General features: G+C 43.8%; 1 protein-coding gene, 1 non-coding gene and 1 pseudogene across 2 annotated transcripts; 2 read left to right on the top strand and 1 right to left on the bottom strand.

Annotated features, from left to right (window-relative positions):
* The first annotated feature begins 13,302 nt into the window (after nucleotides 1–13,302).
* On the top strand, nucleotides 13,303–49,960 carry LOC144484610 (Ig heavy chain C region-like; annotated as a pseudogene).
* Nucleotides 49,961–56,392: 6,432 nt separating this feature from the next.
* On the bottom strand, nucleotides 56,393–57,376 carry LOC144484609 (putative G-protein coupled receptor 139). The gene has a single exon (XM_078203084.1). The coding sequence runs from the start codon at nucleotides 57,374–57,376 to the stop codon at nucleotides 56,393–56,395; it is 984 nt and encodes a 327-aa protein (XP_078059210.1).
* Nucleotides 57,377–67,881: 10,505 nt separating this feature from the next.
* trnat-ugu (transfer RNA threonine (anticodon UGU)) lies at nucleotides 67,882–67,954 on the top strand. Its single transcript has one exon. It is a non-coding gene; the product is annotated as a tRNA-Thr (tRNA).
* Nucleotides 67,955–104,440: the final 36,486 nt, after the last annotated feature.

Genomic DNA, 104,440 nt, shown 5'->3' with positions numbered 1-104,440 from the left:
TATTTACAGTGTTGATGGCTGTCACTGTACAATTTGGGTTTGGAGATGAGAAGAAACTCTCACCCTGTACAATGTTTCTTCTTATATTTATCAAACTGCCCCAATCTCAAGACAGCCCTTTGAAAATAACAAGAATTCTGCCCTTCAGATAATTAAATAGTGAGTTGACAGAGAAACATAAAATTAACATCGACTTTTGACAAAGAAGTTAATGAATCGGAACGGACACGGAATCATTAAATTTCTCCTTCAGCATCCAAATCATTGCAGCTCAGTCTATTGGCCACCGGCTGTCGAACATTCACTGTTATTGGGAACACAGGATATCAGCACTTTGCGGCACATTGCACAATATCACAAGAATAATTGTTTTATCTTCCATTGAATCAGGTTATGAACTGATCATTTCTCCACTCATTGGCAGCTATGATTGGAACTCTTCAATAACAGGAATCAGATTATACTGTACAATAGAATAGGGTGTTAATCAGGTACAAGAGACGCTGCTGTTTAAATGCGATACAGAACTTTCAGAATATTCCAGCAATCCCCCTGTTCATGTCAGTTTTATGATGTTCTTTTAATATTATTTCGATGCATTTTTGCCATTGCTCTGATCTCAGTTGACTGGGGAATTGGGACCATCAACATCTCTCTTTCGCATTTCATGAAGTGGTTAACAAACAGAATTTAAATATTGGAGTGACATTTACTTGGAAGTTATACAAACTAAAAAGCATCTGGTCACTTTATTGTTTTGCGATACTATTTACTCACATAATGAACAGGACATTGAATGAAAATATTTGATTAGAATGATTACGATTTAAAATGTGTTTTTCCTCTGGGAATGAAACATTTATTGTTTAAATGGTTGAATCCCATTTTGTCCAGTCAGGTTCACGCTAATCTGTCCCACACAGTGTTTGGCACCAATCCAGCCTGCTGTCAAATGCTCAAAGTTATTGGCAGGAAGCATCTGAGGATGTTGTTCAACACATCAAAGATCTGTTTCCTCAGTACTGACCGATTGGCTGCAAGCCAACTTGAAACTGTTCACATTGTCAATGGGGCCTGTTATTAAACAAATCTACTCAGCAACAGTACAGAAGGGACTTTAATTTTTTTAAGTTGAAAATCTAGGTGAATTTTTCCCATCTCTCATGGAAGGAAAGTTATGCAGCTTCTCTGGCACCCTGTTCGCAACAATTATGATTTTTCCAACACATCAGGATATTGTGATGGATGGATAGAAAGAATTACAGGCAGACTCTGAGAGATGAATCAGAGAGAGGACACATGTTGTAATACATTAACATGTATGTTTGTGTTTTCTTTCCCTTTATCTTCCCATGAGATATTTGAGTTGGTGGAAAGACTAGCACATTTTGCCTGTCGCAAATTCCCTTGAACTGATTGGTTTTCGAGGCCACTTCTGAAGATATTAAAGAGTCAGCTATTTTGCTGTCCGCCTGGAGTCACATCCTTGTGAGACCAGGTAGCGATGGCAGATTTCACTCATTGGGGAATCAGAGAGGTTCCAATGGTCGCCATTCGTATCTATTCCATATTTATTAATTGAATTCAAATTCCACCAGCTGCAATGCTCCGATTTAAATCCCTGTCCCCACATTATTGTCCTGGGTCTCTGGATCACTGGGCCAATTAAATTAATATTATGTCACCATCTGCGCAAACAATAAATGCATGGCTGTGTTGATGCAGAATGAATAACAGTTGAATGAATGATAGTTGCATGAATATCAGTTGGATGCTTGAATATTTTGATTGAGGAATCAGTGAATGGATTGATGGATGCATTGTTAAATGATACTGAAAGATGCTGTTCTACATTCCCATATTTGTAGGTGACTGGTTCAAAAATTGAAACAGCTCCTTTATTCCATTTCTGTCAGTCTAATAACTTCAATACTTCCAGAGGGTCTGGGTGAAATCCAACCGGAGTTTCTAGGGAGTTAGCAAACTGATCCTCACGAAAAGAGGAGGGGATTTTCCTGCGGCTCGGATGGTTCACGTCTCTGCTGATGCTGAATACTCATATCCAAGATCGAAAGAGGGAACATGATTCGGCTGAGGAGGGAGGATTGCAATATTTGAAACATGTGCAGCTAATCAATCAACATGCCCTCACCCAAATTAGTGAAGGAGCAGGCTGTAAAGTAAATAATGTGGCAACAGATATATTGTGAAACTCACTGGAAAACTATTATTTCCCAAAACCGTGTAATGGTGAATCGGGATTTAAAGATTCAGTAAAATCATATTAGGTGCAGGTAGTTTAATTTATATAATCACTTTGGGCATCATCATCACACCAGTTATGTATCAGAAGTTTAAAGGGCAGAGACTGCTGGGTAGCTACTCATGATCCTCGGTCTAAATTCATTCAATTTCCCACTGAATTCTGGGACAGATTTTTATAATTGGTGACAAAAAAGCCAATACAATGTCAATAAACGTTAATATCAATAAATAATTCAAAGCAAAGTTGTATAGAATGAAATACTGAAAACAAACAGAAAATGCTGGAAAATCTCAGCAGGTCTGACAGCATCTGTGGAGACAGAATAGAGCCAACGTTTCGAGTCTGGACGACTCTTCGCTAGAATATTCCTGGTGCGTTGGAGAGATCACCATTGTTTCTAACAAAGTGTCAGACAAGCTGCATAACTTTCCTGTGAGCTGGGAATGGTTCAAATAGATACTGTTTAATTACATGCATCAATTTACATACTGATCCCAAATATCATAATCAACTTATCCATGCTAACTAACCTAATCAACGTCTCCATCACTAACTATATCCTAAAGAAACTTCCTAATTCCTTTCCACCCTCATCATTTCCCAATTTCATCACCCTCTTCAATTTCCTCCAAATAAGAAAAAGGGTCATCCTGACTCGAAACTTTCACTCTATTCTCTCTCCACAAATACTATCAGACCTGTTGAGATTTTCAGAATTGATTGTTTTTGTTTCAGTTTTCAGAATCCGCAATATTTTGCATTTATCAAAATGCTGAATATAACTGGTGAAATAATTGTTTATCTGTATGAATTGATGTTAATTGATGAATTGGAACAACCACGCCTGGATATTCCCCTCCAAGACGCTCATAAACCTGACTTGGACATATATTACCGTTCCGTTACTGTCGCTGGGTCGGAATCCAGGAGAACCCTCCCTGACAATACTGTGGGTGTACCTATACTGCAGGTTGTGCAGTTGTTCAAGAAGGCGACTTACCACCAGCTTACCGAATGCAATTGGTAATGTGGAATAAATTGTAGCTTAGACAGTGTCGCCCACCTTCCATCAAGTAATTTTAAATAGACTAACCTTTGTGAATGAATGAGAATTGCTGAATGCATTTATTAAATTGCGAATGGATGATCATTGGTGAAAATAATTACTATCTTTCTGAACATTTATGACATTCTCCTTATTTGCTGGAAGATTTAAGGTTTGTAGTTTATTTATTAATGTCACAAGTAGGCTTATATTAACACTGCAATGCAGTTACTGTGAAAATCCCCGAGTCGTCACACTGCGGCGTTTGTTCGGGTACACGGAGGGAGAATTTAGCCTGGCCAATGCACATTAACAGCGTGCCTTTTCGGACTGTGCAGGAAACTGGACCACCCAGAGGAAATCCATGCATAAACGGGGAGAATATGCAGATTCTGCACAGACACTGACCCAAGCCGGGAACCAAACCTGTGACCCTGGCACTGTGAGGCAACAGAGCTAACCACTGTGTCACCATGGCACCCACCATTCCACAAGCCATGCATGATTCAAATTCATCACACTTTTGGAAAGTAAGCCGATGGAAGAGACTGCTACAACTACAAACATATCTCAGTCATAGCATCACAGGAAATATCTTTGCTGGGGTCACACTTGAAATACATCATCTGCTTGCAGACCGGGTATACCTGATGTGCAGTTCAGTAATTGTGTTGGAAGATTTACTCCAGCCAACAACTTCTTCATGTTTCATATATGTCCATATCTTTAACGTACTTCGGTCAATCTCGCTAAGGCATTCAACACTGTCAGCAGGGCAAGGACTTCAGGATTGTGGTGATAACTGGCTCTACACCAAAGCTCCTAATATCCATTCATGATACAAAAACGATAACACACAAATGACAAATGGTAGCTTAACGGGCAGCACTTGTGGCAGAACTAACCTTTCAAAATTGTCCTCCCCAATTATCAGAAAAGGTGACATATGTAAAGGAAGCCAATCTGAATTGGATGTGTTTATTGTGCGTCCATCATGTACTGTAAATGGAAGGCTGCAAGTGATCAATTTGAAATTAATTTCTATAAAACATGACATATTTCACAAAACACATGCACACCAAGATGCTCAATTTTTGTTCTGCCATTATCACTCGATTCCAGAAATGATTTAAAATGAGTCCAAATATAGATAAAAATTGTAGATTGAAAGGTGAATGGAGAGTCCGTGCCCTTGACATCGACGCAGCATTTGACCGCTTGTGGCATCAAGTAGCCCGAGCGAAACTACAGTTAATGGGAATCAGGGGGGAAACAGTCCACTGGCTGGAGCACAAAGGAAGGTGGTTGTGGTTGTTAATGGTCAATCATCTCAGTCACAGGGCTTTGCAGGAATTCTTCAGGTTAGTGACCTGGCCCCAAGCTTCAGGCATCTTCAAAGTTCATATGTGGGATGTTTACTGATGATTGAACAAAGTTCAGCATCAGTTCCAACTCCTCAGGTACTGACACAGTCTGCGTCCATATGAAGCAAGACTTAGAAAACAACCATCCTTGGGCTAATGGGTGGCAAGTAACATTAATGCCACACAAGTGGCAGGCCATGACCAATAAGGGAGATTCCAACCATCTCCCCTTGACACTAAGTAGCATTACTAGCGCAGAATCCCTCACTATTAACATCCTGGGCATTTTCCTTCGTGAAAATCTGAACTGGAACAGGCATTTGAATCATGTGGCTACATGAGCAGGTGAGATGCCAGGAGTTCTGCGGCGAAAAGCTCACCTCCTGAATTCCCAAACCCTATCCATCATCTACAAGGCAAAACTGAGGAGTATGAATAAAGAACAAAGAACAGTACAGCACATGTACAGGCCCTTCTGCCCACCAAGCCTGTTCCAACACAGATGATTGAATATTCTCTACTTGCCTGACTTGTGCCACTCAAAAAGCTCCATGCCATTCTGGAAAAAAGTAGCTGTCTCGAAGAACACCCCACCCACTAGCTTCCCAAAGCTTGCCACCACATTCTCAAAGGAAATTATGGTTTGGCAACAAAAGTTGACTTCACCAATGACGTCAAAATCCCAGACAAAATGTTAAACATATCATATCTCTGCTTATATTCAACTCGCCTCTGACCCTGTCTGTGTTACACTAGTCTCTGCCTGGATCACATTCCATGAGGTCCTATCAAAGTTTTTTCCTGCACTCGGCTCAATTTCAGGTGTTCATGTACGAGGCACAGGCCCTCTAAATATTATAATTTCTAAGTTATGGTTGCACATAGCCACGTCTCTGCTAATCTGACAAGAGGCCGTGTCTTAATTCTTACTGCCTCAGAGCATTTACCACTGTACACTAAACTGGAAATCCTGTCTTCATGCATTACACATGGTTTTGTCACAGTTATTATGCTAATAGTTCATTAGATTTTAATAATCTAGGTCCTGTTTAGGTTAATGCTGCACCAGTCCATGTACTTGATTATTTAAGTCTGTCATGTGTCAGTTTTATTGTACTTTGCAATACCTCCTAATTGCTGCGTTAGAACAAAGAACAAAGAATAATACAGCACAGGAACAGGCCCTTCGGCCCTCCAAGCCCGTGCCTCTCCCTGGTCCAAACTAGACAATTCCTTTGTATCCCTCCATTCCCACTCCGTTCATGTGGCTATCTAGATAAGTCTTAAACGTTCCCAGTGTGTCCGCCTCCACCAGCTTGCCCGGCAGCGCATTCCAGGCCCACACCACCATCTTTGTAAAATACGTCCTTCTGATATCCGTGTTAAACCTACCCCACCTCACCTTGAACCTATGACCCCTCGTGAACGTCACCACCGATTTGGGAAAAAGCTTCCCACCGTTCACCCTCTCTATGCCTTTCATAATTTTATACACCTCTATTAGGTCACCCCTCATCCTCCGTCATTCCAGTGCGAACAACCCCAGTTTACCCAATCTTTCCTCATAACTAAGCTCTTCCATACCAGGCAACATCCTGGTAAACTTCCTCTGCACTCTCTCTAAAGCCTCCACGTCCTTCTGGTAGTGTGGCGACCAGAACTGGACGCAGTATTCCAAATGCGGCCGAACCAACTTTCTATACAACTGCAACATCAGACCCCAAAATTTATACTCTATGCCCCGTCCTATAAAGGCAAGCATGCCATATGCCTTATTCACTACCTTCTCCACCTGTGACGTCACCTTCAAGGATCTGTGGACTTGCACACCCAGATCCCTCTGCGTATCTACACCCTTTATGGTTCTGCCATTTATCGTATAGCTCCCCCCTACGTTAGTTCTACCAAAATGCATCACTTCGCATTTATCTGGATTGAACTCCATCTGCCATTTCTTTGCCCAAATTTCCAGCCTATCTATATCCTTCTGTAGCCTCTGACAATGTTCCTCACTATCTGCAAGTCCAGCCAGTTTCGTGTCGTCCGCAAACTTACTGATCACCCCAGTTACACCTTCTTCCAGATCGTTTATATAAATCACGAACAGCAGAGGTCCCAATACAGAGCCCTGCGGAACACCACTAGTCACAGGCATCCAGCCGGAAAAAGACCCTTCCACTACCACCCTCTGTCTTCTGTGACTAAGCCAGTTCTCCACCCATCTAGCCACCTCCCCCTTTATCCCATGAGAGCCAAACGTTTGCACCAACCTACCATGAGGGACTTTGTCAAACGCTTTACTAAAGTCCATATCGACGACATCCACGGCCCTTCCCTCGTCAACCATTCTAGTCATTTCTTCAAAAAAACTCCACCAGGTTAGTGAGGCATGACTTCCCTCTCACAAAACCATGCTGACTATCGTTAATGAGTTTATTCCTTTCTAAATGCGCATACATCCTATCTCTAAGAATGCTCTCCAACAACTTCCCTACCATGGACGTCAAGCTCACCGGCCTATAATTTCCCGGGTTATCCTTCCTACCCTTCTTAAATAACGGGACCACATTAGCTATCCTCCAATCCTCTGGGACATCACCTGTGTCCAGTGACGAGACAAAGATTTGCGTCAGAGGCCCAGCGATTTCATTTCTCGTCTCCCTGAGCAGCCTGGGATAGATTCCATCAGGCCCTGGTGGAATCTTTACTTGTTAAAATCTATACTAGTTAAAAAATCTATACTATTTAAAGAATCTATACCAGTTAAAATCCTAACACTTCCTCCCTTGTAATGGAGATTTTCTCTAACGGGTCAACACTCCCCTCCGAGACACTCCCAGTTTTATTTCACTTCATTCTTCCATGGGACGTGGGAGTCTCTGGAAAGACCAACATTTATTTCATGTGCCTAATCTCTTTTCAACTGAATGGTGTGTTAGGGCATCTCAGAAGGCGTTGCCCAGTTACTTATATAGCCGTCCATCTTGAGTTACATCCTAGTAAGAGCAAGTAGGGATGGCAGATTTCCTTCATTGGGGAATCAGGGAGGTTTATCTGGTCGCTGTCAGTAGGAACCAAGATCTATTGATTGAAATCAAATTCCACCAGCTACCATGGTCGGATTTAATCTCGCGTTCCCACATCGCTGACCTGGGGTTCTGGATTACTGGTCCACTGGCATTAATATTGCGCCACCATCTACACACACCAAAAAACAATTGCTTGTGTTGATGCAGGGATGAACGATAGTTGGATGCCTGAATGTTTTGATTGAGGAATCAGTGAATGGATTGGTGAATGCGACGATAGTTGGTCCTGAAATTTGCTATTCGATATTTGCATACTTGTGTTTTACTACTTCAAAAATCAAAGCTGGTCCTTTATTACAATTGTGTCAGTCTGTAACCTTTAGTCCTTCTAGATTTTCTGGGTGAATTCCATCCCCGAGATATCGGGAACAAATGAACTGAAGCTCAGTGAGAGTAATCTGATATTTTCCCCCTGCTGATGGTGATATTTTCCCCCTGAAAATGGAATGGGGGAACATGATCAGGTTGATGAGGGCGGATTGTAATATTTGGAACATGTGGCCTTTCTAGAGCAACAAAATCACTCAACAGATCATCAACCAAATTAGTGAAGATAATCGGCTAAAAAATAAATCATGTGGCAAGTAAAATATTGTGAAACTCACTGGACACCCAAAAGTTTTAAATTACTTTCCAAAACGATGTAATAATCAATCTAGATTTTAAGCTTCTATAACTTCACATTAAATACAGATACTTTCAGTTATACTGTCATTCTAAAAATGGTCACACACTCCAGACATATCTCAAGAGTTTTTGTGTGATGATGAAGTGATTACTGGTCAATAAAACGCAGAGGCTGCTGTGTAGCTGCTCCTTATCCTCGGTCTGATTTAATTCCATTTCCCGCTGAATTCTGGGACAGATTTGATTATTTGGTGACGAAAGGCCAAAGTGAACGGAATAAATTTGAATCTCAATGAATTATATTTAATAAACTGCAATTAATTTTGTATCAAATAAAATGCTGAAAATAATTTGTGAAATATTTATTTATTTTTGTGATTTGCAGATTATTAGTAATATTCGCACCAGACAATGACCATCTCCAAAAAGAGAGAATCTACCCATTGCTCCTTGTCACTCAATGATATTACGATACTGAATCACCCACTATAAACATCGTCGGTGTTACCATTGGCTAATCGCTGAATTAACTAGGTATATAAATGCTCCGGCTCGAATATCAGGTCAGCTTGCTGTGGGTGACCCACCTCCTGACTCCCCAAACCTGTCCACCACCTACAAACCACAACTCAGGAGTATAATAGAGTTCTCTGCACTTGCTTGAATGACTGCAGCTAAAACAGCATTCAAGAAGTTTTAAAGCATTCAGGAAAACGCAGACGGCCTGACTGGCATAGCATTTGCAAATGCTCTCTCCCTCCACCACCGACAAACAAGAGCAGCATTATGTGCCATCTACAAATTTCACTACAGGAACTCACCAAGAATCCTTTGGCTGTACCTTCCAATCACACATCAGTTACCATCTGGAAGGACAGGGATAACAATTACCTGGGAGTATCACCTATAAATTCCCCTCCAAGCCATTCACAAATCTGATTTGGAAAAAAGCTCCCTTCTTTCATTGTCGCTGGATTGAAATCCTAGAACCTCCTCTGTAACAGCACTGTGTGAGTACCTACACCACAGGTTGCGCAGAAATTCAAGAAGGTAGCTCACCACCAGCTTACGAAGGACAATTAGGGATAGGCAAAAATGCTGACCTACCCAGCAAAGCCCACATCCCTTAAATTAGAATTTAAATTTATTCATGTTTATGAATGGATGATAACTGGTGAACAAAATTATGCAACTTTGTGAATGGATGCCAATTGATGAAAATAAATAACAATTTTATGAACATTTATGACCTTCTCTTTCTCTGCTGGAAGGTAGGATCTGTTCTGCAGGAGATGCGTAATTTAAAAACATCACACTATCTGAAAGCAAAGCCGACAGAGGACATTGCAACAACTACAGATATATATCCATCATAGCATCATGGAAAAGGCCTTGGCCTGTGTCACACTTTAAAGCATTCATCTGCTTGAAGACCGGGGTTACCCTGAAGCACAGTGCTGTGTTTGTATTGGACTATATTGGAACTCTAGAAAACATCTGCTCCATATGCCATATGTACGTATCTTGCCGTACTTTCGTGAATCTGCAACAGCACTGTGTGAGTAGACACACCACAAATTCTGCACCTCACTACCAGCTTACTAAGGGCAATTAGGGATAGGCAACAAATGCTGACCTAGCCAGCAACGCCCACATCCCTTAACTTAAAACTTAAAACTATTAATGTTTATGAATGGATGATAACTGGTGAACAAAATTGTGCAACTTTGTGAATGGATGGCAATTGGTGAAAATAAATATCAACTTTATGAACATTTATGATCTGCTCTTTCTCTGCTGGAAGATAGGATGCGCTCCACAGGACATGCATGATTCAAAAGCAAAACACTATCTAAAAACAAAGCCGTCAGAGGACACTGCAACAACTACAGATATATATCCATTATTGCATCACGGGAAAGGCCATTGTCAGTGTCACACTTGAAATCATTCATCTGCTTGAAGACCCGGATTACCCTGAAACACAGTGTTGTGTTTGTAATGGAAGATTGACTCTGAAAAATATCTGCTTCATATGCCCTATGTACTTATCTTTACCTTCGTCAATCTCATCAAGACATTCAACACCTGTAGCAGAGCAGGGACTACAATATTTGGGAAAAATTCGCTCTCCATCAAAACTCCTCAGTCTCATTCATGACACAGAAAACGACAACATACAACCACAATTGGTGGCTTCATGGGAAGCACTTCCAACAGAATCTACGTCTCAAAAATGTCCTCCTCAGTCATCAACAAAGGTGACATATGAAAAAGAACCCATTCCGAATTTGATGTTTTTACTGTGTTCCTAATTTTTATTTTAAATGGAAGGATATCAGTTATCATTGTGAAATTGATTTATAAACAATATGACGTTTTTCAGACAACGCGACACACACACGCACACACCCATACATTTTTCCTTCAATTTAAAACTCCATCTTGGCTTCCTGGGAGGCTTAAGAAACAATTACCCCCAACTATCTTTCAGATGAAATGATGAACAAATAAACTTTCCCCAACGCCACGTTAGCTGAGCTGGACGTTAAAAGTCCCATGGTCTCGAATAGCGCCCTGGTCAGCATTGATCCTTCGAACCAAAATGAACAAAAATGCATGACCATGGATTGAGCCATTTTGCTCTGATGCTGACCTGGCAACATAGGAACATAGGAACAGAAGTTCTCCTCCAAGCCAGTCACCATCCTGACTTGGAAATATATCGCCTTTCCTTCACAAGCGCTGAGTCACAATCCTTGAATTTCCTCCGTAATGGCATTGTGGGTCTACCCACAGAACATGGACTGTAGCGATTCAAGAAGGCAACTCACCACCACCTTATCATGGGCAACAAGGGATGGGAAAATGCTGACCAGCCAGCGACGCCCATGTCCCAAAAATGAATAAAAAAGCAGAAGAAGGCCATTCAGCTTCTCGAACGCGCCCCACCATTCAGTAAGATCATAGCTGATCTGTGGCCAAATCCATGTACCTGCCCTTGGCCCATATCCCTCGATACCCCTGTTCAATACAAAAGTCAATCTCAGACATAAATCTAACAATTGAACCAGCACCCACTGGCCTTTGAGGAAGAAGGTTCCAAACCTCCTCCACTCTGCGTGTCGAAATGCTTTTGATCAACTCTCCTGAACGGCTTGGTCCGTTTTTTAAAAGAAATTGGCCCTTTATTCCAGGGCCTTCAACTGGTGGGAAATTCTTATCCTTATCCGCCCTGTCCTACCACGGAAATATTTTGTAGATTTCTTTCAGAGCACCCCTCAACATTCTGAATTCGAGAGAAAAAGTTCCAATTTGTCTAATTTCTCCTCGCAACTTAACCCCTGAAGACCACGTATAATTCTTGTGAACCTGCGTTGAACTCCCTCCAGGGCCAACATCTTTCCAAAGGTGCGATGCCCATACCTGCGCACAGTACTCTAGGTGGGCTCTAACCAGCATTTTGCACAATTGCAGCATAACATCTGAATCCCTATCCTCCAGTCCTTTAGATACGCAGGCCAGAATTCCGTTGGCGTGCTTGACTACTTTCTGTATCAGTTCGTGGCATTTTAAGAAGCTATGCACCCGAACACCCAAATCTCTCTGAGCATCCACTAAATTTAACTTGTGCCTTCTAAAAAAAGCTTAATCTATCATTTGGATATTTGACTTTTTGTGCCATTATTTTAGCCGTTATGAATATTGTAAATAATTGAGGCCCCAAGACAGATTCCTGCGGCACACCGCTTAACCTGCATTATTCAGCAACGTACATCTATAGTTCATTGCACCTTAAGTTTGGGCAACTTCCGCAGAAGGGGATGTGGTATTATATTTATGGGTGTGAATTCTTTATGCATTAATATCATAGATCATACCTGACAGCGATATTTTTACAGTAACTGTAAAAGATGGAATTGAAATCTTGATGGTTTATATTACATGAAGCAGGCACTGCCTCAATAAATGTTACACTGGACCCTATGCCAATATATATATATATATATATACGTAATGGACCCTGTCTATGATTATAATATATTATATTATATGGCACCCTGTTTAAACTCAGATTGCACCAGTGCATGTCAATGTATACATCACGCAATCACTCTGATCCGTATTGTTACAGGTAGGGACTAACTTTGCAGTTCTGCCACATGCAGTCCTGAATGGTGGTTGACATTTGAAAAAATAACCGCAGCAGGAGCCTCAAATAAAACCCCAATTCTTAATGATGGGGGGTCCCAGCAAAAGGGAAAAGAAACAAGACTGAAACAATTGCTACCATCTTCAGCCAGAAGGGCCGAGAGGATGTATCGTCTCGGTCTCCTCCTGATGCCGCGAGCATCACAGATGCCAGTCTCCCAGGAGGTCAAATCATTCAACATGATATCATGGAGCATAAGAACAGGAGTGGACCATTCGGCCCCTGGAGCCCATTCCACCATGCAATCTGAACATGATTGATCTGTGGCCTAACCCTGTGCTGAAGGCGTTGGACACTGCAAAGTTTATGGGTCCTGACAATATTTCAGGTATAATAATAATGATTTGTGCTCTGGAGCTTGCTGCGCCCCAGCCAATCTATTCAAGTATATACATCACGATCACATACATAACATTGTGGAAATTTGGCAGACATGCCCTGTTCCAAAAGGCAGGACAAATCCAACCCGACCAATTACCGCCCAATGCATCCTCACGCGATCAACGTAATGGGAAGTATGAAGGATCATCCAAATATTAATAATAATATAATAATAACAATACAGCTACAACTGCTACGAAAAATTATTTGCTCAATGATGCTCTGTTTGGATCCCACTGGGAGTACTCAGTTCTAGAATTGATTTAATCTTAGTCCAAATATCGTGGAAATAGCTGATTTACTGATGTGAGGTGAGAATGCCTGCCCTCGACATCAACGCAGCACTTGACCAATCGTGGCATCAAGAAGCCAGAGCAAAGCCGCAGCCAATGGAGATCTGTGGAAAAACATTCCACTGGCTTCAGTCACACCCAATTCAGAGTAAGTTAGCTGTGGTTGTTAAAAACCAATCATCTCAGTCACAGGGCATTGCTGAAGGAACTCCTCAGGATAGAGTTCTCGGCCTAATCTTCACCCTTCAAGGCAAGCTCAGAAGTGGGACGTTCACTGATGATTGCACAATGTTCAGCACATTTACAACTCCTCAGATACTGAAGCAGTCCGTGCCCATAAGCAGCAAGAATTAGAAAACATTCAGGCTTTGGTTGTGAAGTGGCAAATGACATTCACGCCGCCCAAGTGGTAGGCAATGAATGACCTTTTTAAGTAAGAGAGATTCCAAACATCTCTGCTTGTCATTAAATGGAATGACTACAGCTGAATCCCCCACTATCATCATTCTGGGAATTACCATTGATGACAAAGTGAACTGGGACAACCATGTAAATAATATTGTTACAAGAGCAGGTCAGAGACTGGGAATTCTGCGTTGAGTAACTCACCTCCTGACTTCCCAAACCCTGTCCATAACATACAGGGCAACAGTCAGTATTGTGAATTAATATTCTCCACTTTCCTGACGTAAAACCCTGAAGCAACACACAAAAAGTTCAACACCACCAAGTAAAAAGCAGCCGGCTCAATGAACGCCCACCCACCACTTTAAACATTCACTCTCTGCATCACAGATGGACAACTCTGGCAGTGTGAAAGATATACAACTGGTATAGCAGCAACATACTCTTTCAATTGCACCTTCGAAACACATTAACTCTGATACTTAAAAGGACAAGGGCATCAGATGCACGAGAACATAATTACCCTGCAAGTCCCCATAAAACCCACACTTGACTGGGAACTATGTCACTATATTTCAATGTCCATGGATGAAAATCTTGTAACTCCCTTCTTAACTGCACTGTGAGTATATTTACTTCATATGGAATGCAATGGTTCAAGAATAGAGCTCACCGCAACATTCTCAAACGTAAAAAAAGAAGTGGCAACAAATGCTACTTTACCAGTGACACCAAGATTTATTTAAATAATTTTGAACATGTCATATCTTTGCTTATATTCTACTAGCCCCAACCTCCGTTTATTGCAGTAGGCCATGTCTCAATCACATTACAGCGTGTTCTGTCTCTGTTATTTCTCTAGTCGGCTCATTAACAGTTGTTCATAAAAGTGCCAAGGCCCTGTTTACACGAAACTTTCTGAGTTATGACTATTGCTGAACTCAGTCTCAGTTAATATGGGTGGCACTGTGGCACAATGGTTAGCACTGCTGCCTCACAGCGCCAGGGACGTGGGTTCAATTCCCAGCTTGGCTGAGTGACTGTGTGGAGTCTGCACCTTCTCCCTGCGTGGACTTCCTCCCACAGTCCGAAAGACATGCTGGTTAGCTGCACTTTGGCCATGTTAAATTCTTCCTCAGTGTACCTGAGCAGGCACTGGAGGGTGGCGACCAGGAGATTTTCACAGTAACTTTATTGCAGTGTTAATGTGACACCAATAAATTAGAACCATAGAACCCCTACAGTACAGAAGGAGGCCATTCGGCCCATCGAGTCTGTACCGACAACAATCCCATCCAGGCCCTATCCACATATCCCCACATATTTACCTGCTAATCCACCCACTAATCCATCTAATCTACGCATCCTGTGACACTAAGGGGCAATTTAGCTTGGCCAATCAACCTAACCCGCACATCTTTGGACTGTGGGAGGAAACCAGAGCACCTGGAGGAAACCCACGCAGACACGGGGAGAATGTGCAAACTCCGCACAAAAAGTGACCTGAGCGGGGAATCGAACCCAGGTCCCAGGAGCTGTGAAGCAGCAGTGCTAACCACTGTACTACCGTGCCGCCCGAAAAGCTTTAAAGTTTTATATCTGGCAAGAGGTTGTGTCTCAATTCTGACTGCATTTTCGGTGGAAACTAAGCTGGAACAACACCCTTCTTGCGTTACGTGAGTTTCAGTCATAGTCATTGCTCTAATGGTTCATTAGATCAAATAAACTCGATCCTGTTTAGTTAATGCTGCACCAATCCATGTATTTATTTATTTAACACTCTGACCTGTCTCTGTTATTATTGCATCATGTGATCCCTCTAATTTGTGTACTGTCCATATTTCAGTGTGTACCAGTCTAGTTCTCATATTAGTAATTACTACCAATGCACTTGACTCTGTCTCAATTTATATCAGTCTACATTTCGTATCTAATTGCTAATAACACATTAAATTCTGTCTCAGTTGATATCAGTCCAGGTCCTGCATCAGTAATTACTACAAATGCATTTGGCGCTGTCTCAGTTAATATCAGTCCATCCTGTATCAGTAATTGCTTCTAATGCACTATGCTCTGTCTCAGTTAATATCGGTCCAGGTCATTACCAATAATTGACACGAAGACATTAGGCTGTGTCTCAGTTTATATTGCACAAGTTACTGCATCCAGTTAAAATTGCACTCGACACTGTCTCAGTTTTTCTTGTACTATTCGACGTCATTCATATTTTTTAATGTTTCTTTCATGTGATATGGGTGTCTCAGGTAAGGCAAGTATTTCGCCTTTAAGTTCCCACAGGCACTCAGCACTACCTCGTTTCTGTTTTACTGGATCAGGCCTCTGCTTATATTAAAATGGATCCTGTCTCTGTTAATACTCCGCTTGACCAGAACTTAGTTAATATTGCACTGCACCCAATCCCTGTTTATATGATATTTGTTCCTGAATCTGTCTATATTTCACGAGACCAGGCCACTGTTATTAATGCACTGGATTATGCCCCTGTTTGAATTATGGCCGCATTACTCTACGGTTCTGTGAGATGGAGAGGTAATATCATACATAACAATGCTGGGCTAAAAACATCTGTATTTAGCAGGATCCTGAAACGGAAAGTATTGGATCGACAGACTATGCTGCGCAGGGTTTGATATCCATTTTCAATGCAGTTAACAGAATTATATTTCAGGTATCACTTCGTCTTTTCCAATGCCCAAGACTAGTCTCCATTCTACAGAGATGTATCTGTAGGAGGATGCAGAGAATTGTGTTCCCCCAGCCAATTTTCACATGATTGGGCATTGTCGAGTGCAGTAATAACAGTCCGTGCCAAATATAAAATGACCATGGACAGAGTCAATTGCAGAACTGATACTGCATCTGGTTTAGTACAGAGGCCGGTCATCACCAATAAAAGCAGAGTTACTGTCGAACTAACATAAGCAGAGACATGGTGACGTGCAGCATAAACGCAGAGCACGTCCAGTGTAATATGAACAGAGACAGAATTTTCTTTAATATAAACCGACACCGAGATTAGTTAATTTAACCTAAGCAGAGACAGGGTCACAGACGAGTGCAATATAGGAAGAGGGCCTAGCATCCCAGCAAACATTCCAAGGGCAGGTGTATCATGGGGTTAGGTACCGAATGAAAAACTCCCTCCACATTGCAACATTAAACACTCCCAAGGCAGGTGTAGCTCGGAGTAAATACAAAGTGGAACTCCATCTACGCGGTCCCAATCAATCATTCCCAGAAACTGTAGACTGTTTAGAATCAGCAAAACTTTCTCTACACTGTCCATTCAAACAATTGGTTAGCAGGGACAGGACGGGTTAGATACAGGGAATAGTCAAGATACATTTGGGAGTAAAGCTCCCTCTATATATTCCAATTAATTGAATTAGATCCGTTTTGTTAGAAGCCTATGAACAGGGCTGAGAGAATACATAGTTGGAGTGTGACATGATGTTGTTGAGTAAAGACAATGATCCATCGTGGACAAGACACGACACAGAATCAGACAGGAGAATGACACAGAGAGATAAAGCACAGGAAATCGCCACATATATATTTGCCGTGTCACTGTATTTCGAGATTAGAGGGAATCTTTTCTAATTTTGAACATAGATATGATGTTGGCTCTTTTTGCGCATATAACTGATGAAGAAAAAATTGCCCAAAAACAATCACGACTGGAATCGATTAATTTATTTGCACGTTTGCCTCTATTTCTGTGTTGTGTTGGTGGAGAAATACTTGTTGATTTTTGTCAATCAATAAATCTAATCTGGGATTTCTATCTATGTGTTTATTTGTATAAACACCTTACTGCTTGCAATGAAGTGTTCATGGCAGAAAAAAACAGATAAACAGTCACTTATTGATTAGTTTGAACTCAAAATAGCAGTTTATTTTAAGTATATTGACAGTTGGTTCAAAATGAATAGAAGCTTCGTGAATACCCATTGGACCAAATGCTATTTCATTCAAGTAAAAAAAACCTTCTAATCAATAATTTATTCTGAAAGTTCTGATGACACAATAAATAAAATATATTTGAACAGGCTGGTATTCCACTGAATGTCAATGTGATTGAGGTTTAATCTACTCAAATTTGACAAGTTAAAACATCAGGCAGAAGAGTGACTGTAATCACACATTAATCTCAGAGCTTTCAACATGTCAAATTTTGCATTTTATAATGTTAACATTTGGAAAGAACTTGCGTTTTGTTCGTAGAAACCCTACAGTGCAGAAGGAGGCCATTCGGCCCATCGAGCGTGCATCGACAACAATCCCACCCAGGCCCAATCCCCGCAACCCCACATAATTAACCTACACATGCTGGGGCACTAAGGGGCAATTTAGCTTGGCGAATCAACCTAACTCGCACACCATTGGACCGTGGGAGGAAACCGGAGCACCAGAACCCACGCAGACATATGGAGAATTTGAACTCCTGTCCCCGGAGCATTACTTCAAGCTTCTGGAAAACTAGCTTGATAATGATGTTGCTATACTGCTCCTTAGGCTGAAATATCATCATATCTAATAATGGAATAACTAAACATTCAGCACTTGGTCACAGGTTGGATCGTCAGCTCAAGCATCTGTTGTGGGAATTGAAGACATTACCATTTGACTCGAAACTGATATTGATTCCACTGAGAAAAACTGTTAACTGATCACAGTTTGAGTTTTGCCATTATGACATTTAGCAGAGTGCGTCTAAATTCTGAGATCTGTGTCCAACATTACACTGATGCATTTAATTGTCAGAAGCAAGTCTTCACCTAGCCTTGAATCTTATTCTGACACGATGGCAATGCTTAATGGGAATCCGTGTAAAAGTTCCATCAATTCCTAAAATGACATCGGGAAACATGCGAGGCAGAAGGTGGTGTGGAGCTTGACGTTCATCATGCATGAGCTGCACTATCAGAACAGCTGAACGCTGCGTTTGTTTCCCTTCGAACTGAACAATTTATGGGAGATTTAGGACAGAAGTTCAAAACTATGAACGGGAATGTTTTACTGATTAAGAAGAAATTGTTATCCACTGGCAAGCGGGCCAGTATACATAAGACACTGCTTTATTAGTTATCAATTAACTGAACCATACCTCTGATTACATTGCATCAGTCCATACTTCTATTTATGCTGTATCAGCCCCAATATTTAATTATACGACAGTAGGCCCTGTCTCTATACTGCATCCAGTCGTTTCTCTTGTTATGTTACACGAGCCATCTCTCTATTTATGCTACATTAAGTCCTCTCAATTAGTATTGGAGTAGACCACGGATCTGATTATATTACATCGGATCCCATCTCTTTTTATATTACACAGGATTTGTCTCTTTGCATCACACCACAGCCTGTCTCTGTTAATCCAACATGCGACTATGAATATGTTGCCTGTCGAGATATTATCAATCACGATACATATGGGCGTGCATGTCCGATACCAGTCATTCTTGTTTGGAAGAGTAGGTTTATTTTGTGCTAATATCGCTAAGTAGCCATGAGAAACAAGATACTGCGGATGCATGGGATCTAAAAAAAGAAATGCCAGAAACACTCAGCAGATCAATCATCATAAGTGGAGTGGTATTAGTGTACTTGTCCAATTCTTTCTCTCTCTCTCCTTCCTCAACACCGCAGTCCCTCCTCTCGGATTCATAACATTATCATGTATCGTTACTATTGAATTAGGCTATGATTCCGTGGAAGCTATGGTTGACCATTTTTAAAATTTCTTTCCAGAGTAGGACCATGCATATGCGTATATTTCACTAAACATTGAGTTCAGATTTATCACGCTGTACTTCCTTCAGTTATCACTGCATTTAACCATGTAATACTTTTTCTTGCACAGGAGTTGTCTCAGTTCTGACTGTACTAGACCATGTCTCCTTTTATTTTACTTTCAGCACTGTATCTGTATATATAACGCAATCTGAAGCTTAATTTATTAATGCAGTGGACCTTGCTTCTATAAGGGCTACAATTAACCCTGTCTCAGTTATTACTCTACTTGACAATGTTCACTGCAATAACACATTGGTGCAGTCTTGCACAGTAATGCACTAGGCCATGCCTCTTTATATTCTGCATTTGACTCATTTGAATCATTGTTGCAAGTTGTATCAGTTTACATTACATTATATGCCGCTTCATTTATTAATACCTGAAGACATGCCATGGTAAATGCTACAAATCAGCATTTCTGAGCTGTTGTTGCTTAGTCAAGAGTCCACTTACGTTACATTTGGTTCCATCTCAAATATTATTGTGCTCGGCTCCATGTCATGCACTACTGAACGCATCCGTGCGTCACTTTGCATTCCATTGGGTTCTCATAATAATAAAGTAGACACTATTTCAGTAATTGCTTTTCTATAAAATGTGTCTGATAGATGGAATGAAAGAAAGAAAGATGGAAAGAAAGAAAGAGAAGAATAGATGGATATTAACTTAAAAATGCAATATAATTGTGTGGATGAAAGGGGTTCGTCTTGTTAATAACGATTAGGTGTTGCGTATAATATCTAATTGCTCTCGTACTGTGTGCAATATTTTGTTGAAAACTTGGGTCGAGTCTTATAACATCCTCTTGTTCAAAGGAGATTCAGGAACAGAATAAACATATGCCATGTTGCAATACAAATGGACACTAAGGGACAATTCAGCATGGCCACTCCAACTAACCTTTACATCTTTGAACTGTAGGAGGAAAGCGGTAAACCTGGAGGAAACCCACGTACACATGGGGTGAATGTGCAAACTGCACACAAACAGTTACCCAAGGCCGAAATGGAACCTGTGTCCGAAACTCTGTGAGGTACCAGTGCTAACCGTTGTGTAAATAATTACAATTGCGTTTAAGCATGTTATGGTAATTTATTAAGTATTTACTTGCACATTCTATGCCTCAGTCAATATCTAAAGTTAATGAACTGCCCTGGACGCTTTTTAATGTGATGCACAGCTGGCCATTCCGCTGCTAAGGCAATGCATCTTTCAAATGACTCACTGAACTTCTCTCCTATCCTTCTCTGTCTCAGATTGTACCTAAATCAGATAATTCCTCTTCACTCTGTCAGTCTCCATTAATTCACTTACACAGGTACCTAGGAGCCGCACCTGGCTACTAGTTGAAAAAAAATGTTCATTTCTTTTGCTTAAGGCACCTTGTGACTGAAAGGATAAAGCATAACAAACTCATCAGAGGAAAATTCAGTGCCGGAAACAGACCAGTTCACTCACTTAATCTCTCTCCTCGATTTCCCTCACACAACACCTAAAACACTTAAAGTTTCTATTTTAGAACACCTCTGGGGGAAACAATGTTGCTTTAATTTTCCCTCTTTTCACTCAGTGATAATCTTCGGTCCATCTTCACTTCAATTAATCTATTTAAACCCCAAATATGATCATTTTCTTGATTCACTAAAATGGGAATGGAGGTAAATGCAATGTTCAGACCGGCAGCAATCTGTGTGGTTGTTCTTGATGCTTTCTGAGTGAGTTCACCCTCACAGACAGGAAGACTGTTCACGGTGATAACATCAAACTGGCCCTGGTTGTTTCATTCTCAGGTAACACAACTTCCTGTTTCTTGCTGCCGGTTCCAAACCGCACATCTCACTTCTGAGCAGAAAATAAATCCAGGGACCACAATCTAGTGAGAACATCTGTCAGTGCGGCCTATATCTGTCCATAGAATCAGGCAGAGTCAGACAGATCACATTGTGGGGAAATGTACAAATGAGTCTGTTGTGATCTGTTCAGAGTTTCCATTCGGGGACATAACTGGATGGTCAATGGATCAGTCACTGAGCTCTCCCGGGTTCCGTGAAGGAAGGAAATGATAGTTGTTATCTTTCATTGTTTGATCATTTTCTCTCCATCTGCTATTTATTTTTTGTTCCTCAGCTTTTATCTGTCAGCACCCCGTTTTCCTTTCTCCTAATTCTCCCGGCGTCTCTCTCTCTATCTCCTTGCCAGTCTTTTGAACACTTTCATTAATGTTCATAATCATGAAGTTGTGAGTGGGTTAATTAAAGAGAGAATCTTTCAACTGGGAGGACGGTCAGCAACCAATGGGCACAAATTTATTTTATTGAGCAGGGAGACAGAAATATAATTGTTTACTTTTACACAAGAGTTGTTATGAACTGGAATGAACAGCTTGAAAGGGTGATCGAATCAGATTTCACAGTAACTTTGGAAAATAAATTAGATATATCCTTCATGGGGTTAAAATTTGAAGGATTTTCGAGAATGGGACCATTTTAATGGTTCATTTTAATCATTGTCCAAGTATGCTTTTTGTGTCTCTCCCTGTCCTTCATTGAGACTGAATAAAATGCAATGTTTTTACAGCTGTCATCTTGTGCTAATCTTATCTTTTGACAGCACTTGTGTGTGTGTGTGTGTGTGAATAATTGCCTGGAACCATTCCGAAATGCAATTCTATCTACAAGCCATCACTTTGAACAAATTAGCATTGGATCGAACTTGTTTATGAAAAACACATTTGCCATTACCATTTATTGCACTGTTCTTTTTCCTCCGATGAGGTTTTCATATTTCGTATTTTCAGTCATCACATGTCCTAATTCTGTCCATAAATGTGGAACAGTTTGTAAGAATGAGAAGGAACAGATTATTTTCTGTTCCTCTGACAGATTCACCATTGTTACCTCAGATAACAGAAATTCATGGAGTCCGCCATGATTATCCCCTCTTGGGAATACCAGCTCTTAGTCAGATGGAGTCAGTCACTCCCGAGGTTGTCATTGTGTTTCCAATCCATGCTTACCACACAAATCCCTGCATCACTCGTCATCAAAAAGAAACCTGCGCTTAGGCCCTAGAAATGATTGCTTCCTTATATCAGGTCCCAACCTGACTCCGGGCCCAGCTGTCTCTGTTAGTGATACACTAACCGGCCATTCAAATTATAATGTTCTAATTCTCTATCGTTATTTTTTTGAAACCGTTACCCAATCAGTTGTGAATTAGAACCTGAATCTGGTTTTGTTTTATTTGATGCCTACCGGTTATTATTGGACAATTTACTTTTTCCAAAATGATCACACGCACAAAAAATGTTTATTTAAATCTTATATCATGTCCTGTCTCTCTTATTCTATATACCGCATACATTGGTTCACATGACTCTCCCAGCCAGTTTATGTTATCATTGCACTAGCATATCTGTCTATATTAGATTAGATTATGTGTCTGTTGTTAGTGTATAATTTTTAATCATTGATGGGATGTGGGCATCACTGGTATCTGTTGCCCTTCTCTAATTGCCCTTGACAAAGTGGTGATGATCTTCCACCTTGAACCGCTGCGGTCCATGTTCACCAGATCGTATTTCTGTTTATATCACACAAGGTCTGGTCACTCTCATGATACACCTGAACATAATTCACCTTATTACCTAGATTGTACAACCTACAGACAGTCGAAAATATTTAGGATGGTTACCATCGAACTGGTGAAGTTATCGGTTGAACAGAAATATTGAAACTTCTCTGGACAGCAGCAGATGTTTTAGTCCTTTGCATCGATAGGAATAAGAAGTCTGAGAATTACAGGTGTAATCATTTCCTGTCGGCTATATGTCCAGGGTCATTTTCACCATCATTTTCACAAATCAGCGCACAATTGAGTCTTATATCAGGAATTTCAGTGAGATGCTAAGAAGACCAATTTCCAGTAATCTCGTCATTCGAGATGTGATTTATCCATTTTCCAACAGATCTCTAAAGGCAGAAAAGTCAATGCTGGGAACAAAATAGTCAGACTGAAGTCATTTTGTATACGAGAACACACAACAGAATGGTTGTCAATAAATAGTTACATATTAAATGTTCTTCAGTTGAAATACAAGAACTGTTTGGTGTTCTCATACACTATGGAAGGCAGAGATGGAGTGAAGGTTATCACTGGGAAATCTGAAGGGAAATTGCTAAAAGGAATCATTTCTCCAAAGGCGGTTATTAAAAAATACAATATTTAAAATAAATAAGCACTCAAATGTCTAAGCAAGGACCTAAGATGATATTCCTTAGACATAGATCAACAGAATACCTACAGTTCAGAAAAAGGCCATCTGGCCCACCGATTCTGCATCTTACCCAGGCCCTTCCCTCTGCCCTATCCCCGTTCGCCCCGCACATTTACCATGGCTAATCCGCATACCCTACGAAAAATAACGGGCAATTTTGCATGGCCAATCCATCGAATACAATCTGTTGTAATATAAACGAGGGACAGGTTTTGTGCAGTAATACAGAGACAGGGCTCGAGTGCACCAATTATTCATACAGCACCTGCACTAATATGAATACAGCAGGCGCCCAGTTCAGTCATTACTGAAAGCGGGTACAGCGTATTACTAACCAGCGTGGTGTTTTCTCATGTAAACAGAGACATGCAATCCGCAGTTTTAACAAAGACAAGGTCTATTCTAATATAAGCAGAGACAATGTGCACTGTAATTTAAACTGAGACAGATTCTAGCGTAATGCAAACTCACATCGGCACTATCAGAATATAAGGACACGATCTCGTGTGGCCGAGTGGAATAAAAAGTGAGGCAATGCAGAGTAAAGCAATAATTGAGAAAGGATAACATGTAAAATGAACAGCGGTATTGTTTGGCACAGTAATATAGGAGAGAGCATCTAGTGCAATAAAACTGTCACCGGGCCTAGTGCAATTTTGACGAATTCTGGGCATTGTATAACATAGGGCACACGGAGTTGGGGGTAGTGTGTTAAAGTGGATTGGGGACTGGCTATCCGACAGGAAGCAAAGAGTCGGAATAAATGGGTGTTTTTCCGGTTGGAGGAAGGTAACTAGTGGCGTGCCGCAGGGATCGGTACTCGGGCCGCAGCTGTTTACCATTTATATAGATGATCTGGAGGAGGGGACGGAGTGTAGGGTAACGAAGTTTGCAGACGACACAAAGATAAGTGGAAAAGTGAATCGTGTGGAGGACGGAGAAGATCTGCAGAGAGATTTGGACAGGCTGAGTGAGTGGGCGAGGATATGGCAAATGGAGTATAACGTTGAGAAATGCGAGATTATACACTTTGGAGGAAATAATAACAAATGGGATTACTATCTCAATGGAAACAAATTAAAACATGCTACCGTGCAAAGGGACCTGGGGGTCCTTGTGCATGAGACGCAAAAGCCCAGTCTGCAGGTACAACAGGTGATCAAGAAGGCAAATGGGATGTTGGCCTATATTGCGAGGGGGATAGAATATAAAAGCAGGGATGTCTTGATGCACCTGTACAGGGCATTGGTGAGGCCGCAGCTGGAATACTGTGTGCAGTATTGGTCCCCTTATATGAGGAAGGATATATAGGCATTGGAGGGAGTGCAGAGAAGGTTCACCAGGTTGATACCGGAGATGAGGGGTTTGGATTATGAGGAGAGGCTGAGGAGATTGGGTTTGTACTCGTTGGAGTTTAGAAGGATGAGGGGGGATCTTATGGAGACTTATAAGATAATGCGGGGGCTGGATAGGGTGGAGGCGGAGAGATTCTTTCCACTTAGTAAGGAAGTTAAAACTAGAGGACACAGCCTGAAAATAAAGGGGGGTCGGTTTAAGACAGAGTTGAGGAGGAACTTCTTCTCCCAGAGGGTGGTGAATCTCTGGAATTCTCTGCCCACTGAGGTGGTGGAGGCTACCTCGCTGAATATGTTTAAAGCGCGGATGGATGGATTCCTGATCGGTAAGGGAATTAAGGGTTATGGGGATCAGGCGGGTAAGTGGTACTGATCCACGTCAGATCAGCCATGATCTTATTGAATGGCGGGGCAGGCTCGAGGGGCTAGATGGCCTACTCCTGCTCCTATTTCTTATGTTCTTATAAACTGAGACAAAGCCGATGCAGTAATATCAAACCAAGGCTTGATAAGCTTTGAGAGGGGCAATTGCAGCAGTAAACGAATCATGAAATAGAACAATGATGAGAGACAGGATATTATTCGGTATAAACAGGGCGGTGTACTGGTGCAGCGGTGATTGAGGTGTTGTCGATGTTTCTTTATAGGTGGCAGATTCCAGCAATGTATTAACTGATACAGAGCCTCGTGTAATGCAAACAGTAACATGTTCTGGAGCAGTATCAGGAGAGAGAGGGACTAGTGAAGTAACAACAGAGATATGGAGTATCATGACATGAGCCGAGAATTAATTCTATGCTGCCATAACTGCCAGAATGTGCGCTGTAGTATCAAATGAGGCTTGGCGAATATAGAAACAACTGGGATTTTGCTGAGTACAGAATCAACTGAGAATCATTGTCATATAATCAGAAATATGATTTTGTGTCATATCAATGCGAAGTGATGCATTTTAGTAGAACTCACGTAGGGGGGAGCTATGCGATAAATGGCAGAACCATAAAGGGTGTAGATACGCAGAGGGACCTAGCTGTGCAAGTCCACAGATCCTTGAAGGTGACGGCACAGGTGGAGAAGGTAGTGAAGAAGGCATATGGCATGCTTGCCTTTATAAGACGGGGCATAGAGTATAAAAGTTGGGGTCTGATGATGCGGTTGTACAGAACGTTGGTTCGGCCGCATTTGGAATACTGCACCCAGTTCTGGTCGCCACACTACCAGAAGGACGTGGAGGCTTTGGAGAGAGTGCAGAGGAGGTTTACCAGGATGCTGCCTGGTATGGAGGGGCTTAGTTATGAGGAGAGATTTGGTAAACTGGGGTTGTTCTACAAACAAAGAACAAAGAACAGTACAGCACAGGAAACAGGCCCTTCGGCCCTCCAAGCCTGTGCCGCTCCTTGGTCCAACTAGACCAATCGTTTGTATCCCTCCATTCCCAGCCTGCTCATGTGACTATCCAGGTAAGTCTTAAACGATGTCAGCGTGCCTGCCTCCACCACCCTACTTGGCAGCGCATTCCAGGCCCCCACCACCCTCTGTGTAAAAAACGTCCCTCTGATGTCTGAGTTATACTTCGCCCCTCTCAGCTTGAGCCCGTGACCCCTCGTGATCGTCACCTCCGACCTGGGAAAAAGCTTCCCACTGTTCACCCTATCTATACCCTTCATAATCTTGTATACCTCTATTAGATCTCCCTTCATTCTCCGTCTTTCCAAGGAGAACAACCCCAGTCTACCCAATCTCTCCTCATAGCTAAGACCCTCCATACCAGGCAACATCCTGGTAAACCTTCTCTGCACTCTCTCCAATGCCTCTACATCCTTCTGGTAGTGCGGCGACCAGAACTGGACGCAGTACTCCAAATGCGGCCTAACCAGCGTTCTATACAGCTGCATCATCAGACTCCAGCTTTTATACTCTATACCCCGTCCTATAAAGGCAAGCATACCATATGCCTTCTTCACCACCTTCTCCACCTGTGTTGCCACCTTCAAGGATTCGTGGACTTGCACACCTAGGTCCCTCTGTGTTTCTATACTCCTGATGACTCTGCCGTTTATTGCATAACTCCTCCCTACATTATTTCTTCCAAAATGCATCACTTCGCATTTATCCGGATTAAATTCCATCTGCCACCTCTCACTGGAAAGACGGAGGATGAGGGGTGACCTAATAGAGGTGTATAAAATTATGAAAGGCATAGATAGGGTGAATGGTAGGAAGCTTTTTCCCAGGTCTGTGGTGACGTTCACGAGGGGTCATAGGTTCAAGGTGGGGGGAGGGGGTGTTTAACACGGACATCAGAAGGACGTATTTTACACAGAGGGTGGTGGGGGCCTGGAATGCGCTGCCGGGCAAGGTGGCGGAGGCGGACACACTGGGAACGTTTTAGACTTATCTAGATAGCCACATGAACGGAGTGGGAATGGAGGGATACAAAAGAATGGTCTAGTTTGGACCAGGGAGCGGCGTGGGCTTGGAGGGCCGAAGGGCCTGTTCCTGTGCTGTATTGTTCTTTGTTCTTTGTTTATAAACTGGGTTTAATTTAGGATGGAAAAAAACTGAGTTTATTGCAGCAATAACTGAGGCGATCTCTGCTTCCCGTTGTGCCAAAACTCACGGTTTCACTGCGATCTGCTGGACCACCTTTGCCGTTTCTTATTCTTTCATGTGTTGTATACCCAGCTGGCAAGGTCAGCATATGTTGGCAATCGCTAATACTCTGCATTTATTGGTTTGCTAGACCGTCACAGAAGATAGGTAAGCGCCAAATACGTGTGGGCCTGGAGTCACCTGTCGTCCAACCTGGGAAATCATGGATGGTTTCCTTTTCTGCAGGACATTAGAGAATCTGATATATTTCTTTTCATGGCCACAATTACGGAAACTAGCTTTAAATTCAAAATTGTAATTGCATTTTCAAACCCCACTTTCTGCTGTAATTGGATTTGAATATATACCTTGAGAAAATTGCCTCCCCTCAGAATTACTCTCCCAGTGACGTTACCGCAATGTCACTGTACCCGCCCCCCCCCCCCCCCCCCCCCCTTCCATATTGATGGAGTACTTACAGCAGAGAAGAAGGCCATTTTGAAGCGTCATGTATGTATTGGTCCTCTAAACGAGCAATTCATCCAATGGCACTCTCTACCCCACAGTCTCGAATTTTGTTCATTTTCAGACAATAATCCAATCTTGAATGATCTTGAAACCATTAATTGGCGCTGCCTGCACCACATTCTCAAGCAGCACATTCCAGATCTGAATCACTCACTGTCCGAAAATGTTTTTCTTTATGTCTCCATGCTTCTGTTGCCAATTAACTTCAACCCGCGCCCTCTGATACAAGATCCTTCTAACATTGAACAGATCCTCTCTGTCTACTCTGTCAAAACCCCTCAGGATTTTGAAGGCCTCAATAGAATCACACCAGCAACTTCCTGTCAAGGAAATCAGTCCAAACGTCACCAATATATTTTCGTAACTGAAGTTTCTGATCTCTGGAACTTATCTCGTATTTTTCCCCTGCATCTAGCTTTACATTTCTCTTTACGTTTGTTGCCCAGAATTGGACGCATTTTTTCAGTTGACTATTTTCCAGTGCTTTCTACAAACTTAGCACAACTTCCTTGCTTTGGTATTCTTTTCCCCAAAGGACAAAGACTGTTAACTATTTTATTTTCCGGTGTCTCAACCTGTCTTCCACCAAGAATGATTTATACACATATTCACGCAGGTCCCTCGGCGTTTTACCGCCAATTTCGTAGCGTTTTCATCATTTCCCCTTGTCTCTTCACATTCTGCTTAACAAAACTAATCATGAAATTTACGTGCAATAAATTAAATCTCCCAATTGCACGACAATTCCACCAATTAGTTTTTTTTTCGTTCTGAAGTTCTGCTCGGTCTTCTGATGGTTGGCAATGTTTCCATGTTTTGCATTATACACAGATTTTGAAAGTCTGACCTCCATACCAAGCTCTCGGCCATTACTATGCCAGGAAGATCAACGGTCATATAACCTACTCCTGGCACCTTCACTACAAGCTTTGTTCCAGTCCGAAAAACAGCTACGAGTTGTTTCCTGGCACTCAGCCAATTTCCCATCCCTGTTGTTCCTGTTCATTTTATTCTCTGAGCTCCATATTTATTCACAAAGCTGTGGTGCAGCACCGTATCACATGACCTTTGGACGCCCATTAAGAGAAATACTCTCAAAAACCATCTCTGTTACTCAGCATAAAACTCAAGCACGTTAATTCAGCACGATTTGACCTGAACAAATGCATTCTGGCTGAATTTGTCAAAAACAATTAAGTGGGATGAGTTCTGCACTGATGAAGGGAATGAAGACATGGATGCTAAATCTGCTGACGACACACATATAGATCGTAAAATTGGGCTTTGGCGAGGGCATTGGGCATATCTCTAATATTGTGTTCTTATCTTGAGAAAGATGTTAATACGGTGGAAAAGGTTCGGAGGAGTTTTACTAAACTATTACCAGCTGTGAGCGGGTTATCTTATGATAAAAGTATGGTGATCGTAGGTCTGTGTCCGCGAGAGTTTCGAAGAGTAACCGGCAACTTGACTGAAACATTCAAAACCCTACGGGTATTAACAATGTGGATGTGGAGCGAATGTTTCCTCTTGTCCAGTGTTGTAAGTATACTGGATATATCTCGGGGTGTATATATCTGGGCTCTTGGTTCTGCGTCTGTTTCCAATGCTGTTGCATTGGCCACTGGAGGGCGCTCTCTGGTCACTTATAAAACTTTAACCTGGTGTTGTTAAACTTCTTACTGCACTTATAAAACATCATGGTACCGTTCTGCAGAAAGTGACTATTTGCCGATATGAAAATGGGCGAAGAAAATAAATCTCATCCAATCACATTACATCCTCCTGGTTCTTTTGATTCAGCATTTCTGATTTTACAGGAGGCTTTTGAGGCCGAGGTCAGAGCAAAAATAATATGACGGTAACATCGAGATTCGGATAATGTTCAGCAGCAAACTGAAATCATGCAGACTTCCCTCACCTTACATGAGAAAGCTTAATGAATGCTTACGCCCGCTTTCGGCCCAGGGACCTTTCGCGTGTTCGGCGAACGTGATAACCACTGCACTGCAGAAACAAGTAATAGCATAGCGACGCCAATTGGCCTGACAACAATGTTCAACTCCACTGTGTTGCTGCAGGTTCTCATCGTTCGACTGAGTACCCATGTCACTTAAAAAAGAACACATCCATTACTCTCAACCCGATACCTCAACTTACCTTGTACTTCAAAAGTAAAAAGCGTTCGTCCGGAAAATGTCTGAGGTAGCAATGATTTCTGCTCAATCATTCATGCTTCATTTTTATCTTCCTTCGAATAACCTCAGGCAGGTATATCCAATATTTGCCATTATTCAACATTTAATATCAATACATCTCTAAACCTATTATATTATGTTGTGGACAGAACGAGTTGCGAATATGTGTACAAACAATACAAAGATTTATTTCCTGCCATTATGTCCTAAAATACAGCATTTTTGAATTTCCTAAAAACATTTGAGTTAATGTAACATCGAGATTCGCATAAGGTTGCGCAATTGACTTAGATCATGCAGACTTTGCACACCCTCAAGGGTCCACGATGTGGAGATGCCGGTGTTGGATTGGGTTAGGCATAGAAAGACGTCTCACAGCACCAGGTTAAAATCCAACTAGCTTATTTGGTAGCACAAGCTTTCAGAAAGATCCAACAGTGTTCCTGCCCAGTTTCGAACCGGGGACGTTTTGCACGTGAGGTGAACGTGATGACCACTACACCACAGAAACAGATGGCTGGCGACATGTTACAGCTAATCTGCCTGTCTGCAATGTTCAACTGCGCTATGTTGCTGTAGGTTCCAATGTTTAGACTGAGAGCCCACGTCACTTAATTCAAGAGGAAAACCGTTAATTTCGAACTGATTTCTCAACTTATCTTGATCTTCAAAATGTAAAAGCGGTCGTCTGTCAAATATCTAAGGGAGCAATGATTTCTGCCCATTCATTAATGCATCATTCTCATCTTCCTTCGAATAATCTCAATCTATTGTACTCAGTATTTGTTTCGTTATTCAATATTTGATATCAATAAGGTATTAGAAGGTAGAGATATGTTCCTAGAAGGTATGGATGCGTTCGGCAGAACTTGTGGGGCCGAAGGGCCTGTTTGTGCTGTAGTTTTTCTATGTTTCTTTCTAATAACACATAGTGAGGACATATTTAACACATATGTCCTCATTATGAATTGAATATCTCTGAAAATGAATATCACTGAATTGCAAACATAACTGACCAACAAAAGGAATCGAGTCACCGGGTAATACAGATCCCATGGTGCTTATTTGACATCGACCATCGTCAGCATTTAAACAAAGTCAACTATTTTTAAATGGAAGCGATTGAAGCGTTATCTGTTAGTTATACTTGAGCTTTTTTTTATTATGGGTGTGAAACAATCAGGCGCATAAATTCCGTCCATCTACCGGAAAGTCCAGTTGATCCACACTGAGCCTCGATTTTCTCATCTGTTCGGGTTGTTTTTCCTATTGTTATAAAGAACGATTTTTAAAAAACATTCTCGTAGGAAATGTGCGCAATTTCCTCTAGTTCAATTACAGTGTCACTTGTGTCTGTCTTTTTGAACACACACTGCAATTAGACAAGTTTCAGGGGGTGATTAACTATATTAATCTGCATTTATAATCCCATTTAATTATGTTGTACACTAAACGAGATACCAATATGTGCACGTCGTCAAAATAGTATCTTTCTTTTTCAAGTCGGTGCGTCAAAAAATTCAGCATTTCTTATTTGACAGAAATCATTTGAGGTCGAGTTCAGTGCAGGGATGATTTGGCTGTAATGTCTTGGTTCGGATAATGTTTAGTAACGAACTGAAATCATACAGATTTCCCCCATCTTTCATGAGAAAGTTTAATGAACGTTTCTGCCCGATTCCGCACCGGGAAACTTTCACGTGTTAGACGAAAGCGATAACCACAATACAACAGAATCAAGTAACCGCATAATACCGCCAATTGGCCTGACTACAATGTTCAACTCCACTGCGTCGCTGCAGGTTCTCATGGTTAGATTGAGAGTCCATGTCACTTAATACAAGAACACATCCGTTACTTTCAATTTGATATCTCAACTTATCTTGTACTTCATAATTAAAGACCGTTCGTCCGGCAAATGTCTAAGGGTGCAATGATTTCTGCTCAATCATTAATGCATCATTCTCATCTTCGGTAGAATAATTTCAAACAGTTGTATCCAGTATTTGTTGTTGTTCAACAGTTAATATGAATACAGATGTTCACTCTCAACTGAATATTTTTGAAATATACAACATTGAACTGCAAACATGACTGTGCAACAAAATAAATCGAGTCACTGGGTAATGCACATCCCATGGTGCTTATATGATTTTGACCACAGTCATCTTTAAAACAAAATCAAATATTTTTCAAGGGAAGAGATTTATGAATGATCTGTTTGTTATACTTGGTCTCTCTTTATTCTGTGTGTGAAACATTCTGGCGCGGAAATCTCGTTCATCAAGAGGAAGTCCAGCAGGTCCGCATTGATTTTCGATTTCCTGATCTGTCTGAGTGGCTTTTCCTGTTTCTTTATCGTGTCGAACAATTCTGAAAAAATGCTTCTGGGAAATGTGCGCCATTTCCTCTAGTTCAGTTGCAGTTTCACTTGTGCCTGTCTTTATGAGCACGCAATTAGGTACATTTCAGATGGTGAAGAAATATATTTGTCTGCATCTATAAGCACATTAAATTCTGTTGTGGAATGAACTAGTTGCGAATATGTGTACAAACATTACAAACTTTTATTTAGTGTCATTGTGTCCTAAAATTCAGCGTTTCTGATTTTCCGAAAGCATTTGAGTTGATGTAACATCGAGATTCGTGTAATGTTGAGCAATTAACTTAAATCACACAGACTTCTCGCACCCTTAATGAGAAAGTTCCAACAGCATTCCTGCCTGATTTTAAAACGGGAACTTTTCGTGTGTGAGGCTAACGTGATCATACTACACTGCAGACATAGCTGACAGCACACGGCAGCCAATCGGCCTGTCTGCAGTGTTCAACTGCGCTGTGTTACAATGGTGAGACTGAGAGCCCGTGTCACTGAATTCAAGAAGAAAACCGTTACTTTCAACCTGATTGCTCAACTTAACTTGAACTTCAAAATTGGAAAGCGTTCGTCTGGCAAATATCTAAGGAAGCAATGATTTCTGCTAAATCATTAATGCATCATTCCCACGCTGTTTCCCCGCCCCCCGCTGTTTTCCCTCCCCCGCTCTTCCCCCCCCCCCCACTGTTTCCACCCCCCCCCCCGCGCTGTCCCCACCCCCCCTCGCTGTTTCCGCCCCCCCCCCCCCGCTGTCCCCCCCCTCGCTGTTTCCGCCCCCCCCCGGTTGTTTCCCCCTCCCCCCCGCTGTCCCCTCCCCCCCGCCCTCCCGCTGTTACGAAGTTTAATCTTGATGGCATCTGATGGCTGCAGATGGTACAACCTGCAGCACAAGTATTTGAAATATAACCCAAGATTATCAAAGTGTGCTGGAGTTTCAATGTTCATTTGTTGATCGTCCTCTTCTTACTCACAATGCTGACGCTATTATTTCATGTTTCCGATTAGTTAAGCTATTCATACACTCGCTGAACAGGAGAATTTGATGGATTCGGAATCAGACTTTGTTGCAATGTTTCCTCTTTGATTCTGTTTAATTTGTCTGTAGTATTGCGAAATTTCTTCATGAAAATTGTTTCATTTCCTCAGTGATATGATTTGGTGTTTTTTTCTGCTGAGCAGATTGTGCTTCTGGTGACTTTTAAGTAGGATTTGTGAGACGGTTTGGCGCTTCTGCATTGCTTCTGCATTGTTTAAACTCGGTGCCATTGAACAGGTACACGTATTGTGCTTGAATTCAGTCTACCCGCTTAAAACTACTTGGGCATGATTGTCGGCAGAAGCCAGACAGTCTGCCAGTGCAGCTAAATATATATAAATATATGATAATTGCAGAATAAACTAATTCACGGTTTACGACGCTAGTTCAGACCATAGTTCGCTCTTGCAGCCACAGTTTGGCGTTTCTGAAATGCTGAACCGCGATGGCCGCAGGTTTTACCATCCGCTGTTTTTTTTTAATATATTTGAAATACCTTTGAAATATAACCTAGTATGAATGAAATCCAGCGAAGGTTCAATATTAATTTCTTGGACACATTCCACCCACTCCCAATGTTATTGCCATTATTCGAGGCTCATATTTGCTTCAATAGTTCATACTCGGCTTGTGGGTTTTCTGGATTCGATATTAGAAATGTCCTGCAATGCTATATTTGAATCCGTTCGATGTAGAGTTGACCTGCTTCTCCATGAAACTGGATTCAGTCCTTCAGTGATGTGTTTTGGTGTTTTTTTTCTGCCGAGGAGATGGTGTGTCTGGGTGACTTTGAAGAAGTAGCATTTCTGAAAAAGTTGGTCATTTCTACATTGTTTTGACTCAGTGACACTGACAGCGTACACGTTTTCTGGTTGAATGGAAATAGTCTATGCATTTGAGACACTTTGAAGCACGATTGAAGGTCGAAAACAGGCAGGTTTCGGAAATTAAGAAATAATAAAAATTTACGGGACGTTAAAAAAAGACATTCAAGTGATAATTAGAGATTAAACGAAATTATGATTTAATTCAGAACATAATTGGTTGCTGCAATCACAAACTAATTATTTATCAAGTTGCAAATTGGATAGTTAAAATTGATATAATTTTAATAATTATAACAGCAAATATCACTCGAAATTAGTCAAATATTATTTTATATTAATTTTATTAATCATCAATCGTTTTTCACAATTATGGACTGTTGTGCACTTAACGTAACCGCAAAGTATCTGGAATGGAAATGCTTTCTGATTAATTGTGTTAGGTGGATTGGCCATGCTAAATTGCCCCTTAGTGTCAGGGGAACCAGCTGGGGTTGATGTCGGTGCAGTTTCGATGGGCCGAATGGCCTCCTTCTGCACTGTAGGATTCTATGATTCTTTGAAACTATTTTAATAATAGCATGTTGGTTCTACAGTCGTGTTCAGTTTCGAAAGATATTTTGAATTAATTGACTTAAATATACGTTTTGCATTGCTGTTTGACAATTTGTGGATCCGGTTATTATATTATTTCTGCACAGCCACAACCATAGAATTCCTGCAATGCCATTTGTAGTTGGATAACAAGATAGTCATCATTTCTCTTATTTTAATCAGTTTTCTGAGAGGTGGAAGTCGCAGACTGTGAAGGAATTGTTCATATGAATTCATTTGAATTGTAGGAAGTTGCCAGCAGCACACGGTTTGTGGTTGACATGTAAATAATTGAAATTCAAATATTTTAATTAAAAATACCATTGTATTGCACTGAATAATAAAACCCTTCCCCCATAACTGCTGCACACGGGGCAGAATTATACGTGGAATAATAAAATAGAAGGCGTGATTATACCTGAGCCCCATGCTTAATTCTTATTAAATAAAATCTCGATTTATTTAGTTCATCATGTCACAGTGTTGCAGAGGAATTGAATATATTGTCCTCGTCCTAATTTGCACTGTTAAATTCGGATATTCTTTATTTAAGCGCAATGTTCGATAACTAAGTTACAGGGATGGTCTTAATTATTAAATCGAGGAAGCAATGTTTTTGGTCTTAGGCCGCAGTGCCGTTACCAAATATAAATTCGAGAGTCTCGCTTTAGCACATGATGTTACAAGGCATTGACGGGTGGCACGGTGGCACAGTTGTTAGCACAGCTGCCTCACACTACCCAGGCTCGATCTTGGCGTCGGTTCAATGTTTGTGTGGAAGTTGCACATCTCCCCGTGTCTGTGTGTGTTTCCTCAAGGTGCTTCCGTTTCCTCCCACGGTGCAAAGATGTGCGGTTTAGGTTGATTGGCCATGCTAAATTGACCCTTCGTGTCAGAGGGAAAAGCAGGGTAAATGTGGTGTTACAGGAATAGGACCTGGGTAGGATTGTTGTCGATGCAGGCTCGATGGGTCGACTGGCTTCCTTCTGCATTGGAGGGACCTTATGGTTCTATGACAGTTAATGCGATGTCAGTTCAGTTGAACATATTTAATATATTGTATTCCGAGAATGGATGGAAGTTAAGTTTCATCAATGTTACGTTGAGATTAAAATAGGGAAGTTGAAGTAAAAGTAAAATTCAAATATTGAAATGTGAGTAAATTGAAGGAAAAGTACCATGCATTTCTGGATATTCCCATCCAAAGTTCATTTTTAACATTCTTTAAAGTTTAATTAAGCCCCAATTAATTAACAAAGTTCCATGAAGAAATAAGTTTTAAGTTATTCAAAACTATTTGATTATATTGTACAAATCAGTCAACAGGAGAACTAACAGATAATTAGCAATCACTTGCAATATAATATTTGTGGTAACTAGTTCAACATAAATTACCTTCTGCAACAGAGCTGTACACTGGCGTGCAAAATGTTAAAGATTTTATACAATGGATTTTCAAAAGGCATTTGACAAGGTGCCGCACCGAAGACTGCTGCATAAGATTAAGGTGCACGGTATTACGGGTAATGTAGTGGCATGGATAGAGGATTGGTTAACGAACAAAAGGCAAAGAGTGGGCGGAAATGGGTGTTTTTCTGGTTGGCGATCAGTGACTACTGCTGTGCCTCAGGGATCAGTATTGGGAACGCAATTGTTTATGATTTACTTAGATGATTTGGAGTTGGGGACCAAGTGTAGTGTGTCAAAATTCGGAGATGACACTAAGATGAGTGACAGATCAATGTGTGCAGAGGACGCTGAGAGTCTGCGAAGGGATACCGATAATCTAAGTGAGCGGGCGAGGGTCGGCAGATGGAGTACAATGCTGGTAAATGTGAGGCCATCCATTTTGGTAGGAATAATAGCAAAATGGACTATGATTTAAATGGTAAAAAATTGCAGCATGCGGCTATGCAAAGGGTGTCCTTGTGCATGAATCACAAAAAATTGGTTTGCAGGTGCAGCAGGTAATTAAGACAGCAAATTGAATTTTGTCCTTCATTGCTCGAGGGGTGGAGTTTAAAAACAGCGAGGTAATGTTGCAGCTGTATCGGGTGCTGGTGAGCCCACACCTGGAGTACTGTGTACAGTTTTGGTCTCCTTACTTGAGAAAGGGTGTACTGGCACTGGAGGGGGTGCAGAGGAGATTCACTAGGTTGATTTCAGAGTTGGGAGGGTTGGCGTATGAGGAGAGATTGAGGAGACTGGGGCTATACTCATTGGAATTCAGAAGAATGAGGGGAGATCTTATAGAAACATATAAGCTTATGAAGGGATTAGATAAGATAGAAGCAGAGAAGTTGTTTCCACTGGCGTGTGACACTAAAACTAGGGGGCATGGCCTCAAAATAAGGAGGAGCAGATTAAGGACTGAGTTGAGGAGGAACTTCTTCACAGAAAGAGTTGTGAATCTGTGGAATTCCCTGCCCAGTGAAGCAGTTGAGAATATCTCATTGAATGTTTTTTAAGGCAAGGATAGATATATTTTTGAACAGTAAGGGAATTAAGGGTGATGGTGAGCGGGCGGTTAAGTGGAGCTGAGTCCACGAAAAGGTCAGCCATGATCTTATTTAATGGCGGAGCGGGCTCGAGGGGCCAGACGGCCTTCTCCTGCTCGTAGTTCTTATATTCTTACGTTCTTACTTGTATCTAAAATGAATTCAGAAAACAATGCATTTCCTTACTGTGCTCAGCTCGATACGGTGTTATGCTCGGATTATTTTGTTGCCTGTATTTCACTAGGAAATTAGATCAATCAGGTCATTGGTTTTCAATGTCAATGATTCCTAATTTGTTTCTTTTTACCATGTGGCTGAATCTCTATTGCAGACAGTAAACTACACAGAATATGTTGTAATTCACCTGATCATATTCAGAGAAATTACACTTTTCCCCAGTTTTCGAGCTTTGAGACCGAAAGTAAGAGATGGTTCGAAGTCGAAGAGAGTTTTGAAACGCATTTCAGTCTAATTTAAAAGACGCGATTGATATTCTGTTGTAAGTTAAACATTGATCAATCAGAATCAAACAGTTTGAATGAAATTAACAGATTGAACTGATCTATTTGCTGGGAACTCGGTTGTTGCAGCCATGCCTTCTGTTTCTGTGCGTGTGGTCACTGTGCTGGGGCCGGGAATCTTCCTGACTGGTTGTAACTCTTTTGGGTCGCTCTCATGTATTTCAGGGAGTGAAATTTAACTGACGTTTTTGACGTATCTGTGAGGAACGTGAAAGTTTTGCTCATTTTCAGTTGGGCTCCTCAGCCAGATTATGACCATCAGAAAGAACAATACACAACCGCCAAACTTGGTTACTTTTTAACCAGTCATTTCTCGGTTTTGAATGTTCGATGAAGCAATGCAATGAGAGGTTTACTCCAATCTAATCCTTGCTGTAGCATTCAATTGCCTCGTTAATTGTGTAGGGTACAGGGCGAAATTCGTTTGCATTATATTTTTTAATCTCGTCATGGAATTTACAGTCATTGGCTATGCCAATGTTTGTTTTCTGTGCTTAATTATTCCATGATGTACTGTTGATGTGAAAAGTCCTTGTATAGCTGCAAACCATGTGGTGTAGATATACTCACTGGCGCTATTAGGGAGGGAGTTCCCGGCTGTTGGCCCAGAGACAATGAAAAAAAGCCAATGTATGACCAAATACATTGGATGGTGAGTGGCTTGGAGGGGAGCTTGAAAGTGGTTGTGTTCCAAGGCATCTGCTGCCTTTTTCCTTCCAGGTGATGGAGGTTTCGGGATTGGAAGGTGCTGCCGAAGGAGTACTGCTGAATTGCTGCAGTGCATCTTGTATGTGGTACGCACTGCTGTGCGTCGGTGGTGGAGGAAGTAGATGTTTAAAGTGGTGGATGGGATGCCAATATTGCGGTTTGCTTTGTCCTGAAAATTGCCGAATTTCTTGAGTTTTACTTATTGAGACTTGTAGACTTGTAGATGAAAAGACTTCGAGCGATCTGAGTTCAATTATTTGTCACAGAATTCCCAGCCTCTGAATTGCTTATAGCTACTGCATGTATACCTAAACTGGACTGAATCCTCTCCTGGGAATATGTAATGGGACAATGCAGAGGGAGATTTATTTTATATCGGAGCAGTACTGTTACTGACCTGGACTTTTTCAGTGCAGTGGAGAGATGGGTTACTGTTGAATTCCACCCCTGCATGTGGAGACAGAAGCTTTTCCGGTGAGGAATGTGAGTTTCATTGTACATCGTAACTTGTCCTTTGTCACACCTGAGAGACTTTGCCCCGCAAAGTCAACTGAATCAGCAACGAATATATGAAAACGTATCGAGATATCAACGTATGAAAAAAAACTTCCATTAATCGGATCAAATGATGCAAGTTAATTTATTACAAGAATCTTTCTGAACAGCGCAGATATTAATTTGAATAAATTAATTATGTTGAAGCATTTTGTGCATCAGAAAACCATTGAATGTGAGTGACCTGAACTTGAGCACAATTCAGAACGAGGAGGCTTAAATTTATTTTGATAAATTAAATGAACAAATAAGTATTTAATTCTGTTAAAACGCTCCCTTACTCACAAACACAATCACAAACACTCTCGCACACACTCACAATGTTGCTCACACACTGTCTCTGGCGCACAAATTATTTTTCTCACACACTTCACCTTTCACATATATACTCTCCCTCACACGCATACTTTCATACATGCTGTCACATGTTCTCTCTCTCTCACACACACAAACCCTCTGACATACACCATTCATACTTTTTTATACCGAAGGTGTTTTTGAAGCAAAGTCACTATTCTTTGTTTTGGGAAGTGAGGGGGAGTGACGTGGCGTGAGGAAGGGGCATCAGTCAGTTTGAACACAGACAATTTCCAAACTTCCAATGATCTAAGTGAAGTGACAACTTCTTCATCACAAATGGCTGTTGGTTGAGAAATAAATAGTAGCGGAAATAATGGGGAAAATCTCTTCTCTTCAACTATAATCCAAAGCAATGTCAGTTGACATCAGAATGCAATTTTTGTAATGTTGTAGAGAAGGAGAAAAATGTGTGAATTTCAAAACAGGCGCTGGTTCGTAAATGATGGAATTTATAGAATATCAAATGTGGATGCAAGTTTTAACTGGAAAATATAAGGATAAATTTTATAACTGTATCCACATTATGAGTTGTGTGATATCTTGATCACAAATAACAGAGTCTAACTTGTTCAATCGGCCATTCTTTCCCAGCGGCACCGTCTCCGTCCACTCTCTACATATTGGTGTCCTCCTGTCGGCAACACAACGCCGACGGCTCCGTCACCTACGGCTGTTCGGCGATGGACTACTCCCCAGACGTCACCACTCTGATCTGGAAGAAAGATGGGCAGCCGATCACCACTGGATTTAAGACTTACCCGTCAGTGAGAAACACGAAGGGAACCTCCACCCTGAGCAGTTAACCAAAGAACAAAGAACAAAGAACAATACAGTACAGGAACAGGCCCTTCGGCCCTCCAAGCCCGCGCCGCTCCCTGGTCCAAACTAGACCATTCTTTGGTATCCCTCCATTCCCACTCCGTTCATGTGGCTATCTCGATACGTCTTAAACGTTCCCAGTGTGCCCGCCTCCACCACCGTGCCTGGCAGAGCATTCGAGGCCCCCACCACCCTCTGTGTAAAATATGTCCTTCTGATATCCGTGTTAAACCTCCCCCCCACCCCCCTCACTTTGAACCTATGACCCCTCGTGAACGTCACCACCGACCTGGGAAAGAGCTTCCCACCGTTCACCCTATCTATGCCTTTCATAATTTTATACACCTCTATTAGGTCTTCCCTCATCCTCCGTCTTTCCAGTGAGAACAACCCCAGTTTACCCAATCTCTCCTCATAACTAAGCCCCTCCATACCAGGCAACATCCTGGTAAACCTCCTCTGTACTCTCTCCAAAGCCTCCACGTCCTTCTGGTAGTGTGGCGACCAGAACTGGGCGCAGTATTCCAAATGCGGCCGAACCAACGTTCTATACATATGCAACATCAGACCCCAACTTTTATACTCTATGCCCCGTCCTAGAAAGGCAAGCATGCCATATGCCTTCTTCACCACCTTCTCCACCTGTGACGTCACCTTCAAGGATCTGTGGACTTGCACACCCAGGTCCTTCTGCATGTCTAAACCCTTTATGGTTCTGTCATTTATCGTATAGCTCCCCCTACGTTAGCTCTACCAAAATGCATCACTTCGCATTCATCTGCCATTTCTTTGCCCAAATTTCCACCCTATCTATATCCATCTGTAGCCTCTGTCAATGTTCCTCACTATCTGCAAGTCCAGCCAATTTCGTGTCGTCTGCAAACTTACTGATCACCCCAGTTACACCTTCTTCCAGATCGTTTATATAAATCACAAACCATCATCGAGTCAGAGGGAGAATGCAGCAGAATCAACTGTGAGGTTCGACACTTCGGCTTAGTGAAGAGCATTGGAATGCAATGTAAGTATTGTGGAACCTGTGAGAAACAGAACAGCTAAACCTAAATTATAAGTTGTTTGATAGGGTCTTGGTTATAACAAATTTGTGGGACTCTGCAAAGTTATGTTCCTGCAAATTCGAGGTTATTGTCTACTGACATCAAAGTGCATTTGAACAGCAGAATCATCGACAATTTACAGTGTAGATAGAGGCCGTTCAGCCCATAGTGTTTTCACCAGCCAAAAAGTAAACTCTCCGTGCATTCCAATCCCATTTTCCAGCACCAGGTCATTGGCCTTGCCGGTTATAACACTTTACATATTGATACAAGAACCTTTTAATAATTTGCATATTTCAGCCTCATTCACCAACCTAGAAAGTGAATTCCAGATGTCCACTATCATCTGGGTGAAAATGTGTTTCCTCATGTCCCCTCAAATCCTTCTACCAATCGTTGGAAATCTAACCCCCTACCCCACCCCCAGTAATTGAGCCCTCCACTCGAGGAATGAATTATTTCCTGTTCACTCTGTGTAGGTCCCTCATAATTTTGTACACCTCAATTAGGTCATCCATCAGTATCCACTGTTAGAATGAAGATTACCCTCGCCTCTCCGAACTTTCATCAGATCTGCAATTTTCAAGCCCAAGTAACATTCTTGTAAATCTATCCTGAATTTCTCCATAATAATTATGACCTTCCTGCGATATGATCCCCAGAACTGCGCACAAGCCAAAACTGTGGCTTAAACAGCATTTTAAACAGTTCTATCAAAATACCCGTGATTTTGTCATCAATAACTTGCCCAGTGAATGAAAGCATTCAATATGATTCGTTTGACCATGTTGTCCTCCTGTGCTACATTGAAACATAGAAATAAAGAATTTTTGAGCAGGTGTAAGGTCCTTTGAGCCAGCTCTGCCATTCAATGCGATCATCACTGAACATCCAACTCAATAGCCTGATCCTCCCCGTTCCTCTCATGTCCTTTGACCAGTGGACATGCACGCAAAGTCTCACACTTGCTCAATCCCTCTCTATCTTTCTGTTTATTGAACACTCCTCTGCTTTGCTATCCCTCTCAAAAAATATCAACTCGGATTTTTCCAGATTAAATTCCATTTGTCACCTTTTTTTTGCACTCAAACAAACCATTGATATCATTCTGTTGTCCATAACTAGCCTGTTAAGGATACAAGAACTCGAACTGTTGCTATTAATTTACTAATGAAAAGAACGCTGAACATGCATTTCTTGAAGGGAAAATCCCGCCAATCGTTATCCTCACTGTGAGTCCCAGTGAAGAAATCACAAGCAGGAAATTTGCAACCATCCTCAGTTCAATCATCGATTTCTAGCCAAAGTCAATGACGGTGAAGTGGCTGAAGAATGGACAGCCCATGGATTCAGGAATTGTCATCTCTCCCGCCTGGGAAGTGAACGGGAACTTCTCAGCGAGCAGTCGGCTGACAGTCTCCGCTGGGGAATGGTTCAGCAACGCGGTCTATACCTGCCAGGTCACTCATCAAGGGCTCACCCACATTCAAATAATCATCGGATCTCTGGGTATGAGACACAAACAATATATCACTTTGCACTCCGATGTTAATCAAAATCAGGCATTAATTAAAATTATTACCAAGCATAGAAAAATTTGGCTTAACTGCCATATAGTTTGTGTTTCATGTTGAAGTAAAAACCATATTTAGAGTTGGTCACCATTCAGGATTTTAAAATAACAACAAGTGATATTTCCCTCTAGTTTGATATCAAAAAGTGGGACAGGTGGACTTGGTATCAGCTTTATCCTCAGACAGTTGATAATATTTAGAGAGAGAGAGAGAGACAGTGGGCGTCTGACACTCTTGTACAGGTAATAACTTCAGGGTAAAATGTTGGAAAATGTCTTCATATTATATATAAATCATCGGTCAGTACTGCCTTCTTGAGATCAGAAATGGTATATTTGCAATGCAGATTCATTAGAATGATACCGGTGCCGAACTACTTTAACAATGAGAATAGTTTTCACAGACCAAGCAGGTTTTCCATTGTGTATCAAAGGTTGCGGTCGCCTTCAGTGGTGGTGGCAGTATCGTTGGTTAATATCTTAAAGTTGATTTATTTCTGTTTAGAAAGTGAAGGCTGAATACTGCTGTCCTGATGCTGAAGATGGAACTTGTGTTGATTTTCATTATTCATTCACAGATCCTCCCCAGTGCCTTGAATCCACAGTGACGATACTGCCACCACCACTGAAGGCGACCGCAACCTTAGCCTGGGTCATTTCTAATGCTCCTTCTGGAGTCAACGTGTCCTGGATCCAAGAGAAGAAGCATTTGAAATCAGAGATTGCCGACCAGTCTGGAGAAGATTCTGAGGTCAGCAACTTAAACATCTCGACACAAGCCTGGCTGAGTGGGGCTGTGTTTGACTGCGTGGTGAGCCATCAGGATCTGCCGACTCCTTTCAGAAATACCATCCACAAGAAAACAGGTGGGTGGAGAGGTTGAAGTGATTAGTGAGTCATTGTTTCTATTTCGAGTGTAAATGCAAAGGTCAATATTTACTATTCAGTGTATTTCTGATTTATCCTGATTGGCATTTCCACTAACCAAGCACTTTGTGCCTGGAGACTTTAAGGGGAGAATGAGAAATAGAAAAATGAAAAATGAATTGACGGCCATGGTGATGGTTTTAGATGGAATAAGGTGGGAGGAACCGAGTGTGAATCTTGAACACAAACACAGGCCAGCAGGACTGAATGGCCTGTATCGATATTGTTAACTTTATCAATATTTCGAGACCAACCCGCTAAGTGCTCAGGAAAAATATTTTTGTTCACCTCTGTTCTGAGCTGGGAAACTGGACAGGTCACAAAATGAAAAATGGAAACCTTTAAAATCCAACACAAAGCACATTTCTCTCATATCTGACCAGCGGTTTCATTGTATCCGGCATTTTCCAGTTTATTGTGTTACGATACTGTATCTTTATGAAATAGTAGCAGTTTGTTTTTCTATGATCGGAACTGCTCTGTCTGTACGCAGCAGCCTAATTGATCTTAATTGCTGCAATGTCTGTTTTGGTCTGAACAAGTGCAGATTCTGTTCTTTTGTGTTTTCCCTTGGGATATTGCAAACTGGGGCTTGATTAGCTTGATGGATAGGTAAGGTCTTATGATTGAGTGAAGCTAGATTTCACAGAGAACTCAAGGCAGTTTGCTTTTGGGATCTTTAGGTCGAGGTTGCTTCCTCTGCAACTCTTGCTCTGTCTGAAGTGGAGACTGAAATCCGCCAAGAAATAAGCCTTTTTCTCCGGGATTCTTCTGTTTGGGAGTTGCTGCACGAGAATTAACAGACAGGTGTCTGTCTGGATCACTCTTCAGAAGTGTCAAAAGGCTGGAAATCTAGTGCCCATTTAAGCATCTGTTAACTAGCTGTTAAGAATTACATGATGCCGTATTTAAGTACTTTAATTGGTAAACTTATGCCAGTTCTTTTGGTTATTTTTGAACTGTGTTGTTAAATAATGTTTGTTTTGACAAAAGCTTCCTAGTGGGACACTTGAATCATACCTGGATTGAAACACCTTATACTCACCCTAATGCCAAATCAGATGTCAAAGTTAGGGTCGAGGCTAACTTCATAAAATACCTTGGAATTTCATATCAGGTCCTTAACAATTGACATTTATTATACATTGTCTGCAGATCCAAATCCGCGGGAACCATCCATCTTTATCCCCCTGCCCTCGGCAGAAGAAGCCTTCACTCAGAGATTCATTTACCTCAGCTGCTTAGTGAGAGGTTTCTCCCCCCCAGACATCTTCGTCAAGTGGACCGTCAATGGCAAGCTGGTGAATCCTGGGAACTACAAGAACACCGAGGTGGTGGCGGAGAACGGCAATAGCTCCTACTTCATGTCCAGCCTGTTATCCATTGCAGCAGAAGAGTGGGCCAGCGACATTTCTTACTCCTGTGTGGTGGGACAGGAAGCCTTCCCCTTGAAGACCATCATCAGAACGGCTAAGAAATCCAGCGGTAAACCCAGTTTTGTGAAGATTGCGCTGATGAACACCGTTCATTAATGTCAGTAAAAATCTGTCGGTTGTGTTTCGAGACGCAATAAAAATAATAACGTTTTTTTCCCCCTTCTACCTGTGAGATAAACATAAAACTTGCTCATTAATCTTGCTTCCAGTGTTAGCCACGAGAATAAAAACTGCTCCCCTGACGGAAGTTACTTGCCAGTCTCTTGCCTTAGGCTCAGAAAACCTGCGCTCCAAATTGCGTTGGAGCACCAAATAACGACAAATTGATGATAATTAATTCCATGATCCCGCTGAGTAACTTCAGCAACGTTCATCCAGTTACTGGTGATGTGCAGTCACTTTAAAATATAGACGATTCGTTTCTCGTGTTGTCAACTCCATCAAAGCTTTGATCACTTCTACGTTGCCGCATGGCGCCCAGTGGGAACTGAAGTCAAAGCAACATAAGAAAAAGAAATGAAGCTATCCTCCCCCGCCGTCGCTGGGACACTGGTCTACTTAACCCACAGATACGCACTTCCCAAACAGACAGGGGATAAAAGGAAATCATGAACTCACTGTCTTCCCACGTCTCCACTCACCCACCAGAGATTGTAAAGAAAATGGCCATTGTTAATCCATTATTCTCAATCTGTCATGACGAGAGACAGGAGAAAGGGCAATTGTTAACCCATTATACTGACTCTGGCACCAGAGAGAGAGGAGGAAGTGCTTTTGCTAGCCCATTATACTCACTCTGGCACCAGAGACAGGGGTAAGGGCAATTGTAAACCAATTATACTCCGATCCGCCAAGCAGAGAAATTAGAAAGGAACCTATTATGTACAGTCAGCTGCTATTGGTTCAAATCTGTTAAAAGTATGATGCATTAAATTCTAGCTACCCAAAACTTCACCAGTGAATGAAGCCCACCCGATTTTTCCTGTTCTAAATTTGAATTGTTCTTTCGTTCAGTTTGTTGTCACATTGCAGCTCACATTACACTACATGTCTTCAGAATGAGGCCACTATTCTGTTAATATACTCTGGCAGGGCCAGTTCCGGTTCATTGTACTCGGTGAAACTTGGAGCAGTAATGATCATTTTCAATTGCTGACACACAGAAAACAGATAAACACAGGCATGTATATCACCACAAACACGCTCACAGACCGAGAAGCAAATACAAACGTAAACATCAATAAATCATTACCTCTCGCAAATTAAAAAAAAACCATTCGTTTAAGACGATCATACACATTGACACACATACACTCGCAATAAAAAACTCAAACAGGCATTCACAAACACAGGCCAACAGATTCTCAGACCCAAGCATAGCCAAAATAGTGAGCATACTCTGACTGTGAAAAACACCCATTAGCAGACCCATTGGCAGAAAGCGAGAGATACAAATGATTCAACACATATGTGCGCACATACACATGAGTGAAATCTATATCAAATGTACACACAAGGACAAAAACATTACAATATTCATAAACACACCGGCACACAAACTGAGTCATAAACATATGAACATATGAGCCCACAGTAACACACTCAATAACACCTAAATATGGACTCCAGCACATAAACACTCACTGCCTAACATTAACAGTCAAATACACACACAAGCAGAAATATTAAAACATACATTGATGCATAGGAATGGACAAACATAAAATATGCCCATTGACGCGGACTAATAAATACACATAATGCACATCATTTTCATATGAAAACATTAACAATCAAATATTCATATGGTAGTACAGAAGTTGCGTATCGCTGAAAAGGAGACATGTTGAAGCTGTACATATTGCACTCACCAGGCTCTTCACAAGAATAATAAATATAAAAGAAACACCAATTTATAATTCTTCGGAAGAAAGTGGTGAGTGTTGTGCAACTAACTGTGTTAAAAGCTGCTTTTCAGACAGAAATAACTGTACAGACATTGTGTCTGTTCCATCTGAACAAAGTAGACGACAGAACACTCTGATTCATTCCTCAGAGCAATGTCTTCACCAATCAGGGTTAAAGTGCCTTGTCTGAATTTAAACAAAGCTTGGCAGTTAACTGTCAACCAACGATTCACAGGTACATTCGCCCTGGAACCCCTCTACCAATCACAGTTTACTTGCCAACCAATCTGCACTCTTTTGTCATGAAGTATAAATTATTGCTGCATTTACATTTGATCTTCGTACAATTGTCCTCTGACTGCAAGATGGGAAGCTTCGAAAAGTCTCTTTTTCACATATTTATATGGACATGCGCGCACGTAACACCTTCCCACACACAGGGACACACAATCAAAGAATAAAGCAGGTCAGCATTATCCTCCTACACACATATACAAAGACTAAAACACAAACCAAAACGGAAGGCTATAGGGACAATTAATATTGAAGTCGGTTTCCTAAGAGACACATTTTGTAAAACGTGATTTCAATACATATTGGCCTGTCAAAGGCTGAAAACGTTCTCCTTTAGAAACTGACGTGAATAAATTATTTGCCAAACCTACACAAACAAAAAATGTAATTCTTCCGATCTATTACCTGTTATCATTTACAATACCACAATAAATGGCTATCTGTACTTTTCTCTAAAATCTTCTTGGTAGATCAGGAGTAAATAGAAAATACTATCAGTGACACAGTTGTTAGCTCTGCTGCCTCACAGATGCAGGGACACCGGTTTAATTCGGGCCTTAGGTGGCTGTCTGTGTGGAGTTTACACATTCTTCCTGTGTGTCTGCATAGGTTTCCTCTGAGTACTCTGGTTTCTGCCCACAATCCAAAGATGAGCAGGTTAGCTGGATTGATGTTGCTAACTTGCACGTCGTGTCCCAAGATATTTAGGTTACATGGATTAGCCATGGGGAATATGAGGAGTTACGGGGATATGGCGGCAGAGAGCTTGGGTAATGCACCTTTGCCAAGAGTTGGTGCAGACTTGATGGCCGAATGGCCTCTTCTGGACAGTAGGGATTATATGACTAGACAAGAGGCCAAATGTGAGTTACTTTAATATTTAATACGATCATGCCTGATATTGCGTCCTACTCCAATTTCCCACCCATTCCCCATGTCCTTTGCTTACCTGAAAAACCAAAAGTATGTCTACTTCAGCCCTAAACATATTCCACAGTGGGCAACAGTCCTCTAGGGCAAATAACGTCCGAGATTCATAATCCTAAGTAAGGGAGTGACTCCTTATCTCAGCCCTAAACTACAACCCACATATCCAAAGGCTATGCCCCATTATTGTGGATTCCAGAACCAGAGGAAACAATCTCTCAGTGTCTGTCATGTCAAACCCATTGGGATGATTTCGTTTCAATGCGATCTCCTCTAATTCATTTGAAGTAGAGAGAATACGCTCACAACGGCAGACACCGGCGATGCACAAATGGAACCAGAGGCAAAGGTCGAGCTGGTAGAGATGATCCAGTATCCTCTGGGGAAGAGGCTCCAAATATTCATAATCATAATAAAGGAATGCCTCGTCATCTCAGACCTAAGTTAACTCATAATTATCCAAGGGATATGCCCTTTGGAACCAGCGGAAACGACATTTCAGTGTCTAGCTTGTCAAATCCTTTCGGATTATTTTGTTTCCATGTGATCTCCTCTCATTGTTCTAAGCTGGGGAGAATGTAGACCCAAGTCACTCAGTCCATATTAGTTAACTTCACCTGTTTAGTCTTCAGAGTATTGTTTAGTGACAGTTGGCAGAAAATTACACCAGACTAAATGGACGCCTAAGATTGAGGAATAACATGTATTTGCGAAAACGGGCTGTATGAGGAAAATAAAAGAAGAACGGTTGTGGACATTGTAACACCTTATCTTGCTGAGAGAGGTTAACTTAATAATATATGTATTGAAAATTGCATTATGCGATTAAGTTAATAACAGATAGGATTGAAAATTATATCAGAAAACAACATAATACCTTGAAGAAATAAAAGACGAGCAACCAAAATAATAACCTAGGTTAACAGAAGAACTAAAAGTGTCCCCTATATCATCCCGTAGATTCCACAGAGTCCATCAGGATTGCAGTCAAGGAGGATGATAACAGCAACATCTGGACAACCGCTTCTACATTCATAGTCCTGTTCTTCCTAAGCATGTCCTACAGCGCTGCAGTCACTCTGTTGAAGGTGAGATGATTCAATCTACTCACATTTGAATCAGATAGGAGAAGATTGAAAAATGTCCAGAAGTCTCAATTAATAAGAGCTTTCAGTTAAATGTCTCAAAGACATAAAACGGCTGTTTAGTCATTTTATTTCTCTTTGGAGGTGGAGTAATTGATTGAGTTTCGGAAATCGTGTGGTATTTACCCATCCGTTTATTCACAAAATGGTGCTGTGGAATTAAAGTACGTTATCATCGTGATCCTCAAAGTTATAGTGCCTCCAGTGAACAGATCCGAATCCAAAATCGAGGTTGCAATATAAGCTGGATTTCTGTTACTTTTTTTTAATTGAATGAGATAATCATGTCGATAGTATGATTGTATCTTTGAGTGTCGCCATTGTTTGAATTGATTTGTAAACTAATGATGATGTTAAAATGCCGGCATTGGACTGGAGTGTGCACAGTAATAAGTCTCACAAAACCAGGTTAAAGTGCAACGGGTTTATTTGATATCACAAGCTTTCGGAGCGCTGCTCCTTCATCAAGTGAGTCACCTGATGAAGGAGCAGCTCTCCAAAAGCTCATGATACCAAATAAACATTTTGGGCTTTAACCTGGTGTTGTGAGACTTCGTATTGTTAATTAGTCGTTATTTCTCATTAGCATTGTTCACTGCATTTTATGTCGAGGCCCCGTTTTTTTCTCTCCAGTTTGAGATAGTTTTAGACAATTGGCTGTTTAAACGATCAATATTCTGTTCTCATTGTGACGCTCAGTTTGTATATTCACCTGGGGTCAACTTTAAATTATATGTTTCCATAAAGTGTTCTCTATGAAATTGTAAATAAATCTTGAATTACAAAGTACGTAATGTCGAGGTTGTTAACTGCCTAGCTGCACGACATATCCTAATTGCGCTATTTTCAAAACCGAACGCCCCTTCTCTCATGCCGCCGCTTTTAACCCACACAGCTTTTTATTCAATCCTGTTTGGATTTTTATCGAACCTACTACACTTCAGTGAAGGAGCCGCTGTGTCACCCAGTGTTCCATCTACACCTGCCTTTTGTTATAAAGTGGCGGAAGCTGATTGACGGCACAGTCAGCATTTCTGACTTTTTCACATAATAGCCTGTCACATTCACACATCGGTTTCCATGACAGAGCAGGGGCATGCTGACCTGACTGAATGCACTGTATTGAAGCATGCGGTTAATTCTGCATTGTCCCATCAAATATCCCCAAGGCAGACATGGCACTACATTCGAACCGAACGCTGACACACCAGGAATCACAAGCCACGGGAATGATTCTCAGAGCCCGGAGCAGAACTCATGCGAATAATTTAATATCCAATTCTCCCATAAAGATACACACTTAAGTTCTCCACTCTTCTCTGGGGGCACAACAAGGCTGAGGTGGGACCTGATTTGATTTGGTTTGATTTGATTTATTGTTGTCACATGTATTAACGTACAGTGAAAAGTATTGTTTCTTGCGCGCTATACAGACAAAACATACCGTTCATAGAGAATGAAATGAGAGAGTGCAGAATGTAGTCTTACAGTCATAGCTAGGGTGTAGAGAAAGATCAATTTAATGCAAGTCAATTCCATTCAAAAGTCTGACAGCCGCAAGGAAGAAGCTGTTCTTGAGTCGGTGGGTACGTGACGTCAGACTTTTGTATCTTTTTCCCGAAGGACGATTGAGGTGTATGAGGTTACGAGGAGCATGGACAGGGTGGATAGGAAGCAGCTGCTACCCTGATTTGAAGGGTCAATAAAGAGGGGGCATAATGTTACGGTGAGGTGCCGAAAGTTTACTGGGGTTTTGAGGAAAATGTTTTCACCCAGAGGCTGGTGGGAGACCGAAATGCACTGCCTTGGTGGGTAGTAGATGAGGCATTCATCACAACCTATTAAAATGTATGAACACCAGCAATACCATAACATTCAAAGCTCTGGGCCAAATGCTGGAAAGTGGGATTCGTGTACATGGGTGGCACAGTGGTTAGCACTGCTGTCTCACAGCACCACGGACCTGGATTCGATTCCCGGCTTCAGTCACCGTCCGTGTGGAGTTTGCACGTTTTCCCCATGTCTGCGTGGGTTTCCTCCCGGTGCTCCGGTTTCCACCCACAATTTGAAAGACGTGCTGGTTAGGGTGCATTGACCCGAACAAGCGCCGGAATGTGGCGATTAAGGGGCTTTCTCAGTAACTTCATTTGAATGTTAATGTAAGCCTTACTTTTGACTAATAAATAAACTTTATTCTGCAACAATATCAATGTAATTGAAGGCAAACGTTGTTTTTGTGGTTTGCATGGTGACGTGGGTGAGTGGGTCTAATGCACTCGATGACGACTCTAGTCTTGATGGACGTATGTTTTTGACTCCCACTCCTGCCAAAGTTTATTTTGTTTAGATTTTAAATCTTTTCAGTCAAGCCATTGGAGTGGATAAGTAGCAGCATAATTTTAAGTGGATTGTACGATGTTTTAATTTGCCGTGGAGAACAAGGAGAGACAACACGAATTTGAACTGATGTGGAAAAGGGAGCGTGTGTAGAACCAGTTAAAGTGATCTTCCAGTGAACTGACATGGACAAGATGGGCGGAATAGCGAGCTGCTCTCCTGCAGCCAAGATGATATTATATGAAAAGCACGTGCATGACCATGTATTTGAGTATTTGAGGACTGGTGGTTTCGGCGATGAATTAGAAATCCTTCGGGGGTGAGGGTGTTCTGCCCACACATATTCCAATCCTGCCGATATTACTGAGGATCGGCCAAGGCTCGGGAGTTCAGATGCCCTATATCTTCTCCTTTGCTTATGTACCATTGCAGTAAAAACAACAGCCAAGGCAAGTGTTAACTGTTCAATCAGCGGGGAAGAGTCATCTACGATGCTGTAAATCATAGTTTGAAGAACAGCTGAACGATTGAAGAACAATTGAGCGAAGTTAGTGGCTTTCTTGTGTACTGGATGCATGTCTCTCCTCAGGCCTCGGTCACTTCCGGTGTACATGTTTTTGTGTGTTCCTCCAACTATGTCAATGCAGCTCAGTTCTCCATTTTTACCAATCTAAATATTTTTTTCACATTAGGTAAACAGCATCATATGAATGTGCTTTTCAGATAAAACAATAAATGCACATCGTTAAAGAGGAATTGATTTCGGTTTCATTTTGAGAGGAGATTCTTCAGTGTCTAAGTGAAAATGGAAAGTTTCAATGCTCCTTACTTTGTAGCAACATTTGAGCAATGTTGGTCAACAATGGGCAACATTTAAATGTTGGCACTGAATCATTGTGGTGAATGCTTGACTCAATTCGTTTGTAAAGTCCTTGGATCTGCACCTTAACTGCTGTAATTTGCAGGGCAATAAGCCGTGTGCAGGAAAATAGGATTAGAACCGGTGTCCTTGGATCAGCATGGAAAGAATCGGCCAAATGCCACTTCTGTTCTGTATCATTTCTATGGTTCTATCTTTCCATGGATACATCGAGAGGATGAATGTGTAAATAGCCCAAACAGAAATTCCTGTGGTATTGGGATTTTATAAAATGCGTTCAGGGGATGTGGGGATCGCTGGCCTATTCACAACTGCCCTCCATTTCGGAGGGTATTTCAGAATCAGCTGCATTGTTGTGGGTCTGAAGTCACATGTAGGCTAGACGAGGTAAGGACATTACCTTCCCTAAAGGACATCAATGAACCAGACCGGGTTTTACGACAATCGTTTCATAGTCATCATTAGACCTTTAATTCCATATTTTTGAATTCAGTTGTCACCATCTGCCATCGTAGGATTCGAGCACGTGTCTCCAGACCATTACAGTGGGTTTCTGGATAATTAATCCAGTGACAATACCTCCAGGCCACCACCTCCACATTTTGATTGCGGCCATACCTCAACAACTACAGGAAAACAAAAGCTCAATCGCAAATGTTACAGGAACAGAAAGCCTATTATTACCGTGATAGCTTCGAATGTCCGAAGTTATTTTCTTCGATGGGCTGGTAGAAGGGAGGGAAGCAGCAGAGGCAACTGATCAGGTTGTCTCAATCTTAGTGACAAGAACGCTCCATGAGCTCCTCACTCTTGTTGTTGGAGGTGAGGATGGAGAAGACAAGGGAGATATTGAAAGAGCGAGTACACTATGTTTAACATTACTTTGAAATTTTATCAAAAATGTCAGCACCCATGATTGGGCGGTGGTTGATTAACATCGTCAGAAACATACCTCCGAAAGCTGTCAGGAGCCAATTAAATACTTTCATGTTGCAATGTACGAAATGCAGCGGCAAATATGCACTTAGCATTATTTTTTTTAAAAATAGGAAAATGGAACAGATAAGTGTATCAATATTGTGAAATAAAGAATAATTGTATCCCCTGGAAGCTGGAGAGGCCACTTTCTGTTCTTTTTGCTAATTGCGACCGGGTAACCTTGTGTATTCCATCTGGGACGGCAGACACAGTGTTTTTTTGTAAGTATTTTAAGGGCAGGAAGGTAGCCAGAGAAAGAATGGGAGCATTTGGGGCCAAAGTGGCAATCTGTGTGTGAAACTGAAGCTGTAGGTAAGATATTAAATGGATATTTTGCATGTGTTCACCATGGAGAAGCGGGATATAGGTATATAAAGCAAGGAAAAGACTGATGAAATTGAACAGATTGATATTGAGAGGAAGGAGGTCTTAGCCGTTGTAACGGGTTTAAAAGTGGATAAATCTCCAGGCCCAATCCTCGGCAGCTGTGTGAGGCAAGGGCGGAGATTACAGGGACCTGGCACTAATTTTTATAACTTCCCTGGCTAAAGCCGAGATGCCAGAGGGGAAGAGGACAATTAATGCGGCACCATTATTCAATAAAGTGTGCAGGGGATAAAAACAGATCATTTCCGGCCTGTGAGTCTAATGTCAGGGGAAGAGAAACTATTGGACACATTTCTGAGGGACAGAATTAATCACCACTTGGTGAGGCAGGATTAACCGAGTGAAGTCATCATGGCTTTGTCAGGGGAGATCGTGCCGGAGAAATATGACTGAAACTTTCGAAGAGGTGACTAGAATTGTAGATGAGAGAAGTGCAGTTAATGTGGACTAAATGGACTTCAGGCTTTTGACAAGATCGCAAATGGGAGCGTGATCAAGCAGGTAAGAACGCATGATATTCAGAGCAATTTGGCAAATTGGATCCAAAATTGGCTGAGTGGCAGGAGGCAGAGGATGATGGTCGAAGGTTGTTCCTGTGACTGGAAGCCTGTGTCCAGTGGTGTACTGCAGGGATCGATGCTGGGCCCCTTGCTGTTTGTCGTGTACATTAGTGATCTAGAGTTGAATGTGAAGGGGAGCCAGCGGTGGATGATCAGTAAGATTGCAGGTGAAACAAAAATAGTGTTGTGGTAAACGGTAAGGAGGAAAGCCATAGATTACCAGATGATACGGATGGGCTGGTCAGATGGGCAGAAAAGAGGCAACTGGAATTGAACTCTCAAAAGCGTAACGTCATACATTTCGGGAGGGCTTACAAGTCATGGGAATGCACAATGAACGGTAGGACGTTTGGATGTACAAAAAAACCATAGAGTCCTTGTGGTCCATATCCAAAGATTCGTGAAGCCAGCAGGACAGATAGATGAAGTGGTTAAGAGTTCACATGGTGTACTTGCCTTTATTAGCAGAGGCATAGATGAAAAGAGCACAGAGTTTATGCTGGAGCTGAATAAAACTCTCATTATGCCACGGCTAGAGTACCATGTGCATTTCGGTTCGCTGCACATACAGATGTGGTTGTAGTAGAAAGGATATTAAGGGGATTCAACAGGATGCTGCCTGGGCTGAAGTTTTCAGCGATGAAAAGAGGCTGGATAGGCTGGGATTATTTTCCTTAAAGTGGAGAAGACTGAGAGGAACCTCACTGATTTGTACCAAACTATGAGGGAAATAGATAATCCAGATGAGAATAACTATTCCCCTTAGTAGAGGTGTCAATAACCAGCGGCATCGACCTCAGGAAAGGAGCATGATATTGAAAGGGGACCTGCAGAAAAACTTTTTAGCCAGAGGGTGGCGGGAATCGGGAACTCACTGCCTGAAAGTATGGCAGGGGAAAGAACCCTCACATTTCAGAAGCATTTAGATGAACATTTGAAACGTCATAGCATGCAAGGAAGCGAACCAACTGTTGCAAAATGGGATTTGATTCTATAGGTGTTTTATAGCCGAAGGGCCTCTTTCCATGCTGGAAATCTCCATCACTACATATCTCCTCCAGGAAGTTAGCAACTGTGATAACTCAGCATTCATTCAGAGCAACAACGGGGGCTGTGGGCACTGTATTATGAGCGTTAAATCTCTCAAGTCCTGTATCTGAAGCCCAATAGTGTCTGATTCCAGAGAGACGGAGTACACATTGATCTAAGTAGATGAAAGCCAAGCACGTGCTGATGTGTATTTTAGCCAGTGAGCGTGGTGAAGGGGCATAGCAGAACCTTCTTCAGGTCCTCTCGGAACTTGGTCTGGGCGACTGTGTAAATGAAGACGTTGTTGCAGGAACTGACTAGCTGGAGCATGTTTGCTGCTTCCTGAAGGATGTACCGTGGGTCTTTGAAATCCAGGCTGGTGCGGTAGCCCTCACCTGTAATCCGCACATAGAGGAAATGTACGACATAGGTGACCCAGAGGAGGAGGAAGCTGAGGGAGATGGCGAAGAGCAGGATGATGGACCTCTTGCGGTTGGCCATCTCTGGGTCCCCGTGACTCTCCGTGCCCCGGAGTCTCCTGCGGGCTCTGCTGGCCGCTAAGATGTGTTTAACGGTCAGCGCGTTAAGAAACAGGATGAGCAGGAACGGGAGAAACGGAGTTAAGATGTGGTCCAGCCAGTCATAGGCCTGCCAGGCGGGCACCGTGTAATAGCTGGACTTAACAGCACAGAACCAGGGCACCCCGTCCAGGGTGTACAAGGGCTGGTAAGTGAAGTAGAAAGGGACATTCCTGACACAGCTCAGGGCACAGACTATTCCTATAACCAGCAATGCTGCTTTCTCGGTGCAGTATCTGGCCTTCAGGCCCTGGCAGCAGATGGCCACAAAACGGTCGATGGTGAAAGCCACTGTCAACCAGACGGACATATCCCGGGCAACATAGACCAGCAGAGCGCTGAGTGTGCATGCGGGGGTGGTAGACAGGACGCTGTTCTGAAAGTAGATGCGGCCAATCCGGTTGAGGATTATGGCGGTGATGATGACAAGGAAATCAGTCAATGCTATCGCGATCAGGTAGTAGGTGATGCACCGTGACAGTCCGCACCGTCCTCGGGATAAGATTACGATCGTCACCAAGTTGGCTGTGAGATAGAAAGAGACAGAGAGATGTGTTACCGAGAGCGCTCGAAACACCAGCTGCTGCGCCATCCAATCAGTTACTGAAAACATCCTCATCCTTCACTTTGCCAACTCCAGACTCCAGTGATTGCAAAGTCTTTGGCAATGGTCCGACATTCAAAACTGGATTCAAGTTATTTTAAATCAGGAGACATTGCAATCAGTCCAAATTGTAACTCTGCCCTCTGGTCACTGAGTTGATCCCCTCAGATAACTATCAAATTTCAGATTCTCAGAAAATTTGCTGTCGTTGTTCTTATTCGTACCAATCCCATCCACCCATCAGCCCTATCGGCTGCCATTCAGGCTGCGTCTCTGTTTTTTATAATCTCGTCCTTCGAATTATAAATCCCTCCATAATCTCGCCTTTCCAGATTTTGATAACATGCTACAACTATCTGAGATCACACCATACCTCCGAGTGTGGACTTCCATGACCCTGATTTGATCTTTTCAGTTTGCCTTTACGTGCCGAGACCCTAACCTCTGGAACTTCTTCTTTCAAAGACTAAACTTTCCCTTTGTGCTTCAGGACGATCCTTAGAAAATAAATTCGTTGAACAATTCTAAGTCATTTTGTCGGTCAGTATAAAGTTGATTTGTTAAAGTCTTGTGAAGTATCCCCATTCTAGTTATCCGAGTGTCTGAAGAAACAAACGCTACATCGCCTTCTCAAATGAAAGCTAGATATGGACAAGTCATATTCGCCTTGCCATATCTGCATGCATACAGCTAGTGATTAAAAATATAATTATCCGAAATTTACCAGACTTACTAACACAAGACAAAATGCATAATGCATAACCCCCACACCTTTTTCAAAAGTTTCAATAATTCAATCTTAAAACCTCAGTAACGATGTGGGCAGCCCAGTGCCGCCTCACTACAAATCAACGATTACTAACTGCTGGAGGTCACAGCATAGGTTCATGTAAGCAGTGAATGAATGTTCTATGTCAATGCATCTAATTGAATTATTAGATTGCGATAGCTCATTTTCTGAGACTGTACATACCAGTGGATGAAATATAGGTCACTTTATAGACTTTATCGTGCAAAACACTGAAAACACTAGATCGCATTTTACTACATTCGAATAAAACCGAATTTTCAACAATAAAAGGCTAATGTTTATGCAACGCCATACATTTCAAGTCATGAGACTTATTTGGGATCTTTCACCTACCAGGAACACCAATGGCAGCGAGAATGGGATAAAAAATGGCGAAGAAGAGACCTTTTGCTGGTCCATGCATCCTCTCCCAGAAAGTGAAATGAAGCTTAAACCTGAGCTCTGCGGTGGTTTCATAGCGTCTCACATTTATTCTGAGTGAGCGTCTCCAGAGGAATAATTAAGTTAGAGCCTGCACCTTAGTTACAGGCCGGTGAACAAACAGATTCGCTCACTGTTGGTGACCTCCACATTGCACCATTGGCAAGGGGGATGATTCCATTATATACTGAGCCAAACTCTGCTTGCTCATTCCATGGTTACATCCACCTCCCACAAACCATGCCTTTGTGTCTACATCAAGAACAGCAGGTGAGGGGAGATATTGATCTGGGCTCTAATCTCAAATTCAAAGACCGTCTCTTCCGATTTCTGCCAGGTGCCCAATTACTTCTTGCTCACAGATATCAGATTAGTTCGGCACTTATTTCCTTCTGAGAGTTTTGGACACAGAAAATAGACGCATGAGTAAGCCATTCAGCATTTTGAGTCTACTTCGCCCTTCATTTTGATCATGAGTGATCATCAAAATACTTTCCTACTCCCTAATTCTTTTTACTAGATATACATCTGAAATATCTGAAGTCACTATGACCGTTTTGCTCTCACACTCACCGAACACAGGATGGATTTCACAGAAATGACAAATGATAACTGAGGTTAATATGCTATAACAAGTGATACAATGAACCCATTTTCCCATCTACAAACAGCAAGCGAAACAATTTTCACGCACAGAATTCATCGTGGACTTTTAGTTTTATTGTTTTGGGTGAAATAATTGCCATCATGCATTGTATTTATTTGATTTTCCCACAGAAAACTCGGTCATCTAAAGTTTTGTTATAGTGAAGATTTGTAAATCATATTTGGAGGAGTAAGCTTGATGAAAGTCAATTAAGCTAAATCATTTTAACGGTAAGTGTTCTCTCTGGTCACAGCTTGCAGCAACTTTATGAATTGAATCTGTTTTTCATTATAACTTGAACATCAATTCCAGCATGCTTGACTCTCGTTGTCACAATTGCTGTTGAAGCTAATATTGCCGCTATTGTTGCTGAAATCATTGTTGTCGGCGCCTCTCTGGCCACAACTCGCACAACAAATTCCAACAACAACAATCTATCTGATATTTTCAGTGATGCTGCTTGAGAGCTAATGACAGGCCCAGGACAGATGGAAGGAATAAGTTGACAAGGAAATATTTAATTAATGGCATGACACCAGGAAGTTCAGTGGAACAAAGGGACCTTGGCGTGGTTCTGCACAGATCTCTGAAGACGAAAGGGCATGTTAGTAGGGTGCTGAAAAAGGCAAATGGGACAATTGCCTTTATCAATCGGGGCATAGATTAAAAAAGGAGGGAGGTCATGTGAAAGTTGTGTAGAGTTGGTAAGGGCCCAAGCTAGAGTATTGTGTGCAGTTCTGGGTGACACATTATCGAAAGGATATGATTGCACTGGACGGGATGCAAAGGAGTTTCACCAGGATGCTGCCTGGGATGGAACATTTAAGTTATGAAGAGTTTCCATAGGCTTGTGTTGTTCTCGTTGGAGCAGAAAAGACTGAGGGGCGACCTGATCGAGGTGTACAAGGTTATAAGGGCCATGGACAGAGTGGATAGGGAGCAGCTGTTCCTCTTATTTGAAGGATCAGTCACGAGGGAACACAGATTCAAGGTGAGGGGGCTAAGGTTTAGGAGGGATGTGAGAATTTCTTTTTTAACTGGAGGGTGTTGACAGTCTGGAATGCTTTGCCTGAGAGGGTGGTGGAGGCGAGTTGCCTCACATCCTTTAAAAATTACCTGGATGAACATTTGGCACATCATAACATTCAAGCCTATGGGCCAATTGCTGGTAAGTGGAACGTCAATGTTTCTAGCGTGTCAGTACAGACTCGATGGACCGAAGGGCATCTCCTGCACTGTATGGTCCTATGATTCTATGAAATCTGCAATGATTTTCTGAAAAAGAAGTCTGGGATATTTTACAGAAATGAAGTGTGTGTCCCTAAGATTAAGGTCTGATGCGAAATATGACAACCATTGCTGGCACGCCCTCGATGCTGCCACTCGGCAACAGCCTGGATTACAGGCTGAAGTCTCAGGAGTGAGCCTTGACCCTAAAACTTTGTAACTCAGAAGCAGGACTAACAGATTCTGAACAGGACAGTCACTTACAGAGCAACGAAGGTTCCTGTGATCTTGAGAGAACGCCTGTTCGTCGGCCCTGAGGTTTTTGTTCAGAGACAGATAAGTTTTAAACCACTGCGATTTTCAACCCATCGAAATAGAAGGCAGTGTTCTGGATTCCTGTTCGAATGATCTTTAAGGGAAATCTCTTTTCTGTCTTACTCTGACCAGCCTCGAATCATCCCTTGGTAAAAACTGTGATTGTTCTTCGACTGTTATCCCGAAGTAAACTAAAACTCAGAAAGTAGTTTGTGTGCTGTCTGTGCCAATACAGATCAGGATTAAAGAGATTTGTTTTATAAGTACAATCTGTAATCACACTGTCTCCTTCAGTCACGTAGAGTTCTGTCTTGGATTGTGATACCGAATCTGCGCGAATCCTCCCTGAAATAAAAATGAACGTTGGGTTGTGATGGAAGTATGACATAAGTACATACGGCCATAAGTACCGAGTACAAACCACAATATAATGAGATGACGGGACGACATGGGATCTATTCTGACTCTCCCAACAAAACCTCTGGAATAGCAGTTCTATTTACTGCTGTCATCTGTTGCAGTAAAGTGAGAAACGGGTTGACATCGAGATTACAGCAGGAGAAGAGCTCGTGCCTAGTGCAATTCCGCTGCTGTCATCATGTTCCGATTGAGGTAACTGGGTTTTCACAGGAGATTGTGTTTTCGGATGTATTTTCCATTTCCTCCTGCGCCACCTGGCCGCATCACGCAGAGCATCATTAAGTGAACGGAGGAGGAGAGACAGACTCTGTTAGAGCACTAGGATGGGCTGGGTTCTCCCTCCCTCCCTGTCTCAGCACTCTTGGAACTGTGATGTGGTGGCCATTACAGAGACTTGGTTATCTCAGGGTCAGGACTGGGTACTTCAAGTGCCGGGTTTCAGATGTTTCAGGAGGGACAGAGAAGGAGGCAAAAGAGGTGGGGGAGTGGCACTGTTGATCAGGGATAGTGTCACAGCTGTAGAAAAGATGGATGCCACGGAAGGAATGGCTACGGAATCTCTGTGGGTGGAGGTTAGGAACAGGAAGGGGTCGGTAACTTTACTGGGTGTTTTCTATAGGCCGCCCAATAGTAGCAGAGATGTGCACGAGCAGATTGGGAAGCAGATTCTGGAGAGATGTGATAATAACAGAGTGGTCGTGATGGGAGATTTTAATTTCCCAAATATCGATTGGAATATCCCTAGGGTAAGGGGTTTAGATGGAGAGGAGTTTGTTCAGTGTGCACAGGAGAGCTTCCTGACGCAATATGTGGATAAGCCTACAAGAGGAGAGGCTGTGCTTGATTTGATATTAGGGAATGAACCTGGGCAGTTGTCAGATCTATCAGTGGGAGAGCATTTTGGTGATAGTGATCAAAACTCTATCTCCTTTACGCTACCATTGGAGAGCGATAGGATCAACGGAGCTAGGAAAGTGTTTATCTGGAGTAAGGACAACTATGATGCTATTAGGCGGGAAATTAGAGGCATAAATTGGAAGGAGGTTTTCTCAGGGAAATGTACGTAAGAAATGTGGCAAATGTTCAAGGAAAATTTGTCTGGAGCTCTGCACAGCAATGTTCCGGTGCAACAGGGGAGTTATGGTAGGTTACAGGAACCGTGGTGCACGAAAGCTGTAACGGATTTAGTCAGGAAGAAAAGAAAAGCCGACAAAACGTTGAGGGAGCTGGGTAATGTTAGAAATCTAGAAGAGTATACGACTAATAAGAAGGAACTAAAGAGGGAAATTAGAAGAGCCAGGAGGGGACATGAGAAGGCCTTGGCAGACAGGATAAAGGAAAACCCCAAGGCATTCTACAAGTATGTGAACAGCAAGAGGATAAGATGTGAAGGAGTAGGACCTATCTAATGTGACGGTGGGAAAGTCTGCTTTGCTATAAACTGAAGGTCGATAAGTCCCCTGGGCCTGATGAAATGTATCCTAGGATTCTTTGGGAGGCGAGGGATGAGATTGCAGAGCCTTTGGCTTTGATCTTTGGGTCCTCGCTGTCCACGGGGATGGTGCCGGAGGACTGGAGAGTGGCAAATGTTGTTCCTCTGTTTAAGAAAGGGAATAGAACTGACCCTGGTAATTATAGACCGGTTAGTCTTACTTCGGTGGTTGGTAAATTGATGTAAAAGGTCCTGAGGGATGGGATTTACGACCATTTAGAAAGATGCGGATTAATCCGGGATAGTCAGCACGGATTTGTGAAGGGCAAATCGTGCCTCACAAATTTGATAGAATTTTTTGAGGAGGTAACTAGATGTGTTGATGAAGGTAGGGCGGTTGATGTCATATACATGGATTTTAGTAAGGCGTTTGATAAGGTCCCCCATGGTCGGCTTATGATGAAAGTAAGGAGGTGTGGGACAGAGGGAAAGTTGGCCGATTGGATAGGTAACTGGCTGTCTGTTCGAAGACAGAGGGTGGTGGTGGATGGAAAATTTTCGGACTGGAGGCAGGTTGCTAGCGGAGTGCCGCAGGGATCGGTGCTTGGTCCTCTGCTCTTTGTGATTTTTATTAATGACTTAGAGGAGGGGGCTGAAGGGTGGATCAGTAAATTTGCTGATGACACCAAGATTGGTGGAGTAGTGGATGAGGTGGAGGGCTGTTGTAGGCTGCAAAGAGACATAGATAGGATGCAAAGCTGGGCTGAAAAATGGCAAATGGAGTTTAACCCTGATAAATGTGAGGTGATTCATTTTGGTAGGACAAATTTAAATGTGGATTACAGGGTCAAAGGTAGGGTTCTGAAGACTGTGGAGGAACAGAGAGATCTTGGGGTCCATATCCACAGATCTCTAAAGGTTGCCACTCAAGTGGATAGAGCTGTGAAGAAGGCATATAGTGTGTTAGCTTTTATTAACAGGGGGTTGGAGTTTAAGAGCCGTGGGGTTATGCTGCAACTGTACAGGACCTTGGTGAGACCGCATTTGGAATATTGCGTGCAGTTCTGGTCACCTCACTATAAGAAGGATGTGGAAGCGCTGGAAAGAGTGCAGAGGAGATTTACCAGGATGCTGCCTGGTTTGGAGTGTCGGTCTTATGAGGAAAGGTTGAGGGAGCTGGGGCTGTTCTCTCTGGAGCGGAGGAGATTGAGGGGAGACTTAATAGAGGTTTATAAAATGATGAAGGGGATAGATCGAGTGAACGTTCAAAGACTATTTCCTCGGGTGGATGGAGCTATTACAAGGGGGCATAACTATAGGGTTCATGGTGGGAGATATAGGAAGGATATCAGAGGTAGGTTCTTCACGCAGAGAGTGGTTGGGGTGTGGAATGGACTGCCTGCAGTGATAGTGGAGTCAGACACTTTAGGAACATTTAAGCGGTTATTGGATAGGCACATGGAGCACACCAGGATGGGAGGGAGTGGGATAGCTTGATCTTGGTTTCAGATGAAGGTCGGCACAACATCGTGGGCCGAAGGGCCTGTTCTGTGCTGTACTGTTCTATATCTATATCTATAAATTCTCGCTGCTGAACAGAAACGACGTATCGCGGAAATGAAACAGGAGAAACAGACGGGAATATTTGGAAGGTTTCGATTCGATTGAACGAATAATTAATTCTGCAGCCAGCTATAGGAATGAGTGCTGAGCAGCGCAGTGGGCGAGGTTCAAACCTTACTGAGAAAACAGCAGCGAACATTAAATCCACCACCTTAACCAATTGGACACCACTCCAACCGGAGTCAATGTGTTAATGTCACTCGTGAATAATCATTGAACGGTTACAACAACAGAACTGAACATTTGGCACTCGCAGGTCGAGCTGCACCTTGCATACTTCTTGCCTTTCTCCTTAAAGAAGCACCATGCAGTGAACAGACACACAAGTGGTCATTTGGTGGCAGTGGTGGGATTTCAACCCACGCCTCCGCAGGGATTGGTGCCTAAATTAAGCGTCTTAGACCACTCGGCCACACTACCAAAAGGAAGTGGGTGATGACTATTGCTTGGAGTGGCATGTGCACCGATTTAGAATGTAATTGGGATTTGGGATAGAACTCAAGCCTATCACAATATTTTGGAATCACAGCCAAGCACTTATTTTCCATTTGTTACATCTCTGACTTTTCCAGCTCTGATGAAAGATCCAGCTGGAATATTAACTCTGTTTTTCACTCCACGGTCGCTGGCAGATCTCGTTTATTTCGATGCAGAATTCGTTTCACGGCGTCAGTTCATACAACAATACAAACGTGTTACTCTCTGGCTGGGGAAAGAATCCAGGCTACAGTGATGAAAGTGCCGAATCCAAATCACTGGACCAGCAGGGAGGCTCACAGTGACTTTCCCAATCAGCGGATCATCGTCATTCATCCATTGCCTTCCTTCAGGTCCATTACACAATCGACAGTTTCCTCATTTTAAAAAAAAAAGCTCTTTAATTCACATTTGAGACCTGCCATTGAGCCCATGGTCGTGAAAAAAATGACTCTGAACCATTGGACCACCCGGGCTCCGCCTTCACCAGCTCAATGTTGCCTTGTACATCATTCCTTGTGTCAGATAACATATTCCCCTTGTTTTCTGTAACGAACCATAACTTCTGTTCTTTTTAAGGAATGACCCTGACTTTACAATCAGAAAACGCAGGGTAAACTAATCAGTTTAGTTAATATTTCGCAAAAAATTATGAATAATAGCTCTTTTCCCTCACCCTGCAATGAAAAAGATTTGGAAATATTTCTGCCCAGTTTCCAGCCGTGGGAGACAGACGTGATAACTGTAGTGGAATGTTTGCTGTCATTGGCTGAACACATCACTGGCCTTCGATTCAGAAGGGGCCATTTTGCAGGAGAAGTTTGTGGTGAAAGCAGTCTGCCGTGAAAATTCAAATAACAAAGGGATCATGAACAAAGCAAATTGTAAAACATGCTGTAATCTGTTGCTCTGGTGGTCAGAGTTTGACACTTTCGCTGCTGTTTTAATTGCAGGGCAGGAAATGAAGATTTATTGCTCCCCTCCAATCCGTGAAAACAATTATCAGTTATTTCCCGGTAGAACACCGAAATCACAATCTCGCCATGTGTCATATTCTTTCTGAAGTAAATACCCTGAGCAAATTCAGCAGGAAGTCATATTGTCCTTTCTGGGAACCAGACGAGGTTAAGGACAGTTTAAATGGTGCTGGGATTTCACTGCAGTTCACTGTGTTTCTAACTGGAGATGATTTTTCTCTGTTATACATTTCAGGATCGTCTGATTCGGTGAAGGTTTCCTCCTGGCCCATCCCAACTCCACGGATTCTGAAATATTTCAGTATCAATACAAGGACATGATTGCCGTGTCAAGCACGTGGTAGCGTGGCCGAGCGGTCTAAGGCGCTGGATTTAGGCTCCAGTTTCTCCAGAGGCGTGGATTGGGATCCATCACTACCGGAATTGATTTCAGTTTTTGTCGTTGCAGCTGAAGTCCAACAGCTCAGATTGAAAGTAAGAATGTGTGCAGTCTCGTTGTTGACAGACGCTCTCGTAAAATTGGATATGGCGCCCAATCATCGATCATCGATCGACAGTTCCGACGCGCCACAGCGAAAAACCGCACCTACCTCCTCAGAAGATAAACACGGGACACGGCCGAAAGAGTGCCCTTCGTCGTCCAGTACTTCCTCGGAGTGGAGAAGTTGCAAAATCTTCTTCGGAACCTTCAACATGTCATTGATGAATGCGAACATCTCTTCAAGGCCATCCCCACACCCCCGAAAGAAGACAGCAATATTTCCAAATGTCATTCAATACAGATTGAGGGAAAAGTTTCATAATTTGTGTTTTTGCTAAATGTTAACTGATATGCTGAGTATTTCCAGCATTTTCTGATTGCAAAGTCAGGGGTCACTCGATAAAAACAACAAAAGTGCAGGTCTGTGGTAGAGAGCAAGGGAGGATGGATTAACGGACAAAGGAATGATGGACAAGGCAACATTGAGCAGGTGATGCTGGAGCTCGGGTGGTCTAGTTTTTCAGCGTCAAGGCTTTCACCGCCAGGGCCCAGGCTTAATGACTGGGGACCAATTGTGAAAATACAATTTGATATGAAAATATTGTCTCTTTCTCATTCCTGATCAACTAATCACAATTGCTGTTTAAAAGCAGTAGGCCAGAACTAAGAACCTCTTCCTGTGCTGTAACTTTCTATAATTGTTTTGTTTTCATCCACCCTACCTTTAAAGTTTAGGAGTTCATTTTATTATTGCCACAAGTAGACATACATTAACAGTGCAATGAAGCTACTGTCAAAATCTCCAAGTCGCCTCACTCCAGCGCCTGTTCGTGTACACTGAGGGAGAATTTAGTATGGCCAATGCACCTTTCCAGCAAGTCGATCGGACTGTGTGGAAGGAGTGGAGTAAATTACCGTGGATGCTGGAATCGGAAAGAAAAAGGGAAAATGCTGGAAAATCTCTGCAAGTCTGGCAGCATCTGTAAGGAGAGAAGAGAGCTAACGTTTCGAGTCCAGATCACGCTTTGTCAAAACTGGGAGGAGTGGAGTTTCTCCGATAGAGAATACAAACGGGAAGACCGGTTGAATGGCTGTCTGTCGAAATAATCAGCAGGATTGCAAACATTAAGACTGCAGTCCCGGCCCAGGTGACAGATTGGGATTTTCGAACTGAGGCTCAAATCCTGTCATGTGCGCTTCCCGTCATTCCTCATTGTGACTTATTTTTATTGAAAGTTATTGGAAATGAAGCAATGGGTGCAGAGATGATCAACTCATTGCAAATCTCTCACATCAGCGTCACTGAGGGTCTAGTGATCAGGATCGGCGACGTGACGCGTTTTCGATTCCCAATCACGGAGTGAATTATTTTTTGTTCAATTCTTCATTTAATGAAAACACGCCTCGCAGCGTCTCTGAAGGGAGCAACATTTCAATCTTCCAACTGGATGAACTTGCATCGGAGCTGGAAAGGTCAGAGAGGTAACACGAACGATAAACTCTGAAGAAGAATCGCATGACACGCGCAACATACATGTCAGATACACAGAGCACACATGTCAAATCATGTCACTTTCAAGTTGCGTTTTTTAACTTCCTGCTCTCCACCTCAGACATTTCCACATTCATCAAAAATCTACGACCTCAAACCCAATCCTGTACCTCAATCCACTGATAATGTTTGAATATTTGGCTCCACAGCTCAGAGGTCAGAGCACTGGTCTTGTAAACCAGCGGTCGCGAGTTCAATTCTCGCTAGAGCCTGCTGACAAAACTTTGCTGATATAAGCTGGAGGGAAAAGGCAGAGAGAGTGTTCTTCTGAGTAGAGGGGCAGATTGGTTGCAACTTTGGAAAGCGAAAGCATTTTCTTCTTCGTGAAAGAGCAGAACATATTTGCTGAGCGAAAAAATGTAAATATTGATATTAAGAATAGAATAGATGCGTTTGTACAAGGAATGCATAAAGTTAGCACATAGGTGCAACAGATAATTGGAAGGGAAATTACATTTTGGTCTTTATTGCCGGCAGGCTGGAGTTCAAGAATAACAAGGTGTTTCTGCTGTTGCATTGGGTTTTGTTGAGACCAGGTTGAATATTCTGCGCAGATGTGATAGTCACATTTAAAAATGGATATGCTTGCATTGGAACCGGTAAAGTGAAGGTTCATCAGATTGCTCCCTGGGTGAGGGAGTTGTCCTGTGATGAAATTCCCTGGAGTTTAGAAGAATAAGAGGCGATCTCTTTAAACCTACACAATTCTGATTAGGTTTGACAGGATGGAGACTGAGATATTGTTTTTTCTGCTGGTCAGGAATCTAACCCACTGCGGCACAGATGAGGGGCTGATCATTTAGGGCGAAGATAAGGAGAAATTACTTCACTCAAAGGGCGAGAATCTTTGGCATTCTCTGTACCTGACAGTTATGTATGCCCCCTCATCGAGCACATTTAAAGTTGGGATAAACAGGGTTCTAATCTCTTGGAGAATTTAGCGATATGGGGAGCTGGTGGAAAAACTAAGTTGTAGCCCAAGTTCAGCCATGATGGTATTGAAAGGTGAAAATCCCGATGGACCGAGTGGTCTGCTCCTCCTCCTATGATTCATGTCAGAATGAAAACAGACAGGACTGGAAGTTCTCAGCAGGGCTTTCAACACATGTGGAGCAAGACAGAGAGTTACGTTTCCGAGTTCAATATGACTTTTTTCAAACCAGTAACCGAATCTGAATGATAACAATTAGCATAACATTGACGCTGCGAATTGAATTGGATCCAGGCAGTGAAAGCCCTGGAATTAACTGCTGCAGGATTTCTGCAGGAAACTTTTTCAGGAGAGTTAGCTGCCGACAGACATTTTGGAGGTTTGAAAGCACCCCGAGCCAAATAGACTCCCTCAATTTCTGTTTCTACTTATATTCCGACATAGATATTCTTTGTATCCTTCTGCAACAGGGAAATACTGTCCAAACTTTGCCAGTCTCGCTGATATTCACTAAACTGTCATGCAAACCGATCGATGAATATTCATTTCAAATAAAACGAGATACATTAGATCGTGCTGTTGTATATTAGAAATTTGGATTCACAGCAACTGATAGAAATTGATGCTGCAGTTGCAGATATAGAGTTGGAATGCACCATTACAACGAGTGAATCCACTGTCTGTTTAAATGTTGATCAGTGAAAATTTCAATCATCTTCTGCTGTGTAACACACGGCGACTGATTCAAAAAGCAATAGCCAGTTAAAAAAAAGCCTCATCAGTCAATCTTTCTCGCAACTTTCAAACATGTTGTTATTCTCTGCACCATTTGTCATTGAGGTACATGAATAAGTGACCGCAGTTTGTGATAGTAAAAAATGTATTCACCCCCTCTGGTAACTGAATCACATTGATGCACAGAGGAACACACACAGACAGCGAGAGTCACAGAGGGCTGACGAGACACAAACATGATGTGGAGATGCCGGCGTTGGACTGGGGTAAACACAGGAAGAAGTTTAACAACACCAGGTGAAAGTCCAACAGGTTTATTTGGTAGCAAAAGCCACACAAGCTTTCGGATCTCCAAGCCCCTTCATCAGGTGAGTGGGAATTCTGTTCACAAACAGGGCATATAAAGACACAGACTCAATTTGCATGAATAATGGTTGGAATGCGAATACTTACAGCTAATCAAGTCTTTAAGATACAAACAGCGTGAGTGGAGAGAGCATCAAGACAGGCTCATAAGGACAGGATATAGCGCTCGACTCATTGATCAACAGTTCCAATGCGCCACAGCGAAAAGCCGCACCGACCTCCTCAGAAGACAAACACGGGACACAGTGGACAGGGTACCCTTCGTCGCCAAGTACTTCGCCGGAGTGGAGAAGCTACGGCATCTCCTCCAGAGCCTTCAACATGCCATTGATGAAGACGAACATCTCGCCAAGGCCATCCCCACACCCCCACTTTTTGCCTTCAAACAACCGCACAACCTCAAACAGACCATTGTCCGCAGCAAACTACCCAGCCTTCAGGAGAAGAGTGACCACGACACCACACAACCCTGCCACAGCAACCTCTGCAAGACGTGCCGGATCACCGACACAGATGCCGTCATCTCACGTGAGAACACCATCCACCAGGTACACGGTACATACTCTTGCAACTCGGCCAACATTGTCTACCTGATACGCTGCAGGAAAGGATGTCCCGAGGCATGGTACATTGGGGAAACTATGCAGACGCTGCCACAACGGATGAATGAACACCGCTCGACAATCACCAGGCAAGACTGTTCTCTTCCTGTTGGGGAGCACTTCAGCGGTCACGGGCATTCGGCCTCTGATATTCGGGTAAGCGTTCTACAAGGCGGCCTTCATGACACACGACAGCGCAGAGTCGCTGAGCAGAAACTGATAGCCAACTTCCGTACACACGAGGACGGCCTCAACCGGGATATTGGGTTCATGTCACACTATTTGCGACCCCCACAGCTTGCCTGGACCTGCAGAGTTTCACTGGCTGTCTTGTCTGGAGACAATACACAGCTGTTTAGCTTGTCTTGATGCTCTCTCCACTCACGTTGTTTGTATCTTAAAGACTTGATTAGCTGTAAGTATTCGCATTCCAACCATTATTCATGTAAATTGAGTCTGTGTCTTTATATGCCCTGTTTGTGAACAGAATTCCCACTCACCTGAAGAAGGGGCTTGGAGCTCCGAAAGCTTGTGTGGCTTTTGCTACCAAATAAACATGTTGGACTTTAACCTGGTGTTGTAAAACTTCTTACTGTGAGACACAAACACCCATAGATCAAGGATGTCACCAATTGGGTTCAGTTTTGTTCCATTTCTGGCTGGGACTTTGGTACATTCTAGCTGATGAACAGAAATGAAGGAACGCGGAAGTGAAGCAGGAAAAACAGATGGGAATATTTGGAAGGTTTTGATTCCATTGACCGAATAGTTAATTCTGCAGTCACCTAAAGGAATGAATGCTGAGCAGCGCAGTGGGTGAGATTCAAATCTTCGTGAGAATACAGCCATTTCAAATCCACCACCTTCGCCGCTTGGCCACCATTGCAACCGGTATCAATGTGTTAGTGTCACTCAGATCAAATGGTTGCAGCAACAAAAGGGATTATTCGGCCCCCGGAGTTCATCCTGCAACTTGTATCCCTCTCGTCTTTCTTCTTCACAAAATGTTACTCCCTGAACAGACAAAAAAGCTGTCCTCTTTTAGCAGTGGTGGGATTTACAACCCACGCCTCCTCGGAGACTAAAACTTAAATCCAGCGCCTCAGGCCACTCGGCCACACTACAAGAGGAAACCGTGTGATGACTATTGCTTGGAGTGGCATCCGCACCGATTTAGAATATAATTGGGATTGGGGATATAACATTTCGCCCCTCAAGCCTATCACAATATTTTGGAATCACAGCCAAGCCCTTGTTTTCCATCTGTAGCATTTCTGGCTTTCCAGCTCCGATGAAACGTCATCCAGCTGGAAGATTAAATCAATTTCTCACACCACAGACGCTGCCAGATTTAGTTTAATTCAATGAGGAATTCCTTTCCATGGTGTCAGTTCACACAGCAACACAAACGAGTTACTCTCTGGCTGGGGTTTGAATCCAGTCCACAGAGATGAAAGTGCCGAATCCTAACTACTAGACCAGCAAGGAAGCTGACAGTGACTTTTCCAATCAGCGGATCATCGTCATTTAAGCCATTGTCTTCCTCCTTGTCCAGCACCCAATAGCCAGGATTCTCATTTTAAAAATATTCTGCTTTGTCACCTGCCATCGAGCCCAAGGGCGTGAAATCGATGAGTGTGCACCATTGGAACACCCGACTTCAGCCATCACCAGCTCAATGTTGCCGGCTTCATAATTCCTTGGGTCAAATAATGTTTCCTCCCTTGTTTTCTGTGACGAATCTTACCCTCTGCCCTTTATAAGGAGTGACCCCTGATCTTACAATCAGAAAATGAAGGCAAAACCTATCAGACAAATCAAAATTTTCAAATATATGAATAGTAGAACTTTTCCCACTCTCTGCAGTGAAAAGGATTTGGAAAAAAAATCTGGCCAGTTTCATGCCGTGGGAGGCGGACGCGATAACTGTCGTGGAATTATTCCTGTAATTGGCTGAACACTTCTCTGGTGTTGAAACAGAAGGTGCCATTTTGCAGGAGACGTTTCTGGTGCAAGTGGTCTGGCGTGGAAATTAAAATAACAAAAGGATCGTGGACACAGCAAACTGCAAAACACGCTGTAATCTGCTGGTCTGGTGATTAGAATTTGACACTTTCACTGCTGATGCAGAAAATGACGGTCCATTTACTGTCGTTGTGAAACAGTTTAAGAATCCAATATTTATCATCAGTCACATGGATTACAGAACATATGAATAAATCTGCACATATCATTGCTGAGAGCACAGTTCAAGCACTTGGTTCGGTTTCCTGACTCTTCTTTCGTTCCTGGCTAAGATCAAAGACAGGAGAGACCAAGCGAGATGAGGCAGGGTGGGGAGATGATAATCCTGAGCAGACGCTTCAGCAACGGAGGCCTTTTCAACAGGGGAAGAAAGGTTCAGAAATGGTCTAACAGACGTGTTCCCAATCAAGGAAGTTTGGAAACTATTGAAAAGAAACCCGGTTAGTCCGTCTGGTCGCTATGGTTTCTAATAATGTAAACTACTGTGGAAAAAAAAGATCGCTCTTTGGTAAACTGGCTTTTTGATATTTGGTCGACATCCTTCTTTGATGGTTAAGGAACGTTCGAAACTTCCATTCTTTCGAAATCAACAATACAAAATTGCCACATGTGGAGTTGAGACTTTATTCAGTTAATCTATTTATTCAAATGAACACGTAGTGTACTACCCATGCAACCACGTCAAAAGCTGTGATAAATGATCTCAGATCAATCATAAATAGCAAATTTTGGAAAAAGGCATCCGATGCAGAAATAACATCAGAGTAATAACACCTAAAATAAACTGCCATAATAATAATAATATTAATAATAATAATACAGCAATATCATGCAGCTATATTCGGGAATATATTGATAATTGCTGCTTCACAGACAAAGTTGTTTATACAACTATTTAAAACCAGTTTCAGGGCTTTGTAAGTTGTGCCTATAAAAACAAAGGCCTCACAGTGCTGCTCTGACTGCACAGTGAGTGCTGGCTGAATGTGAGGAGTCCTTTTGGCATTGTGAAAACAGGGTGTTCACGTGGTAAGTTAAAAGGAGATAATGAGTCATTAAACTTGCTTTCAGGGTGAGCTGAATGAGTTCTTATTTGGGAAGTTAAAATCAGCACTTCAGTGCATTCCTGCAACAGGAATCAGCTGAGTCAGCTCTCAACTGAACTTGGCTGGTTCTTTGTACACCTCGTTAAAACCAGTTTCAGGGCTTTGTAAGTGGATGAGGTGGAGGGCTGTTGTAGGCTGCAAAGAGACATAGTTAGGATGCAAGGCTGGGCTGAAAAATGGCAAATGGAGTTGAACCCTGATAACTGTGAGGTGATTCATTTTGGTAGGACAAATTTAAATGTGGATTACAGGGTCAAAGGTAGGGTTCTGAAGACTGTGGAGGAACAGAGAGATCTTGGGGTCCATATCCACAGATCTCTAAAGGTTGCCACTCAAGTGGATAGAGCTGTGAAGAAGGCCTATGGTATGTTAGCTTTTATTAACAGGGGGTTGGAGTTTAAGAGCCGTGGGGTTATGCTGCAACTGTACAGGACCTTGGTGAGACCACATTTGGAATATTGTGTGCAGTCCTGGTCACCTCACTATAAGAAGGATGTGGAAGCGCTGGAAAGAGTGCAGAGGAGATTTACCAGGATGCTGCCTGGTTTGGAGGGTAGGTCTTATGAGGAAAGGTTGAGGGAGCTAGGGCTGTTCTCTCTGGAGCGGAGGAGGCTGAGGGGAAACTAAATAGAGGTTTATAAAATGATGAAGGGGATAGATAGGGTGAACGTTCAAAGACTATTTCCTCGGCTGGAAAGAGCTATTACAAGGGGACATAACTATAGGGCTCGTGGTGGGAGATACAGGAAGGATATCAGAGGTAGGTTCTTTACGCAGAGAGTGGTTGGGGTGGGGAATGGACTGCCTGCAGTAGTAGTGGAGTCAGACCCTTTTGCAACATTTAAGCCGTTATTGGATAGGCACATGGAGCACACCAGGATGATAGCGAGTGGGATAGCTTGATGTTGGTTTCAGATAAAGCTCGGCACAACATCGTGGGCCGAAGGGCCTGTTCTGTGCTGTACTGTTCTATGTTCTATGCCCACATTTGGCCCATATCCCTCTATATCCATCTTACCCATGTAACTATTCAAATACTTTTTAAAAGACAAAATTGTACCCCCCTCTACTACTACCTCTGGCAGGTTGTTCCAGACACTCACCACCGTCTGTGTGAAAAAATTGCCTCTTTGGACCCTTTTGTATCTCTCCCCTCTCACCTTAAACCTATGCCCTCTAGTTTTGGCCTCCCCTACATTTGGGAAAAGACATTGGCTATCGAGCTGATCTGTGCCCCTCATTATTTTATAGATCTCTATAAGGTCACCCCTCAGCCTCCTCCGCTTCAGAGAAAAAAGTCCCAGTCTATCCAGCCTCTCCTTGTAACTCAATCCATCAAGTCCCGGTAGCATCCGAGTAAATCTTTTCTGCACTCTTTCTAGTTTAATAAAATCCTTTCTATGATAGGGTGACCAGAATTGCACACAGTATTCCAAGTGTGGCCTTACCAATGTCTTGTACAAACCCAACAAGACATTCCAACTCCTGTATTCAATGTTCTGACCGATGAAACCAAGCATGCCGAATGCCTTCTGCACCACTCTGTCCACCTGTGACTCCACTTTCAAGAAGCTATGAACATGTACCCCTCGATCTCTTTGTTCTGTAACTCTCCCCAATGCCCTACCATTAACTGAGTAAGTCCTGCCCTGGTTCAATCTACCAAAATGCATGACATCGCATTTGTCTAAATTAAACTCCATCTGCCATTCGTCAGCCCACTGGCCCAATTGATCAAGATCCCATTGCAATTGGAAATAACTTTCTTCACTCTCCACTATGCCACCAATCTTAGTGTCATCTGCAAACGTGCGAATCATGCCTCCTATATTCTCATCCAAATCATGAATTAAATGACAAATAACAGTGGACCCAGCACTGATCCCTGAGGCACAGCACTGCTCACAGGTCTCCAGTTTGAAAAACAGTTCTCTGCAACCACTCTCTAGCTTCTGTCAAGAAGCCAATTTTGTATCTATTCATTGTTCCACAGGACCAGGCTGAGGAGAAGGCAGTTGGTTTGTTCACTACATTTATTTATTTATTTTAAGTTAAATTTGTGTAAAAAAATCGGAGGTTTTTTTTAAAACAGGAAGTGGGCCCAGCAGGAGTCTGGGAAGGTTTTTGGAGGGTTTAAAAGTGCTTAACTTGCAGTTTTCAGCCTCATTATTCCACAGGACCAGGCTGAGGAGAAGGCAGTTGGTTTGTTCACTACATTTATTTATTTATTTTAAGTTAAATTTGTGTAAAAAAATCGGAGGTTTTTTTTAAAACAGGAAGTGGGCCCAGCAGGAGTCTGGGAAGGTTTTTGGAGGGTTTAAAAGTAGGCCGCACTTTTGAGCGGGCAGCGTCGTTAGCGGGCAGCAGAGTGAGCAGGAGGCAGAGTGAAAGCAGTAGGGCTTTGGCTCACAGGGCTTAGGCAGAAAGGGCGAGCAGGGGTGAGTTAATTCATTTTTTGCTGTTTCTACCTGGTACTGGCAGGGTATCTAGAGAGGATGGGTGTGAAGGCAGTGCAATGTTCCTCTTGCACTATGTTCGAGGTGAGGGACGACGACAGTGTCCCTGCTGATTATACCTGTGAGAAGTGCATCCATCTGCAGCTCCTGCAAAACCGTGTAAGGGAACTGGAGCTGGAGTTGGAGGAACTTAGGATCATTAGGGATGCAGAAATGGCCATAGACAGAAGCTTCAGGGATACAGTTACTCCGAGGAATGAAAATAGATGGGTGACGGTGAGAGGGGCTGGGAAGAAGCAGTCGGTGCAGGGATCCCCTGTGGTCGTTCCCCTTAGCAATAAGTATTCCGCTTTGGATATGGTTGAGGGGGACGACATACCAGTGGTGAGCCGCAGTGAGAGGATCTCCGGCACTGAGTCCGTCCCTGTGGCTCAGGAGGGTAAGGAGGAGAGCGGGAGGGCGATAGTTATTGGGGACTCGTTAGTTAGAGGGATAGATAGGAGGTTCTGTGGCAGCAAAAGAGACTCGAGGATGGTTTGTTGCCTAGCGGATGCCAGGGTCCGTGACGTCTCGGACCGTGTTTTCCGGATTCTTAAGGGGGAGGGGAAACAGTCACAAGTCGTGGTACACATTGGTACCAACGACATAGGTAAGAGAAGGGACGGGGATTTAAAACAGGAATTTCGGGAGCTCGGCTGGAAGCTGAGAGCAAAGACAAAACATGTGGTCATCTCTGGTACGCTACCGGTGCCACGTGATAGCGAGTTGAGGAACAGGGAGAGAGTGCACTTAAACATGTGGTTGCAGGGATGGTGCAGGAGGGAGGGTTTCAGATACGTGGATAATTGGAACACGTTCTGGGGAAGGTGGGACCTCTACAAACAGGACGGGGTGCACCTGAACCAGAGGGGCACCAATATCCTGGGAGGGAAATTTGCTCCGGCTCTTCAGGGGGATTTAAACTAATTTGTCAGGGGAGTGGGAAAAGGAGTTGTAGTTCGGAAGTCAGTGTTGAGGGTGGTGAGATATTGGGGAAGGTATCAAGGTCAAGGGTGGGTACCGGTAGACAGGAAGATGGGTTGAAGTGTGTCTACTTCAATGCAAGGAGCATCCGGAACAAGGTGGATGAACTTGGGGCGTGGATTGCTACTTGGGACTACGATGTTGTGGCCATTACGGAGACGTGGGTAGAACAAGGACAGGAATGGTTGTTGGACGTTCCGGGGTATAGATGTTTCAGTAAGTGTAGGGAAGCTGGTAAAAGAGGTGGAGGAGTAGCATTGTTAATCAAGGATAGTTTAACGGCTGCGGAAAAGCACTTTGAGGGGGATATGCACACTGAGGTAATATGGGCTGCAGTTAGAAACAGGAAAGGAGCGGTCACATTGCTAGGAGTTTACTATAGGCCCCCAAATAGTAATAGAGATGTGGAAGAAGAAATTGCTAAGCAGATTATGGATACGTGTGGGGGTCACAGGATAGTTGTCATGGGGGACTTTAACTTTCCAAATATTGATTGGAACCTTTGTAGGTCGAATAGTTTGGATGGGGCACTTTTTGTGCAGTGTGTGCAGGAGAGTTTCCTGACACAATATGTGGATAGGCCGACAAGGGGTGAGGCCACATTGGATTTGGTACTGGGAAATGAACCGGGCCAAGTGTTAGATTTGGTTGTGGGAGAGCAATTTGGAGATAGTGACCACAATTCGGTGTCTTTTGTTATTGCAATGGAGAGGGATAGGGCCGGACGGCAGGGCAAGGCTTACAATTGGGGGAGAGGTAATTATGATGCGATTAGGCAAGAATTAGGGGGCATAAGATGGGAACAGAAACTGTCAGGGAAAGGCACTGATGAAAAGTGGAACTTTTTCAAGGAACAAATACTGGGTGTCCTTGATAGGTATGTCCCTGTCAGGCAGGGAGGAAATGGCCGAGTGAGGAAGAGGGAAGCTTATGTAGGGATGAGGAAACAAGGTTCAGATGGCTCGATTGAGGGTTACAAGTTAGCAAGGAATGAGCTGAAAAAGGGGCTGAGGAGAGCTAGGAGGGGACATGAGAAGTCCTTGGCGGGTCGGATCAAGGAAAACCCCAAGGCTTTTTACTCTTATGTGAGGAATAAAAGAATGACCAGGGTGAGGTTAGGGCCGGTCAAGGACAGTGGTGGGAACTTGTGTATGGAATCAGTAGAGATAGGCGAGGTGATGAATGAATACTTTTCTTCAGTGTTCACCAAGGAGAGGGGCCATGTTTTTCAGGAAGAGAAGGTGTTACAGGCTAATAGGCTGGAGGAAATAGATGTTCGGAGGGAGGATGTATTGGCAGTTTTGAATAAACTGAAGGTCGATAAGTCCCCTGGGCCTGATGAAATGTATCCTAGGATTCTTTGGGAGGCGAGGGATGAGATTGCAGAGCCTTTGGCTTTGATCTTTGGGTCCTCGCTGTCCACGGGGATGGTGCCAGAGGACTGAAGAGTGGCGAATGTTGTTCCTCTGTTTAAGAAAGGGAATAGAAATGACCCTGGTAATTATAGACCGGTTAGTCTGACTTCGGTGGTTGGTAAATTGATGGAAAAGGTCCTTAGGGATGGGATTTATGACCATTTAGAAAGATGCGGATTAATCCGGGATAGTCAGCACGGATTTGTGAAGGGCAAATCGTGCCTCACAAATTTGATAGAATTTTTTGAGGAGGTAACTAGGTGTGTTGATGAAGGTAGGGCGGTTTATGTCATATACATGGATTTTAGTAAGGCGTTTGATAAGGTCCCCCATGGTCGGCTTATGATGAAAGTAAGGAGGTGTGGGATAGAGGGAAAGTTGGCCGATTGGATAGGTAACTGGCTATCTGATCGAAGACAGAGGGTGGTGGTGGATGGAAAATTTTCGGACTGGAGGCAGGTTGCTAGCGGAGTGCCGCAGGGATCGGTGCTTGGTCCTCTGCTCTTTGTGATTTTTATTAATGACTTAGAGGAGGGGGCTGAAGGGTGGATCAGTAAATTTGCTGATGACACCAAGATTGGTGGAGTAGTGGATGAGGTGGAGGGCTGTTGTAGGCTGCAAAGAGACATAGATAGGATGCAAAGCTGGGCTGAAAAATGGCAAATGGAGTTTAACCCTGATAAATGTGAGGTGATTCATTTTGGTAGGACTAATTTAAGTGTGGATTACAGGGTCAAAGGTAGGGTTCCGAAGACTGTGGAGGAACAGAGAGATCTTGGGGTCCATATCCACAGATCTCTAAAGGTTGCCACTCAAGTGGATAGAGCTGTGAAGAAGGCCTATAGTGTGTTAGCTTTTATTAACAGGGGGTTGGAGTTTAAGAGCCGTGGGGTTATGCTGCAACTGTACAGGACCTTGGTGAGACCGCATTTGGAATATTCCGTGGAGTTCTGGTCACCTCACTATAAGAAGGATGTGGAAGCGCTGGAAAGAGTGCAGAGGAGATTTACCAGGATGCTGCCTGGTTTGGAGTGTCGGTCTTATGAGGAAAGGTTGAGGGAGCTGGGTCTGTTCTCTCTGGAGCGGAGGAGATTGAGGGGAGACTTAATAGAGGTTTATAAAATGATGAAGGGGATAGATCGAGTGAACGTTCAAAGACTATTTCCTCGGGTGGATGGAGCTATTACAAGGGGGCATAACTATAGGGTTCATGGTGGGAGATATAGGAAGGATATCAGAGGTAGGTTCTTCACGCAGAGAGTGGTTGGGGTGTGGAATGGACTGCCTGCAGTGATAGTGGAGTCAGACACTTTAGGATCATTTCAGCGGTTATTGGATAGGCACATGGAGCACACCAGGATGGTAGGGAGTGGGATAGCTTGATCTTGGTTTCAGATGAAGGTTGGCACAACATCGTGGGCCGAAGGGCCTGTTCTGTGCTGTAATGTTCTATGTTCTATGTTCTATTTAGATGCCCCACCCTAGATCCCGTAAGGTTTAATCTGATGCAACAACCTTATGTGGTACCTTGTCAAAAGTCTTGCTGCAGTCCTTGTAGGCAACATCAACGGCACTGCCCTTATCTACCTTCTTGGGAGAGGGGGGGAGTGCGGTGGCAGGAGAGGGGTGGAGTGCGACTGCGAGAGGTGGGGTGGAGTGCGGCTGCGAGAGGGGGGGTGGAGTGTGGGTGCGAGGGGGGGTGGAGTGCGGGTGCGAGGGGGGGTGGAGTGCGGGTGCGAGGGGCAGGTGGAGTGAGGGTGCGAGGGGGGGGTGGAGTGCGGGTGCGAGGGGGGGTGGAGTGCGGTTGCGAGGGGGGGTGGAGTGCGGGTGCGGGGGGGTGGAGTGCGGGGGGGGGTGGAGTGCGGGTGCGGGGGGGGGGGGTGGGTTGCGTGTGTGAGGGGGGTGGAGTGCGGGCACGGGGGGGCGAGGAGAGGGTGCGAGCAGATTGTTGAGGTGAGATGGGGAGAGTGCAGGGTAGAGCGAGTGTGCTGGAACGGGGGTTGTTGATGCCAGGGAGTGTGTTGAGGTTGGCGGGGGAATGTTGATGTGAGCGGGGGAGCATCATGAGGAGGGCGATATCTTGAGTGGAGTGTGAGTGATGGGGTGAGGGTGGAAAATGTTGTGGCGTGGGTCAGTGTTGAGATGTGAGGAGACAGTTGAGATGAGAGGTGAGATTGTTGAAGTGTGAAGGAGGAGAATGTGTCAGAGACAGACAGTGTTGAAGTGATTCTGGGAGTGTTGAGATGAGATGGAGATTGTTGAGGTGTGAAGGAGGAGAGTGGGTCAGAGACAGACAGTGTTGTGGTGATTCTGGGAGTGTTGAGATGAGAGGTGAGATTGTTGAGGTGTGAAGGAGGAGAGTGGGTCAGAGACAGACAGTGTTGAGGTGATTCTGGGAGTGTTGAGGTGAGATGGAGATTGTTGAGCTTCGAGGGGGGAGTGTGGATTTGAGAGCGAGACCGGTGACCAGACGGGGGAATGTTAAGATGAGAGGCAATTGTTGATGTGAGAGAGAGAGATTGATGAGGTGAAAGGGGCTTGTGGAAGTGAGAGGGAGAGTGATGACATGAGGGGGTGTATTGAGATATGGGGGGTTGTGTTGAGGTGAGAGGGGGGAAAGTTTATGTGAGATGGTGGGAGCTGAGGTGAGCCAATGTGCTGAGATGAGAAGGGAGAGCTGACGTGATGGGGGGAGAATGTTGTGGTGAGACAGAGGGTGGGATTTGTCCCCCGTGCTCACACCTAAATCGGATAATCCCACCAGAGGTAATGGGATCTTTACGCGATCTGTGCCCGTCTGCTCCGACTCCCATGCGTTTTGGGACGGGGAATTTATCTCTTGGGGATGTTGAGGTGAGAGTGTGAAGCTGAGTGGGAAGTGCAGGGATGCGATGGGTAGGGTTGTGGTGCGTGGGTTAATGTAGAGTTGAGCGGGAGGATTGATGTGAGGGAGGAATATGTTAAGGTGGGAGGGGGAGAGTTGTGTTGAGTGGGGGAGCGTTGAGCTGAGAGGGGGTGTTCTGGTGAGAGGGATTGATGTTGACCTCAGAGGGAGAATGTAGATGTGAGAAGTTGAGTGTTGAGGTCAGAGTTGGTCTGTTGCGATGAGAGGGGATGTGTTGCGGTGCGGGGATGTGTGTTGAGGATTGGGGAGGTGTTTTGAGGTGGTGGAGAGTGCTGAGTTGAGGGGAAGTGTTTTTGAGGGGTGAGAGTGTTGAGGTGAGAAGGGGAGTTTTGACATGAGAGGGACATTGTTCCATTGAGGCACGGCAGTGTTAAGGTAATGGGGCATGTCGAGCTGAGAGGAGGAATGTTCATGTGAGAGGGCTGTGTTGATGTGTGAGGGGGAGTATTAAGGAGAGCGGGGAGTGTTTAGACAGGAGTGGTCGCTGAGATCAGAAGGGGTGGGTTTTGAGATAAGGGAGGTGTGGATCGCAGGCGGTGAATTCGGGTGTGAGGGGGAGAATTTAGAAGCGAGGCGGATAGTGTTGAGGAGAAAGGGTGTAATGTCTGTGTGATAGAGATTGCGTAGAGAGGGGAAGGGGAGTATTGAGGTGAGCGGGGGGGGTGTTGAGGTGAGGGAGTGTGTTGAAGTGACAGGATAGTGTTGGTGTGAGAGAGAGAGTGTTGGGGTAATGGGGAGTGCTGAGTTGAGAGCGTGAGTGTGAATGTTGTCATGTGAGTGGACCTTGAAGAATTAATGTTTAAATCATGCAGCTTACATGGAGGTGGAGCTAAGCTGTGGCAGTCAGGTGGTAGTTTTTTTTGGTATTTTAGTTTTGTTTTCGGAAGCAGTTGAGCAGCAAGCTAAGAAGCAATCTCTCTCCCTCTCCCTGTCCTTCTCTTTTTAAAAGGCTGTGTTTTGTGAAACAGATTCGATTACAACCTCTTCTGAGTTTCTTCTCAAGGGAATTTGAGCATTCAGCCCAGGAGGCTGGACACGTGTAATAATTCGGCATTAACCTCTGCTGTATTGTGGTGATTTGGAGGGTTTCGTGGATTGGATGTTGGCTTTGGTTGGAACACACGAGAGATAGTTCCTTCAGAGTTGTACATTATCGTGGTTGTTGTGTTTCTTGATTGTAATTGTTAAAGGTTCTTGCTCGTTGTCTTACTATAAATGTCAACAATATTCTTAATTAAACTTTGTTTTGAATAAGAGTTCCTCGTGGGTCAGTTCACTCACAGCTGAAGTGAAACCTCTCGTGCTCCTTCGAGCCAGATTCAAGGTAAAGAGTTACAGGTCACCCAAGCTTCATGAAACACCTGGGAGTATCCAACATGACTGAGAACAACTGGGGGCTCCGGGATTGAAATAGAACATAGAACAGTACAGCACAGAACATGCCCTTCGGCCCACGATGTTGTTCCCAGCTTTGTCTGAAACCCAGATCAAGCTATTTCCTCCCTATCATCCCGAAGTACTCCATGTGCCTATCCAATAGCTTCTTAAATGTTCCTTAAGAGGTTTCTGACTCCACTATCCCTGCAGGCAGTCCATTCCACACCCCAACCACTCTCTGAGTAAAAAACCCACCTCGGACATCCTTCCTATATCTCCCACCATGAACCCTATAGGTATGCCCCATAGTTACCGCTCCATTCACCCGAGGAAATAGTCTTTGAACGTTCACTCTATCTATCCCCCTCATTATCTTATAAACCTCTATCAAGTCTCCTCTCAACCTCCTCCACTCCAAAGAGTAAAGCCCAAGTTCCCTCCACCTTTCCTCATAAGGCCGACGCTCCAAACCAGGCAGCATCCTGGTAAATCTCCTTTGCACTCTTTCCAGCGCTTCCACATCCTTCTTATAGTGAGGTGACCAGAACTGCACACAATATTCCAAATGTGGCCTCACCAAGGTCCTGTGCAGTTGCAGCATAACCCCACGGCTCTTAAACTCAAGCCCCCTGTTAATGAACGCCAACACACTATAGGCCTTCTTCACGGCTCTATCCACTTGAGTGGCAACCTTCAGAGATCTATGGATAAGAACCCCAAGATCTCTCTGTTCCTCCACATTCTTCAGAACCCTACCTTTGACCCTGTAATCCACATTTAAATTTGTCCTACCAAAATGAATCACCTCGCATTTGTCAGGGTTAAACTCCATTTGCCAATTTTCAGCAAAGCTCTGCATCCTATCTATATCTCTTTGCAGCCTACAACAGCCCTCCACCTCATCCACTCCTCCACCAATCTTGGTGTCATCAGCAAATTTATTGATCCACCGTTCAGCCTCCTCCTCCAAGTCATTTATAAAAATTACAAACAGCAGAGGACCAAGCACTGATCCCTGTGGCACTCCGCTGGTAACCGGTATCCAGTCCGAAAACTTTCTATCCACCACCGCCTGTCTTCTGTTAGATAACCAGTTACCGATCCAATCGGCCAAACTTCCCTCTATCCCACACATCCTTACTTTCTTCATAAGCCGACCGTGGGGGACTTTATCAAACGCCTTACTAAAATCCATGTATATAAGACCATAAGACCATAAGACATAGGAGCGGAAGTAAGGCCATTCGGCCCATCGAGTCCACTCCACCATTCAATCATGGTTGATTTCAACTCCATTTACCCGCTCTCTCCCCATAGCCCTTAATTCCTCGAGAAATCAAGAATTTATCAATTTCTGTCTTGAAGACGCTCAAAGTCTCGGCCTCCACAGCCCTCTGTGGCAATGAATTCCACAGACCTACCACTCTCTGGCTGATTTGACATCAACTGCCCTACCTTCATCAACGCACTTAGTTACCTCCTCAACAAATTCTATCAAATTTGTGAGGTAAGACTTGCCCTTCACTAATCCGTGCTGACTATCCCGGATTAAGCTGCATCTTTCTAAATGGTCGTAAATCCCACCCCGAAGGACCTTTTCCATCAACTGACCGACCACCGAAGTAAGACTAACCGGCCTATAATTACCAGGGTCATTTCTATTCCCTTTCTTAAAAAGAGGAACAACATTCGCCACTCTCCAGTCCTCTGGCACCACCCCCGTGGACAGTGAGGACGCAAAGATCAAAGCCAAAGGCTCTGCTATCTCATCCCTTGCCTCCCAAAGAATCCTAGGATATATTTCATCAGGCCCAGGGGACTTATCAACTTTCAGTTTATTCACAATTGCGAGTATATCTTCCCTCCGAACATCTACTTACTCCAGCCTGTCTGCCTGTGACACCCTCTCTTCCTCAAAAACATGGCCCCTCTCCTTGGTGAACAACGAAGAAAAGTATTCATTCATCACCTCTGCTATGTCTTCTGACTCCATGCACAAATTCCCACTGACGTCCTTGACCGGCCCCAGCCTCACCCTGGTCATTCTTTTATTCCTCACATAAGAGTAAAAAGCCGTGGGGTTCTCCTTGATCCGACCCGCCAAGGACTTCTCATGCCACCTCCTAGCTCTCCTAAGCCTCATTTTCAGCTCATTTCTTGCTAACTTGTAACCCTCCATCGAGCCAACTGAACGTTGTTTTCTCAACCGAACATACGCTTCCTTCTTCCTCTTGACAAGACATTCCACCTCTTTTGTGAACCATGGTTCCCTCACTCGGCCATTTCCTCTCTGCCTGGCAGGGACATTCTTATCAAGGACACGCAGTATTTGTTGCTTGAAAAGGTTCCACTTATCATTAGTGCCTTTGCCTGACAATTTTTGTTCCCATCCTATGCTTCCTAATTCCCGCCTGATTGCATCATAATTACCTCTCCCCCAATTGTAAACTATGCCCTGCCGTATGGGCCGCTCCCTCTCCATTGCAATAACAAAAGACTCCGAATTGTGGTCACTATCTCCAAAGTGCTCTCCCACAACCAAATCCAAAACTTGGCCCGGTTCATTTCCCATTACCAAATCCAATGTGGCCCCACCTCCTGTCGTCTTATCCACATATTGTGTCAGGAACCCCTCCTGCACACACTGCACAAAAACTGCCCCATCCGAACTCTTCGACCTATAAAGGTTCCAATCAATATTTGGAAGGTTAAAGTCCCCCATGCCAACTGCCTGTGACCTCCACACCTATCCAAAATCTGCTTAGCAATTTCTTGCTCAACATCTTTATTATTAATTGGGGGCCTATCGTAAACTCCTAACAACGTGACCGCTCCTTTCCTATTCCTAACCTCAGCCCATATTACCTCTGTCGGCAGATCCCCTTCGAAATGCCTTTCTGCACCCGTTAAACTCTCCGTGATTAACAGTGCCGCTCCTCCACCTCTTTTCCCAACTACCCTACACTTACTGAAACATCTATACCCCGGAACTTCCAACAACCATTCCTGTCCTTGTTCTACCCATGTCTCCGTAATGGCCACAACATCGTAGTCCCAAGTGCCAATCCACGCCCCAAGTTCACCTACCTTCTTTCGGATGCTCCTTTCATTGAAGTAGACACACTTCAACCGACCTTCTTGTCTGCTGGTACCCACCTTTGACCATGATACCCTTCCCAGTACCTCACTACACTCACTGACCTCCGGACTACATCTCCTTTTCCCATCCCCCTGACAAATTATTTTAAACCCCACCGCAGAGCCGTAGCAAATTTCCCTCCCAGGATATTGGTGCCCCTCTGGTTCAGGTGCACCCCGTCCTGTTGGTACAGGTCCCACCTTCCCCAGAAAGTGTTCCAATTATGCACATAGCTGAAACCCTCTCTCCTACACCATCCCTGCATCCATGTGTTTAACTGCACTCTCTCCCTGTTCCTCAACTCGCTATCCCGTGGCACCGGCAACATACCAGAGAAATCTGTATTTCTTGATTGATTTGGGATTAGTGAACTCAAAGACAGTGAGCGGTGCACAGATTTGTGTTTTCTTTTCAGGTTTTGTATTCCAGTTTAAATAGGGAGTGTGGTTTGGATTAATGGCTCTTTCAGAGGCTCAGAAGTTGCTGCGGGTGGAGGAAGTCACGCAAGTTACCTTACAGAAAGTGACTAAAGCAAAGCTTTTGGAATTGGAAACATATTGCAGTTGACATTGCCTGACAGAGTACGGAAAGGAGAGATAATTGTGGCAATAGCACAACATTTGGAATTGTCAGTAGCACAGTCAGAATCGTTGGAAATGGCGAGAATTCAGTTACAAATGAAACTGACTGAATATAAAAAATAATTAAAACCCTTTGAATTGCAGGCAAAAGAAAAGGAAATGGAGGAACAGCAAGCAAAATAATTAAAACGATCTGAATTACAGGCAAAAGAAATAAAAGGAGGCAAGGGAAAGGGGGAAGGAAAAATAGAGTCACTTTGAACATCAGAAACTGGCCTTCAAATGTAAACATCGGGAACGATTAGCGGAGGTAAAGGGTAAAGTACAGTCTGAGGGTAGTGATGAGGATAGTGAGAGAATGAGGGGCAGAAAATACATCAGGAGATAGAAAAGGCAATGTTACAATAATCATGGGGGATTCAATATGCAGGTGGACTGGGAAAATCAGGTAGGTCGTGGATCCCAAGAAAAGGAGTGTCGCGGATAAAGTGGATGAGCTCACAGTGTGGATCAATGCTTGGAAGTGTGATGTGGTGCCCATTACAGCGACTTGGGGACAGGGACAGGACTGGATAATTCAGGTGCCGGGTTTCAGATGTTTCAGAAAGGACAGAGAGGGGGGAGGGGGGAGAAGTGGCACTACTGATCAGGGATAGTGTCACAGCTGTAGAGAAGATGGAAGCCTTGGAGGGATTGTCTACGGAGTCTCTGTGGGTGGAAGTTCGGAGCGGGAAGGGGTCGATAACTTTGCTGGGTGTTTTCCATAGGCCGCCCAATAGTAACAGGGATGTTGAGGAGCAGATAGGGAAACAGATCCTGGCGAGATGTAGGAATAACAGGGTTGTTGTGATGGGAGACTTTAATTTCCCAAACATCGATTGGAATATCCCTGGGGTAAGGGGTTTGGATGGGTAGGAGTTTGTGAGGTGTGTTCAGGAGGGTTTCTTGACACAGCATGTGGATAAGCCCACAAGAGGAGAGGCCGTGCTCGATCTGGTACTGGCTAATGAGCCTGGACAGGTGTCGGATCTCTCAGTGGGGGAGCATCTTGGGCATAGTGATCATAACTCTATCTCCTTTACGCGAGCAATGGAAAGAGATAGGATCAGGCAAGCTAGGAAAGTGTTTATCTGGAGTTCGGGGAAATATGGAGCCATCAGGCAGGAGATTAGAGGCGTAAATTGGAAGGAGGTATTAGCGAGGAATAGTACCGAAGTAAGGTGGCAGATTTTCAAGGAATGTTTGTCTCGAGTTCTACATGACAACGTTCTGATGAGACAGGGACGTTTTGGTAGGTTACGGGAACCGTGGTGCACGAAAGCTGAGCTGAACCTAGTCAAAAAGAAAAGGAAAGCGTACAAACGGTTCAGAGAGCTCGGCAGTGATAGGAATCTAGATGAGTATACGGCTTGTAGGAAGGGACTTGAGAAGGAAATTAGGAGAGCCAGAAGGGGTCATGGGAAGGCCTTGGCAGGTAAGGTTTTAGAGAACCCTCAGGCGTTCTATAAATATGTGAAGAGTAAAAGGATGAGATGTGAAGGAATAGGACCTATAAAATGTCAAGGTGAGAAAGTCTGTACGGAAGCGGAAGAAATGGTAGAGGTGCTGAATGAATACTTTACCTCGGTATTCACGGTGGAAAAAGACCTGGGTGGTTGTACTACAGGATTGTGGAGGACTGAAAAGATTGAGTTAGTGGACATTAAGAAAGAGGATGTGTTGGAAATTTTGAATAGATCAAGATAGATAAATCGCCGGGACCGGATGGGATATACCCCAGGTTTATGTGGGAGGCGATGGAAGAGTCTGCAGAGCCTTTGGCGATGATCTTTGCGTTGTCGATGGATACGGGAGTGGTGCCGGAGGATTGGCCGATTGCGGATGTGGTTCCTATATTCAAGAAAGTGAATAGGGATAGCCCAGGAAATTACCGACCGGTGAGTCTAACCTCAGTGGTTGGTAAGTTGATGGAGAAGATCCTGAGGGACAGGATCTGTGAACATTTAGAGAGGTTTAGTATGCACTGACGTAGTCAGCACGGCTTTGTCAAAGGCAAATCGTGCCTTACGAGCTTGGTGGAGTTCTTTGAAAAGGTGACTAAACACATTGACGAAGGAAAAGCGGTAGATGTGGTTTACATGGACTTCAGCAAAGCGTTCGATAAGGTCCCCCATGCAGGACTTCTCGAGAAAGTGAGAGGGCATGGGATCCAAGGGGCTGTTGCCTTGTGGATCCAGAACTGGCTTGCCTGCAAGAGGCAGAGAGTGGTTGTAGATGGGTCTTTTTCTGAATGGAGGTCGGTCACCAGTGGAGTGCCCCAGGGATCTGTTCTGGGACCCTTGCTGTTTGTCATTTTCATAAATGACCTGGATGAGGAAGGAGAGGGATGGGTTGGTAAGTTTGCCGACGACACGAAGGCTGGTGGTGTTGTGGATAGTTTGGAGGGATGGCAGAAGCTGCAGCGTGACATAGACAGGATGCAGGACTGGGCGGAGAAGTGGCAGATGGACTTCAACCCGGATAAATGTGTAGTGGTCCATTTTGGCAGGTCAAATGGGATGAAGGAGTATCATATCAAGGGCAAGACTCTTCGCAGTGCAAAGGATCAGAATGACCTTGGGGTCCGGGTCCATAGGACACTTAAATCGGCCTCGCAGATGGTTAAAAGGGCGTATGGTGTGCTGGCCTTCATCAATCGAGGGATTGAATTTCGGAGTCGAGAGATAATGATGCAGCTTTATAAGACCCTCGTCGGACCCCACTTACAGTACTGTGCTCAGTTCTGGTCACCTCATTACAGGAAGGATGTGGAAATCATTGAAAGGGTGCAGAGAAGATTTACAAGGACGTTGCCTGGATTGAGTGGCATGCCTTATGAGGCTAGGCTGAGGGAGCTCGGTCTTTTCTCCTTGGAGAGACGAAGGATGAGAGGTGACCTGATAGAGGTGTACAAGATGTTGAGAGTTATAGACCGGGTGGATTCTCAGAGGCTTTTTCCCAGGGCTGAAATGGTTGCTACCAGAGGACACAGATTTAAGGTGCTGGGGAATAGGTACAGAGGAGATGTCAGGGGTACGTTTTTCACTCAGAGGGTAGTGGGTGAGTGGAATCGGCTGCCGTCTGTTGTGGGAAAATCGATGGGGTTTTTCAATAGACTTCTGGATGAGTACATGGGACTTAATAAGATTGAGGGTTATAGGTAAGCCTATATATAAGCCTAGGTAGGTAGGGACATGACCGGCACAACTTGTGGGCCGAAGAGCCTGTTTGTTTTGGAGTTTTGCTATGTTCTATGTTCTAAAAGGAATTTGTGGAGTGTCTAAGAGAGTTTTTTTGGAGCAGCTTGTGACAGAGCCTACTCGGGAACAGGCAATTCTGGATTTGGTGATGTGTGATGAGGCAGACCTGATTAGGAAACTTAAGGTGAAGGAACCCTTTGAGAGCAGTGACCCAATATGATAGAATTTAGCCTGCAGTTTGAGAGGGAGAAGCTGGAATCAGATGTAACGGTATTACAATTAAATAAAGGTAACTACAAAGACTTGAGGGAGGAGCTGGCCAGAGTTGATTGGAAGGGGAGCCGAGCAGGGGAGACAGGGGAACGGCAATGACAGGAGTTCGTGAGGGTTATTTGGGAAGCACAACAGAAATTCATCCCAAGGAGGGGGAAACATGCCACAGGGAGGGCGAGGCATCCATGACTGATGGGGAAGTCAAGGACAGCATAAACGCAAAATAAAAAACCTCCAAAGTGGCAAGGATTCGTGGGAAGGCAGAGGATTGGGAAGCCTTTAAGAGTGAGCAGAGGACAACTAAAAAAGCAATAAGGGGGGAGAAGATTAAATATGGCTGTAAGCAACTAGTAATATAAAGGAAGATCGGAAGAGTTTTTTCAATATATAAAAGGTAAGCGGCAAAAAAAGCCATTGGACCACTGGAAAATGAGGCTGCAAAATGAATAAGAAACTAAGAAATGGCAGAAGAACTGAATAGTTACTGTGCATCCGTCTTCACGGTGGAAGACACCGGTGGGATACCAGAGCTCCAGGAGTGTCCGGGGGCACAGCTGAAGGTACTGGCCATTACTAACGAGAAGGTTCTGGGGAAACTGAAAGGTCTGAACGTGGATACATCACCTGGACCGGATGGACCACACCCCAGGGTTCTAAAATAGATAGCTGAGGAAATTGTGGAGGCAATGGTGGTGATCTTTCTGTTACAGTTCTTTGAGGAGGTAACAAGGAAGTTAGATAAAAGAGAACCTGATTTATTTAGATTTCCAGAAGGCCTTTGACAAGATGCCACATTGGACAATGTTAAATAAGTAAGGTGCCAATGGTGTTGAGGGTAAAATCCTGGCATGGAGAGATGATTGGCTGACTGGCAGAAGGCAGAGAGCGGGGATGAAGAGGTCTTTTTTCAGGATGGCAGCCAGTGACGAGGGGTTGGTGCTGGGACGGCAGCTGATACAAAGATATGTAGATGGACAGATAGTATTGAGGGAGGGGGAAGCGGGGAGGGGGGAATGCTGCAGAAGGACTTGGACAGGTTTGGAGAGTGGGCAAAGAGGTGGCAGATGGAATGCAATGAGGAAAAGTGTGAGGTTATGCACTTTGGAAGGAGGAATGGAGGCATAGACGTTTTTCTAAGTGGGGAAGTGCTTAGAAAATCAGACGCACAAAGGGATTTGGGAGTCCTTGTTCAAGATTCTCCAAAGGTTAACGTGCAGGTTCAGTCGGCAGTTAGGAAGGCAAATGGAATGCTAGCATTCATGTCGAGAGGGCGAGAATATAAGAGCAGGGATGTACTTCTGAGGCTATATAAGGCTCTGGTCAGACCCCATTTGGAGTATTGTGAACAGTTTTGGGCCCCAGTTTAGAAAGATGAGGGGGGATCTTTTTTCAGGATGGCAGCCAGTGACCAGTCGTGTGCCTCGGGTCGGTGCTGGGACCACAACATTTCACAATATACATTAATGCTTTGGAAGAATGAAATGAAGGCATTTTTGCTAAGTTTGCAGATGACACAAAGGTATGTAGATGGACAGGGAGTATTGAGGAAGGGAAGTGGGGGAGGAGGGGGGTTGGCTGCAGAAGGACTTGGACAGGTTAGGAGAGTAGGCAAAGAGCTCAGACTAAAGGGACGATCTTTTAAAACAGACGAGGAGGAAGTTCTTCAGCCAGAGAGTGGTGAATCTGTGGAACTCTTAGCTGCAGAAGGCTGAGGAGGCCAGGTCATTCAATGTCTTTAAGACAGAGATAGATAGGTTCTTGGTTAATAAGGGGATCAGGGGTTATGGGGAAAAGACAGGATAATGGGGATGAGAAAAACATCAGCCATGATTGAATTTCAGAGCAGGCTTGATGGGCCGAGTGGCCTAGTTCTGCTTATGTCTAAAGGTCTCTTATGGTATGGGGAATGAGGGATACAGGTGGACATAAGGAGCATTTGGAATATGTTTCGAGTGCAGGGATTTGGGGTGGTGTTTTGAGGGCAGGTTGGGGTGGTGAGGAATGGGGTTGAGGCCTTTTGTGTGAGGGAGTGGGGAGCAATCTCCCCAGTTTCAAATCCACCCCAGGTTTGCACCATACCTGTCATCAAGGTATCATTAGGTGCGCAGCCTCATCTGGTTCAGAACATCAGGTTCATATCCGCACCAACGTCGCTCAATCAATATTTCCAAACAATTCCAGAGGTTCAGGCCCACGACAGGTTCAGACTCACCCCAGTTTCACAATCATAGAAACATTGAAATATAGGAACAGCAGGAGCAGGCCTTTCGGCTCTTGGAGCCTGCTCCGCCATTCAGTTTGATCATGGCTGATTATGAACTTCAATATCCTGATCATCCCTTGCTCCCATATCCCGTGATCACTTTAGCCCCAAGAGCTATATTTAATTTCTTCCTGAAATCACGAAAGGTTTTGGCCTCAGCTACTTTCTGTGGTAGTGAAGTCCAAAGATCATCAGAGTGGAGAAATTTCTCCTCACCTCTGTTCTAAAAGGTTGATGCTTATCCTCAAATCTTGAACCACAGTCCTCAACTCCCTGAGCATCAGGAACATTCTTTCTGAATCTACCCTGTCTAAACCTGTTCCAATATTATATGTTTCACTCGAATGAACTCCAAGGAATAAAGTCCTAACCGACTTAGTCTCTCTTCATATCACAGACTTGCCATCCCAGGAATCAGCCTGGTAAACATTCGCTGTACTCCCTGTATAGCGAGGACATCCGTCCTCAGATAAGGACACCAGAACTGCACACAATACTTGAAGTGTGGCCTCAGCAATGCCCTGTACAATTGCAGTAACACATCTCTATTCCTGTACTCAAATCTTCTCCCTATGAAGGCCAACATTACAGTTGTCTTCTTTACTGCCTGATGTCCATGCACGCTTACTTTCAGTTACTGATACGTACGGACACCAAGGTCTCGCTGAGTATCCACCTCTCTCAATTTACACCCATTCAAATTATAATCTGCCTTCCTATTATTGCTGCTAAATTGGATAACCTCACATTTATCCACATTTTACTGCAACTGCTTTGCACATGCCCACACATTGAGCCTGTTCAAATCACACTGAAGCATGTCTGCATATTTCTCATAGTTCATCCTCACCCACCTTTTATCATCTGTAAATTTGGAGATGATACATTTCGTTCCATTTTCAGAATAATTAATATATAATGTGAACAGTTGGGGTCCGTGCACAGATTCCTGCAGTATCCCACTAGACACTGACTGCTAATCAGAAAAAGGCCAATTTATTGCCAAATCTTTGCTTTCTACCTGCGAACCAGCTTTCTATCCATCTCAAAACATTGCCTGCAATCCCATGTGCTTTCACTTCACTTGGCAGTCTGTGACGTGAGACCTGGTCGAAAGCCTTCTGAAAGTCTCAAGAAACCACATCCACTGGTTCTCCTCAGTGAACTCTACTGATTGCATCCTCAAAAAATTCCAATAGATTCTTCAAACAAGATTTCCCTTCTGTAAATCCATGCTGACTTTGTCTGATTTTCCCAATGCCTTCCAAGTGCTGAGTTATGAAATCATTGATAAATCCTCCAGCTCCAACTTTCCCTGCACTGACGATAGGTTCACTGGGATCAGTGTATCTTATCACTGATCATGTGTCTGTAAAATGCTGACATGTAGATCAGTCACAGAGTAACAGCATAGAGCAGCTCACACACACATTTAGGCAACTACAAGAGTAATAGTCACTTACCAGGAACATCAATAGCTCCATGGATCAGGTGGGATATTTTCTTCACCATGTTTTTGAGGAAGAGAAGGTGTTACAGGCTAATAGGCAGGAGGAAGTAGATATTCGGAGGGAGGATGTACTAGCAGTTTTGAATAAACTGAAGGTCGATAAGTCCACTGCGCCTGATGAAATATATCCTAGGATTCTTTGGGAGGCAAGGGATGAGATTGCAGAGCCTTTGGCTTTGATCTTTGGGTCCTCACTGTCCACGGGGATGGTGCCATTAGTACTGGAGAGTGGCGAATGCTGTTACTCTGTTTAAGAAAGGGAACAGAAATGACCGTGGTAATTATAGGCTGGTTAGTCTTACTTCGGTGGTTGGTATGTTGATGGAAAAGGTCCTTGGGGATGGGATTTACGACCATTTAGAAAGATGCGGATTAATCCGGGATAGTCAGCAGGTATTCGTGAAGGGCAAGTCGTGCCTCACAAACTTGATAGAATTTTTTGAGGAGGTAACTGAGTGTGTTGATGAAGGTAGGGCAGTTGATGACATATACATGGATTTTAGTAAGGCGTTTGATAAGATCCCCCATGGTCGGCTTATGATGAAAGTAAGGAGGTGTGGGATAGAGGGAAAGTTGGCCGATTGGATGGGTAACTGGCCATCTGATCGAAGACAGAGGGTGGTGGTGGATGAAAAATTTTCGTACTGGAGGCAGGCTGCTGGCGGAGTGCCACAGGGATCAGTGCTTGGTCCTCTGCTATTTGTGATTTTTATCAATGACTTGGAGGAGGGGGCTGAAGGGTGGATCAGTAAATTTGCTGATGACACCAAGATTGGTGGAGTAGTGGATGAGGTGGAGGGCTGTTGTAGACTGCAAAGAGACATAGATAGGATGCAGAGCTGGGCTGAAAAATGGCAGATGGCGTTTAACCCTGATAAATGTGAGGTGATTCATTTTAGTAGGACAAATTTAAATGTGGATTACAGGGTCAAAGGTCGGGTTCCGAAGACTGTGGAGGAACAGATATCTTGGGGTCTATATCCACAGATCGCTGAAGGTTGCCACTCAAGTGCATAGAGCTGTGAAAAAGGCCGATAGTGTGTTAGCTTTTATTAACAGGGGGTTTGAGTTTAAGAGCCGTGGAGTTATGCTGCAACTGTACAGGACCTTGGTGAGACCACATTTGGAATATTGTGTGCAGTTCTGGTCACCTCACTATAAGAAGGATGTGGAAGCGCCGGAAAGAGTGCAAAGGAGATTTACCAGGAAGCTGCCTGGTTTGGAGGGTAGGTCTTATGAGGAAAGGTTGAGGGAGCTAGGGCTGTTCTCTCTGGAGCAGAGGAAGTTGAGGGGAGACTTAATAGAGGATTATAAAATGATGAAGGGAATAGATAGAGTGAACGTTCAAAGACTATTTCCTCGGGTGGATGAAGCTATTACAAGGGGGCATAACTATAGGGTTCATGGTGGGAGATATAGGAAGGATGTCCGAGGTAGGTTCTTTACTCAGAGAGTGGTTGGGGTGTGGAATGGACTGCCTACAGTGATAGTGGAGTCAGACACTTTAGGAACATTTAAGCAGTTATTGGATAGGCACATCGAGCACACCAGGATGATAGGGAGTGGGATAGCTTGCACTTGGTTTCAGATAAAGCTCGGCACAACATCATGGGCCGAAGGGCCTGCTCTGTGGTGTACTGTTCTATGTTCTGTTTGAAATTCCTGATACATTTTCAGCGTGAAGTAATGTGCCCCTTCGCTCTACAGGTAATCTCTGTGTCAACTACGTGATGATACATTCCCAAAGACATTCATATGTACCCTGTGGTATCCCCTGTGGGATACTGACATTGCAAAATCGCTCATCTTTGAGTTTCTTCAAATTAACAAACACGTGACGACATTGATTGAGGTTGTGAAATATATTTATTTCTGAGATTGAATTGCTGCCAATCAAAGAATGGACAATGCTAATCACATTAATTAATTTGTAACATTAGAGGCTATGTTACCCGCCAAAGGTATTCCCATCTAAAACACAACTCTCAGATCCCATGTTGCATCAGCGTTATCCTTCACCTGTCAGTGACCTTTCAACGATTCAATTCCAAATGTTAGAGTGTCTCTCCGGTCTGTTCCACTCTCTCCTGGGTATAGTTACCCTCTTTATCTCTGGAAATACACTGAATCCATTCAGGTCCTATAATTGTGACTCGAATTTCAGATTTAATCTGAAATGAATTCAAAAACGTGAATCACAGCAACTGAATCTATCCCCTCCAGCTCCATGTTTCCCAGCAGCCCAGAAGAGATGTCCCGAACCGGAGCACCAGTCAGGCAACACAGCCTTCGAGACTCTCAATCCTGGCCACAGAGGAAATTGTCTATTCCTCTGACGAACTATGCCCATTTACAACTACATTTCCCTTTTCTCCCCACTCTTGAATAACTCCCTGATCCCCCGTGCTATTGTTCAGTTGCTCAACCTCATTTCAGCCCCCGCCCACGTCCGCACAGGGAGCCAGTGTCACAAACCTGTTTGTTTAATCATTCGAAGGACATGGGCGTCCCTGGCTGACCAGCATTTACTGCCTGTCCCTAGTTGACATTGGAGAGCAGTTGAGAGTTAAACACATTGCTGTGGCTCTGGAGCCACATGGAGGCCAGACCTGATATGGACAGCAGGTTTCCTTCCCTAAACGGTGTTAGTGAACCAGATGGGGTTTTCCGACAATGGAGAATGGTTTTATAGTCATCAGTAGATTTTTGACTCCAGATATCTTTTAGTGAATTCAAATTCGACCAGCTGCTGTGACCGGATTCGAACACGGGTCCCCAGAACATTAACAATATTGGGAGCCCTTCCTGAAGCTATCACGTCAGCAGGAGCTGCTCAGAAAATTCCCTGAGTGTTCCTTCCAAGGCCTTACTCACCTTACCGCTGCTTCCGTTGGTCCCATGGAACTTTCTGAACTGTAATGTCTGGGTGACACCTGGTCGTAAGGGACCGGGCAGTAAGGGACACAAGACACAGCAATACATCTCCATCCAGTTCCCTAAACTCCCACACTTACCCCAACTCTCAGTGCTTCACTCTCTGCAGCTTGCACTCTGTGGAGCTCCCTGAGTGGGCACATTTCACAGGCCTCAGTTCGGTAGTTTATATTTGCCCGTGTCCAACTCATGAACCGGATTGAAGTCACTGCACCCCCTCCCCCTCCAAGTCTGAATAACCGCCGAGGGCTGACCGCCTTAGAAGCCTTTTTTGGAGTTTCAATGCTGGGTCCGGTTCCTGCTGCTCAGCTTCGGAAGTGAGTGGGGTTCAGCAGACCGGAGCTCGCCTCTTCCACCATGAGCCTTGTGGCCCGAGTTCCCTTTATCAGGTGACAATGTGATCGAGAGGCTTAACCCACTGTGTCCATTTCAGACTCCGAGGTTCCCACTGGCGGAGATGGAGAACAGGAGCCGGAGTGCCTGGAGTTCTTTCCAAAGTTCCCGGTGTGCTGGAAATAGACTTTTCAGGCACGGTTTGGGGCTTCATGGCTTGTAGATGATTGAAGCATTCTCATAGGATGGTATCTCCCAAGCGGACTTGATAAGAAACTGGCCCTGTTCCTCATGCCTCATAACTACGCGGATCCATTGCCATGATTGTTTACTAATAACCTATCAAGTGCCTTTAAGTCCCTCTCTCGGCTGGTGGGATCGGCACGGGGTGTCTTGATACCTTGCCAACCTCCCGCCCTCGGGAAAATTAGACTCAACCTTGAGTGGAGTCAACTTCCCCTGAACCCTGCTGCGGCTATTCCAGTCATTGCAGGTGGGAGGGGGGTTGGTGCTGTCGTCCTGTAATTGAAGATGAATCTGGATGGTTTGGTGTCCAAGGAGGCTGTGGGCTGGTTTTTTGAACCTGCTTTTACTGTTTGGGCCGCTCTTTCTGCCAGGCCGTTGGATGATGGGGAATTTCGCACTGTCCTAATGTGTCAAATTCTGTTCAACTTCATCTAATGCACAAATTCCTGACTGATGAAGGGTGGTCCATTTTCAGACGCGAACATTTCTGGGATTCCGGGTGTCAAGAAAGAGGTGCGAAGTTTCTCCACTCTTGACCTTGTGCTTGATTAACTCACCCTGTGTACGGCCATCCATTTTGAATCAGCATCTACCATTATCAGGAATATAGACCCCATGAACGGTCCGGCACTGTCCATGTGCAGCCACGTCTACGGCCGTTCTGGCCATTCCCAAGTGTGAAGAGTAGTGACTGGTGATAGTTCTGCCCTTGTTGATATTGCCAACACTGACCCACGAACAAATATCTGCATCCATACCTTGCCACCAGACAGGGCAACCTGGAGGATCTTCAGTTTGCCATTCCTGGGTGGCCATGGTAAAGTTCACCATGGGATGGTGAACCTGGCTCAGGATGACACTCTTGAACCCCATAGGTGTGTGCCCTCTTCCACAGTCAGCTCCTTTCTGCCACTCCAATATGGGTGTAATTCAGGCTGTAACGGCCTTTTGGATTCCCCCATCAGCACTAGCTGCTTCAATTCATTCAGGACTGGATAATTTTGCCTCCACAGCCGAATATTATTGTCAGCTACTGGGAGAGTTTTGAAAAAGTTCCTGATTACCGTCTCTTCCATTGGGGGTACGACAACTGTCGCTTAATCGTAGCCAGCTCAAGGCATCTGCCTTAGCGACTCGGCTTTCTGGAGGATGTTCCAATCGATAATGTTAGGCAGACAGTAATAAAGCCCACAGCTGGATATGGGCCGATGTTCTGCGCTGCACCGCCATGCAGGCACTTCTGGAACCTCTTTGCCCAAACTATCACCGTCGACGAGGTGTCACAGTTGTTATTGGAATATTGGCATTTGGAATACTGCGTCCAGTTCTGGTCACCACACTACCAGAAGGACGTGGAGGCTTTGGAGAGAGTACAGAGGAGGTTTCCCAGGATGTTACCTGGTATGGAGGGGCTTAGTTATGAGGAGAGATTGGGTAAACTGGGGTTGTTCTCCCTGGAAAGACGGAGGATGAGGGGAGACTTAATAGAGGTGTGTAAAATTATGAAAGGCATAGGTAGGGTGAACGGTGGGAAGCTTTTCCCCAGGTCGGTGGTGACGTTCACGAGGGGTCATAGGTTCAAGGTGAAGGGGGGGAGGTTTAACACAGATATCAGAAGGACATATTTTACACAGAGGGTGGTGGGGGCCTGGAATGCGCTGCCAGGCAAGGTGGTGGAGGCGGACACACTGGGAACATTTAAGACTTATCTAGACAGCCATGTGAACGGCGTGGGAATGGAGGGATACAAAAGAATGGTCTAGTTTGGACCAGGGAGCGGCAGAGGCTTGGAGGGCCGAAGTGCCTGTTCCTGTGCTGTATTGTTCTTTGTTCTTTGTTCTTTGTTAGCACTGCTGCCTGATAACGCCAGAGACCTGGGTTCAATTCCTGGATTGGGTCACTGTGCCGAGTCTGCACATTCTCTCCGTATCTGCGTGGGTTTCCTCTGGTTTCTCCGGTTTCCTCCCACAGTCTGAAAGACATGCTGGTGTGGTGCATTGGCCATGTTAAATGCTCCCTCAGTGTTACCCGAACAGGCACCAGAGTGCGAGGACTAAGCGATTTTCACAGTAACTTCATTGCAGTGTTAATGTAAGCCGATATTTGACACTTTATAAATGTTAAACTTCCTCTGAGTATGAAGTGTTGAATATCGCTGGGAATCCTATATAAGTGCACGTGAATAAGTTCATAATTGGAAACAAGAATCATCCTGCCAGCTTTGAGTTTAAGTCCTCAATCAGAGGGATTGGGTATTTATCCAGCTGCGAGAAACAGTTTACCGTTTGTTTCAAATTTCCCAGTACAAAGTATTTTTATTCACTCTTGGGACTTGGGTGTCACTGGTCGGCCAGCATTTATCGCCCATCCCTTGTTGCCCATGTTCAGAGGACAATTAAGTGTCAACCACTTTGAGTCAGATTGAGTCCTGACCACATAAGGACGACAGATTTCCTTCCCTGGGACATTGGTGAACCAGATGTGTTTTTCCGAAAATCGACAATGTTTTTATGGTCACCAGCTGATTCTGAATTCCAGATATATTTATTTAAATTCCACCATCTGCTGTGACGGGATTCGAACCCGGGTGCACAGAACTTTAGCTGAGTTTCTGGATTACTAGTCTCGTGATAAAACCACCAGTCCATCACATCCACAGCCTGAGTGTACACACCCTGAGTTCCAGTAACCTGGACACACCATATTATATACGTCTGCAGGGCTCCCGGATTGGACAGCATTAACTGCCTCAATCAGAGAGCTCATATTCCAATAACTCCACCTGATGGGTATCGTTAAAGTCACTAAGTATATCTCTCTCTGTCTCTTTCTGTCTTTCTGTGCATCCCACTGTCTGTATCTCTCTCTCTGTGTCTCTCTCTCTGCCTGTTTTTCTGTGTCTCTTACTGTCTCTCTGCATCTCCCTCATCCACCTTCTCTCTACACTCTTCCACTATGTATCCTCCCCCCTCTCAGTCTCACTCTCCTTCTCCCTCTCCTTCTCTGTCCCCCTTTTCTTATTTCTTTGTCTTTCTCTCTCTCTGCCTCGCTCTGTCTTTTGCTCTTGCTGTACTCATTCTTTCTCACTGTTTCAAATCGCTGACGTTCTCTGTCTCTGTATCTGTTTCTCTCTGCCTCCCTTTCTGTCTCCCTTTCCGTCTTAGTCTCCCTCTCTCATTACATCCTTCCATCTGTCTCCCTCTGTCTCCTTTTCTCATTCCCTGTCTATCTCCCTCCCCATTTCCCCCAATCTCTATCCCTGTTTTTTCTCGCTCTGTGAGAGTCCCTATCTGTCTCTGTCCTTTCGCTCTTTTTCTCTCTCTCTCTCGCTCTCTCTGTTTCTTTCCCTGTATCTGTTAGAAACTCTTTCAAAATCTGTCACGCTCCATGTATTTATGCCCTTCCCCCTCTCCCTCAATCTCCGTCTCTCTGTCACTCTCACTGTTGCTCTCACTGCCCTCTCTCTCTCTCTCCATCGGTCACTCTTTCTGTCTCTGTGAGGCTGTTTGTTATTTATAGTTTGAATGTCCAATAGGAAGCGTCAGGGGTCTTGTGTTTGTAGTTTCCTCTCAGGGTTTAATGAGTTGAAGAATTGAAGTAAGGGGATATTTCAGCAGCTTTATTAGCTGCTGCCTGAAGTGAGTCTGTGTCACAGCATAAATGGCAGTGTTTGTACAACAGCTTGTGAGTTGCAGCATGAAGCCCAATTCCAGAACAAATTCATCTAACCGTACCAACTGATAGCCCAAATCATGCATCCGACGCCATATAGAATAAACCATTAATGTTGACCATAACAGGATGAAATTGGCTGAGATAACAAACAGTAAAATGATGGATTTCCTGCGACTCTCCATCTCTGGGTCTCTGGGATTCTCCCCACTGCTTTGAGCCCGAAGTCTCCTGCGGGCTCTGCTGCTCACGAAAATGTGTCTGACGGTGAAAGCATTGAGCAGCAGAATCAGGACGAATGGGACAGCCGGGGTTAGAATGTTGTGGAGGAACTCGATTGTTACCCAGTCCGGAGAATTCGTAACATCCTCTGTGACCAAACAAAACCAGGGGACGTTCACCAGCTGATATACATTTAAGAACATAAAATACCAGAAAATGTTCTTTAAGCAGCTCAGCACCGTCACTGTTCCCAGAACCACAGCTGCCGATTTCTCACTGCAATATTTACTTTTCAGCTTGGGGCAGCAAATGGCCACAAATCGATCAAAGGTGAAAGTGACGGTGAACCAGACAGAACAGTCAGTAGCTGCATAAAGCAGGATGGCGTGGATGTTACACAGGGGGACCGACAGCAGAAAATCAAACTGTTCCCAATAAACAACGGGAATGTGTCTCAATATCAGGTCGAGGATAATGACCAGCAGATCCCCCACTGACATGGCCGCCAGGTAACGAGTGACACATTTGGACAGACCACAGTTTCTGCTCGTCAGTGTCACAATTGTGATTATGTTCACTGTCAGGAAGGGAAATAAAGAATAAAATTAGACACGATTCAGGGGAAGAAGTTACCATTTAGACTGAGGATGGGTTGAAATAAAAAAGAATGTACACACATAAAATCACTTTTTTTTAAAACCAGCATGACTTTTACAGTGTGAGAGGAAAGTGGAGCATCCGGAGGAAACCCACACAGACACGGGGAGAAGGTCCAAACTCCACACAGACAGTGATGCAAGCCTGGAATTGAACCCAGGTCCCGGACGCTGTGAGTCAGCAGTGCTAACTACTGTCCAACCGTGCTGCTCCATGGTAGCAACAAAATGGTATATATTTGGGAGCGAGATTTCCGGAGAGTCCACAACATTGGCCCTCACTCAGCTACAAGTAAATAGCCCCCCTCCCTTGTGGGTGATTTACAGGGGAAGAAGGATGAGTGAGTAAACCCTGACAGAAAATCCAGACTGGAGTCCTGTCGGTGGTAATCTGTCGTCTCTCAGACAGCTGACTGACAACCCCTGCAACAGAGCTGGTACCAAATAGTGCTGGTTTGACCCTTGCCTCTGGACAATAGTAACAGTTGGCAGAGGGATACCATGATGTCTTGACAGCACGGAATCTCTATTATATTTTCACAGAACTGTACCCTGGAGAGGAGATTACAGCATTGTGGCCACTGTTAGCACAACACAGGAATAAATAGTAATCTCGCACTCGATTGGCACAGAACGCAAGAACCAGGGTTTGCTTTCAACAGTGGGAGAATGCTTCAGGTTTCAGCGAATAACTATCATCCATAATACTCAGTGCAATTGCTGCTGCCCCACTATCGTCTACTGGACCAGTGCAGCTCCATGAGTCCTCTCTGGGCAGGAAGGTTGCCAATCTATGCACCAGGTAAAATCTCAAACAAAGGCCAGTAACAAAGAAAAGGCCAAGCAGGCTGCCTTAATGACTATCGTCCGGTGACTCTGATATCTAATATTATGAAATGCATCAAAAGGTTAGTCATGACATGAATCATTTCCGGCTTCCCAGATTGGTTGGATCCACGACAGTTCACCGACATCCACAACAGGTCCACGATGCCATCTCCCTGGCCCGACAGTGAACCCTGGAACACAGACTCGTGTTTATCGACTACAGCTCAGCCTGCAACACCATTAGTCCTACGAAACCCATGTCCAAAGTCCGTGGCCCTGCGCTTGGCTCTTGCCTCTGCAATTGGATCCTGAACTTCCTAATCCATAGACAGCAAAATTAAGGACAATCAACAACATCTCCTTCACAATCATCCTCAACAGCGGTGCCCTGTAAGGCTGCGTCCTCAGCCCCTTACTATACTCCTTATACGCTGGTGACTGTGTGGCCAAATTCCCCTCCAACTCGATTTCCAAGTTTGCTGATGACACTTGTAGTGGGTCGGATCACAAACAACGATGAGACCGAGAACAAGGAAGTGACAGACAATCTGGTGAACTGGGGCGACAAGAATAATCTCTTCCTCAATGTCAACAAAGCAAATCGACTTTTGGAAGCATAGTGGAGTACATGCCCCTATCTACATCAATGGGATGAAGTTGAAATGGTCGGGAGCTTCACATTTTAGGGTCCAGATCACGAAAACTCTTTCCTGGCTCCTCCATGACGACCCTATAATTAAAAATGCCTACGAACGCCTCTATTTTCTCAGAGGTTTACGGACATTTGGCATGTTAGCTGCGACTCTCACCAACTTTTACAGATGCACCATAAACAACATTCTAGCTTGGTATGGCTCCTGCCCTGTCCAAGACTGCAAAAACTTCAAAGCTTGGTGAAGTTCTAGACTCTGTCTAAACTGTCTAAACTTCCCGTTGCCTTGCAAAAGCAACCTGCCTAAATAAGGAATAGCGCACCATGGACATAAACTCTTCCCCCTTGTTCCATCAGAGAAAAATATAAAAAATGTGTGAGGACATGGACCAATCGACTCAGAATCATAGAAACACTGCAGTGCAGAAAGGGGTTTCAAAGTAAAATAAAGCTTCACTGGTGATGATGGAATCCCGGGGATTGAACCGGGGTCCCTGATGCTGTGAGGCAGCAGTGCTAACAACTGTGCCATACTGCCATCCTGCAAGGTGCCCTGGAGACATCCAGGATCACCCCAAGGACACCATCATCACCATATCCGTGGTGGGGAAATTATTGGAAAACTTCCTGAGGGACAGAATTAACCTCCACTTCGAGAGGTAAGGATTTCTGAACAATAGTCAGCATGGCTTTGACAGGGGGAGATCACGTCTAACAATTCGCTGGAATATATCGAGGAGTTGACTGGATGAGGAGATGAGGGAAGTGCAGTCGATGTAGTCTACATGGACTTCAGAAAATCTTTTGACAAATTCCCGTGTGGGAGACTGAACAAGAAAGTAATAGCCGATGGGATCCAGGGCAATTTGGTATATTACATTCAAAATTGCCTGAGTGGCAGGAGGCAGAGTGTGACGGTCGAAGGTTGCTTTTGTAACAGCAAGCCTGTATTCAGTGGGGTTCCACAGGGATCGATGCTGGGTCCGTTGCTGTTTGTAGTGTACATTGACGGTCTAGACATGTATGTGTGAGGTATGATCAGTAAGTTCTCAGATGATACAAAAATTGATAGTATGGTAAATATTGAGGAGGAAAGCCTTAGATAACAGGAATCATAGAATCCTACAGTGCAGAAGGAGGCCATTCAGCCCATCGAGTCTGCACTGAGCACAATCCAACCCAGACGATATCCAATAACCCCATGCATTT

Source organism: Mustelus asterias, unplaced genomic scaffold, assembly GCF_964213995.1.
Source record: "Mustelus asterias unplaced genomic scaffold, sMusAst1.hap1.1 HAP1_SCAFFOLD_120, whole genome shotgun sequence".
Classification (NCBI taxonomy): domain Eukaryota; kingdom Metazoa; phylum Chordata; class Chondrichthyes; order Carcharhiniformes; family Triakidae; genus Mustelus; species Mustelus asterias.
Note: the sequence above shows the minus strand (reverse complement) of the source record. Positions and strands in the feature narration are given on the sequence as shown.

Coding starts and splice junctions, on each gene's coding strand:
- LOC144484609 (XM_078203084.1), bottom strand. CDS start 57,376: ATGAGGATGTTTTCAGTAACTGATTGGATGGCGCAGCAGCTGGTGTTT.